General features: G+C 48.0%; 1 protein-coding gene across 1 annotated transcript; it reads left to right on the forward strand.

Moving 5' to 3' along the window:
* The first annotated feature begins 4,138 nt into the window (after positions 1–4,138).
* LOC132385893 (murinoglobulin-2-like) lies at positions 4,139–108,131 on the forward strand. Its single transcript, XM_059958130.1, has 37 exons — positions 4,139–4,270; positions 4,477–4,645; positions 7,987–8,039; positions 8,834–8,854; positions 16,733–16,898; positions 18,364–18,448; positions 19,326–19,431; positions 20,911–21,022; positions 21,645–21,754; positions 22,490–22,651; positions 24,204–24,431; positions 27,767–27,830; positions 30,485–30,624; positions 35,931–36,080; positions 37,103–37,252; positions 39,038–39,107; positions 48,851–48,980; positions 55,909–56,134; positions 59,810–59,933; positions 61,341–61,462; positions 61,889–61,940; positions 63,187–63,270; positions 63,973–64,149; positions 70,977–71,058; positions 74,962–75,118; positions 83,211–83,291; positions 84,064–84,127; positions 84,507–84,562; positions 88,866–89,028; positions 89,960–90,186; positions 90,646–90,861; positions 100,580–100,695; positions 102,371–102,497; positions 104,037–104,105; positions 104,248–104,353; positions 105,096–105,130; positions 108,028–108,131. Exons 1-36 carry the CDS (start codon positions 4,259–4,261, stop codon positions 105,128–105,130), a joined length of 4,212 nt encoding a protein of 1,403 aa, XP_059814113.1. The 5' UTR covers positions 4,139–4,258; the 3' UTR covers positions 108,028–108,131.
* The last annotated feature ends 36,048 nt before the right edge of the window (positions 108,132–144,179 follow it).

Below are 144,179 nucleotides of genomic sequence, written 5' to 3' on the forward strand. Positions count from 1 at the left end.
CCGGTACCTCCTCAATATCCTCTCCTCGGACTCTGAATGTAGTCTGAGTTTGCTTTGCCGCTTTTCCCCTCTGTAACAGCAACAGCACTCACTCCAGCTCCCTGACTCTCACGGACCTTTGCCACTCCTGGTGTATTCCACAAGGAAGACAAATGCAAATTATGCATTAAGTTCATCTGCCATTTCTTTGCTCCCCCATTACTAACTCTCGAGCATCATTTTCCAGTGTTCAATATCAACTCTCAAGTCCATTTTACTCTTTGTATAACTAAACAAAAAATAGTATCCAGTCCATATTAATTGGCTAGAATGCCCTCATATTTCATCTTTTACCTTTCAGTTTTTTTGTTTTAGTCTCATTTTTAGTTGTCTTTTGTTGGATTTTAAAAACTTCCCAATCATCCATCTTCCCACTCAGTGTTGCTAACTGATATGCCTATTCCTTGGATTTTATGCAGCCATTAATTTCCCATGTCAGTCACGGTTGCCTACCCCTGTCATCTGAGAACTTGTTCTGTGGGGCATATCCATCTATGCATTGTGAACTATTCCCAGACACCAGCTATTTCTGCTTTGCCGTCATTCCCACCAGTACCCTTCTCCAAGCCACCTGGGTAAACTCCACTCACATCCATCTGTAATTCCCTTTATCCCATCGCGGTAGTGATGCATGTGACTTTTACTTCTCCCCTTGAGTTGCAGTATGAATTCAATTATATTGTGATCACTGTCCCCTCAGGGTTCCTTTACATTAAGCTCAATAAGATGTGGATTTACAATAAGATGTGGATGATTACACAACTAAGATGGCTCAAGCACAAACTGCCCTAAAAAGCCATCTCAAATCCTTTCCATAGATGTCTTCCCTTGCGATCCGATAACAACCTGATATTCCAATCCGCTTGCATATTAAAGTCCCACAGTAAAATCGCGTTTTACCCGTATTACATGGTTTTTCTAGCTCACTTTGCAACCTCAACCCCAGATCTTGACTCCTATTTTAAAGGCTATATGTGATTCCAATAATGTTTTTTTCACCCTTGCAATTTCTTAACTTCACCCACAGAGATTCATCAACACCCTCTGACAGCATCTCACCTCTTTATAAAGATGCAATTCCATCTCTTACCAACAGAGCTACAACGCCACCAAGGCCTTCCCGAATGTTCTTTTGAAACAAAATATATCCTTTGATGTTAAGCTTCCGACTAGGGCCTTCGTTCAGGCACGAGACAGAGATGCCCGAAAGTGGGTGAGAGGCGCGAGAGGAGGAGGGGGAAGAGAGATGTAGGAGAGCGATGGGGAGAGCGTTGGGGAGAGAGGAAGGTGGAGGTTGTAGAGAGAAGGGATGGGAGGGGAGAGAGGGAAAGTGAACGAGGAGGGATATATAGAGTGTGAGAGAGGAAGAGAAGGAGATTGAAGGAGAGTTAGAACGTGAGAGAGAGGAAGAGAAAAAAGGAAAGGAAGAGAGAAAAATACGAGGGTCAGCAGGACTCCGGGGAAAGAGGAGGAAGAGAGTCCGGATAGAGGGAAGCGTGAGAGAATGCGCAGAAAGCAGATGGGGAGAGGAAAAGGGGATAAAGGGGGGGGGGAGGGGGAGAGAGGGAAGGAAGCTGGAGAGGGGGAGTGGGAGCTGGATGGGAGGGGGAAGATAGTGTGAGGTAGGAGTTGGAGGGCGAGAGAGTGAAGGAGAAAGGAAGAAACGGAAGAGGAAGAGAATAATAGGGAGAGTGGGAAAGAGTAGGGAGAGCGAGGGGAGAGAGGAAGGAGAGGAGAGAGCAGGTGAAATGCTGTCGAGAGGGAGACAGATGGGGAGAGACGTGCGGAGAGAGAGAATGAAAGCGCGTGGATTGTGTGAGAGAGAGAGGGAGAGGGGTAAAGGAAGCGATGGAGAGACGTGGGAGGGGGAGAGAGAGGGGCATAGAGAGGGGAGCGCGAGGTGGGGAGACAGAGAGAGACAGCCGAGCGCGGGAATGAAAGGTGAGGAGAGAGTGGCAAGGGAGGGTGAGAGTTGCTTGATGGATGGGAGAGGGAAGAGATTGAGAGGGGGAAAGAGAGTGGGAAGGTGTAAGAGGGGGAGCTGGGGGGAATGAGGAAGAGTGAGGAGGAAGGCAAAGAGGGTGAGAGAGTAGGAGAGTGGGAGAAGAGGAGAAATGTAGGGACAGAAGGGGAGGGAGAAAGGGAAGAGAAGGGGAGCCAGTGAGGAGAGATAGCGAGAGGGTGAGAGTGGGTAAGTAACGGGAGAGGGTGAGAGCGGTGCAAAGAGGGAAGTGAAAATGAGGACTGAGATAGAGGGTGAGAGAGTGAGGGAATAAGAGGAACAGACGAAGTGTGATGGGTAAAGAGAGGGTAGAGAGGGACGTGCTGAGAAAGGGGAATATTGGGAGGAAGGTAGAGAGTGGGGTAAAGGGGACAAGGGCAAAGACAAAGGTAAAATGGTAGAGAAGATGAGAGGGAGGGATGGAGTGGGAGAGTGGAGGAAAGATAGATGGTGAGAGAAAGGGGACCATGGAGAGAGGCAGAGAAGGGAAAGGGGGAAAAGAGGAAGAGAGAGGGGGAGGTGAGATGGGATAGAGAGAGAGAGGTGAGAGAAAGTGGAGAGTGGGTGAGTGATGGGGAATTCGGGGAGAAAGAGGGGTGAAGGGGTCGAGGGAGACTGGAGAGAGCGGGTGAGCGAGTGGGCGGGGAGAGAGGAGAGAGGGAGGGGTTGAGCGAAGGGGAGGGGACGAACGAGGAAGAGGGTGTGAGACGACAGAGGGGGAAAGGATGGGGAGATATATGAGAGAGTGGGAGGGGGGTGAAACGAGGTAGAGATAAGAGGGTGAGATAGGAAGAGAAAGAAAACGAGGGAGGAGGAGAAGCAGGAGAGGAAGACAGAAAGCTGACACAAAGTACACTGCAGGTGCTGGGGTCAAATCAACAGCACAACACGCTGGAGGAACTCAGCAGGTCGGGCAGCATCCGTGGAAACGAGCAGTCAACGTTTCGGGCCGAGACCCTTCGTCAGGACCCAAAGAAAGAAAGAAAGACCCAGAAATAAAGCTGAATGGGGAAAGAGGGCGTACAGAGTAGATGGGGTAGGTGAGGAGGAGAGACAGAGAGAGACGGGCAGTCTCTCAGTCCGGGGGACAGGTTGCTCCATCATCACAGGCAGGCGTCGATCCGAGGAGATCATGGGTTTGCGCCACCGGTGGACAGAGTCCTATGCAGGGCTCAAGCCGGGAAGATTTGAAAAACGGTCCGCCCCTCTCCCCCTCTCTACGTCACTCATAGGGGCAAGTGCCGATACAACTTGGCACCAGTGTCGTCGCAGAGTTGTAAATAACATTAAACTGGCTTAGGGACCCCAGCTCCGGATTTCTTTCTCGGGGTTTTACCCCCGAAGCCTTTCCCCTGGGTGGGTATGGCCGTAAGGCAGCGGAGCTTTAAAATCAGAGTTTTCCTTCTCCCAGGCGAGCTGCCGTCCAAGGCTGCTGGGCCGAGCCTACCGGAAGCAACTGGTTTTGAGGCGTCAGTGGTGTGCCTTTGCTCCTTCTCTTGTCAGGAGAAACAGTTTCCCCGGGCCAAGAGTTGGGCTTGGTTGTCAGAGGCTGTTAGAGACGCACGCCATGCTGAACAAGTTATAGGTAGTGGGGCTTGTCCACTCTAAAACCTTAGGTCGCACAGCCTTGTCTTGTCTTGTTTTGTCCATACGGCACCAACTGCTGCCACTGGGCTATAAACATGCAGGAGCAGTGTGTGGCTAGTGCCTCGCTCAAAGACACACACTGCCTCAAGTCCAAGTCATTCCGAGGAACAAGAACTCCCACAGCCTTGGGGACGCCCTGTTCCTCGTACTTACAGGGCGGTCTCCGAGTCTGTGAAACAAGAGCTCCCTCAGTACAGGGAGCATGAGGTCTCACATTCCGACAAACAGGCTGTCTCACAGTGCGAGAAGCAGGCGATCACACAGTCTTTGGAGCCAGCGGTACCACAGTCTGGAGAACAGGCAGTTTCACACTGGGGAACGAGGTGTCCCACCGTCCGGCGGATATATCAGTCTACAGGGTTTTCATCGTGAGTGACAGACCCTCCCTCCTTTTCCAGGCATGCTGTGGTGCTGATCCCGTCGCAGATACAGATCGGGACCCAGGAGAAGGTTTGCGTGATCCAGCCCACGGGGACAGGAAGCGGATCGCTCCGGGTGACTCTTCACTATGCCTCCATCAACGCCACCCTCCTGGACAAGGACACGGCGGGTGTGGGGCATCATGGGTGTATGGAGTTCACGGTAAGTGGAGGGGTGGGGTGTTGTTGGTGGAGAGGATGCCACGAACTCGGGACAAACTTGGTCCTCACTCTTCCCTCGTCCCTCATCACTGCTTTTGGGCTGAAGTGTACCGGCTGTTTCTTAGGACAGGTCGACACCCTGAAAATCTGCCGTGTTGACACAGTTCCCACCATCCTTCGTGTGACCTTCAATTGTTCTGTGCCCAGGTGCCGGACATTGAACTGCAGGATGAAGATGATTCAGTGGCCACCATCACCGTGATTGGATCCGGCCAGACAGAGGCAATCAATGTCACCAGGAAGGTTCTCCTGAGGAAACTGCATTCCTTGACATTCGTACAGACGGACAAGCCCGTGTACAAACCTGGCCAGGCAGGTGAGTGGCGAAACACAGACCCTTCTCAGGTGCGCCATCTGCCGACGGGCAGGTTTATCAGTACTGCACTGGGAGGCTCTCCAGATAGCGATAACCCAGGTAGACCACATCTACCACATGGTTCTGTCCTCCGATCTACTGATCGGGAGTGTGAGGGAACACTTCCCACTTCCCTGGGTGTGGATTATCCACGGCCGCAATATCCTCTCCCCTCATCTACAGGTCAGGGTTGTAAGGGGGAGGGTGGTGAGGTAACACTCCCCACTTTCCTGAGTGTGGTTAGTTCAGGCACTCTACATCCGCCACCTTCCCCTCCACCCAATCTGCTGTTCAGGGTGGTAAGGGAACGCTTCCCATTGCCCTGTTTGAGGTTAGTCCCTGCATTCCACATCCGCCTCATTTTCATCTCCCGCATCTAAAATATGGAGTTAAAAATAACCCTGGGTGGGGTTAGTCCATGCACTCCACTTCTTTATTATCTTCATCTCCCCAGTCACAGGTGTGAGGAGACTCTCCCCACTTCTCTGGGTGGAGATAATCTATGCACTCCATATCTGTCTCAGTTCCCCTCCTCATCTGCAGGTCATAGGTGCGAGGGGTAACAAAAACCGTGGAGTATCTCGATACCACGGTCGAAACAGGCCCGAAGATTGTTCATTCCCTCTCCTCCAAACTCACCCGACCCAAACAGTCCCATAGTCCACCATCAGCCCTTGGTACTGCTGTTGATCTGTCAGTGTACACCACCAGCCCCTCTCGGTCTCCTCACTTCTCTGGTGTGGAGGGACAAGAGTTGGACGCTGCCGTTGACAAGCCTCCCCTTCCAGGTCCCACATCTTGTCTGGGTCTCAATCTTGGATCTCCATCCTCAACGTGGTAATGGGTTGATGATGGTAATCAGCATCGTAATCATCAGGAGGTCAACGGTTCAATAAGGATAGTGGAACGATGACAAGATTCTTGGAACAATGTCCCAGAAATCTTCTTAATTCCCACGGGAGCCAACGCCCTCAATTCCGTTCCCAGGAACGAGGGATTGAGTTATAAGGGACAGGTCATAAGAAACAGTCTATTCACCCCCTAGTTGTGCCGAACTATTAATTTGCCTCGGCCCGTCAACCTGCAGTTGGATCCTAGCCCTCCATAAGAACCGCATCCATGTATCAAACCAAACTCCTCTTAAATATAGAAATCGAAGTGTCATCTGCCACTTGTGCTGGTAGCTCGTTCCACCCTCTGAGTTTCCCCCCTTTAACCCTTACATACTGTTCGGGTCAAATTTGACCCGTTTTGACATTTGACAGCAGTAAAAACACCCTAAACGTTATTTTTTGCCGAAATTTGATGACTTTTCCTCAGGTGACCCAAAATGTTCAACAATGAAAATATTAATAAATTATATACTTTTGTACAGGTGCTGCAAAGTTTTGTACATTTTGGCTGCTCCGGGTTAATTTTCACCCGTATCTATTGAAATGGACTTTAGATCTCAGAAACATTAATTAAGGATTAATCACCTTTTCATTAATGTCAGATAGGCTAGTTATACATTCTAAATAGACCTGTCGAAGGCTGTATCAGGGTAACAATGGTACTGGGGAAGAGGCTGACGGCATTTCAAGTATCTCTAGTCAAACTTTGTTATTTATGAGGGCATTCAGGGCCCGGGTCAGAATTGACCTGGACCATACTGTGAAGGTATAGAATATGAACAGTATCTTTTACCCTTAAACCATGAACTCAAATTATCAGGGACCCAAGGCGCAATATGTTCTCTCAGAGGGTGGAACGATGTGCAAGAGGAAGTGGTAGAGGCTGGTACATTAACACCACACTGGATAGGGACATGGATAGAAAAAGTTAGATGGATATGGTGGTCCGCCTGTGGAACGAGCTGCCAGACGAAGTGACTGAGGCAGGTACATTAACACCACACTTGATAGGGACATGGATAGGAAAAGTTAGATGGATATGGTGGTCCGTCTGTGGAACGAGCTGCCAGACGAAGTGACTGAGGCAGGTACATTAACACCACACTTGACAGGGACCTGGATAGGAAAAGTTAGATGGATATGGTGGTCCGCCTGTGGAACGAGCTGCCAGACGAAGTGTCTGAGGCAGGTACATTAACACCACACTGGATAGGGACCTGGATAGGAAAAGTTAGATGGATATGGTGGTCCGTCTGTGGAACGAGCTGCCAGACGAAGTGACTGAGGCAGGTACATTAGCAGCACACTTGATAGGGACATGGATAGGAAAAGTTAGATGGATATGGTGGTCCGTCTGTGGAACGAGCTGCCAGACGAAGTGACTGAGGCAGGTACATTAACAGCACACTTGATAGGGACATGGATAGGGAAAGTTAGATGGATATGGTGGTCCGTCTGTGGAACGAGCTGCCAGACGAAGTGACTGAGGCAGGTACATTAACACCACACTGGATAGGGACATGGATAGGAAAAGTTAGATGGATATGGTGGTCCGTCTGTGGAACGAGCTGCCAGACGAAGTGACTGAGGCAGGTACATTAACACCACACTTGATAGGGACCTGGATAGGAAAAGTTAGATGGATATGGTGGTCCGTCTGTGGAACGAGCTGCCAGACGAAGTGACTGAGGCAGGTACATTAACACCACACTTGATAGGGACCTGGATAGGAAAAGTTAGATGGATATGGTGGTCCGTCTGTGGAACGAGCTGCCAGACGAAGTGACTGAGGCAGGTACATTAACAGCACACTTGATAGGGACATGGATAGGAAAGGTTAGATGGATATGGTCGTCCGTCTGTGGAACGAGCTGCCAGACGAAGTGACTGAGGCAGGTACATTAACAGCACTCGAACTCGGACACGGATAGGAATGGATTGGCGCAGGGATTCCCAACCTGGTGTCTACGGACCCCTTGCCTAATGGTACTGGTCGATGGTATGAGTAAAGTTGGAAAGTAAGGGATTAGAGCGATACGGGATGGACGGGGGGGGGGGGGGAGGCAGAGAGGACCAGCTCAATATGGGGGTGGGGATTTGCAGTGTGATCTTCGGCCAAAGGGCGGTTTCCATGCTTTGTGACCTTCTGACCGAGGTTAACACTGGGGCAAAGTAGGAGCAGACGAGAGCCGGAGTGCTCCTCCCTTCCAGCCTCCTGTCTCCGAGGAATTGACCTTAGGTCTCAGGAGGTGAAAGGTGAGAAGGCTTTTGACCACGCCCCCGCCGCTCTCGGCATGTGTGTGTGTGTTAGGAGGGTGGTAGAGGAGTTAATGGGTTCATGACCTTCTTGGAAGGTCAGAGTTCGGGGGTCATTCCGTCTGGTATCTCACTCTGCGCTTTGCCTTCCAGTGCGGTTCCGCGTCGTCTCTCTGACCCAGGATTTCTTGCCAGCCGAGGAGAAGGTGAGGAAGAGCCCACCCCACCAACTGCGTTTCACCGACCCACCGAACACCGTCGACGCTCGTTGCCCCTCTAAGCTCACCCTCACCCTCCACTCCGTCCCCACTGCTTCTCTTGTCCAGACCCACAGTTCTCAACTGGGGCCTTGGGCGCCTGCACAGGCTCGTTGGGCTGAATGGCCTTTTCCCGCCTCCATCCTGTCCTTCACTCCTTGTCCCATAGCCCTCTCCGCTTCTCTCTCCCTTCCCTTACTCTCCTCCTTTCCCCTCACTTCCTGTCGCCCTCCATCCTTTCCTTTCCCAATGTTTCCTCTCCCTCTGAAAGTTTCTATCTGACATCAGTGATGTCCATCCCGCCCTGGATGGGTCAGTCCTCCCTCTTCTTCCCCTCTCCTGACACCTCTTTCGGTCTTCCCGTCCTCCATTTCACTCTCCACTTTCTCAACCCGTCCCTCCTTCTCCAGCCTCGTCACTCCCTCCGTCTCTTCAGCCTCTATCTCCACTTTAGCCCATCTATCAGACTCTTCCTTCCATCAGTCGCCCCCTCCCTTAGACTCCCCCCTCAAAATCTCCCGTCTCCCTCCGCACCCCTCTCTCCGTGTCTCAGCTTCCCTCCCCCTCTCTCCCCCCCTCGTCCTTCCCTAAGTGTCTCCTTCCTTCTGTCTCCTTTTCCACGCCATTCCGCACACTCAGCACTCCCTTCATTTCTCCCTCGGCCTTCCCTCCGTCTCCCACTCCTTCAGCCACCCCCCTCCATTGCTCCCTTCATAATGTGGCCTCTCCGTTTCTCTCTGCAGTACCCGCTGATAACGCTCTGGGTGAGTCCCGTCAACAGGATCCAGGCCTCGGCCTCACGCTACACCAGGTCAGGGAGTGTCTCCATATTTCTGGGCCCATGAAACATTCCAAATAACTGAGGATAAGGCACGGCCCTGGCTCAGGCCTGTGCTAGTGATCCAACTGGCATCATACAGGACTCTGGGTCCAGGGAGCGTTCTGGGAGCTTAGGGCCGGATCAGGGCCGGTCCTCGGCTTTATATCGATGAATCTGACTCCAGCCTAGAACACACATGGACCTTGGGCCCAGTTACTGTTCCTGGAGTACCAGACCGTATTAGGGTAGGATTGAGGTCAATGTCAGCGAATGTGATCCTACCCAAGGTTATATTCCAACCTTAGGGCCGGGCTACCGCTCCAAGCGCTCAGGGATGAGTTAGGCCCGGACACGGGTCTCTGCCAGTGAATCTGACGCTGGGTCAATGCTCCCTCTAAGGTGTGTGCATACTTGCGCAAACACATCCTTTGCTACCAGCGCACAACGAAATTCAAACTACACATAAAAGGTTGTCACCCTCTGCCTCTTTGGTATGTTAAGTACATATCACGATCATGCACAATAATGAATAACCTCATTTCGGGCTTCCAGGCGGGTACAGGTATCGATTATAACCGACGTTTCGATGGAAAAATCTGCTATTTTCCATGGTATTTATGGTGGTGTGGTGGTATTTATGCCTCCGACGTCCCTCCAGCCTGATTGGTTAGTCCTCATCCAATCAGGTTTGCATTCTCCCATCTTGTTTACAATCCTGTTCCATTTCTTATTCAGTGCGGGACCCACGTCTTTGTTAATATTCTTTTGCTCTAGTTTTGTTTCGATGGGTTCCTTCATCATGCGGTCTCAAACCCCATTGGTGCGACGCATTCGTTGATCAATACTACGGCCATTGAGAAATCAATGTTCTGTACCACCGATTTCTCCGGGTAACGCAAACAGACACAGCTCCTGTGCTCCTTGATGCCTGTTTGCACTGTGCACGAAACGACCGTGGCGCGCCATTTGCTTTTGGGATCACTTGGTGAAGGACGCCATTGCAATAAATCTAAAAGAAAGAATTTTAACAGAGACGAAGGTCTCGATCTAATTAGTGTAGCCCCTGGCACGCCCCACGCTCGCTCACCTCGCTTCCGTCTAGGGGGAGCAGCCTTCGGCCCCGCCAAACTGGATAATCAGCTTGGGAGGATGCTGTGTGATGTCCCCGCCTTGCCAAATAACAGACAGTACACCATGTGCGGTTAAATGGGTTCACTTTATAGATCTTACTAGAACTAATTGATTAATAACAATACAGTATATACGAAGGAAAAGAAAATAAAGAAAAGGCGCCAAAACTTATCAAAGTCCAAACCACTTCGTGCACAACCGTTGGAGCTCAATTAACGAAGTCTTCTGACCACCATTCGATCCCCTCAGACCTCCTCGACTCGCAGCTCAGGACCACCCGAAGTGATCAACCAAGCACCTCAGGCACGCCTGTCTTCGTCTCCTCTCCTCGCCGAAAATCCGGGCCTCGGAGCCCCGCTCGAAACCGTCGCCCAGTTTACAGCATCGCGTCCTCTCTCTGCCTCACCCTCTCGCGCCAACTCCCCAAAAGCCCCCCAGCAAAGGCTTACAGACCCAGAAGAGAGAATAACATCTATCCCAATTGGTTAACAAATGAATACAATTCTCGTTATCAGTAATCTTAACCCAAACATGCTTCAGTTACCATAACACAGAAGCATTCTTACTTTTAACAAAACAAAGAAGCCATTTTGATTAACATACGCAGTAACAAGAAAAGAAGAAACCCCATTGCACTAGTAAACGAAATTCGATTGTAAACTAGTTGTGAGAGCGTTAACCTGATTGGAGGAGGACTAACCAATCAGGAGGGACAGAAGATGGGAGCATAAATACCACCTGATTAGATACGCCCAGGCATCGCCCCTGATAAATATGGAAATTTTAGTCATCAAAACCTCAGTTAAAATCAATACTTTTAATCGGCTGGAAGCCCGAGAAAAGTTCATTCGTCATATACGCCGGGAAAACATTACCGTTCATCGTTTTTTTTGTGTACACAATTACAATTCCTCTTCCGGATTCTGACGCGAACGGTGTTGACAACATGAAGGCTGCGGTGATTTATCTGCAGATTTTAGAACTGGCTTATTTGTGCTGTTTTTATTGAAGAAGCTATTCAGTTCGCAAACGTCGTTACTGGGCAGAAAAATGCACAGCATAAGATTTCTGCACATATTAGTCATTAAAAATTAGAGCGACCGTCGCTCATCAGAGATTATAATTTGACCCCGGGACCAGCGAAATTTCCAGAAGCTCAGGTATAAAATCAAGGCCCGGCTCGGGCCTATGCTGGAGAATTCAATCCCATCTCTGGAATAGTACAGCGATGTTTGGGCTTTTCCATGAACACCGGTGTTTGGGGAGGGGACTGAGGAGCTTGTTGACCTTGAGAGAGGGAGCCTGGGAAGTGGAGGTGCTGCAGGTACTCACCGACGCTTACTCCAGACACATCGGCCCAGAAATACAGAACAAATCCAGGGCTAGTCTGTGTCCAATCCAGGACTAATTTGAGCCCTAATATGGGAACAATCCAGGACAAATCCGGCACCTATTATGCACCAGTCCAAGACCAATCAGGATCATTCCCGGACCAGTTCAGGCCAAATCTGGATCAAATTAGCCAGACAACCTACACAAAATGCTGGTGGAAAACAGCAGGCCAGGCAGCATCTGTAAGGAGAAGCACTGTCGACGTTTCGGTTCGAGACCCTTCGTCAGGACTAGCTGAAAGGAAAGATAGTAAGAGATTTGAAAGTAGTGAAGGGAGGGGGGAATGCGAAGTGATAGGAGAAAACCGGAGGGGGTGGGACGAAGCTAAAACCTGGAAACGTGATTGGCGAGTAATACAGAGCTGGAGAAGGGAAAGGATCATGGGACGGGAGGACTAGGGAGAAAGAAAGGGGGAGGGGTTCGCACCAGAGGGAGATAGAGAACAGGCAAACAACTAAATATGTCAGGGATGGGTTAAGAAGGAGGGGAATTAACGGAAGTTAGAGAAGTCAATGTTCATGCCATCAGGTTGGACGCTACCCAGTCAGTATATAAGGTGTTGTTCCTCCAACCTGAGTTTGGATTCATTTTGACAGTACAGGAGGCCATGGATAGACATATCAAAATGGGAATGGGAGGTAGAATTAAAATGTGTGGCCACTGGTAGATCCTGCTTTTTCTGGCGGACCGAGCGCAGGTGTTCAGCGAAACGGTCTCCCAGTCTGCGTCGGGTCTCACCAATATATAAAAGGCGACACCAGGAGCACCAGACGCAGTATACCACACCAGCCGACTCACAGGTGAAGTGTCGCCTCACCTGGAAGGACTGTCTGGGGCCCTGAATGGTGGTGAGGGAGGAAGTGTAAGGGCAGGTGTAGCACTTGTTCCGCTTACAAGGATAAGTGCCAGGAGGAAGATCAGTGGGAAGGGTTTGGGGGGGAAGAGTGGACAAGGAATCCGCGTAGGGAGAGATCCCTGCGGAAAGCAGAAAGAGGCGTGAGGGAAAGATGTGCTTGCTAGTAGGATCCAGTTGGAGTTGGCGGAAGTTACGGAGAATTATACGTTTGACCTGGAGTCTGGTGGGGTGGTAAGTGAGGACAAGGGGAACTCTACCCCGAGTGGGGTGGCGGGCGGATGGGGTGAGGACTGATGTGCGGGAAATGGGAGAATTGCGTTTGAGAGCAGAGTTGATGGTGGAAGGAGTGAAGCCCCTTTGTTTAAAAAAGGAATACATCTCCTCCCTCCTGGAATGAAAAGCCTCATTCTGAGAGCAGATGCGGCGGAGACGGAGGAATTGTGAGAAGGGGATAGCATTTTTGTAAGAGACAGGGTGGAAAGCGGAATAGTCCAGGTAGCTGTGAGAGTCTGTAGGCTTATAGTAGATATCAGTAGATAGGCCGTCTCCAGAGATGGAGACAGAAAGATCAAGAAAGGGGAGGGAGGTGTTGGAAATGGACCAGGTAAATTTGAGGGCAGGGTGAAAGTTGGAGGCAAAGTTAATGAAGTCAACGAGCTCAGCATGCGTGCAGGAGGCAGCGCCAATGCAGTCGTCGATGTAGCGAAAGAAAAGAGGGGGATGGATACCCGTTTAGACTTGGAACATGGACCGTTCCACAAAGCCAACGAAAGGGCAGGCATAACTGGGACCAATGCGGGTGCCCATCGCTACACCCGTGGTTTGGAGGAAGTGGGAGGAGCCAAAGGAGAAATTATTGAGAGTAAGAACTAACTCCGCTAGACGGAGGAGAGTGGTGGTAGAGGGGAATTGATTACGTCTGGAATCTAAAAAGAAGCGAAGAGCTTTGATACCATCTCGGTGGGGATGGAGATATATAGGGACTAGACGTCTATGGTGAAAATAAGGCGGTGGAGGTCAGGGAACTTAAAATCATTGAAAAATTAGCTAGAATTGTTTTTCTTGTACAAACGGCATGGTGAAGTGGGAGGGGCGGCGACGAGACAGAACTGTGTGTGGGTGGGGAGGGGGCACTGTGGAATGGGGAGGGACAGAGGGAGAGGGGCAAAACGTGCGAGAAAAAAGAGCTAGTTAGGAGAGAGAGAGATACAGTGAAGGAGGGGGAGAGATAGAGAGGGGAAAGGGAGAGAGAGTTTGGGGGAAGAGAAAGAACGAGATAGATGCAGAGATAGGCATGCAGAGAGAAAGATTGGGGAGAGACAGTGCTGAGGGAAAGGAGGAAGAGAGGGACTGAAGTGAGAGAGGGGAAGGTTAAATTGAAAACAAGAATTATCTGGTGGAGAAGCGAGAGAAAGAGAGAGTTAGGCAGTCTGACAGAGCTGGGGGAGAATAGAAAGAGGAGAGATACAGGGAAATAGATAGATTATTCATCCCAAAGGAAATTAACGTGTCACTGTAGCATTACAAGTGCACAGATGTACAAACGTTAGAAGTATGAAAGAATGAAATATTAGTTACCCCATACAGTCTAACGGGAGGGTATTGGTCATCACGTCACTGACTGTAGTTTGACTCATTATAGAGCCTAATGGCTGAGGACACGAACGTCCTCAATTTGGGTTCCTTGGAGCAGCGCAGTTGTCTTCGTCTATTACTAAAAGCGCTCCCATGTTCAGCCAAGGCGGCACGCAGAAGGATATCAACATTGTCTATAATTTTCAGGATTTTTCGGAGGGATCTTTGTTCCACCACAGCCTCCAGTGTTTCCAGTTTGGCTGACAATCTGGTACAGGGGACAAGGCTTCAGGTTCTTGGATCACGGGGATCTCTTCTGGGGGAGGTTCAAAAGTGGTGGTTTGCAGTTGAACCCGAAGGGAACTAAAATTCTGGCGGACAGGTTTGTGAGAGACTTCGGGGAGGGTTTAAACTAATTTGCCCTGGCCGGTGTGGGGGGAGGGGGATGTGGGAACCGGAGTGAAAGGACTCATAGGACAGTTGGTAAAAAAGTAAAGACAGTGTGCAGTCAGACTGTCAGGAAGGGCAAGCAGGTGATCAGACTTAGTTGCAGCCAATAGGTTGGGTATCAAGTCAATAGGGATGTAGAATCAGGAAGGTTACCAAATACGGCACTCAAGGTGCTGCATGTAAATGCGTGTAGCATAAGAAATAAGGTGCATGATTCTGTTGCACTATTACAGATCGCCGGATATGATGTTATAGCTGTCATTGAATTGCGACTGAAGGATGGTTGTAGTTGGGAGCTGAATGTCCAAGGTTGCACGTTATATCGGAGGGTTAGGAAAGTAGGCTGTGGGAGGGTGTGAAATCCGTAGAAAGATGTGACACAGGGCAGAAAGATGCTGAGTCCTTGTGGGTTGAGTTAAGACACTGCAAGGGTAAAAGGACGTTGATGCTAGATATCTACAGGCATCCCAACAATGGATCACAGTTTACAACAGGATATAGAAAAGGCGAGTGAAAGGGGCAATGTTATAGCAGTCATAGAAGATTTTAACATGTAGGTCGATTGGAGAAATTAGCTTGGCAATGGACCTGAAGAGAGTGAGTTTGTTGTATGCCCAAGAGATGGCTTTTTAGAGCAGTTTGTTGTTTATTCTACTAGGGAATCAGCTATATCGGATTGGGTGTTATTTAATGAACTGGAGGCGATGAGGGAGGTTAAGGTACAGCTTTAGGGAGCTGAGGAACAAGTGATCACAATATGAGTTCAAATTGAAATTTGATAGGGGAAAAAGTAAAGTCTGATGTAGCAGTATGTAGGTGGTGTAAGGGAAATTACAATGGTATCAGAGAGGATTGGCCAAAGTAAGTTGGAAGGAGCTACTGACAGAGTGTCAGCAGAGGATTAATCGCGTGTGTTTCTGGGAAAAATGAAGAAGTTACAGGACATAAATATTACAAAGATGAAGAAATACTCAAATGGTAATATAGCACAAACATGGCTGACAAGGGATGTCGAAGTTATTGCAAAAGCAAAAGAAAGTGCACAGAACAAAGCAAAAATTAGTGGGAAGATAAAGAATTGGGAAGTTTTTAAAAACTACAGAGAAGAACTAAAAATCATTAGACGGGGAAAGATGAAATATGAAAGCAAGCTAACAGATAACATCAAAGTGACTAGGGAAGTTTTTTTCAAGTGTGTTAAAATAAAATAAAAATGAGAATGCGTATAGGACCGCAAGGAAATGAGTCGGAAGAAATAATAATGGGTGACAGGGAAATCGCTGATGAACTAAATGGGTATTTTATATTAGTCTTCACTGAGGAAGACATAAACACTATGCCTGATGTTGTAGTGCGTGAAAGAAGAGAAGTGGATGCAGTTACGGTTACAAGAGAGAAGGTGGTCGAATAGCTCCATCGGTCACCGGGACCAAATGAACTGCAGCTTAGGGTTCTGAAAGAGGTAGCGTTAGAGATTGTTTTGACACTTGTAATGATCTTCCAAAGATCATTGGACTCAGGTATGGTGCCAGAGAAATGGAAAATTTCAAATATCACTCCATCATGAGGAAAGGAGGAAGGCAGCAGAAAGGAATTTATAGAGCAGTTAGCCTGACCTCTGCGGATGGGAAGATGTTAGAGGAAAATGTTAAGGATGAGGTGATGAAGCACTTAATGCACAGGACAAGATAGTACAAAGTTCAACATCGTTTCTGCCCGACGAACCTGTTGGAACTCTGAAGATATTTCAAGTAGGATGTACAGAGGGGATGCTGTGGATGTTGTATATTTGGACTTTCAGAAGGGCTTTGACAAGGTGCCACACATGAGGCTGATTACCAAGTTAAGAGCATTACAGGAAAGTTACCAACTCGGTTGGAACATTGGCTGATTGGTAGGAGGCAGCGAGAACGAATAACAGGATCCTTTTCTGGTTGGCTGCCTGAGACTAGTGGTATTCCGTAGGGTCGGTTTTGGGACCACTTCTTTACATGATGTATATAAATGACTTATATGATGGAACAGATGGCTTTGTTGGCAAGTTTTCAGATAATAGGAAGACTGTTGAAGGGGCAGGTTGTGTTAAGGAAACAGGTAGGATGCAGAAGGACTTAGATTAGGAGAATTGACGAGAAACTTGGAAAATGCAAGTTTCCAAATATTCCTGAATATTAACTTGCAGGCTGAGGCGGTGGTGAGCAAGGCAAATGCAATGTTAGCATTCATTTGAAGAAATCTGGAATACAAGAGCAAGAATATGATAATGAGGCTTTATAAGGCACTGGTGAGGCCTCATCTTGATTACTGTGAATAGTATTGTGAACAGACAGGGTGTATTAGAGGGAGCAAGAGAGAGGGGGGAGAGGAGAGGATTGGAGAGAGACTGTGCGTTGCGAGCTGAAATATTCCTTCTCCCAGGACCCTCAGCGGAATCGGATCGGCCAGTGGAGGAACGTGGAACACAAGCAGGGAATTGTGGACCTGACGTACAACCTGAGCCCTGAGCCCCTGATGGGAAACTACGAGATCGAGGTGATCAAGTCCACAGGGAATAACTTGCACTCCTTCACAGTGGAGCAATACGGTGAGTGAACCCAGGGTCAGGAGCCTCTTGGATTCTGCCGGGGCAAAATGTTTGAAATTCGGATAGCTAAATGACCTTTACCCATTCCTTGCACGGGGACTGGGATTGCCCCTGGACAATGCATACACAGCCAAAGGGAAAATTTGCTAAAGTTGCATAGCGCAGGGGACACGATTTGCCATTCCCATTCCGGCTCGTTCGGTTCATGGTGCTGTCGCGATGAAGCCTCTCTTAGGTTGGAGGAGCAACAGTTCATGTTCCGTATAGGTAGACTCCAACCTGACAGCATGAACGTCAATTTCTCCAAATTGCGGTAATCCCACCCCACATCTCACTCAATCTCTCCTCTCATTCTCCATTTCCTCTCATATTTTCTCCTCATCTGCTCATCACCTTCCTCTGATGTTCTTTCTACCCGCGCGTCCTTGCTCCACAGTCCAATTCTGTCAGATTCCTTCTTGTTCAGCCCTGTACCTCTTCCACTTCTCACCTCCCCACAACTTCTCACTTCATTTCCCAATTTCCCCCCACCAACCTTCCCCCGTTACCTGTCTCACTTAATTTCTGTCAACTTGTCCTCCTTCCCCCTTCGCCCCAACTTACTATTCTTCCTTCTTCCCCCTATCGGATCGTTATGCATTTGTGACTCAATGATTCTTAGGAACAAGAACACCACCAGGTTAAGGAGCAGTTATTCCACCATCAGGGATCCCCATCACCCAGCACATGGTGTCTTCTTGCTGATGCCATCAGGAGCCGGTATACGAGCCTCAGAACTCACACCACCTGGTTCAGGAAGAGTTATTACCCCTCAACCATCGGGCTCTTGAAACTAAGAGGATAAATTCACTTGTCCCATCACTGAAATGTTCACTCAACCCTGGCCGCACGTTGAAGGACTCTTTATCTCATGTCATCTATATCTATTGTTTAATTATTCTGATTTTCTATTTAATTTTGTATTTGCACAGTTCGTTGTCTTTGCCCACTGGTTGTTTGTCCGTTCTTCATTCACTCTCGAAGTTTAAAGTCAATTTATTATCAAAGTACATAACTGTCATCAGATGCAATCCTGAGATTCATTTTCCAGCGGGAATGCTCAATAAAACCAGAATAGAATAATAACTATAATGGAACAAATGCAAGACCGCAGCTAAGACCGGGAGTTGGACTTGGTCTCTCAGATACACGCCATTGGGGGCATTTCATGGGTAATGAGAGCTTGTCCCTATGCACACTATCAGGTCTAACGACCATAGTGTAAAAGGCGGGGATGAAACCGGTACATATCCACTCCACTGTGGATTTGTGATTGTGTATAAATGAACTGTCGAGGAAGGATGTTCCATTATCCTGGAGTTTGGTGCGGGGGTGTGGAGCATGGTTCGATTGGGTTGGGACAGAGTTGGGGCAGAGTGAGGGGGAGAGAGAGAGAGGTCACCGAGGTTGTCTCTGTGCCCTGCAGTTCTCCCGAAATTCGAGGTGAAGCTCCATATTCCGAAGTTGATCACGATTCTCGACAGAACGATCCACGTCCAAGTGTGCGGGAGGTAAGCGAAATTCTTCCGCCAGCTCGGAGCCACATCCGGTCAAATCCGTGTCTGTCCCCGGGAATGTGTACAGGACGGCGTAGAGAGAGTCTCACTCTTATGCCTGACCCCTGGTGCCTGTGACGTGACGGTGTGTATGTCTGACATAGTGTATGTGATAGGCGATGTGGAGAGAGATTCTCTCTGTGCCTGAGCTGCGCTTGTGTGATTGGACGGTGTGGAGCGAGCTTCACTCTCTGCCTAACTCCGGAGTAGTGTGATGAGATGGTGTGGAGGGAGATTCATTCTGTGTCTGATCTCGGGAGAGTGTGATAGAGGGAGCTTCACCCTGGTTCTGACCCCGCGAGTGTGTGGCGGGACGGTGCGGAGGAAGCCTCAGTCTGTGTCTGAACACGGGCGAGTGCGATGAGGTGTTGATGGGTGAGTTTCACTCTGTGCCTGACCGGGAAGTTGTGTGTTGGGACGGTTTGAAGGAAGCTTCATTCTGCGTCTGACCGCAGGAATGTGTGACGAGACGGTGTTGCGGAGGGAGGTGCATTCTGATTTGTCCCCGAGAGTGTGTGATGGAAAGGTGTGGGGAAAGTTTTACTCTGTGACTGAGCCCGAGTTTCTGTGTTGGGACGGTGTGTGATTAACTCTTGTCTGACCCCGGAAATGCGTGATGCGACGGTGTGGGGGAGTTTCTCTCTGATCTGATCCCGCGAGTCTGTGAGGAGACTGTGCACGGGGAGTTTCACTCTCTGTCCGACACTCGAGAGTGTGTGATGGGACTGTGTGGGGTTAGTTTCACTCTCTGTCTGACTCCCGGAGTTTGTGATGGGACGGAATGTTGTTGAGATCTCTCTGTGTCTAATTTCTGTTCTGACACAAATCCCAGGTACACGTACGGGAAACCCATGCGGGGTGTGGTAAACGGCACGGTCTGTCTGAAGCGTTATTACACTCACGGGAACCCAGATCTTTGTCACTATGTTGTGGACAAGGTGAGTTCTGGAGAGGCCCGGGAGCCCAGGGTGCTGTGTCTCATGTTTCTGACCCCCTGCTGTGTGAAGAGTGGACAAAGGAGACGGGGATAGGCGGGACGTGGCAAAGTGTGAAGTGTGCTGGAATGACAGATCAGTGTGGGAGGTTTCCCTCGAAGCCCACAACCTACGTCCCCTGTTCCCCGACTAGGTTATGGAACAGTCCCCCGTATGTCTACAATCCTCCCTCCCCTTCCACTCTCACCTCGTCAGAGACGATCATTTCTCGTACATCCATCAAGAAATGTGACGAAATGGGCGGGGGAGGTGGTATGGGGGATGCCCGCGAGTAATGCCACGCTTCCAGTGCCAACGCAACGCGCCAGCAGATCATTGGCGCTGATGCACCCATCTGTGGAATGTGGGAAGAGCCGCACGGTCACTTGACCCAGACAGCAGCAGCTATCGAATCCTGGCCGGTGATCACTGGGGCTGGGAGAAATTGTATTAACCCCAGCGGTTCCCTCATCGGTCACCTCGTTTCACCCGTCGTCCGCACCCCGCTGGTAATATGCAGCCCCCCAACCCACTCTTCCCCAACCCCAGTTAACCCACCGTCTTCTTTGAGAAGGGGGCGGAAACTGGATTAACAACAGGAAGCCCGCAAAGTCATGGGGAGAGCGCACAAACTCCAAACAGGCAGTGCAGGAAGTCTGGGAGAACCGTGTCCCTCCACCGCACGTATGTAGTACACCAGTCACTCGCCCCTCATCAGTCTTCTCTCTCCCTCTCTTACATGCTCACCGCTACCTCCCTTCTCCCTCTCATTCTCTCCCCCCCTTCCTCTTTTCCTCTCTCCTTTCCCATTCTCCCCTATTTCTCCATTATCTCTCCGTCTCGCTCTTACTCTCCTTCTCCCTCTCCCTTTCTCTCTCTCCAGTTCCTTTCCCTCTCCTCCTCTGGCTGTCTGTCTCTCTCCCTGCACCCTTTCGTAATATCCCTCCCGTTTTCCGCTCTCCCCTCTCCCTTTCTTTTCCCTTTCCACTGCCCTACTTCACTCTCCCTCTCCCTCACCTATCTGTCCCTCTTCCCCTTTTTCTCGTTCTCTTCATATCTCCCTCTTCAGCTGCCTCTCCACTTCCCCTCTGCCTCTTTTCCTTTTTCTCTATTTCTCTCTCCATTTTCTCGCACTCCCACTCTCCCCTCTCCCTTTCTCTCTCCTCACTATCTCTTCCTCTTCCTCTATCCCCCCCCTCCTTCGCCTCTCCCTCTCACTTCCGCTTCTTCTCACACAATAAGACACACATCATGTTATGGAGAGAGGGAGACTGCTTGACTGGGTAAACGGGATTTGTGATTCTCGGTTTGGAATGAAGGATCCGGGAAGGACTGGTGACTGGACGGGGCATTTGGAGGAAACAGAAATGTGAGACGAGTGTTTGCCCACCCCCCAGTTCCTTCCCCGTAGTCTCACTGTCCGCCCCTTTGTTACCCCCTCAGACGGACAATGACGGCTGCATCTCCCGGGATCTCGCCATCGCTCTATTCCAACTGAGAAGGAATTGGAACAACGAAATCCGCGCACACTTCGTCCTGGAGGAGGACGGGACAGGTCAGGGCCTGGGAGGGGGTAATCATCGTCCACGTTACGTACACCTTCTCCTCCTGAGTGCCTTTCCCAGACCCCTTACCTCTCTCGCCCGTCTCTGTTCCAACCTTTTGCATGCCACACCGTTTCACACTCTCTCCCTCCTTATCCCTGAGACCAGCAGATGAAGGAGCAGAATTGACCCATCGGGTCTCACCATTTCATCGTGGCTGATCCACTTTCGCTCTCAGCTCCAATGTCCAGCCATCTCTCTGAATCCTACCGTGACCTGCCTAATCAAACATCTATCAATCTCTGCTTTATCCCTCACCCTCTCCCCCGTTCCATCTCTTTTCCGCGTTTCTCTCTCTCGCAGTCTCTTTACTTCTCCTTCTCTCTCTTTGTCCATGCCTCAGATCCCTCTCTCTCTGTCCCTTCCCTCCCTCCCCCTGACACCCTACAATCTCATCTCATCCTCTCGTCCGGCTCGCTGCCTGTTCCCGATGCCAGGCTTACCTGTTCCCGCCTCCCGTGACTCTTCGCCAGTGACTAACTTACTCCTTAACATCCTACATCTGTCGACACTCCAGCACCGCGACTGGACTCCCAGGGCAGTCGGTAAACCAGCACTCAAATCCCTCCACAGGAATTAGGAGGGAAAAGTCAGCATCCTGCATGGTTGCCTCGGAGGTCACGAAGATCCACTTTGAAGACATTGGGATGTACTACAAGAGAGGACGCCCGTTGTCTGGAAAGGTAGAGATGAACCAACACTGAGAGACAGGTTCGACAGCACTGAGATAGGAGGCAGTTAGGCCCTTTGGCCCATTGAGTCTGACTTGCCATTCCGTCGTCCCTCTCAACCCCAGTCTCCTTCCTTCTCCCCGTAATCTTTGACCGTGACTATTCCAGAACTTGTCAGCATCAACTTTAAATATACCCAGAGATCTGTCCCTGGCAATTCGCTCCACAGATTCACCAGCCTCTGGCTAAAGCAATTCCTCCTCCTCTCTATTCTAAATGGACGCCCCTGCATTCTGAGGCTTTGGTAGGAAATTCGCATCTTACTTGGAGCTGAAGCCTAATACATAGGCGACAAAACCAAATCAACTCTCGAAATGGTTAAAATTAAACCAAATAAGGTTGTCTAAAATACCCTAACCTTTGTAGTGGACAGGCCTTTCATTATCATAGTTCATGGGGAGAAACAAACGCAAGTCAGCCCTGATCATCCATGACTTGGTGGCCAGAACGAGGGAGTCTTATGGTTAAAGACCTGAATAACTGGGTTACATGACTGATGATGCCCTCCAGTGCACATCCGGTTAGTTAATCCAAGTGGTGTCGGTGAAACATGGGCGATTTCAAACTGGCAGGGTCAAGTGACACCAAATCTCCGGTAATTAGATCAAAAACAGAAGAAGGTTAACTTTCTCACTGCCCATGTGATCCCTTATCCCCTATCAATCTCAAAGAATTCTCTACTGGCAGGTGGTGATCAAGTTGGCCACAGGGAAACCAATGCCAAGGGTGAAAGTGTATCTGTTCAACTCGTTCAATCCCGGGGCCCAAGAGATTCTGGTCGATGACCAAGGAGAGGGAACCTTCTTCCTCGACACCTCTGAATGGGAAGACGAGCAGGTGTCCTTCATGGTGAGTCCGGAACGAGATTATCTGGAGGGTGGGGTGGGAGTGTCATTCTGGGATGCGAGGATCTTGGATGGTCCTTCTGAGGGGGTGCAGATGGACAATGAGTGTGAGGGTCATTTGGAGATGAGGGAGAGGGTTTGAGGGAGTTTAGAGTCACTGAGGGAGAGAGGGATTGAGACAGTTGAGGGTCAATCTGAGTGACTCACTGAATGAGGTGAGGATCACTCTGAGGGGAGGGAGAGGGACTCTGGTGGAGTTGAGAGTCAACCTGACGGAAAAAGAGGAACTGGAATGAAGTTGGTCACCCTGAAGGGAGGAAGAGGGACTCTGAGTGAGTTGAGGATCAGTCTGAGAGGAGAGAGGGACTCTGATAGTATGGACGGTCGCTCTGAGAGAGAGGGATTGAGAGAGTTGAGGGTCAATCTGAGGCAGTATGGGGTAGAGGAAGTGACTAGGATGGTTGGTCAATGATACGAGGCCATTCTCTCTCTTTGTGCGGCGTCTGAGGTTCGGCGACACCTCGCAGTGCGTCGTTCTCCCACAGCGTTGACCCTCAACTCCCTCAGACTGATATTCAGCGTCACCTACGATAAACACCGTCGCTTTCCTCGATGGCCAACACTTTCCCAGGATGCACTCAGTGGTGCCGGCGAATGTCGCCACAATTCCCGGGAGCATAAACCAGGCGCTTCGTGCGCCCACTCCAATTCTAACGCCTCTGGACTGTGGGAGGGTGCCGGAGTGGTGTGAAGCTTGCTGCACTACCATGTGGAGTGTCCAGTTCCCACTTCGATGCAATGTTCTCAGGCTTCGCCGGGCATCTTCGGCCTGCCCACTGATAGCAGGATTTCCCAGCGGAAACCACGTTTCATTCTAATCGCCACACCCGTCCCGATGGGATTCCTCTGCTGCTTCACTGAGGCGGCTCTGAACAACACCCTGTATTCCATCCAACCTGATGGCATGAACATCGATTTCACTAACTTCTGGAGATTTCCCCTCCTCCTCTTCCCTCTTCCGCGTTTCCCACTCTTGCTCTCCTCTTATCTTTCCCTCTGCTCATCCCTGTCTATCACCACCAACTGGTGTCCTCCCTCCTACCCTTGATCCCAAGGTCTAACCTCCTCTCCAATCAAATTTCTTCTTCTTTTAACCCTTTGTCTATTGCACCAATCACTTCCTGGCTTCTTACTTCAGACCTCTCCCCCACTACTGGCCTTCACCTATCACCTTCTCTCTCGCCCTATTCCCCCTCCTCCCATCTTCTTATTCTGGCGTCTTCTCCCTTCCATTCCAGTCCTGAAGAAGAGTCTGGGTCCGGAATGTCCATTGTTTATTCCCATCCCTGGACGACGAGTTTCTTCAGTGTTTTGTACGCCTTGCTCTGGGGCATGGCGAAGTCCCCCTCTTGGCACAGATGCAACGATGCCATGCCCTCTGTCTCTCTCGGGACGGACTCTGGGATGTGTTGCCATCGAATATTTCTTGTGTTTTCTCCTGGTGTCCAAGTCAGGCCCAAATATCGATGACGGAGTGTGTATTCTGTTCTCCCTAGGCCATTTATCATCTTCAGCCTGAGGACAATTACCACTCTCCACGGCTCCCCAGCCACTCTCACGCCCGGCACTCAGTCAAGCGGTTCTACTCCAAGTCCAACAGCTTCCTGTCCATCACGAGTCGTCAGAGGGAGCTGCCGTGCACGTTCGATCTGGAGATGCCGATTAGTTACATCATCAAAGTTCTTCCAGACGGCGGATCTCTCGATCTGGAGGTGTTCCAGTTGGTGAGGCTCGATCTGCTCTTCCCCTCCCGCCCAGCGCCCCTCGAGGCCTCACGCCTCGCCCTTGCGCCTCACACCATTCCATAACCCAAACCAATCTCTCTGAGTGACTGGTCCCAGAACCGATCACTTCCCTCGTCGCAGCCGACCTCTTCCACTGGATTCAACGTCAACAACAGTGCATTTTCGCCCTCTTCAATACACCCCGACGTTCGCACCTCCAACTTCCTTCGAAACAGTGGATAGAGCTCAGGGAACGTAATAGCACAGCGTACGTCCTTCGTCCCACAACGTTGGTCAGACCTCTAAACCTACCTCAAGATCGATCTAACCCTTTTCTTCTCAAAATCCTCTGTTTTTCTATCATCAATGAGCCTATCGAAGAATCTCCTATATATCCCTAATGAATCTATCTCTACCACCGTCCCGGACAGGGTGTTCCACATATCCCTCACTCTCTGTGTAAAACCTTACGTTTGACATCCCGTACTATACTTTTCTCCAATCAACAGGAACTTATGCTCCCTGACTTCAATCACTTCCACCCTGGGAAAAGTCCAGTTGATCTATACGTCCTATTATCTTGTACACTTCTGTCAACTCATATCTCATTCTTCTTCGCTCTATGGAGAAAAGCCCGAGCTCGCTCAACAGATCCTCAGAAGACGTGTTCCCCCATCCAGGCAGCATCCTGATAAATCTCCTCTACACGTTCCCCCATCCAGACAGCATCCTGATAAATCTCCTCTACACGTTCCCCCATCCAGACAGCATCCTGATAAATCTCCTCTACACGTTCCCCCATCCAGGCAGCATCCTGATAAATCTCCTCTACACGTTCCCCCATCCAGACAGCATCCTGATAAATCTCCTCTACACGTTCTCTTATCCAGGCAGCATCCTGATAAATCTCCTCTACACGTTCTCTTATCCAGGCAGCATCCTGATAAATCTCCTCTACACGTTCCCCCATCCAGGCAGCATCCTGATAAATCTCCTCTACACGTTCTCTTATCCAGGCAGCATCCTGATAAATCTCCTCTACACGTTCTCTTATCCAGGCAGCATCCTGATAAATCTCCTCTACACGTTCTCTTATCCAGACAGCGTCCTGATAAATCTCCTCAACACGTTCCCCCATCCAGGCAGCATCCTGATAAATCTCCTCTACACGTTCTCTTATCCAGACAGCATCCTGATAAATCTCCTCTACACGTTCTCTTATCCAGGCAGCATCCTGATAAATCTCCTCTACACGTTCCCCCATCCAGGCAGCATCCTGATAAATCTCCTCTACACGTTCTCTTATCCAGGCAGCATCCTGATAAATCTCCTCTACACGTTCTCTTATCCAGACAGCATCCTGATAAATCTCCTCTACACGTTCTCTTATCCAGACAGCATCCTGATAAATCTCCTCTACACGTTCTCTTATCCAGACAGCATCCTGGAAAATCTCCTCTACACGTTCTCTTATCCAGACAGCATCCTGATAAATCTCCTCTACACGTTCTCTTATCCAGACAGCATCCTGGAAAATCTCCTCTACACGTTCTCTTATCCAGACAGCATTCTGGAAAATCTCCTCTACACGTTCTCTTATCCAGACAGCATCCTGATAAATCTCCTCTATACCATCTCTAATCCGGACACTCTTTTTGCAAATCGCCCACACCCTCTCTAAACCGGGCAGCATCCTGGTAAAGCTTCCCTGCACCCTCTTTCATCCAGGCACTATCCTGGTAAAGGTCCCCTGCACCCTCTCTAAATCAGGCTGCATTTTGGTAAATCTCATCTGCATCCTCTCGAAAGATTCCACATCCTTCTTGTAACGAGGCGATCAGAACTGCGCACAATACTCCATGTCTGGTCTAATTAGGGTTTTATGGAGCTCAACCTATTCCCATAAGACATGCTTTCTAATCCAGACAGCATTTTGGTGAATCTCCTCTGCACCCTCTCTGAAGCTTTCACATTTTGCCTGTAATGACGCGAGCAGAACTGAACATAATAGTCTAACTGTGGTCTAATCAGGGTTTTATAGGGCTGCTACCTCGACTCAGAGGTCACACCTTCCAAACCATACAGCAGATGTATCATCGGCATAATCCCCTCAGAATGTTCAATGTCTCAATAATACCACCCCATCCAACCGCCATGCAACAGATGTCCGCTCCCTTCAGCTGTTGTTCATAGGGATTACCCTACATAATATCCCTGCACATGGTAGCCTTTTAATATTTATGTGCCTCTCTCCCATTTAAAATTATCCAGGTACAGGAGCAGGAGAGGAGGACAGAGAAGGTGGTGTTGTCCCCTCGTTGTTTGGACAAATAGTCTAGTTCAGGAGGGGTGGAGGGAGAGAGGGAGAGGGAGAGAGGGAGAGAGGGAGAGGGAGAGGGAGAGAGGGAGAGAGGGAGAGGGAGAGGGAGAGAGAGGGAGAGAGAGAGAGAGAGAGAGAGAGAGAGAGAGAGAGAGAGAGAGAGAGAGAGAGAGATGCTTCTCTTCTGCTTTTTAATCATAATGCGCCCTCCCTCCTCTCAAAAAATGGATCACAGACCCAATATGTTCATACGCTAGTGATGGGAAGAACAGTATTCCTTCTCCGTCTCTGACAACCAACTCCCTGGTAACAAGTGACCTCCTCCCCGGAATCCACCTCCCTCAGTGCCTAACATCGCACGGTAACTCCATTGCGCCTCACAACTTGGACAACCACTGGGGTCAACAACATTGCCCCTCTCTCTCCTCCCCTGTACTAGACAATTTGCCCTACCTAGAGTACAACATCTCCCCCTCCCTATCTCTCCCATCCGCTCCAGTACTCTGCCGCATGTTCAACCTAGAAGGGGCAAAGGGACCCTCTCCCGTCCACTTCTATACCAAACTAGTCGCCTAAACTCGAGGTCAACACTTCCCACTCTTTCTCCTCCTCCCTTCTTATACGAGACCACTCGTCGAACCTCGAGAGGCAACCCCTTTACCCTGTCTCGCTCGCTCCTATCTCGAGGTTTAGCACTTCCCAGTCTCTCTCCCCTCCCCTCCTGTACCAGAAAACTTGTCCAAACTCGGTCAAAACAACCCCCTTTCTCTATCTCTGTCCCACCCTCCTGCACCAGAGCACCTGTGCAACCTCCAGTGAACAGCACCTGTCCTCTCCCTCTGTCCTCCCCTCCTGTACCAATCCACTTGTCCAACCTCGAAGGCTAACTCCACCTCCTCTCTCTCTCCACTCCTCCTGTACCAGACCACTTGACCAACCCCGAGTGTCAACACTTCCCCTCTTGTACGAGACCACTTGTCCGAGCTCTAGTCATTATCTGTCCTCTGTTCTGCAGGCGATGGCCAGAGGGAAGATCATCAGCTTTGAGAAGAGCTCACAATCGATCGAGGGGACGGAGGGTAGGAACGTGGGGCATCGGTGGGATTTGGCGAACTTCCACAGTCACGGAACCCGATCGGAACGGACCGCAGAACTGCTGGAATGACCCGGAACGCAGACGGGAATGGGATGCCTGGTCCCTACGGGAAGGTTGGCGGGAGGGGGGGTGGTGGAAGGAAACTGTGTTTGTCACAGGAGTCCCAGTGAAGGGGTTGTACAGGGGTTCACATGAAGTCTATGATTGCGACCAGTGCCCGTGATCTATGTCTGTGAACGGTGTCTGTGATGTAACCGGTCTGTGATTGAGAATGATGTCTGTAATCGGTATATGTGCCTGTGACTGGAATGTGTGACTGTGAAAGTTCTCTGTGAATGTGACTGGTTTCTGTGTCTGTGATTGATGTGTATGACTGTGACCGGTGTCTGCGTCTGTACCCGGTGTTTGTGACTGTTGTGGTATCTATGACAGTGACAGGTGTCTGTGTCTGTGACTGTAAACGGTGTTTGGGTCTGTGATCGGTTTCTGTAACTGTGATTGTTTCTGTGCCTGTGACAGTGATCGGTGTCTGTGTCTGCGTCTATGACCGATGTCTATGTCTGAGATAGGTGCCTGTTTTGTGACCCGCCTGTGACCAGTGTCTGTGTCTGAGACTGGTGCCTACATCTGAGATAGGTGTCTGTATCTCTGATCAATGTCTGTGAGTGTGATTGGTGTCTGTGACTGTGCTCATTTTCTGTGACGCTGACCGGTGTCAGTAATCTGAGATCTGTGTCAGTGTCTGTGATCAGTGACTGTGACTGTGACTGGTGTATATGAATGTGACCTGTTTTTGAGCAGTGTTTGTGTCTGTGATCGGTGTTTTTTGACCGGTGTCTGTGACTGTGACCTGTGACTGTGTCTGTGACTCTGAATGGTGACTGCGACTGTGAACGGTATCAGTGTCTGTGAGAGCGACCGGTGACAAGGCATACAACAAAGAAGCAAAATCTTATATAGGGAATATAGTGGACTGGGAAGTTTTTTTAAAAACCTAGCGAGAGCAACACAGAAAATATCAGTACAAGGGATAAGATAACATCTGAAAGCGAATAATATCAAAGTGAATAGTTTTTACAAGTTTGTTAAAAATAAAAGTGGAATTGAGTGGACAGAAGACCGCTATAAAATAAGGAAGGAGAGATAATAACGGGAGGACCAGGAGATGGCTGACGAACCAAATGAGTAATTTACATCAATCTTCACTGTGGAAGACACTAGCAGTATGCCTGATGTTGTCGTGTGCGAAGGAAGAGAAGTGGGTGCTCAAAAACTCAGGGATTCCGAACGGTGTCTGTGACCAGTGTCTATGAGTGTGATCCATGTCTGGGATTGCGAACGGTGTCTGTGACCAGTGTCTATGAGTGTGATCGGTGTCTGGGATTGCGAATGGTGTCTGTGACCAGTGTCTATGAGTGTGATCCATGTCTGGGATTGCGAACGGTGTCTGTGACCAGTGTCTATGAGTGTGATCGGTGTCTGGGATTGCGAACGGTGTCTGTGACCAGTGTCTATGAGTGTGATCGGTGTCTGGGATTGCGAATGGTGTCTGTGACCAGTGTCTATGAGTGTGATCCATGTCTGGGATTGCGAACCGTGTCTGTGACCAGTGTCTATGAGTGTGATCCATGTCTGGGATTGCGAACGGTGTCTGTGACCAGTGTCTATGAGTGTGATCGGTGTCTGGGATTGCGAACGGTGTCTGTGACCAGTTTCTATGAGTGTGATCCATGTCTGGGATTGCGAATGGTGTCTGTGACCAGTGTCTATGAGTGTGATCCATGTCTGGGATTGCGAACGGTGTCTGTGACCAGTGTCTATGAGTGTGATCGGTGTCTGGGATTGCGAACGGTGACTGTGACCAGTGTCTATGAGTGTGATCCATGTCTGGGATTGCGAACGGTGTCTGTGACCAGTGTCTATGAGTGTGATCCATGTCTGGGATTGCGAACGGTGTCTGTGACCAGTGTCTATGAGTGTGATCCATGTCTGGGATTGCGAACGGTGTCTGACTGTGATCAGCTTCTGTGACTCTGACCGGTTATTGTAATCAGAGTCAGTGTCTGTGACTGTAACCGGTGTCACTGACTGTGACTGGTGGCTGTGATTGTAATCAGAGTCAGTGTCTGTGACTGTAACCGGTGTCACTGACTGTGACTGGTGGCTGTGATTGTGACTGTGATCTGTGACCGTGATTGTGATCAGGGCCAGTGCCTGTAACCAGTGTCTGTCTTTCACTCTGACTGGTTTCTCTGTCTGTGATCGGAGTGTGTGATTGTGAGAGGTTTGTTTGACCAGTGTCAGTGACTGTGACCAGTTTAAGTGACCTGTGTCTGTGTTCGGTGCTTTTAATCAATGTTCCTATTTTTGGTGTCTCTGACTGTGATCAGTGTTTGGGACTGTGTTTGTGTCTGTGTCTGTGACCGGTGTCTATGCCTGTGACCTTTTTTTGTGACTGTGACCGGTGTTTCTGATTGTGATCTATGTCTGTGACCGGTGATCACTGCTTGTGATGGTGGTCAGTCGCTCGCCCAGGAAACAGTATGTGACTTGGTGATCGGTGTTTTGACCGGGAACGTGTCTCTGCTCTGGTTCAATTTCTAAGATCTGGCTCCGTGGCTCATTCTGTTTTCGCAGAGGGATCGTTCACTCTCCGTCAGATGATCACCGCAGATATGTCTCCCGTCACCCGGATCCTGGTGTTCACCGCGCTCCCTAACGGCGAGATCATTGCCGACACCATCAAGTTCAATGTCGCCAAATGTTTCCAGAATCAGGTGAGAAGTCCTGTCCCCCAACTCTCTCCGTTTCCAGACATCATTCCCTCCCTGTTGGCTCCCCCAGCATTAGAGCTTCATTGTTCTGCGAAAGCGTGCACAAACAGAAATACTGTAAAAAGTAAGATCGCGTCCAACGATTCAATGCCCATTTAGGAATTGGATGGCGAGGGGAAGAAGCTGTTCCTCGATCGCTGAGTGTGCGACTTCAGACTTCTATCACCTACCTGATGGTAACAGTGAGAAAGAGGCATGCCCTGGGTGTAGGACGCTGCCTTTCTGAGACACCGCTCCTTAAAGATATCCTGGGTACTTTGTAGGCAGTTACCGAATAGGGAGCTGACTAGATTTACAACCTTCTGCGGCTACTTTCGACCCTGTGCAGTAGCCCCTTCATACCAGACAGTGATGCAGCCTGTCAGAATGCACTCCACGGTACAACTATAGAAGTTTTTGAGTGTATTTGTTGACATGCCAAATCTCTTTAAACCCCTAGTAAAGTATAGCCCCTGTATTGCTTTCTTTATAACTGCATCAATATGCTGGGACCAGGTTAGATCCTCAAAGATCTTGACACCCAGGAACTTGAAACTGCTCACTCTCTCCACGTCTGATCCCTCAGTGGTGTCCTTCCTAAAGTCCACAATCAGTTCTTTCGTCTTGCTGACGCTGAGCGCCAGGTTGTCACTGCGGCACCATTCCAGTAATTGGCATACCTCACTCCTGTACGCCCACCCGAGATTCTTCAAACAATGATTGTATCGTCAGTAAATTTGTAGATGGTACTTGCGCTATGCCTAGCCACACTATCGTGTGTACACAGAGAGTAGAACAGTGGGAAAAGCGCACACTCCTGAGGTGCGCCTGTGTTGATCGTCAGTGAGGAGCAGATGTTGTCGGCAATCCGCACAGACTGTGGTCTTACAGTTAGGAAGGCGATGATCCAATTGCAGAGGCCCAGTTTCTGCAACTTCTCAATCAGGATTGTGGGAATGATGGTATTCACAGAATGTCTTGCAGTTATTTCGGGGTTATTGTTTCGTCTGGACTAGTTCTAAATTCCCAAGTGCCCCGGTGTGTATTTTGAGGTGCGGGGGAAGGGGAGGGGATAGGGGAGACGCTTGCCAACCCCTCTTTGCCCGGTCGTTGTGGATACATGGTGAAACTCAGGCAGAGTTCTTCTGCCAATCGTGAGTTCAGAGTTTCTGAGCATCATATAATAACAGAGAACGTATACAGTATACAACTTTAAATTCGTACTCCAGAGACATCCACAAAACAAGAAACCCCGTGAGACATCGAGGCTCCCAAAGCCGCCTTCTGACCCCAATCCCTTTGCCCAAGAAGTAGCAAAAGCATAGACAACCCACACCCCTAGCACACACCCATCCACCCTCCCCACACACACACCGAGCAGAAGGCCCCCTCCAGAGACCCCGATCCGGAGTCCATTAAAGCCCAATTTTGCGGTGCCTCAGACAGGATCTCTCTCTCTCTCTCTCTCTCTCCCTCTCTCTCCTCTCCCCCAGTGGTTTCAGCTCGTTAAGTTTCTGCACAGTTTGCCCCAGTTCTCGTTAGGTTTTTCCTGTTTGATTTGCAGAGGTCTCGGGTACTCCATCACCTGATCTTGCCGAGGAAGCAGAACCACGCTCCCTCTTTCGGTGGTCAGCCCCAGATCGCTCCCTCCCTTTCTACCTACCCGAGCTGATCTTTCCCTGCCTGTCTCAGTGAGAATCAGATTGAATATCAGCGGCATTCAGGTCTGTGGTGCAATCGGTTGTTTTGAGACAGCAGGACAATGAATTCATAACCTACTAATATATATGAACAGGTGAATAAATGTGCACGATATAAATATTATTGATTAGTGAAAAAATGTGGTGGTGTTGTGGTGTTCATGAGTTCAATGCCCATTCAGAAATCTGAGGGTTGTGGGGAAGAAACTGTTCCTGAGACGATGAGAATTTCTCTTCAAGCTTCTGCTCCTACTCCTACCTAACCAAGCCTAGGTTTGCTAGGGCTACAGGGCAGACTTTAAACTAGTAAGATGGGGGGGGGCGGAAATCAATTTGAGGAAACTATGGGAGAGGTGGTTAGTTCGCCAGTAGAGCAAGTAAGTAGACAGTGTTTGAGGGAGAAAGGCAGATGATGAAGGGATGCGCTCAGCCCGAAGAGGTAGGGGAAAAGAAAGAAAAGGATAATAAATTTGAATGCATTGTTAGGGATGAAAAGAGAGGAGGAGGTGGAGAGTATCTTAAATGTATCTATTTTAATGCTAGGAGCATTGTAAGAAAGGTGGATGAGCTTAAAGCGTGGATTGATACCTGGAATTATGATGTTGTAGCTATTAGTGAAACATGGTTGCAGGAAGGGTGTGAGTGGCAACTAAATATTCCTGGATTTAGTTGCTTCAGGTGTGATAGAGTAGGAGGGGCCAGAGGAGGAGGTGTTGCATTGCTTGTCCGAGAAAATCTTATGGCGGTGCTTTGGAAGGATAGATTAGAGAGCTCCTCTAGGGAGGATATTTGGGTGGAATTGAGGAATGGGAAAGGTGTAGTAACACTGAAGGGAATGTATTATAGGCCACCTAATGGGGTGCGTGAGTTGGAAGAGTATATGTGTAAGGGGATAACAGATATTTGTAGTAAACACAAGGTGGTGATTGTGGGAGATTTGTGAAATGTGTGCAGGATAATTTTTTGTAACAATACATAGAAGTACCGACTAGAGATGGGGCAGTGTTGGATCTCCTGTTAGGGAATGCGATAGGTCAGCTGACAGATGTATGTGTTGTGGAGCACTTCGGGTCCAGTGATCACAATAGCATTAGCTTCAAAATAATTATGGAGAAGGACAGGGCTGGACCTAGAGTTGAGATTTTTGATTGGAGAAAGGCTAACTTTGAGGAGATGCGAAGGGATTTAGTGAAAGTGGATTGGATCAAGTTGTTTTATGGGAAGGATGTAATAGAGAAATGGCGGTCATTTAAGGGTGAGATAATGAGGTTACAGAATCTTTATGTTCCTGTTAGGTTGAAAGGAAAGGTTAAAGGTTTGAAAGCACCATGGTTTTCAAGGAATATTAGAAAATTGGTTGGGAAAAAGAGGGATGTCTACAATAGATATAGGCAGCATGGAGTAAAGGAATTGCTTGAGGAATATAAAGAATGTAAAATGAATCTTAAGAAAGAGATTAGAAAAGCTAAAAGAAGATACAAGGTTGGTTTGGCAAATAAGGTGAAAGTAAATCCGAAAGGTTTCTACAGTTATATTAAAAGCAAGAGGATAGTGAGGGATAAAATTGGCCCCTTAGAGAATCAGGGTGGTCAGCTATGTGTGGAGCCGAGGGAGATGGGAGAGATTTTGAACGATTTCCTCTCTTCAGTGTTCACTAAGGAGAAGGATATTGAATTGTGTAAGGTGTGGGAAACAAGTAAGGAAGTTATGGAACCTATGACAATTAAAGAGGTGGAAGTACTGGCGCTTTTAAGAAATTTAAAAGTGGATAAATCTCCAGGTCCTGACAGGATATTCCCTAGGACCTTGAGGGAAGTTTGCGTAGAGATAGCAGGAGCTCTGACGGAGATCTTTCAGATGTCATTAGAAACGGGGATTGTGCCCGAGGATTGGCGTATTGCTCATGTGGTTCCATTGTTTAAAAAGGGTTCTAGAAGTAAGCCTAGCAATTATAGACCTGTCAGTTTAACATCAGTGGTGGGTAAATTAATGGAAAGTATTCTTAGATATAGTATTTATAATTATCTGGATAGACAGGATCTCATTAGGAGTAGCCAGCATGGATTTGTGCGTGGACGGTCATGTTTGACAAACCTTATTGAATTTTTTGAAGATGTTACGATGAATGTGGATGAGGGTAAGGCAGTGGATGTAGTCTATATGGACTTCAGCAAGGCCATTGACAAAGTTCCACATGGAAGGTTAGTTAAGAAGGTTCAGTCGTTAGGTATTAATGCTGGAGTAATAAAATGGATTCAACAGTGGCTAGATGGGAGGTGCCAGAGAGTAGTGGTGGATAATTCTTTATCGGGATGGAGGCCGGTGACTAGCGGGGTGCCTCAGGGATCTGATTTGGGCCCAATGTTGTTTGTAATATACATAAATGATCTGGATGATGGGGTGGTAAATTGGATTAGTAAGTATGCCGATGATACTAAGGTAGGAGGTGTTGTGGATAATGAAGTGGGTTTTCAAAGCTCGCAGGGAGATTTATGCCGGTTAGAAGAATGGGCTGAACGTTGGCAGATGGAGTTTAATGCTGAGAAGTGTGAGGTTCTACATTTTGGCAGGAATAATCCAAATAGAACATACAGGATAAATGGTAAGGCATTGAGGAATGCAGTGGAACAGGGAGATCTAGGAATAACGGTGCATAGTTCCCTGAAGGTGGAGTCTCATTTAGATAGGGTGGCGAAGAAGGCTTTTGGAACGCTGGCCTTTGTAAATCAGAGCATTGAGTACAGAAGTTGGGATGTAATGTTAAAATTGTACAAGGCATTGGTAAGGCCAAATTTGGAATATTGTGCACAGTCCTTGTCACCGAATTATAGGAAAGATATCAATAAATTAGAGAGACTGCAGAGACGATTTACTAGGATGTTACTTGGGTTTCAGCACTTGTTACAGAGAAAGGTTGAACAAGTTAGGTCTTTATTATTTGGAGCGCAGAAGGCTGAGGGGGGATTTGATCGAGGTATTTAAAATTTTGAGAGGGATAAATAGAGTTGACGTGAATAGGCTGTTTCCATTGAGAGTAGGGGAGATTCAAAAGAGAGGACATGATTTGAGAGTTAGGGGGCAGAAGTTTAAGGGAAACACGAGGGGGTATTTCTTTACTCAGAGAGTGATTGCTGTGTGGAATGAGCTTCCTGTAGAAGTAGTAGAGGCCAGTTCAGTTGTGTTATTTAAGGTAAAATTGGATAGGTATATGGACAGGAAAGGAGTGGAGGGTTATGGGCTGAGTGCGGGTAGGTGGGACTAGGTGAGATTATGTGTTTGGCACGGACTAGGAGGGCCGAGATGACCTGTTTCCGTGCTGTGATTGTTATATGGTTATATACTCTCTGATGGTAGTATCGAGAAGAGGGTATGTGGAGGGGTCACTCAGAGATGGATGCCCCTTTTCGAGGCACCACTTCTTGAAGACGTCCTCCAATGGATGGATGGTACCAAAATGGAGCAGGCTGACTCTCGGATCTCCTGCAGCCTCTTGTGATCCTCTGCGTTGGAGTTTCCATCCCAGACGGCGATCGATCCTTCCCTTTCTCAAACCCTTTGTATCTCTCTCAGGTGCAGCTCAAATTCCCCGGCTCCGAGGAGCTCCCGGGCACCCCGATCAGTGTCGACCTTCGGGCACAGCCAGGCTCCCTGTGCGGACTTCGAGTTGTGGATCAGAGTGTTCTGCTCCTGAAACCGGAACAGGAGCTAACAGTTAACAGCGTGAGTACCCGCTCGCCGTCCCTAACCCTCCGACCACTGGATTGTGGAGGGAGGAAATGTTCCGAATCAGCCCCGGGTTCCCGCTTCCCACCCCTGTAAAGCTGACCCGTGGGTTACGGAAGGAGTGGAGAGGTGGTGAATTACCCCTAGGTCCCCTCCCCCACCCCTGGTTATCTGAAGCCTAGATTAGAGAGGGAGGTAGCTGGTGAATCAGCCCAGCGACTCCCCCCCCCCCCGCCCGCTAACCTTGTCCTACTGATCTTCTCTCTTAGTGCGTGGCTGAGTTCAAATTTGTTGCTCTCTCAATCTAATGTACACCCTCCCTCTCTTCCACTCCTGTTTTCTAACCCTTGTTATCTTACTTAATACCCCTCTGTCTCCTTTCCATCCATTTCTTTCTCTCTCGCCTTTCTCCCATTTCCTCCCAATCTCCATCCCTTTCGATCCGTTGTCACTCTATCCTCCCTCTCTCCACACTCACCCCACGTCATCTCTCCTTCCTCGCTCACCAACTCACTCTCCACCTGACCCCACACGTTTCACAACCTCCACTTTCACCGCTCCCCTGTCACCCCTCACCTTTCTTCCCTCTCTTCCATTCTCTCTACCCCTCTCTTCCCTCCCTTCCCTCTTGTTCCCTCTCTTGTACCGCACTCGCTACGTCTTTCCTTTCCTTCTCCCCTTTCCCTCCCTTCCTTCTCCCCTCTCCCTCCCCTCCTTCTCCTCGCTCTCTTCCCACTCCGCACCCTCTCTACCCCTTCTCTTCTCTCGCGCTCCCCTCTCTCTCTACTTGCACTCTCTCCGTGTATTCCATTTGCGACTTCTTGCCGCTTTCTTCCCGTGCTTATGTCTCTCTATGTTTATATCTATCAATTTCTATCATGCTCTCTCCCCTATCTCTCCCACTGTCATCCCCCCTTCCCCTTTCACCCCCTCTCTCTTCCTCTCCTCCCCTATTCTCTGCCCCCCTCTCTCTCTCTCTCTCTCCCCCTTCTCCCTCCTTTCTCTCTCTCTCTCTGCAGATCTACTCCAGCCTGCCAATGTCTGATCTCAATGATTACCATTATCGGATTCTGGACAACGATGACGAGTTTTGTAAACCGGACGACGGGGGCTACAGGGTTGATCGGTACGATCGGCAGTCGGTCTTTGACGTCAGCCGACTTCTCGAGGTATCTCCTATTTGAAAAATAATGAATTAGGAGGGAACAGTAGAATGACAGGTTAAACAATTAAGGTTTCCTGCCATAAGAGACATAAGCACAGGAAGAAAGCGGCAGGAATTAAGGTCGAACAAGTTAAGTCTTTATTCTTTGGAGCGTAGGAAGTTGAGGGGGGGCTTGATAGAGGTATTTCAAATTATGAGCGGGATAGATAGAGTTGAAGTGAATTGGCTTTTTACATTGAGAGTAGGGGAGATTCAAACAAGAGGATATGAGCTGAGAGCTAAGGGGCAAAAGTTTAGGGGTAACACGAAGGGGAACTTCTTTTCTCAGAGAGTGGTAGCTGTGTGCAACGAGCTTCTGGTAGAAGTGGTAGAGGCAGGTTCGATATTGTCATTTAAAGTAAAATTGGATAGGTATATGGACAGGAAAGGAATAGAGGGTTGTGGGCTGAGTGCAGGTCGGTGGAACTAGGTGAGAGCAAGCGTTCAGCACGGACTAGAAGGAACAAGATGGCCTGTTTCCGTGCTGTAATTGTTATATGGTTATATGTAGAGCCAAGAGTGGGATGGGCGGAAGGGAAGGAAAGATGGGGGTATATTTGGGAGTGTGAAAGTCTGTGCAAAGGTGTGTGTGAGAGAGGGAAGGGGAGGTAGAGTGATAGAGAAGGAGAAAGGAAGTAGAGATCTTCAGGAGAGAAAGAAAATGAAGATCAACAAAACGGAAGTGAGGAAGGGAGTGGTAGCACCGAAAGAGCCGTGGATCCTTGGAATGGTGAGTGACTTGAGTGGGACAGAGGGGGTGAGGGGTGAGAGAAAGGCAGAATAGGAGTTAGACTGGCAGGGAATAATTAGTGGTGTTTTGACATCAGTGGTGGGTAAATTCTTAGGAAAGTGGGGAAAGTATTCTGAGAGATCGTATTTATAATTATCTGGCTAGACAGGATCTCATTAGGAGTAGCCAGCATGGATTTGTGACTGGACGGTCATGTTTGACAAACCTTATTGAAACCTTATTGATGAGGGTAAGGCAGTGGATGTAGTCTATATGGACTTCAGCAAGGCCTTTGACAAAGTTCCGCATGGAAGCTTCGTTAAGAAGGTTCAGTCGTTAGGTATGAATGCTGGAGTAATAAAATGGATTCAACAGTGGCTAGATGGGAGGTGCCAGAGAGTAGTGGTAGATAATTGTTTATCGGGATGGAGGCCGGTGACTAGCGGGGTGCCTCGGGGATCTGTTTTGGGCCCAATGTTGTTTGTAATATACATAAATGATCTGGATGATGGGGTGGTAAATTGGATTAGTAAGTATGCCGATGATACTAAGGTCGGAGGCGTTGTGGATAATCAGGTGGGTTTTCAAAGCTTGCAGGGAGAGTTATGCCGGTTAGAAGAATGGACTGAACGTTGGCAGATGGAGTTTAATGCTGAGAAGTGTGAGGTTCTACATTTTGGCAGGAATAATCCAAATGAAACATACAGGATAAATGGTAGGGCATTGAAGAATGCAGTGGAACAGAGAGATCTAGGAATAACGGTGCATAGTTCCCTGAGGGTGGTGAAGAAGCCTTTTGGAACGCTGGCCTTTATAAATCAGAGCATTGAGTACAGAAGTTGGGATGTAATGTTAAAATTGTACAAGGCATTGGTAAGGCCAAATTTGGAATATTGTGTACAGTTCTGGTCACCAAATTAAGATAGAGGAGGAGGAGGGAGAGAGAGGGAGAGAGACATGCGAGGCGTGGAAGAGGTGAGACCTGTGGCCTCCCATTGACTCTACCGACCTCCTCCATAGGGCATGGGGCTGAAGATCTTCACTGACCTTGATTATTATGTCCCAGTGAACTGCGACCACTACGACCGATGTAAGTACTTCGACGGGGATCGACCGGCTGTCATGCGTAAGTACGGGGTGGAATGGCGGTTGGATGGAGCCACAGCCCCCACCACCTGAGAGGCATTACCTCACTTCGTGGTGTCACAGACCCTCACCCCTCCAAAACTGTGAATTCTCTGTTTCTTCCCAACCATTTTGTATCCCTCAGCCCCAACAGCAGACAGGGATCCTGATGCAGAAACGGGCAGAGAAGCGGCCGATTCAGTTCACCCCGGTCAAGTATGGGTTGATGGGCGGTCAGGCGGAAAAGGACGACAGTGCTGACGTGTAGGGCGATCGTGAGGTGCAAGTCAACAGCCCCTTTGAAGATATACTTTAGAGTGTGGGATTAGTCGGGTGTGTATCTCATATTCTAAACAAGCAACTCGGACCCGGAATGCTACTCCGAGGATTTGGAGGTAGCGTTACTCAGATCGCCCGGTGACCTTCCTGATGCGTCCGGGAATACTTCCCTGAGACCTGCACCTAGGACGTTGTTCCTATCAGGAACGAACTCTAAGTTTAGGGATCGTGCCAAGGATCGGAGAGCCCCCTGGCCGGAATTCCAAAGAAACATCTCCCTACGGGGCACGTTCTTCAGATGGTCAAAGGTCCCACCTGACATTGGCCAGGGAAGGGTCAGCGGGTGTTGCTTCAGGATCGCGAGTCATCCCTGGGGAGTAGCAACGGTGTAACAGAGGGGGAAGTGAAGTTCAGAAGAAGACAAAGTTTATCGAAGCATTCGGGATCGCAAAGAGAGGGATAGAAGGACACACTTGCAGAGGTCTGTAGGGACTGAGGGAATTATAGAGATGGAGAACATTGTTGGGGAGGGCGTGTGTCACAGAAATGGGGAATTGTCTAGTGGCTGCACCTGACAATACGTTGGACACCCACCCTCACCACTACCTAATCCATGGGACTCACCAAGTCACTCCAATTCACTGGGATCCCCACTCTCAACAGGGACGGGGGTCTCAGCACCACCGAATGACCCACCGCGGCTAACGTCTCATTCGCTTGTCTTATCCTTGCGGAGATCCGACGGTAAAACGGAGTAGAGTAGACCCCAGTTGGTGGGGGGGGGGGGGGTTGTATTGAAGGGGCGCTAATTTACAGAAAGAGTGAGAGTGGTTGAAGTTTCAGGGAATCCCCTAGGAACAGAATTGTCTGCTGCATCATTCCATCATTGCTGATCCAGGATCCCACTCAGGTCCATACACCAGACATCAGAAAACGATTAACTTCAGCGTTAAATATACTCACGGACCTGTCCTCTGCTGCAGTCTGCCGCAGAGGCTTCCACAGATTTGCTACTGTCGGGTTAAAATAAATTGCTCCTTAACTCTGCTCTAAAGGGTCGCCCCACAATTTTGAGGCTCTGCACACCCCCCACCCCCCGCAGTTGCGGATATCCTCTCCACTTCCACCTTGCTAGTCCTTTCAACATTCGGTGGGCTTCAATGAGATACCTCCGCATTCTGGGAAATTCCAGAGAGTTGCCAAACGATACTCATATCTTAACCTCTTCATTCCCGGAATCATCACCGTGAAACTTCTCTGGACTCTCTCCAATGACAACACATCTTTTCAGTGATATCGGACGCAAAACTGTTGGCAATAGTCCAGGTGTGGCCTAACCGGTGTCTTATAAAGGCACACCGTTATCTCTATGATTTTTGTTTATATTCCACTTGAAAGGAATGACAACACTGCATTTGCCTTCTTCACCCTCTTCAGCTGTACATTGACCTTCTGGAGTCTTTTTTCTCAGCCCCTCTGCAGCTTTGATATTTGGACATTCTCCCCACTTCAATAATATTCCACACTGTTCTTCCTTTTACCGGAATGATTTATCGTACATTTCCCAGCACTCTATACCACCTGCTAATTTTTTTTTTAACTATTGCTTCGGTTTGTCTAAGTCCTGCTGCATCAGCACTAATCATCTCCCTATCTTCGTATCATAGAAACATAGAAAACCTACAGCACAATACAGGCCCTTCGGCCCACGAAGTTTTGCCGAACCCATCACTACCTTAGGATTTAATAGCCTGACCTATAGCCCTCTATTTTACTATGCCCCATCTACCTAACTAAAAGCTTCTTAAAAGACCCTAACGTATCCGCATCCACCACCGTCCCTGCAGCCCATTCCACGCACTCACCACTCTCTGGGTAAAAAAAAATACCCCTAACATCTCCTCTATACCAACTTCTCAGCAACATAAACCTGTGTGTTCTTGTGACAGCTATTTCAGCGCTGGGAAAAAGCCTCTGAGCTATTCACACGATCAATGCATCTCATCATCTTGTACACCTTTATCAGGTCACCTCTCATCTTCCTTCGCTCCAAGGAGAAAAGGCCGAGGTCACTCAAACTATTCTCATAAGGCACACTCCTCAATCCAGGCAACATCCCTGTAAATCTCCTCTGCACGCTTTCTATGGCTTCCACATCCTTCTTATAGTGAGACGACCAGAACTGAGCAGAGTACTCCAGGTGCAGTCTGACCAGGGTTCTATATAGCTCCAGCATTACCTCTCGACTCCTAAATTCAATTCCACGATTGATGAAGGCCAATACACCATACGCCTTCTTAACCACAGAGTCAACCTGCGCAGCTGCTTCGAACGTCCTATGGACTCTGACCTCCAGATCCCTCTGATCCTCCACACTGCCAAGAGTCTTACCGTTGTCAGTAAGACTACAATGTTAAGTCTTATATTCTATACTATATTCTATATTATATAGTACTATATTCTGCTATATTCTATAATACTATATTCTGCCAACATATTGACCTATCAAAATGAACCACTTCACACTCATCTGGGTTGAACTCCATATGCCACTTCTCAGCCCAGTTTTGCATCCTATCAATGTTCCGTTGTAACCTCTGACACCCCACACCTCCAACCCTTGTGTCATCAGCAAACTTACTAAACTATCCCTCCACTTCCTCATCCAGGACATATATAAAAAATCACGAAGAGGAAGATCCCCAAACAATCCCTGAGGCGCTCCACTGGTGACCGACCTCCATGCAGAATATGACCCGTCTACAACCACTCTTTGCCTGCTATGGGCAAACCAGTTCTGGATCCACAAAACAATGTCCCCTTGTATCCATTGCCTCCTTACTTTCTCAATAAGCCTTGCATGGGGTACCTTATCAAATGCCTTGCTGAAATCCATACATACTACATCTACTGCTCTTCCTTCATCAGCGTCTTTAGTCACATCCTCCAAAAATGCAGTTCGGCTCGTAAAGCCAAGCTGACTGCTCCTAATCATATTATACCTCTCCAAATGCTCATAATTCCAGCCTCTCAGGATCTTCGCACTCAACTTACCAACCACTGAGGTAAGATTCACTGGTCTATAATTTCTTGGGCTATCGCTACACCCTGTCTTGAATAAAGGAACATCAGCAACCCTCCAATCCTCGGGAACTTCTCCCGACCCCTTTGATAATGCAAAGATCATCGCCAGAGGCTCAGCAATCTCCTCCCTCGTCTCCCACAGTATCCTGGGGTACATTTCGTCCGGTCCCGGCGACTTACTCAACAGACTTATCCAACAAAAGCTGCCGCACATCTTCTTTCTTAATATCTACATGCTCAAGCTTTTCAGTCTGCTGCAAGTCATCATTACAATCACTAAGATCCTTTTCCATAGTAAATACCTCTGCTATTTCTGCCGGTTCGATACACACTTCCCCGCTGTCACATTTGATAGGTCATATTCTTTCACGTCTGATCCTCTTGCTCTTCATATACTTTTAGAATGCCTTGGGGGGGGGGGGTTTCCTAAATCATGCCCGTCAAAGCCTTCTCATGGCTCCTTCCGCCTCTCCTAATTTCCTTCTTAACCTCCTTCCTAGTAGCCTTATAATCATCTAGTTCTCCAACATTACCTATCTCTCTGAATCTTTTGTAAACGTTGCTGTTCTTCTTGACTAGATTTATTACAACTCTACACAAATATCCCCTGCATATTTGCCACATTTCTTCTGTACTTTTCCCAGAGAAAATCTGTTTCCAATTTAAGGCTGCAGTTTCCTGCCTGATAGCTTCATAATTCCATTGACTCCAATTAAACGCTTTTCTAACTTGTCTGTTCCTATCTCTCTCTAATGCTATTGTGAAGGATACAGAATTATGATCACTATCTCCAAAATGCTCTCCACTGAGACATCTGACACCTGGCCAGCTTCATTTCCCCATACCAAATCAAGTACAGCCTTTCCTCTTGTAGGCTTATCTACATACGGTTTCAAGAAACCTTCCTGAACGCACCTAACAAACGCCCCATCTAAACGCTAGGGAGACGTCAATCGATAATAGGGAAATTAAAATCTACCATCACGACAACTCTATTGATATTACAGGTTTCCAGTATCTGTTTACCTATCAGCTGCTCGATATCCCTGTTACTATGAGGCGGCCTATAAAAAAAACCCCGGTAAAGTTATTGACCCCTTCCTGTTCCTAACCTCCACCCACAGAGACTCCTTAGACATAGCGTCCAACTTTTCTGCAACTGTGACACCTTCTCTGATCAACAGTTCCACCCTCTCCTCTTTTGCTTCTCTCCCTGTCCTTTCTGAAACATCTAAAACCCAGCGCATGAGGTAACCAATCCTGTCCCTGAGCCATTCAAGTCTCTGTAATGGCCACCGCAACATATGTCCCAGTACTGATCCACACTCAAAGCTCATCCACTTTGTTCACGACACTCCTTCCACTAAAATAGACACATCACAAGCCTTCGGTCTGAGCGCATTCCTTCTCTATCACTTGTCTATCCTCCCTCTCGCACTGCCTACAGACTTTGTCCATTTATGAGCTAACCGGCTCTTCTCCAGTCTCTTCAGTTCGGTTTCCACCCCCCAACAATTCCAGTTTAAACTCTCCCCAGTCGCCTTAGCAAACCTCCCCGCCAGGATATTGGTCTCTCAGGGATTCAAGTGCAACCACCTGTCCGTACAGGTCACACCTGCCGCAAAAGAGGTCCCAATGATCCAGAAATCTGAATCCCTGCCCCGTGTTCCAATCCTTCAGCCACGCGTTTATCCTTCTCCTCATCGTATTCCTGTTCTCACTGTCGCGTGGCACAGACAGCAATTGTGAGATTACTACCTTTGCTGTCCTGCTTGTCAACTTCCTTCCTATCTCTCTGTAGTCTTTTTTCAGGACCTCTTCCCTTTTTTTTATCTATGTCATCGGTACCAGTATGTACGTCAACCTCTGGCGGTTCTCCCTCCCACCGCACGATATCTTGGATGCGATCTGAAACATTCCTGGCCCTGGCACCTGGGAGGCAAACTACCATCCGAGTTTTTTTCCTGCGTCCACAGAATCGCCTGTCTGACCCCCTAACTATAGAGTCCCCTATCACTACTTCCTTCCTCTTCCCTTCCCTACCCTTCTGAGGCACGGCCACTGCCGCTTCCCCAGGTAGTCTGCCCCCACCAACAGTACTCAAACGGGAGTACTTATTGTCAAGGGGTACAGCCACAGGGGTACTCTCTAGTACCTGACTCTTCCCTCTCCCCCTTCTGTCTGTGACCCATTTGTCCGTCTCCCGTGGCCCCGGTGTGAGCATTTGTTATAACCTCTCCATCGCTTCCGCGCTCTCCCTGACTAGGCGAAGGTCGTCGAGCTGCTTCTCCAGTTCCATAACAGGGTCTCTCAGGGGCTGCAGCTCGATACACCTGGCGCAGATATGGCCGTCCGGGAGGCTGGAATACCCCAGGACACCCCACATCGGACACCGAGCACAGAAAACTGGAATTACACTCATACCTCCTTCCTCTCCTCGTCCCGTTACTGCCTAAGCACGTTGAGCCAATGCCCTACCATTCTGCTGCCTCTCACCCCGCTGCTCGCTGTATATGGCTGCCTTCTTTTTAAACCTTTCGCGCTCTACTTGCTGACGTCGCGCGCCCGCGCTGTCTCGCCTCTCTTTACCCCGAGGAGAAAAAAAACTCCGAAAAATCTGCAGTTCACTCGCAGCCTTTTTGGTCTGAATTAAAAACCGTTGAAGATTTCATCCTCAAACCTTACCACAAAGCTATCAGTTCCATCATTTTAATCACTGGCAAACAAAGTGAAATGAAGTGATCCCATACTGGTCCTTGACGAACACCATTCGTCACCGGCAGCCAACCAGAAATAAAAGCTCTTTTATTCTCACTCTCTGCCTCCAGCCTGTCAGTCCTTCCGCAATCCATGCCAGTATCTTTCTTGTAATGTAATAGGATTTGATCTTGCTTAGCAGGATCATGTGTAATTGTTCATGTAACGCCTTCTGAAAATCCAAGTAAATCCAATTATCCAACCCTCTCCATTGTCCACCTTGCTTATTAATTCCTCAAAGAACTCAAACAGATTTGTCAGGCAAGATTTCCCTTCACAGAAACCACGAAGCCACGTTAACTTATTTTGTCATTAGTCTCCACGTATCTCAAAACCTCATCCTTAATGTTAGTCCCAACAATTTCCCAACCACTGAGGTTACGCTAAATCGGCTACAATTTATTTTCTTTGCTTTCCTCCACTCTCAAAGAGATTTACAATTTTCCAGTGGTCCAGGTCCATGCCAGAATCAAGTAATTCTTGAAAGACCAATGCATCCGTTATCTATTCATCAACCTGTCTCTGGACTCTGAGATGTAGTCTATCTGGTCCAGGTGCTTATCCAAAGACCTTTCATTTTCCCTCGTCCATTTCCCTTTGTAAGAACAAAGGCACTCCCCCGTGTGTACTAACACTGACGGACTGATGGATGGTTTTTATATTGCTATATTTCTACACTATTCTTGGTTGGTGCGACTCTAACGAAACCCAATTTCCCTCGGAATCAATAAAGTATGTCTTTCTGTCTGTCTGATGGCAAACAACTAGTATCTTCCAAATTAAAGACTGAAGCAAAGTTCTTACTAAGTTTATCGGCAATTTCTTTGTCCTCCATTAACTTCACCAGCATCAGTCCCCAGCGGTCCAATATCAACTCTGATCTATTTTTTATTCCTGATATAATTGAAAACAAATTTACTGTTCTGTTTCCTATTGCTGGCTTGGCTGCCCTCATATTTCAACATTTCCCTTCTCATAGTTTCTTTCAAAATTGTCTTTTGTTTAACATTAAAAACTTCCTAAATATCCAAATTTCAAATCAATTTTGCTGCTTTATATGCGCTGTCCCTGGCTTTTATGCAGGCCTTAACTTCCTTTGCCAGCCACGGTTGCCTACCGATGTCATTTGAGAACTTCGTCTTTTCTGTGGGCATATCTGACCTATGCCCTGTGAACTATTCCTAGAAACTACAGCCACTTCTGTTCTACGGTCATGCCCGCCAGTATCGCACTCTAATACACCTGGGCAAGCTCCTCTCTCATGCCTCTGTAATTCTCTTTATTCCATTGTGATACTGATGCACGGGAGTTGCTTTTCTCTTTCTCAATTTTCCACATAAATTCAATCATATTATGATTAGTGCCTCCGTTAACCTCCCTAAAATCTGGGTAATTACACAACACCCAATCAAAGATTGTCTTTCCCTGAGTTGGCTCAAGCATACTTTGCTCTAAAGAACCATCTCGCAGGCATTCAACAAATTCCCTCTCTTGCAATTTGACACGAACTTGATTTTCCCATTCCCCTTGCACATCGAAGCATAGAACATATAACATAGAATAGTACAGCACATTACAGGCCCTTCGGCCCACAATGTTGTGCTGACACTTAAACCCTGCCTCCCATATAAACCCCACATTAAAATCCTCCATATACCTGTCCAGTCGTCTCTTAAACTTCACTAGTGTATCTGCCTCCACCACTGACTGAGGCAGAGCATTCCACGCACCAAACTCTCTCTGAAAAACCTTCTTCTAATATCCCCCTTGAAATTCCCTCCCCTTAGCTTAAAGCCATGTCATCTTGCACTGAGCAGTGGTGCCCTGGGGAAGAGGCTCTGGCTGTCCACTCTATCTATTTTTAATATCATGTACACCTCTATCATGTCTCCTCTCATCCTCCTCTCCAAAGAGTAAAGCCCTAGTTCCCTTAATCTCTGATCGTAATCCATACTCTCTAAACCAGGTAGCATCCTGGTAAATCTCCTCTGTACCTGTCCCAATGCTTCCACATCCTTCCTATAGTGAGGTGACCAGAACTGGACACAGTACTCCAAGGTTGGCCTAACCAGAGATTTATAGAGCGGCATCATTACATCGCGTCTCTTAAACTCTAACCATCGACTTATGGAAGCTAACACCCCATAAGCTTTCTTAACTACCCTATCTACCTGTGAGGCAACTTTCAGGGATCTGCGGACATGGACCCCCAGATCCCTCTGCTCCTCCACACTCCCAAGTATCCTGCCATTTACTTTGTACTCTGCCTTGGAGTTTGTCCTTCCAAAGTGTACCACCTCACACTTCTCCGGGTTGAACTCTAACTGCCACTTCTCAGCCCACTTCTGCATCCTATCAATGTCTCTCTGCAATTTTCGACAATCCTCTACACTATCTTCAGCACCGGCAACCGTTGTTTCGTCTGCAAACTTGCCAACTCACCCCTCTATCCCCACATCCAGGTCGTTAATAAAAATCACTAAAACTAGAGGTCCTAGAACAGATCCTTGTGGGACACCACTTGTCACAACCCTCCAATCCGAATGTACTCCCTCTCCACCACGACCCTCTGTCTTCTGCAGGCAAACCAATTCTGAATCCACCTGCCCAAACTTTCCTGGATCCTATGCCTTCTGACTTTCTGAATAAGCCGACTGTGTGGAACCTTACTAAAATCCATCTAGATCACATCCACTGCACTACCCTCATCTATATGCCTGGTCAACTCCTCAAATAACTCTATCAGGCTTGTTAGACACGATCTGCACTTCATGAAGCAATGCTGACTGTCCCTGATCAGACCATGATTCTCTAAATGCCCATAGATCCTACCTCTAAGAATCTTTTCCAACAGCTTTCTCACCACAGACGTAATGCTCACTGGTCTATAATTACCCGGACTATCCCTACTAACTTTTCTGAACAAGGGGACAACATCCGCCTCCCTCGAATTCTCGGGTAACATTTCCGTCGACAACGAGGACATAAAGATCCTAGCCAGAGGCTCAGCAATCTCTTCCCTCGCCTCTTGGAGCAGCCTAGGGAATATTCCATCAGGCTCCGGGGACTTATCGGGCATAATGAATTTTAACAACTCCAACACATCTTCTCCCTTAATATCAACATGCTCCAGAAAATCAACCTCACTCATATTGTCCTCAGCGTCAACAAGTTCCCTCTCAGTGGTGAATACAGAAGAGAAGTATTCATTGAGGACCTCACTCACTTCCACAGCCTCCAGGCATATCTTCCCACTTTTATCTCTAATCGTTCCAACCTTCACTCCTATCATCCTTTTGTTCTTCACATATTTGACGTATGCCTTGGGGTTTTCCTTTACCCTACTCGCCAAGGCCTTCTCATGCCCCCTTCTTGCTCTTCTCAACCCTTTCTTAATCTCCTTTCTTGCTACCCTATATTCCTCAATAGACCCATCTGATCCTTGCTTCCTAAACCTCATGTATGATGCCTTCTTCCACCTGACTAGATTCTCCACTGAAAGGAAGAGGTTGTAGATATCGGCAGAGGTATGCTGCCATGGGGCGTTTCCAGAGCCAGTTGGATTTCACTGGGTATCTCATGTTGCAGGGCTTGCAGTGCCGGACGTTTTCTCTTTGATGGTTGACAGATTCTTTGCTTATTCTCCAATCAATCTCCCTGGAGAACAGGTCCGGGAATACTTCCCAGAGACATGGATCTGGGACCTGATCCCTGTCAGGTAGGACCTCCGTTACCTGGGAATGGTGCCCGGGTTCCAAGAGCCCGCTCGCTGGGACCCTGGAGAATACATTTTCCTACAGAAACAGGGTCTCCGCGTCATCAAAGGTCCTACCGGGATCCAGGTCATGGGCACACCTGTTTCGGAAAGAGATCATTGTGGAGATCTAGCCGAGTAGCGGAGAGGTGGGGTGGGGACAGATCTGAGTTACAGACAGATTAAGGGTCATACGGGTATTGTGGATCAGAGGAGAGATGAGGGGGTGACAGAAACACGAAACTAGATAGAGGGACTGTGAGGGGTGTTGAGACTGGAGGACATCACGGAAAGGTGTAGGGGAGGGGTTGAGTGACGGAAACAGGGAGGTGAGTAGAGGAGGGAGACGGTCACGGAGATGGGGAGGTTGAAGGGGAGAGAGGGGCTGACAGACATGGGGGAGAGTGTAATGGAGGCAGTGTGATGAGGACAGGGACGTGTTGACGGTGACGGGTACGGGTGTAGAGGAGGGAGGGGTGACAGAGATGGGGGTTTAGGGGAGGTATGGGTTGGAGGCTATAATGGGTATAGAGGAGGGAAGGAGTGACGGAGATGGAGAGGAGTAGGGGAGGGAGAGAGTGATGGAGACGGGCGGTTGTACTGGAGGGAAGGCGTGACAGAGACTGGGTGGGGTGTAGGGGAAGGAGGGGTTGACGGAGGCGTGGAGGGCTGCAGGATCTGTTGGTTGGTTAACATCAAAACCAATATCTAATCCAATTTGTTACCTCATCTTGAATGCCAAGCAACTAAACCTTCCTGACCAACGTCCATGTTGATTGTATTCCTAATGTCCGCATAGAAAACATCCATTGCCTTGAGCTATCAATTTTTTGTTAACTTCTTCGAAAAACTCATGTTTGGGCAGACATAATCAAGCATATACAAAGCCTTGCTGACTTTTCCTAATCAGTCCCTGGCATCCAAATAATTACATATCCAGTGCATTAGAGTAGCTTCCAATAACTTTACCACCACTGATCTCAGTCTCGCTGTACTATCGTTTCCTAGTTTATACTTGGAGCCTTTCTTAAACAACGGAACAACACTAGATATCCTCCCTTACTCCAGTGCATTTCCAGGGGCTAAGGATATTTTAAATATCTCTGCTATATATTAAATAATTTGCCACCCACAGGGTCCAGGATGTTCCGGGGACGAGTATAAGGACCGTTTGAGGTTTCTGATGTGGGGTGGGATATAGCGGCTAGATATCTTACAGATACTAGCAGGAATGTCGGGTCAGGGAGGCAGGGAGAGGTGTTAGTTTCGAAGGCGATTTGTAGAGACAGAGAAGTGTGAAATGGCACCCCTCACCAACCAGTTTGTTCTTCCCATTCAGAAGAGCATTCCCAGATCTTCCCATTCAGAAACTCTTGGAGCAAATAAGACAGCGAGCCTGTCGCACTCCATGTGGCCACGGAGGGATTGGCGCTGAAGCTGGAGATATGTGCAGTGTTCGGAGGGTTGATGGACATGCAGAGACGTGTAGGGGAGGGCGAGGTGGTAGATACGGGACAAGTGTAGTGGACGGAGAGGTTGACGGAGACAGGGAGCGAGATGGTGACGGAGACGGGGAGGAGTATATGGGAGAAAACTAGCGACGGAGAGGGGTGTAGGGGAGTGAGCGGTGACAGAGACGGGAGGGGTGTAGTGGAAGGAGGGAATAACGGAGACGGGGAGAAATGTAGGGGAGAGAGCGGTTGACAGAGACGGGTAGGGCTGTACTAGAGGGAGGGGTGAAGGAGACGGAGAGGTGTGTAAGGGTGGGAGGTGTGACGGAGATGGCAGGTGTACGGGAAGAGGGGCAACAGAGAAGAGAGGGGACGGAGGGGTGACGGAGACGGAGGGTAGTGGTGTAAGGAAGAGAGGGTGACGGTGATGGTGCAGAGTAGAGAGCGTAGAGTTGGGAAGGTGTGTAGGGGAGGGATGGGATGGGGAAGGGTGTCGGGGAAAGAGGGAGTGACGTGGACGCGGATGGGTGTGGAGAAGGGTTGGGTATAGGGCCTGCTAGTTGGATGGCATCAAGTACCACTCTCTGGCTTCTCCCACAAAGCCAATGTCTAATCCAATGTACTACCTCATCTTGAATACCGAGAGACTGAACCTTCCTGACCAACCACCCATGCGGGAGCCTGTCAAATCCCTCGCTAAATTCCGTGTAGACAGCATTCATTGCCTTACCCTCATCCGCTTTCCTGGTAACATCCTCGAAAAGCACTGTCAGATTGCTTACACAAAATCTGCTACCTGCTGAATAACCTGAATCACTCCGTGTCTATCTGAATAGTTATGTACAGCATCTGACCCCTTAGAGTACCCCCCCCCCCCCAATAACTTTCCCCCTACAATGTCAGACTTCCTGGGTTATATTTATAATTATGAAAGGAAATTGGCAATTAACATAAAATGAACACTGAATTTTTAACAAATATATCTGAAGAGTAAAAGAGTGACACAGACGTATTGAAAAGGATGCTGGAGAAATTATAATGGGTAACAAAGAGATAGCAGGGGAACTAAATGAGTATTTTGCATCAGTCTTCACAGTGGAAGACAACAGTAAAATACCTGATAGCCAGAGGTCTCAGGGAATAGAATTAGGTATAGTCAAGATTACTGGAGAGGAAGTGCTTGAGAAGCTAAATGGACTAAGGATAGATAAGTCTCCTGGACCGGATGAAGTGCATCCACGGGTTCTGAAGGAGATGGCTTTGGAGGTTGTGGAGGCATTGGAAATAATCTTACAGGAATCAGTAGACTCTATCACGGTTCCGGAGGACTGGAAGGTCGCAAATGTAGTTCCGTTGTTTAAGAAAGGGTGGAGGCAACAAAAAGAAAATTACAGACCTGTTAGTCCGACATCGGTAGTTGGAAAGTTATTGGAGTAGATCCTCAGGGATGAGATTATGAATTACCATGAGGTGCATGACAAAATATGCCCAAGCCAGCATGGCTTCATGAAGGGAAGATCCTGGCTCACCAACCTATTCGAATTTTTTGAGGTAATCTCGAATAAGATTGACAAGGGAGAGGCTGTGGATGTTGTGTATTTGGATTTTCAAAAGGCCTTTGATAAGGTGCCGCATAAGAGGCTGCTTAATAAGATGAGGGCCCATGGAATTACAGGAAGGATATTGGAATGGGTGGAGCATTGGCTGATAGGCAGAAAGCAAAGAGTGGGAATACAGGGATCCTATTCTGTTTGGGTGCCGGTTACTAGTGGTTTTCCGCAGGGGTCTGTGTTGGGGCCTCTTCTTTTTACACTGTACATCGATGATTTAGATTATGGATTAAATGGTTTTGAGGCTAAGTTTGCGGATGACACCAAGGTAGGTGGAGGAGTAGGAAGTGTTGAAGAAAAAGGAAAGGTTGCAGAGAGACTTGGTCAGTTTAGGAGAGTGGGCAACGAAATGGCAGATGAAATAGAACGTTGAGAAATGTACGTTTGTACATTTTGGAAGAAGAAACAATCAGGCAGATTATTATTTAGAAGGGGTGAAAATTCAAACATCGGAAGTGCAAAGAGACTTGGGGGTCCTAGTGCAGGATAACCTAAAGGTTAACTAGCAGGTTGGATCGTCAGTAAGGAAAGCGAATGCTATGTTGGTATTCATTTCAAGAGGAATAGTGTATAAGAGTAAGGAGGTGTTGTTGAGGCTCTGTGGGGTACTGGTGAAACCCCATTTGGAATACTGTGTGCAGTTTTGGGCCCCCTATCTTAAAAAGAATGTGCTGATATTGGAGAGCTTTTCAGAGAAGATTCACTACTAATATTCCTGGAATGCAGGGACTAACATATGAGGAGCGTTTGTCGTCTCTTGGACTGTATTCATTAGAGTATAGAAGAATGAGAGGGGATCTCATAGAAACATTTCGAATGTTGAAAGGGTTGGACAGAGTAAATGTGGAAAGACTGTTTCCCTTGGTGGGTGAGTCCAGGACAAGAGATCACAGTCTTAGAATTAGAGGGTACCCATTTAAAACAGAGATGAGGAGAGGGTCTTGGATTTATGGAATTCATTGCCACATACAGCTGTGGAGGCCCAATCATTGAAGGTTTTTAAGGAGGAGATTGACAGATATCTAATTAGTCAGGGTATCAAGGGATATGGGAAAAAAAGCCGGAAATTGGAACTAGATGGGAGAATAGTTTAGCTCATGGTGGAGTGGCGGAGCAGACTCGATGGGCCGAACGGCCTACTTCTGCTACTTTGTCTTGAGATCTTGTGATATTTTCCTGGCTTATTCTGAGGGTCCAGAGGAGGTTATGAAGTCCTGTGTGGTGCTGCGTTTGTAGGGGTGTTAATGCGGGGAGCATTGTTGGGTCCTGAGGGGCAATATAGAGACGGGGAGGGGTTTAGACGCTGGAAGGGGTTACGTGTATGACGAAATGCTTTAGGTCCTATGTGGCATTATAGACGGGGGGGGGGGGGGTGGGGTGGGGAAGGCTGTTGATGCCAGGGGGATAGTTGGGTTTGCAGAGGCGGGGCAACACTTCCTGAGCTGTTCGAACCCCTCAGAACCTTAAACGATTACACCACTCCGTGAACGCCCACCAGCCCGGAGACTTCGACCCTCGGACTTTCGTCTCAACCTGCCCCACACTCCCACGGCCACTCTGAAGCTTTCATTCCAAATATTTCATGTTGCAGACAACGGAACACCCATACTTGAGACATTGGCCATTCGCCTAGACCTACTTGGCTTCTGAGCTCCGCCACACACCATGGCCCCGCGCCAGGAGCGGGTCCCCTTGTGGAAAATGTCCGGGTATACTTCCCAGAGACGTAAATCTCGCACCTGGCCCCCGTCAGATAGGACCACCCTGACCTGGGAATGGTGCCCGGGATCCGAGACCTTTCCTGGGAAACGTCTCACTGTGAGGCAGAGGGTCTCCACGCCATATCGAATATCCTGCGGCTGGTGGTGTTTGCAAAAATGTAGAGGAGTGTAAATGCTGGAGAGAGAGGAGGGGCGGGAAGGGTTGACGGAGACAGGGAGGGCTGCAGGGGCAGGAGGGGGTGACAGAGACGAGGAGGGGTGCAGGGGAGGGAGGGATGAAGGAAGAATGTAAGGGAGTGGACTGGACTGGACCCCAAGAAAAGGAGTTTGTGGACTACCTCTGAGATGGATTCTTAGAACAGCTTGTACTGCAGCCGAGCAGGGAGAAGGCAATTCCAGATTTAGTGTTGTGCAATGAACCGGATTTGATCAGGGACCTCGAGGTAAAGGAGCCATTAGGAGGTAGTGACCATAATATGATATGTTTTAACCTACAATTTGAGAAGGAGAAGGGAAAATGGGATGTGTCAGTATTACAGTTGAACAAGGGGAACTATGGAGCTATGAGGGAGGAGATGGCCAAAGTTCAATGGATCAATGCCCTAGCAGGGAAAATTAGGGCACATGGTATTGGGGACAGAGTACTGACATGGATTGAAAATTGGCTGGCTGACAGGAAACGAAGAGTAGGGATTAACGGGTCCCTTTCGGAATGGCAGGCTGTGACCAGTGGGGTACCGCAAGGTTCGGTGCTGGGACCGCAGCTGTTTACAATATACATTAATGATTTAGATGAAGAGATTAAAAGTAACATTAGCAAATTTGCTGATGACACAAAGCTGGGTGGCAGTGTGAAATGTCAGGATGATGTTATAAGAATGCAGGGTGACTTGGACAGGCCAGGTGAGTGGGAGAATGTATGGCCGATGCAGTTTAATGTGGATAAATGTGAGGTTATCCACTTTGGTGGCAAGAACAAGAAGGCAGATTACTATCTAAGTGGAGTCAAGTTAGGAAAAGGGGAAGTACAACGAGATCTAGGTGTTCTTGTACATCGGTCAATGAAAGCAAGCATGCAGGTGCAGCAGGCAGTGAAGAAAGCTAATGACATGGTGGCCTTTATAACAAGAGGAATTGAGTATAGGATTAAAGAGGGCCTTTTTCAGCTGTACAGGGCCCTGGTGAGACCTCACCTGGAGTATTGTGTGCAGTTTTGGTCTCCAAATTTGAGAAAGGACATTCTTGCTATTGAGGGAGTGCAGCATAGGTTCACAAGGTTAATTCCCGGATTGGCGGGACTGACATATGTTGAAAGCTTGGACCGACTGGGCTTGTATACACTGGAATTTACAAGTATGAGAGGGGATTTGATTGAAACATATAAGATTATTAAGGGATTAATGCTGGAGGCAGGAAGCATGTTCCCGCTGATGGGCGAGTCCAGAACTAGAGGCTACTGTTTAAGAATAAGGGGTAGGCCATTTAGAACTGAGGTGCGGAAGAAGTTTTTCACCCAGAGAGTGGTGGATATGTGGAATGCTCTGCCCCAGAAGGCAGTGGAGGCCAATTCTCTAGATGCTTTCAAGAGAGAGTTAGATATAGATAGCAGGGTCAAGGGATATGGGGAGAGCGCAGGAACGGGGTACTGATTGTGTCTGAGCAGCCATGATCACAGTGAATGGCGGTGCTGGCTAGAAGGGTTGAATGGCCTACTCCTGCAGCTATTGTCTATGGTCTATTGAGTGACGGAGACGGGGATGGATGCAGGGGTGCGAGGTGGTGACAGAGACGGGGAGATGTGTACGGGAGGGAGAATGTGATGGAGATGGGGAGCGGTATAGGGGAGGGTGGGTGTCGAAGACGGGGAGAGGCGTAGGGGTGGGAGGTTGACGTGGAGATGGTGCAGGAGGGGAGGAGTGTCACAGAGATAACAAGGAGTGTACAGGAGAGAGGGTCACACATCTCGGGAACTGCTTCGGGTGGATGGTGGGATCCCGTCGGTATGGGTGCGGGGCCATATCTCTGCGATTCTGCCTTGTGTGGGAGGGCCGGGAATGGATGGATCGAGCGGCCTCTATCTCACCCGCACATCCATCCTCGCTGCGCACAGTTCCACCGGACACTCCAACCTTGAAGTCACGGTCCCGGACGCCATCACCGAGTGGAAGGGGAGTGCGTTCTGCAGCGGGGACGCAGGCTTTGGGCTCTCGGACACGGTGTCTCTGTTCGCCTTTAAGCCCTTCTTCGTGGACCTGGTGCTGCCCTACTCCGTCGTAAGGACCGAGGGCTTCTCCCTCAAAGCGAAGGTCTTCAACTACATGGCGGAGAGTCTAATGGTAAGGGGGAGGCGCTGGGTGTTCCGCCGAATATGGGACCCTCACGGAGTCAAATCCCAACTGATCCCTCAACGGACTGAGTGCCAGACGCTCCCTCAGCGATATTCCGCTGTTCTTCCACAACTTTCCTCATTGCTGCCACCCAGCATTCCCTCCTCAGCCCCTACCATAGTAACCCCCTTCACGGGCACCGGAAGAGACCCCTCCTCCCTTCTAGCGTTCCTTCCTCAGCGCCTCACATAGCATTCCCTCCTCACCACACAGGCAGGGCTCCCTCCTCACCCTCCCAGCGTTCGCTCCTGGTCTCCTCCCACGACATTCTCCCTCACCCCTACAGATAGCGATCCGTCCTCAATCCCTCCCAGCGCTCCCTCCTCAGCGCATCACATAGCATTCAATCCTCACTCCCTCCGACAGCGTTAATTGCTCACACAGTCCCAACGTTCCTTCCTCACCCCCTCCCACAGCGTTAATTCCTCACACAGTCCCATTTCCTTACCCCCCGCAGCTTTCGCGCACAACCATCTTCCAAAGAATTCCTCAACTCCCTCCACAACACTCTTTCCTCGGCTCCTCCCACGGTGTTCCATACTGGACCCCTCCCACGCTGTTTCCCTCACGGCCCCCTCCCAGAGCGTTCCATCTCTGCTCCCAACTACAGCAGCCCCCTCCCACAGCCTTCCCTCCTCACCCCTCCCATGGAGTTCAGTCCTCATCCCCTCCAACAGCGTTTCTTCAATACCCTCTCCCACAGCTTTCCTTCCTCACTGAGAACCACGGAGTGCCCTCACACACCCTCCCACAGTGTTCCCTCATCACCTCCATCCCACAGCATTCCCTCCACTCATCCTAGCCACAGCGTTCCTTCCTCACCCCTCCACAGCAGTCCCTCCACACCACCAGTTACCGCTTTCCCTCCTCAGCCTCTTCCACAGCATCCCCTCATCACTTCTCCCACAGCTTTCCTTCCTCACCCACACCCACAGCGTTCCCTCACATAACCTCACACAATTCCCTCCTCAAATGCCTCCCACAACGTTCCCTCATCTCCCAGATTCTGCGTTTCCTCGTCCCCTCCCAAAGCGCCCCTCCTCATCCACTCCCAGTGCGTTCCCTCCTCAACCCAACCCACAGCATTCCTTCCTCACCCTTCCACACCACCACCCACAGCCTTCCCTCTTCAGCCCATTTCACAAATACCCTCCGGACCCTCTCTCACAGCATCCTTTCCTCACCCACCAACAGAGTTCTCTCCTCACCCCTCACGCAGCGTTTCCTCCTCACCTCTCACACAGTTCCATCCCCACCTCCTCTCACAGCGATCACTCCTCACCCTTTCTCACAGCGTTCCCCCACCCCCTCACAGTTTCCTCCACATCCCCTCTCACAGCGTCCTTCCCCAACACCGCTCCCACAGCGTTACCTGCTCAACTCCCTCCCACAGCATTCCCTCCTCACCTTCTTCCCACAGTGTTCCTTTCTCACTCCCTTACTGTATTCCCTCGGTAACTACCACCTACAGCGTTCGCTCATTGCCCCCTCCCACAGCGTTGGCTCTTCACCCAATCCAACGGCGGCCCCCTTCACCCCCCGCAGCGTTCGCTCATTGCCCCCTTCACACCCCACAGCGTTCGCTCATTGCCCCCTCCCACAGCGTTGGCTCTTCACCCAATCCAACGGCGGCCCCCTTCACCCCCCACAGCGTTCGCTCATTGCCCCCTCCCACAGCGTTGGCTCTTCACCCAATCCAACGGCGGCCCCCTTCACCCCCCCCGCAGCGTTCGCTCATTGCCCCCACCCCCCACAGGGTTCGCTCATTGCCCCCTCCCACAGCGTTGGCTCTTCACCCAATCCAACGGCGGCCCCCTTCAGCCCCCCGCAGCGTTCGCTCATTGCCCCCTCCCACAGCGTTGGCTCTTCACCCAATCCAACGGCGGCCCCGTTCACCCCCCGCAGCGTTCGCTCATTGCCCCCTCCCACAGCGTTCACCCAATCCAACGGCGGTCCCCTTCACCCCCCGCAGCGTTCGCTCATTGCCCCCTCCCACAGCGTTGGCTCTTCACCCAATCCAACGGCGGCCCCCTTCACCCCCCGCAGCGTTCGCTCATTGCCCCCTCCCACAGCGTTCACTCATTGCCCCCTCCCACAGCGTTGGCTCTTCATCCAATCCAACGGCGGCCCCCTTCACCCCCCGCAGCGTTCGCTCATTGCCCCCTCCCACAGCGTTCGCTCATTGCCCCCTCCCACAGCGTTCGCACATTGCCCCCTCCCACAGCGTTCGCTCATTGCCCCCTCCCATAGCGTTGGCTCTTCACCCAATCCAACGGCGGCCCCCTTCACTCCCCGCAGCGTTCGCTCATTGCCCCCTCCCACAGCGTTCGCTCATTGCCCCCTCCCACAGCGTTCGCTCATTGCCCCCTCCCACAGCGTTCACCCAATCCAACGGCAGCCCCCTTCACCCCCCCGCAGCGTTCGCTCCTCCTTGACTCACAGGGTTCCTTCCTCGCTCTCTCCTCCCTCAGCTTTCCATTCTCGACCCCTCCGACAGAGGTCGCTGCTCACACTTACTACTGCGTTCCCTCCTCTACCCCGCACACAACTTTCCTTCCTCACCCTCTCCCGCAGCGATCCCCCTTAGCCTCCTCCGAAAGAGTTTCCTCCACACCCCCTCTCATAGCGTTAATTTCTCGACCCCTCCCTCAGCATTCTCTGCTCGGTCGCTCCCAGAGTTCCCTCATCACCCCTCCTACAGTATTCCCTACCGAACTCCCTCTCACCACGTCCTTTCCTCACCCACTCCCTCAGTGTTCCCTCCTCACACTCCCACAGCATTGCCTCCTCACCCCCACAATGTTCTTTCCTCACTCCCTCCCAGAACGTTCCTTCACACCCCGTCTCAGATGGTTCCCCCAACCTCCCTCCCACAGCGGTCCCTCCTCACCCTCTCCCACAACTTTCCTTCCTTACCCACTCTCACAGAGTCCGCTCCTCACCCCGTCTCACAGCAGCCTTTCCGCACCTCCTCCCACAGAGTTCCCTCCTCACCCCCGTCACAGCGTGCTTTCCTCCCTCTCCCACAGCGTTCACTCCTCACCCTCTCCCACAGCTTTCCCTCCTCACCCTCCCACAGCGTTAATTCCTCACTCTCTCCAACAGCGTTCCTACCTCACCCCTCCCACAGCGTTACCTGCTCAAATCCCTCCAACAGCATTCCCTCTTCACCCTCTTCCCACAGCGATCTCCCTTCGCCGCCTCCTAAAGAGTTTCCTCCACACCCCTTCCCACAACGTTAATTTCTCGACACACTCTCTCAGCATTCTTTCCTCACCCTCCCACAGCATTGCCTCTTTCCTTCTCCCACGGTTCCCTCCTCACCCTCCCACAGTGTACCCGCCTCACCCCATCCACAGCGCGCTCTCTTCACACCCTCCCACGGCATTTCATCCTCAACTCCTCCTACAGCCCTCCCACAGTTCCCTACTCATCCTGCAACAACGTTCCCTCCTCGACCCCTTCCACAGCGATCTCGCTTCAGCCCCTCCTACAGCGTTCCTTATTCTCCCCATCTGCCCATCCGGACTGCGTGTTGTCTATGGGCACCGTCTTGGCCGGATTGTCCGCACCTTGAGTTCCCAGTTGACGCCTATCTCCCCTTCTCTCTCCCACCGTCACAAGTTCAAGGCAACCCTGGTTGAAGCTGAGGGCTTCGATATGGCGTTCTCCAACCGTGAACGCGAAGTATGCGTCCTGTCCAAGGAAAGCGTTACCCTCAGTTGGAATCTGACCGCCTCTGTGTTGGGTGAGTACAATGTGCGGTCTCTGAACATCAGGATGAATCAGCCACTTCTCTGTCCCATCGACACCGTGGTTAGGGGGGAGGTGGAGGTGAATCATCCCCCCGGGTTCCCGTTCCCAATTACATCCCATCGTCACCGTGGTTAGGGGGCGGAGGAGGTGAATCATCCCCGGGTTCCCGTTCCCCATTACATCCCATTGACACCGTGGAGGGAGAGGATGAATCAGCCCCGGTTTCCCGTCCCCAGCTCTGCCCCATCGACACCGTGATTAGGGAGGGAACGGGGTGAATCAGCCCTGGGTTCCTGTTTCCCATCCCTCTCCCACCGAACCTGGAATAAGACGGAATGGGGGGAGGGGGTTACTTTGGCTCTGGGTTCCCTCTCCGAATCCCTGTCCCGCCAACTCCTAGGTTAGTGAGGGAAGGAGTGGTTGAATCAGCCCCGGGTTTCCTCTACCTATCCCTGTCCCTCCGAACAGTGGGTTAGATAACGAAGGGGTTATTTCGGCGCTGGATAAACTCTCCTGATCCCTGTCCCACTAACACTTGGGTTAGTGTGTGGGGGAGGTGTGGTGAATCAGCCCCGGGTTCCCGCTCCCCATCCTCATCCCACCGACCGCTGGGTTCAGGGAGAGAGCGAGAGTGTGAATCGGACCCGGGTTCCCGTTGCACAATACTGTCCCACCGACCCATTAGGGTGAGAGAGGAAACGGGGTGAATGACTTAGATTTCCGTTCCCCATCACTGCCCCATTCGACCCCTAGGTTATGGAGAGAATGAGGAGGTAAATCAGCCCGGGCTTTTCTCCCCCATCCATATTCTCCTTGTTTACTGAGGGAGCGAGTGGGTGACTCAGAACCCTATTCCCGTTCCATTTCCACCGATTACTGGGATAGGGAGAGTGGGGGAGCGATTCCGCCCATCTTCGCTTTTCCCTGCCCTGTCCCACCAACCCCTCGGTTAGGGAGGGAGTTCGGGGAGGGGAGTGGAGAACCAGCCTCACGTTTCCTCTCCCCACCGCTGTCACACCGAGCCCTGGGTATGGTAGAGAGAGATTGTGGGAATTATGCTCGGGTTTCCGTTCCCCATCCCTGTACCACAGACGCCTATTTAGGGAGGGAGGTTCAGCACCGTGTCCCCTCTCACCGTCCCTGTCCCACTGACAGTTGTGTTCGGGAGTGAGGTCGGGGCGTGAATCAGCCGCAGATTCCCGTTCCCCATCACAGTCTCACTGGCCCCTAGGTTAGGGAGAGAGGAGTGTCGTTCTCTCTCTCTCCCTTGCCCGACTTTCCGCCTCCCTTTCTCCCTTTCTCCGTCCCATCACCTGAAGTCCTCTTCTCCCGCTCCATTTCTCGCCTCCCTACCTCCCCTCCTCACTCTATTCCACTCACCCTCTCTGTTTGTCCCCAGGCGAGATGAACATCACTGTGCGGGCAGAGTCTGTCCACTCGTCCACCCTTTGTGGGAACGAAGTTGTCGTCGTTCCGCCGAAGGGAGCCGTCGACATCATCCGCAAGCCGCTGATTATCGAGGTCAGCGCGGGTACCCGGAGCCGGAGTCCGTCCCCTCCTGGGGACGCCACCCCCACACACCATGCCCCTGTCTCGCTTCCTCTTGCGGTCCTGACCTTCATTATCCCTCACTCCTCCCTTGTTCCATGTCAAAACCCTCCTTCACTCACCTCACTCCTATCCCTTACTCCTCCTCATTCACTGCCCTCACCCTTCCTCATTCCTCCCTCATTTACAACCCTGAATTCCACTCAGTCCTCCCTCATTCCGTCAAAATCTTCCCTCTCTGACCTCATTCCTATTCCTTTCTGCTCCTCATTCACAGTCCTCAATCCCCCTCCATCCCCTCACTCGCTTCCTCATCCCCAATCCCTTCTTCATTCCCCTCCTCCCTTCCGTCCCTCTTTGCCCTTCACTGTGTCTCACTCCATGTCTCTCTCTCCGCAGCCCGAAGGCTCAGAGACCGAGTTGTCGCACAGCTCCTTGCTCTGTCCTGCTGGTAGGTGGATCTCCGCAGACTGAGGGGTTTTGAAAAAAATATCGATTCCGAGGTCCCTATCAGTGCCGCGGTGAACCATTAGGGCTTGCCTGAGTTACTGTCGTCTCCCTGTCAGTTTGAACCAGTCCGGCCATTTAATGACCTCTCTCATTAACAAGCCGTTTTCACCCACTAAAGTGCCGCTCACCGAACTTTATTCACACCATTCTCTGTAAACTGCGAAAAATTCCAGGAGATCAGCAGTTTCTGAAATACTCAATCCACCCCATCTGGCACCAACAATCATTCCACGGTCCTACAACAACGAACATAGAAATTTACAGCAAATCTGGCCTTCGGTCCACAACGTTGTGCCGACCATGAAAGCTACATTAGAAAGTGCCTACAATTTCGCTGCAGTCTGTGTTTCTAAGCTCCACTTAACTACCTACGATTCCCTTAAAAGACCGTAGTTTATCCGTCTTCACCACTGTCGCCGGCAATGCATTCCACGCGTCCACCAATCTCTGTGTGAAAAAAAATAATCTTACTTCTTGTCTCTGTTTCCAAGCACTGTAAAACTATACCCCTCGGGTTAGCCATTTTAGCCCTGGGTAAATAGCTTCTGACTATCCACACGATCGCCACCTCTCAGCATCCTATACGCCTCAATCAGGCCACCTCTCATCCACAGTCGCTCCAAAGAGAAAGGACCAAGTTCACTCAACCTATTTTCATAAGGCATTCTCTCCAATCCAGGCAACGTCCTTCTAAATTTTCTCTGCAATCTTTCTATAGTTTGCACATCCTTCCTGTATTGAGGTGACTTGAACTGTACGCAGTACTCCAAGTGGGGTCAAACTAAGGTCTTGTATAGCTGTAACATTACTTCACGGCTCTTGAATTCAGGCCCACGGCTGAGGAAGGCCAACACACAATACGCCTTCTTATTAACACCATTTACGGCTTCTGAGCAACACCGTCAAAATCACTTAGCTCACTATTCTAACCCTGTTTCGGTTTGGTCTGAACAAGAAGTACCACGTCAGCATGCTTTGATGCATTGAGTTGTTCCCGTGTTCTTGGCTGATGAGATGCTTGCATTAACGAGCAGGTGTACGGGGGTACCTCATAAAGTGGCCACTGGGCGTAAACCAGAAAATGAACCAATGCTGTGGTGTTGTTGTGGGGAGGGTGGTCACAGCAAGGGTGGAGGCGAGAGTCACTCCTCTTACCAAAGGCCCATGTTCTTTTGTCTCACCCGCAGGGAAAGACATCACCGAGAAGATCCATCTCCAGGTCCCAGAAGACGTGGTGGAAGGATCGGCCAGAGCCTACGTCACCGTGCTGGGTAAGGATCAGGTTTTTGAGCAGGTTCAATGACACCCCGTCCACCTATCCATTTTGAGGGCGGGAAGAGTCCGTATTCCTCGTTTAATCAGACTGTGAGAGGATGCATCCCCTCTCTGAGTTTTTCAAGGGGCTGCTGCCAAGGTTCTGGCTGCAAATTTGTCCGTCCCGCGCTTCTCATATAAGAGCACCCAGTTCGGAAGTGAGCGGGTCGTGAGGATGATCTCCAAGTGGGCTTTGCATTTCCGCCCAGCCAAGATAGACGTTCGCGGATCGAGATCGAGGTGTAAAGTCGAGGGCGTTGCCCGGGCCGACTGCCTGCCCCTTTTCGAGTGTACGCTCGTGCCCGGCTGTCCTTGGACAGCGAGCATGCCGTCGCAATGGGTACATTCGGGGACTGCCGGGAGCGGTGGGAACCCCATGATATCAATTGTCCAACAGACAGTACTGACCATATTTTAATGTAAGTCTGCTCACTGTCTTGTAAATGCTGAATATTTGTACCTTGTGCATTTGTGATGTAAGTAAACTCTTATAGTTTGTAAAAAGAAGAGGCAGCGGGGAGTGTAGTAACCTCACTCTTGCTGCGGCACGTGAAATGGGGTGGGTTTCCGAGGTTGGGTCAGAGGTTCTAGGAACATGAGTTCCTCATTCCGATTGGGATGCGATCCGTGACTCCGTGACCCCTCCCTCTCACCTGCAGGTGACCTCATGGGAAGCGCGATGGAAAATCTGGATCATTTGCTAAAACTGCCCACGGGCTGTGGTGAGCAGAACATGGTGAAGTTCGCCCCCAACATCTATGTGCTGAGTTACCTCCAGAAAACGCACCAGCTCACGCCCAAGATCAAGGATAAAGCTCTCGGCTTCTTGCGGACAGGTAAATCGCCGGCCCTGGTCTGTCTGCCCCTTGCACCAGGCCGTGAGGAAGGGGAGGGGGTAGAGAAAAGAGGAGGGGGAGAGAGAGAGAGAGTGTAGGTGTGTGTGTGTGTGTGTGTGTGTGTGTGTGTGTGTGTGTGTGTGTGTGTGTGTGTGTGTGCGCGCGAGAGAGAGTGAGAGAGAGAGAGAGAGAGAGAGAGAGAGAGAGAGAGAGAGAGAGAGAGAGACTGGTGTGTGCAAGAGAGAGAAAGTGAAACGAAATCCAGCTCACTATCAAAAACAACCGATTCCAACAAAGCAAAGCTCCTGATAGAATCAATAATTGACTGTGTGAGGACGTGGCAGTGAGTGGATGGCATGACTCAGTGAGTGTGTGTGTGTGTGTGTGTGTGTGTGTGTGTGTGTGTGTGAGAGAGAGAGTGAGTGTGAGTGTGTGTGTGTGTGAGAGAGAGAGTGAGTGTGAGTGTGTGTGCGTGTGTGTGTGTGTGTGCGAGATAGAGAGAGTGAAACGAACTCCAGCTCACTATCAAAAACAACCTGTGTAAGTATGTGTGTCAGTGAGAGAGAGAGAGAGAGACAGCGGGAGAGATGGAGGGAGGAAGAGAAGACGAAGAGAAAGAGAGAAGGAGGACAAGAGAGAGAGAGAGCAGGGAGGAAAAGACAGAAATTGAGGCGGGGGGGGGAGAAAGAGAAAGAGAGAGAGAGAGATTGGTTGTGCATGTGCCTTACTGTGTGGCACCCCATACACTGTGTGCTTCAAGGGAAATTGTATATATAAGGGAGGAATTGCTGTCTCTGTATGAGGTAGAGAGAGAGTGATGGAGATTGTGACTGTGCGTCTGCCTCTGTGTCTCCATCTGTTTGTGTGTCGCTTTCTATCGCTGCGTCTCTCTCAGTGACTCCATGTCTGTCTTCAATTCCGTAAATCTGTTTGTGTCTCTTGCTGTGTGTGTCTCTCTCCGAGTTCTGTGTGTGTGTGTGTGTGTGTGTGTGTGTGTGTGTGTGTGTGTGTGTTTGTGTCTCCGTGTCTCTCCGTATCTCTCTGTCCCTGTGTCTCTCAGCGTGTCTTTCCCTGTGTCTGTCTGTATTTCTCCTTCTCTCTCTCCACCTCTCTCCCTCTCCCCCTCTCTCACTCCCCCTCCCCCTCTCTCCCCTCTCTCTTCCTCTCTCTCCCTCTCTCTCTCTCTCTCTCTCTCTCTCTCTCTCTCTCTCTCTCTCTCTCTCTCTCTCTCGCTCTCACTTTCTTAGTCTCTGTAATTGTGAATTATTAATTCCAGAATTAGAGTAAGATTCATTACATCATCCTCTTCAATATGAAATTTGTTGTTTCGTGACAAAACAGTGCATTTTCTAAGTTACTAAGATAATTAAAACAAATAAATTACAGGAAAGGCAAGTGTCAGGGAATGTTCAAAGATCAGAGTTCACACTAACGAATTATTATCAGAGTACATACAAATCACCACATGCGAACCTGGGATCCCTTTTCCTTCGGCATACTTAGGAAATCTAAAGAACAGTAACTGTAAACTGTAAGCAAAATGTGCAAATGGAGATGTAAATACATAGCAAAATATAACACGCATCAACGATTTAGATGAAGGCATTGAGAATAACATCAGCAAGATTGCTGATGATACTAAGCTGGGTGGTTGTGTGACATATGATGAGGATGCTAGGAGAATTCAGGGTGACTTGGATAGGCTGGGTGAGTGGGCAGATACTTGGCAGATGACACTTAATGTAAATAAGTGTGATGTTATCCACTTTGGGAGTAAGACCAGGAAGACAGATTATTATCCGAACGGTGTAGAGTTAGGTAAGGGAGAAATACAAAGAGATCTAGGAGTCCTTGTTCATCAGTCACTGAAGGTGAATGAGCAAGTGCAGCAGGCAGTGAAGAAGGCTAATGGAATGTTGGCCTTTAATACAAAGGGAATTGAGTACAAGAGCAAGGAAATCCTCTTGCCTTTGTACAGAGCCCTGGTGAGACCACACCTGGAGTATTGTGAGCAGATTTGGTCTCCAGGGTTAAGGAAGGACATCCTGGCTGTAGAGGAAGTCCAGCGTAGTTTCACGAGGTTAATTCCTGGGATGTCCGGACTGTTTTACGCAGAGAGGATAGAGAGACTGGGCTTGTACACGCTGGAATTAAGATTTAGAGGGGATCTGATTGCAACATATAAGATTATTAAGGGATTGGACAAGATAGAGGCCAGAAATATGTTCCAGATGCTGGGAGAGTCCAGTACCAGAGGGCATGGTTTAAGAATAAGGGGTAGGTCATTTAGGACAGAGTTAAGGAAAAACTTCTTCTCCTAGAGAGTTGTGGGCGTGTGGAATGCACTGCCTCGGAAGACAGTGGAGGCCAATTCTCTGGATGCTTTCAGGAAGGAGCAAGATAGGTATCTTATGGATAGGGGAATCAAGGGATATAGGGACAAGGCAGGAACCGGGTATTGATAGTAGCTGATCAGCCATGATCTCAGAATGGCGGTGCAGGCTCGAACGGCCGAATGATCTGCATATGCACCCATTGTCTATTGTCTATCGTCTAAAATAACTGATTCTTTAACTTAGTATAGCTATCCGCTGTTGTTCAAGTGCCTGCTGGTTAAGGGGTAGTAAATGTTCTTGAACCTGGTGGTGCGATTTCTGAGGCTCCTGTACCTGCTGTCTTATGGTAGCAGCGAGAACAGGGCATAAACCATATCATAAGACATAAGAGAAGGAGTAGGCCATTCAGCCCGTCGAGTCCACTCCGATGGCTGATCCAGAATCTTATTTCACCCCATATCCCTGTCCTCCCATCACATTCTTTGTCGCTCCAACCGAACGAGAATCTATCAAATTCCTCTTTGAATAAATGACCGTAAGATGTAGGAACAGAACTGAGCCTTTTGACCTATTGTTTCTGCTCTGCCATTACATCATGGCAGATCCAAATTTCCTCTCAGCCCCGATCTCCTGCCTTCTCCCCGTATCACTTCATGCCCTAACCAATGAAGAATCTATCAACCTTTGTCCTAAATATCCATAAAGACATGGTCTTCCACAGCTACCTGTGACAAATGAATGATTTCATTACTTCAACAAGTTAGGAACTACTGAGATTTTGAAGCTATTGACAATCATCTTGAATGTTACAATGCAAATGAAGATTTGGAAGATGAATTCATCGAAAGTGTTGCACGAAGTCAATCCATATACCCACCGCAGACTGAGACAGAGCATTCCACAGACTCACTACTCTTTGGCTAAGAATTTCCTCCTTACTTCTGGTATAAGTGATCGCCCCTCAACTCAAAGGCGTGGTTTCTAGTTCTAGATACCCCCATCATAGAAAGCATTCTCTCCGCTACCACCGTTAGTCCATTCAACATTCAGTAGGTTTCAATGAGATCCCCCCCGCATTCTTCTAAACTCCAGTTAGTATAGACCCAAAGCTACCAGGGGCTCCTCATATGTTAACCTCTTCATTTTAGGAATAATCCTCGTGAACAACACGTTCTTTGAGATATGGGCCCAAAACCGTTGACAATACTCCAAGTGCAGCCTGACTGATGACTTATAAAGCCTCAGCATTATCTCCCTTGCTTTTATAGAACAAAGCATAGAACATAGAACATAGATTAGTACAGCATAGTACAGGCCCTTCGGCCCACAATGTTGTGCCGAACCTGAAGCTCTGCCTCCCTAAGCTTAATTTCCTCCATATACCTGTCTAGTGGTTTCTTAAACTTTACCATTGTATCTGCCTCCACCACTGACTAAGGCAGAGTGTTCCACGCACCAACCACTCTCTGAGTAAAAATCCTTCCACTAATATCCCTTCTTGAAATGCCTACCCCTTACCTTAAAACCATGTCCTCTTTTATTGAGCAGTGGTGCCCTGGGGAAGAAGTGCAGGCTGTCCACTCTATCTATTCCGCTTAAAATCTTATATACCTCTATCATGTCTCCTTTCATCCCCTTCTCTCCAAAGAGTAAAGCCCTAGCTCCCTTAATCTTTTGATCATAATCCATACTCTCTAAACCAGGCAGCATCCTGGTAAACCTCCTCTGCACCCTTTCCAATGCTTTCACATCCTTCCTATAGTGAGGCGACCAGAACTGGACACAGTACTCCAAGTGTGGCCTAACTAGAGTTTTATAGAACTGCATCATTACATCGCGACTCTTAAACTCTAACCCACGACTTATGAAAGCTAACACTCCATAAGCTTTCTTAACTACCCTATCTACCTGTGAGGCAACTTTCAGGGATCTATGGACATGTACTCCCAGATCCCTCTGTTCCTCTACACTTCCAAGTATCCTGCCATTGACTTTGTACTCTGCCTTGGAGTTTCTACTTCCAAAGTGTACCACCTCACACTTCGCAGGGATGAAATCCATCTGCCACTTCTCAGCCCACTTCTACATCCTATCAATATCTTTCTGCAATTTTCGACAATCCTCTACACTATCCACAACACCACCAACCTTTGTGTCGTCTGCCAACTTGCAAAACCATCCTTCTACCCCCACATCCAGGTCGCTAATAAAATCTCTAAAAGTAGGGGTCCCAGAACCGATCCTTATGGGACACAACTAGACACAACCCTCCAATCCAAATGTACTCCCTCCACCACGACAATCTGCTTTCTGCAGACACGCCAATTCTGAATCCACCTTGCCAAACTTCCCTGGATCCCAAGCCTTTTTACTTTCTGAATAAGCCTACGGTGTGGAACCTTGTCAAATGCCGTACTAAAATCCGTGTAGATCACATCCACTGCACTATCCTCATCTATGTGCCTGGTCACCTCCTCAAAGAACTCTATCAGGCTCTATTAGACACGATCTGCCCTTCACAAAGCCATGCTGACTGTCCCTGAGGAGACCATGGTTCTCTAAATTCCCACAGATCTTATCCCTAAGAATCTTTTCCAACAGCTTCCCCACCACAGCTCACTGGTCTATAATTACCCGGACGATCTCTCCTGCCCTTTCTGAACAAGGAGACAACATTTTCCTTCCTCCAATCCTCCGGTACCATTCTGTCAGGCCCCGAGAACCTATTCGTCCTGAAGTATTTCAATAATCCCAACACCTCCTCTCCCTTAATATCAACATGCTCCAGAACATCAGCCTCACTCATATTGTTCTCACCGTCATCAACTTCTCGCTCAGTGGTGAATACCGAAGAGAAGTATTCTTTGAGGACCTCGCTCACTTCCACAGCCTCCAGGCACATCTTCCCACCTTTATCTCTAATCGGTCCTAACTTCACTCCTGTCATCCTTTTGTTCTTCACATAATTGACAAATGCCTTGGGGTTTTCCTTTACCCTACTCGCCAAAGCCTTCTCATGACCCTTTCTTGCTCTCCTCAGCCCCTTCTTAAGCACATTTCTTGCTACCCTAAATTACACAATAGACCCATCTGAACATAGCTTCCTAAACCTCATGTATGTTGCCCTCTTCCACCTGACTAGATTTTCCACCTCACTTGTCACCCATGGTTCCTTCACCCTACCATTCGTTATCTTCCTCACCGGGACAAATTTATCCCTAACATCCTGCAAGATATCCTTTAATATTGACCACATGTCCATAGTACATTTCCCTGCAAAAACAGCATCCCAATTCACACCCGCAAGTTCTAGCCTTACAGCCTCATATTTTGTGCTTCCCCAATTAAAAATTTTCCTTTCCTCTCTGATGCTATCCTTTCCCATGATAATGCTAAAGGCCAGGGTGCGGTGGTCACTATCCCCCAAATGCTCACCTACTGAGAGATCTGTGACCTGACCCGGTTAATACTAGATCTATTATGGCATTCCCCCTAGTCGGCCTTTCAACATACTGTGACAGGAATCCGCCCTGGACACAGTTAACAAATAGTTGATTCCTCTTGAAATGAAGGCCAACATTTCATTGGCTTCTTTACCACAGGTTCAACCTGTATATTAAATTTTTGTGAGTCTTGCACGAGGAATCCCATGTCCTTCTGCGCCTCTGATGCTTGAATCCTCTCTCCATTTAGATAATAGTTCACACTGTTGTTTCTCTTACCAAAATCTATTGTCATACATTTCTCAACACCGTTTTCCACCTGCCACATTTTGCCCATTCTTCCAATTCGTCTAAGTCCTGCTGCTATCGCATTGCTTCCTCAGCACGACCTATCCGTCCACCTAATTCCGTATCATTTGTACGTTTTCCATAAAAAAACATGAATTCCGCTATCCAAATCATTGACAAACAATGTGAAAATCAGCGGTCCCAATACTGGCCCCTGAGGAACACCACTAGTCACCGGCAGCTAACCAGAAAAGCCCCCTTTATTCGCACCTTCTCCCTCACTACCTGGGTGTGACAATCTTTGAAGACGCAAGCTGATGTGCATGTGTCTATGCACTGTTCAGATAATCTGATGGCGGAGGGGAGGAAACTATTGAGTGTGTGTCTACAGGCTCATGTGCCCCCTCCCCGATGGTAGTAAAGAGACGAGGACACGTCCCGGGATGTTGAAGGTCCTTCAGTGATGGATGTCCCCTTCCTGAGGCACTGCCTCTTGAAGATGTCCTCGACAGTGGGGAAGTTGTGACCGTGAGTGAACTTGCTGAGGCCAGAACCCTCTGCAGCTTCTTACCTGGCGGTGAAACAACCCGTTGGAATGCTCCCGTCGGACATCTGTAAAAAATTGCTTAGAGTCTTTGGTGACAGGTCAAATCTGTTCAAACTCTTAACGATGTACAACCGCTACACTGCCTTCCTCATGATTGTATCAGCGTGCTGGGCTCAGTACACACCTGTTATAATGCCATTCGCCTTCCCACAGGATATCAACGCCAGCTGAACTACAAACACTTTGACGGCTCTTTCAGTGCCTTCGGAAGCGATGATGGAGAGGGGAACACGTGGTAAGGAAGCTGGGCATGGCGCTAATGTCTGCCACTGACATCACAGAAGGGGGGAGGCAGGGGGTCAGAAACAAAGGGACCCACACGAGGTGAAGGAGTGAGGCAAGTGAAGGGGAAAGATGGGGGAAAGTGATAGGGAGAGTATAAAAAATGGGAAATAGATTACGGACGGAGGGAAAGGGACGGACAGGAGGAGGGGACTGGGAGGCAGGTGACTGAGAGATAGAGAGAGAAGAGCAAGAGGGAACGAAACATTACCTCTCTTTCCCATGTTACTAATATACAGTAGACAATTTTCTAGGTAACCTGTACACCTGCTCCTTAATGCAAATACCCAATTAGCCAATCACACGGCAGCAAATCATTCCAGAAAAAAAACGCCGACATAGTCAAGGGGTTCAGTTGTTCAAACCAAACTTCAGAAAGGGGAAGAGACGTGATCGAAGTGACTTTGTCCGTGGAATGATTGTTGGTGACGGATGAGGTGTTCCAGGATCTCAAAAAGTATTGATCTCCTGGGATTTTCATGCACGGCAGAATTTGGTGAGGATGGGTCCATTAAAAAAAAACATGCAGTGAGTCAGGCAGTTCTGTGGGTGAAAATGCCTTGTTGATGAGAAAGGTCAGAGAATGGCCAGATTGGTTCAAGCTGACGGGAAGGCGACTGTAACTCCAACAACCACACGTTACAACTGTAGTGTTCAGAAGAGCATCTCTGAATGCCCAACAGGTCGAACTTTGAAGTGGATCGACTCAGTAAGCAGAAGACCGCGATTGTACACTCAGTGACCGCTTTATCCGTGTCTGAATTGTGAGTCCTTGGACGTTTGGAGTCAACGATGGATATTGTGTCCCAGCCGCCTAGATACACAAGCCAGGACAGTACGATATGGAGGGCAAGCTCTTGCCAAGGCTGTAGACTCTCCTCTCACACAACTGATGAGCTCAGAGGAACGGCAGAGATAGAATTTGGCATCAGCGGCATTGTAGGAGTTGGCGGCCAGCGTTCACTGTCTTAGCGATTCCAGTTCTGGTAGTTCTTTCGTGGTTTACGTATTAGTGAGTAGAGCCGTAGGACAGCGGAAATTTGAGATCAGAATTTCCCTTCGCCTGTATGAGCTGCCAACCACTGCTGACGGGCCCCATCGCCCCGAAGCGATTTTAAGGCTCCAGTAACCCAGCTTTGCAACTGCTGCTGTCAGTAGAAACAGTTCTGGTGGGCTCAGTAGCTAAGCCACACGTGAAGATCAGAAGCTGGACTTGTTTGTCAGAGGCTATTTGAAGAGCACGCCATTGGGAGAATTGAACAGGAGCTTGTCCCGATTATCAGCCCCGGCTGAAGGAACCCAAATCTAGATCACGCTCTTGTTCAAGGCTGGATGATGGAAATGTAGAAAGCATGTTTTCAACAGGGAGTGGGAGTGTGGGTGCAGGGAATCCCTCAGAATAGAGGAACGTACTTTACGAATGGAGTTATGGATGAGTTTATTTAGCCAGAGGTACGAATGGAGATATGGATGAGTTTATTTAGCCAGAGGGTGGTGAATCTATGGAAATCGTTGCCATAGGCGGCTGTGGAGCCAAGGCATCGGATATATTTAAAGTAGAGATTGATAGGTTCTTGATCAGTCGGGATGTTAAGCGAAAACGTAAGTTGTCGCTGGCCTGTTAACCTTGACTGCTGGATGGAGATTCGGCATGGGAGTTGTGTACACTCGGTCGTAGTGCAGACTAGACATGAAGCCGAGGGCTTGTCTGCTGACACAGACCAGGTGAGGAGGAGACACTTGAGGCGGTGCAGAGTGGCGACCACGCTCGGCTGGGTGCTGGCCTCTCCCGTATTTGTTAAGGTTTGTTCCTTGGCCTCAGATGAACGCTTATGCGCTCGTTTGCATCTATCACAGTGGAATAAAATTAAATTCTATTGGATTTTGGATATGAAGGCGCAATATTGTTCCTATATGTTATGTTCCTGTGGGCTTTATTTGACGCCTCTTTGTTGAAACACGTGGTTAGATGCATTGTCTGTTCATTGTGGGTTGAGGAGGAAAGTCAGTACGTCCCATTTCTTGTTCCGGCAGTGAGGGAAAGGGAGAGAACAAAAGAGACAGGCAGAAGAAAGTTGTGGAGGAAGAGCCAGATGTGGCGAGTGCAGCCCTTGATCCCAGCAGTGAGTGCAATAATATGACCGCGCCAGGGTTCGATTCCCGCTTCCGTCTGTAAGGATTTGATATTTTCTCCGCGTCACCCCGTGTGTTTCCTCCCACATTCCAAAGATGCCCGAACCGGTTATAAGTTGTGGGGCGAGCCGATTGGGGCGCCGGAAGCGTGGCGACACTTGCGGGCTGCCCACGGAACACCCTGGCTTATTTTCCGCACGTGAAAGCCTTTGACTTTAAGTCCCAATTTGGATCTCCGTACAGCCAAAGCAACGGAAGGATGAGCTGGGAGGCTGCCCGCAAAGGTCACCACGGTTTCCAGCGACAAAATAGCGCGCGATCAGACCATAAAATGTGGGAGCAGGATTAATCATCGGGACTGCTCCGCGATTCCATCATGGCGGATTGAGATGGAACGGTAATACGGCGGCTTGAACAATGATTTACAACACTGGCAACCCCGGTTTATTTCTCGCCGCTGTCCGTAAGGAATTTGTAAGTTTAACCCGTGACCGCATAGGTTTCTCCCGGGTGCTCCACTTTTCTTCTGCTGTCCAAAGAGTTACCGATTGGTCGTTTAATTGGTTATTGTAAGTTGTCCTGTGATTAAACTAGGATGAAATCAGGGGACTGATGAACGGCACGGTTCAAATTCCGCACTCAATCCCAATAAACAAATAACCCTCTCAACTCCATTCTCCTGCCTTCTCCAGGTAACCTTCGACACCCCGCCTAAGCAAGAACTTGTCAACCTCTGCTTTTGAAGTACCCGACGACTTGTCTACCACAGCGGTCTGTGACAGTGAAATCCAAATTTCACACCCTCTAGAAAAGATATTCTTCCTAATTTCTGTCCGACAGTGATAACCTTGTGTTCTGAGGCGATGCCACCTGCTCCTAGACTCTCCCCCCTTGGACATATCCTCCCCACGTCCACTCCATCGAGGCTTTTCAGTGCTCGACAAAATTCAATGAGATCCCCACTCATTCTTCTAAACTCCAGTGAGCCATCAGATTTTCCTCATAAGTAACCCCTTCCATTCACAGAATCATTCTCTTGAACCTCCTCTGGACACTTTCCAATTCCAGCGCATCTTTCCTTACATCTGTGGCCCAAATCATGCCCAAGATGCTCCTCTGTGTTACACACAGAAAAACTGCAACAACTCCTTTTCCAAGCAGAGCAGACACGATGGGCCAAATGGCCTAATTCTGCTTCTCTGTTTCGTGCTCTTACCTTCTTCTTCTCTCTCTCTCTTTCACACACACACACACACACACACACACACACACACACACACACACACCTTGAACCTCCAGTCCACGGCCCTGGAGTCGGAAACCTGCAGAGTGGGAAGGGAGTGAAACGTTGAGGACGAGGTGGGGGCGCGAGTCGGGAGGAGAGGGAAAGAGAATGATACGGAGAAAGAAAACGTGAGGAAGAGGGAGAAAGGATAGGGAAGGTCGAGGGGAGAGGAGAGCAGTGAGGATGAGATGGAAGGGGATTGGGGAGGAAAGGGGACTGGGGGAGTGAAAAGGGTGATGAAGTGGTTGGGTGCACAGGACGGGATAGGGGAAAGGGATGAAGGGAAGGGGAGAGGCTGAGAATGGAGGAAGAGCGAAGGGGAAAGTGGATGGGGCACTGAGGGGAAGGGGAGGTGAGGAGAGTAAGCGAGGGACAGGAAAAGACTGGTACCTGGAGACTTGCCACGCCTCACCCCTGCCCCTTTCCTCCCTCCCGCAGGCTCACTGCCTTCGTGCTGAAGTCTTTCCTGCACGCCCAGCCCTACATCTTCATCGATGACTCTGTCCTGCAGCAGGCCGCTTCTTTCTTCCTTAAGTACCGGCTGGAGTCGGGCTGTTTCAGCAGCGTGGGTAACCTGTTCAATAACGCCATGAAGGTACAGTACACGCTAGAGGGTTTCAGGGGTACTAAACAGAGAGGAGAGAGTGCAATAACGCTGTAGCAGGGATGGTTGTGACGAGCAGTTCCCGAATCTGAATTGGGTATTGGGTTGCCGAGTGTTGAACTTCTGAGAGACCGACAGATTCCTTACGGGCAGGCAGCGAGAGTCAAATCCCGACCTGTGTGACAGAATAGTGCAGGACAAACACAGAACTTTCTGCAAATTCAGTCGCGCCAAGGCATTGAAACTGCCTACTCCCATCGACCTGAACCAGGACCACAGCCGCACAGGTGAACAAAACTGCAGACGATACTCCAAACTGGGCCTCACCAGTGTCAAAAACAATTTTAACGAAACATCACATCTCCTGCACTCAGTATTCTGTTTTCTGAAGGTCAAAATGTCAAAAGCTTTCATTACGACCATGTATACTGTAACGCCACTTTCAGCGAATTATGGATCTGTATTCCCAGATCACTTTGTTCTGCCAAACTCCTCAGTTCACTACCATTCACTGTGCAAGACCTAAACCTGGTTGGTCTCACCGAAGTGCAACATTTCGTACTTGTCTCCATTGAATTCCATCTGCTATTTTTTCAACCAATTTTTCCAGCTGGTCCAGAACTCAGTGTAAGCTCAGATAGACTTCCTCACTGTCCACTATACCCCCAATCTTGGTGTCATCGATTATTCTGCTGATCCAGCTAACTGCATTATCATCCCGATCTTGATATAGATGATAAACAACAACAGACCCAGCCACAATCCCCGCAGGACTCCACCAGTCACAGGCCTCCGGTCAGAGAGGCAGCCATCTACGACCACTATCTAGCTGCTCCCACAAAGCCAAAGTCTAATCTAATTTACTATCACATCTTAAGTGCTGATGCTGAGGTTATTGACCAACCTCCCATGCGGGATCTTGTCAGATTTTTTGCGAAAGCTCATCCACTGCTTTGTCTTCATCAACGTTCCTGGTAACTTCTTCAAAAGCTCAATTAGAGTGCTCAGACATGAACTACCATGCACAAAACCATGTTGGCCATCCTTAATCAGTCCCGGTCTATCTAAATACTTACATATAAGATCCTATAGAATACCTTCCAATGACGAATAAACTTCCCGGGCTTCTGGGGAACAGGTATCCATCGAGGTTTCGATTGTAAACTCTGCCATCTTCATCAGGGATGATGCCTAAGCATGTCTAGTCCGGTTGTATTTATACCCCTGTCGTCCCATGTCGCCTGATTTGTTAGATCCAATCAGGTTTCCGCTCTCCCACCTTGTTTAAAATTGAATTCCAGTTTTTATTCAGAGCGAGGCACTTGTCTTTGTTAAAACGTTGTTTCTAGTTTTAACAGATTGGATGATCCGGAGAGAAGGACATGGGGTGTATATATGCCACCAGACTAGACATGCCCAGTCATCATCTCTGATGACAATTGCACAGCTTGACATCGAAGCGGCGGTTATAATCGTTACTTGTACCCAGCTGGAAGGCCAAGAAGTTTATTCTTCGTATACGCGCTGTGAAAGCACTAGATCCTTTTTATTTACCTTCCAATAACATTACCACCAGCCTATATTTTCGTGGATATGGGTTTGAGCCTTTCTTAAACAGTTCAAAGGTTCATTCATTATCGCAGTATCTATGCAGAATACAAAACTAAAATTTGTCTTCTCCAGATAGCCACAAGAACAGAAAATCCTCGAAGCAGATGAAAGAAAGAAATTCCCTCGCACGAAATGAAAAAAAAAAATAAACAACTTGCAATCTCCCAGCACCTCAACAACCCCCTCGCACAAAAATACTAGCAGATCAGCCAATAACCCATCCTGCCATCGGCAACAAGAAATGGGCAAGAACTCGAAAAAAAATCATACAACTAAGAGAGGCCAATATTAGCTGCTGTTCAGTCAATAAGTCTCAGAGTTTCAATAACATCACGGAGTGAATCGGGACTCTGAGGGAAACAATGTGAGCCAGCGAGGGAAGCGAGGGAAGTTCTCCTCTATAGACTGTGTTCCTCTCCTGAGAAAAATGCACATACGAAAAATAATTTAAGACCCTCCTGTTTTGGCTCCACAAATAGATTGCCATTTTGACTCACCAGAGGACCTTATTCTCTTAACACATCTGTAGAATCGCTTAGAATTCTCACCCACCTTGTCTGCTGGCGAACCCTCATGCCTTCGTTTAGCCTCCCGATTTCTTTGTTAGGCTCTCTCTTGCATTTCCTATTTGCAACTCATTTGTTCCTACCTGCCTATACTGTATCTGGTACGAACCTCCTTTTGTCTTGACCCGGACCTCAATATCTTTTGAAAACCAAGTAGGGGAAAGCGTTGCATCTAGTGAGCGCATTGACGTTACTTCCACAGCAAATAAGCAAAACGATAGGTCTGGTCCATGGGTTGAGATTTTAAATTGGGGGAACGTCAATTTTGATGATATCAGAAAGGATCTGATAAGTGTGGATTGGGACGGGCTGTTTTCTTGCAAAGGTAAGTAGGAAGGTTTTCCCAGCAGACGCCATTTCTTTGAAGCATCTTCCATATTCATCTCCCGCAGAACAAAGGATCAAGCTACCATTCCAAAATAATCTCCAACCATAACACTGCTTCTATAGTAAGACCATTATGTCAGCAGTGTAACCTTTCCCAGGGTGTTACACCATATAAGTTCTCCCTGAACATGTCTATTCTGCAGATGGGCACACACACACACACACACACACACACACACGCGCGCGCACACACACACACACACACACACACACACACACACACACACACACACACACACACACACACAGATCTATAGACACTATCACACCCACATACGTCCACACGTAGAAACAGAAACACACAAACACAGAAACGATTACACAACCACAAACAAACACACACATACACAAACAGAAACACACACACACATATATGCGCGTACACCCACATGCAAATACAGAACCACACACACAGAAATACACGCTCACACATGCACACATAGACACACACACAAACTCACAAGCACATACGCAGACACAGAGACACGAACATGCACACACATATACTCAAAGAGACACACACAGACATAGATACACTGATACACACACACATACACACAAACAGACACACACACTGATTCACACAGATACACACACAGACATAGACACACTGATACACACACAAACAGACATAGACACACTGATACACACACACATACACACAAACAGACACACACACACTGATTCACACACATACACACACACAGACATAGACACACTGATACACACACAAACAGACATAGACACACTGATACACACACACATACACACACACAGACATAGACACACTGATACACACACAAACAGACATAGATACACTGGTACACACACACATACACACACAGACGCGAGCACACACAGCAGACACTTCACACTTACCAAGTCTCTGTCTAAGATTCGATTAAGTGTTAACGATGTGTCTGCCTTTACCGACAGCTCTGATCGGGCCTTCCACACACCCGCCACTGTCTGTGTAAAAATCCTTATCCTGACAGCAGCCCCCCGCCCTCCAGTGCTTTCCTCTACTCAGAAAAATTCTCAGGATGTCCACTCAATCCATGTCTCTTATCAACTTGCACATCACTATCAAGTCACCTCTCGTTGTTCCTCGCTCCAAAGTGAAAGGTTCAAGCCCGCTGTACCTATTTCAGTAAGACATGTTTTCCAATCCAAACAGCATTCTGGTAAATCGCGTCTGAACCCTCGCCAATCGTATAACCATATAATAACCATATAACAATTGCAGCACGGAAACAGTTCATCTCGGCCCTTCTAGTCCGTGCCGAACGCTTACTCTCACCTAGTCCCACAGACCTGCAATCAGCCCATAACCCTCCTTTCCTTTCCTGTCCATATTCCTGTCCAATTTTTTAAAATGACAATATCGAACCTGCCTCTACCACTTCTAAAGGAAGCTCTTTTCACACAGCTACCATTCTCTGTAAAGAAGTTCACCCTCGTTTTACTCCTAAACATTTACCCCTTAACTCTCAGCTCATGTCCTCTTGTTTGAATCTCCCTTACTCTCAATGGAAAATGCCTATCCACGTCAACTCTATCTACCACCCCCATTAATTTAAATACATCTATCAAGTTCCCCCTCAACCTTCTACGCTCCAAAGAATGAAGACCTAACTTGTTCAACCTTTCTCTGTAATTTAGGTGCTAAAACCCAGGCAACATTCTAATAAATCTCCTCTGTAATTTCTCTAAGTTGTTGATATATTTCCTGTAATTCAGTAACCAGAACCGTACACAATACTCTCGATCTGGCCTCACCAATGCCTTGTACAATTTTAACATTACATCCCAACTCCTCTACTCAATGCTCTGATTTATACAGAACAGCATACCAAAAGCTTTCTTCACCACCCTATCCACATGAGATTCCATCTTCAGGGAACTATACAACATTATTCCTAGATCACTCTGTTCTACTGCATTCCTCAATGCCCTACTATTTACTATGTCCTATTTTGACTATTCCTACCAAAGTGTAGCACCTCACACTTATCAGCATTAAACTCCATCTGCCATCTTTCAGCCCACTCTTCTACTGCAAGCTTTGAAAACCTACTTCATTATAAACAACGCCACATACCTTAGTATCAACTGCATACTTACTAATCCACTTTACCACCCCATCATCCAGATCATTAATGTATATGACAAACAGCATTGGACCTCTAACGACCTCCAACCTGACAAACAGTTATCCACCACTACTCTCTAGCATCTCTCATCCAGCCACTTTGAATCCATTTTACTACTTCAATATTAATACTTAACGATTGAACCTTCCTAACTAACCTTCCGTGTGGAAACTTGTCAAAGGCCTTACTGAGGTCCATATAGACGGCATCCACTTATTTACCTTCATCCACGTTCCTCGTAACCTCTTCAAAAAATTCAATAAGATTTGTCAAACATGACCTTCCACACACAAATCCATGTTGACTGTTTCTAATCAGACCTTGTCTATCCAGATAATTATATGTACCATCTCTAAGGATACTTTCCATTAATTTATCCACCACTGATGTCAAACGTACAGGCCGATAATTGCTAGGTTTACTCTTAGAACCCTTTTTAAACAATGGAACCACATGAGCAATACGCCAATCCTCCGGCACCATCCCCGTTTCTAAGGAAATTTGAAATATTTCTGTCAGATCCCCTGCTATTTCTACACTAACTTCCCTCAAGGTCCTAGGGAATATCCAGTCAGGACCCGGAGACTTATCCACTTTTATATTCTTTAAAAGCTCCAGTACTTCCTCTTCTTTAATCATCATAGGTTCCATAACTACCCTACTTGTTTCGCTTACCTTAGACAGTTCAATATCCTTCTCCTTAGTGAATACTGGGGAAAATAACTTGTTCAAAATCTCCCTCATTTCTTGGCTCCACACACAGCTGTCCACCCTGATTCTCTAAGGGACCAATTTTATATCTCACTATCCTTTTGCTATTAATATAACTGCAGAAACTGTTTTACTTTTCACCTTACTTGCCAAAGCAACCTCATGTCTTCTTTTAGCCTTTCTAATTTGTTTCTTAAGATTCTTCTTAAATACTTTATATTCCTCGAACACCTCATTTATTGTAGATCTCGCTCTCTATTTCCGAACCAAGTTTTCAATATCACTTGAAAACCAAGGCTGTCTTTAACTTTTAACCTTTCCTTTCAACCCAATAGGAACATAAATATTCTGTACCCTCAAAATTTCACCTTTAAATGACCTCCATTTCTCTATTACATCCTTTCCGTAAAACAAATTGTCCCACTCTACTCCTTCTAACTCTTTTCACATCTCCTCAAAGTTAGCCTTTCTCCAATCAAAAATATCAACCATGGGTCCAGTCCTATCCTTCTCCATAATTATATTGAAACTAACGGCATTATGATCACTGGACCCGAAGTGCTCCCCAACACATACCTCCATCACCTGACCTATCTCATTCCTTAACAGGAGATCCAACGCTGCCCCTTCTCTAGTCGATACCTCTATGTATTGCTGCGAAGAACTATCCTGCACACAGTTTACAAACTCCAAACCATTCAGGCATTTTACCGAATGGGCATCCCACTCTATGTGTGGAAAATTAAAATCTCCCACAATCCTTGTGCTTACTACAATTAACTGATATCTCCTGACAAATTTGCTCCTCCAATTCTCGGTCCCCCTTAGGTGGTCTATAATACACCCCTATAAGTGTTACTACACCTTTTCCATTCCTCAATTCCACACAAACAGTCTCCCTAGACGAGCCCTCTAATCTATCCTGCCAAAGCACCGCTGTAATATTTTCTCGGACAAGCAATACAACACCTCCCCCTCTTGTCCCTCTGATTCTATCACACCTGAAGCAACGAAATCCAGAAATATTTAGTTGCGAATCACACCCCTCCTGCAACCATGTTTCATTAATAGCTACAGCATGATATTTCCTGGTATCAATCCATGCTCTCATCCTCCTTTCTTACAATGCTCCGAGCATTAAAATAAATGCATTTAAGAAACACCACCTCTTCCTCTCTGTTTATCCCTAACGGTGCAAACAACGTTATTATCTTTTTCTTCTTTCTTCCCTACATCTTCGGTCTGAGTGCTCCCTTTCTCTATCACCTGCCTGTCCTCCCTCACACACTGTCTACAAGCTTTCTCCATTTGTGAACTAATCTCCTCTCCCCTAGTCTCTTCAAATTGATTCCCACCCCTAACAATTCTAGTTTAAAGTCTCCCCAGTAGCCTTAGCAAATCTTGCCGCCAGGATATCGGTACCCCTAGGATTCAACTGTAACCCGTCCTTTTTGTACAGGTCACACCTGCCCCAAAAAGAGGTCCCAATGATCCAGAAACTTGAATCCCTGCCCCCTGCTCCAATCTCTCAGCCACGCAATTATCCTCCAACTTATTCAACACCTACTCTCACTGTCGCGTGGCACAGGCAGTAATCCTGAGATTACTACCTTTGCGGTCCTTCTTCTCAGCTAGCTTCCTAACTCCCTATATTCTCCTTTCAGGAGTACTTCCCTTTTCCTACGTATGTCATTGGTACCTATATGTACCACGACCTCTGGCTCCTCACCCTCCCACTTCAGGATATCTTGGAGGCGATCAGAAACATCCCAGACCCTGGCATCAGGGAGGCAAACTACCATCCGGGTCTCCTGATTGCGTCCACAGAATCGCCTATTTGACCCCCCATCGAGGCCCCTATTACTACTGCCTTCCTCTTCCTTTCCCTACCCTTCTGAGCTACAGGGCCGGACTCTGTGCCGGAGGCATGGACACTGATGCTTCCCCCAGGTAGGCTGTCCCCCCCAACAGTACTCAAACAGGAGTACTTATTGTCAAGGGATACAGCCACAGGGGTATTCTGGTACCTGACCCTTCCCCTTACATCTCCTAACCGTGATCCACCTGTCTGCCTCCCGTGGCTAGAAGGCTCCAGGACCTCCCACAAGCTGCCCTCACACTCATACCTCCCCCTTTACTCAAATAACAGGAAGAACTGAAACTTAAACCTCTCTTACCTCACCCGTTTCCCGTTGAGAAAAGCCCTTAAGCCTTCACCGCGCTCCCGGTTCACCCCGCTGCCCGCAAACGACGCTGTCCGCTGTTTCAGGCTGTGTCCTTTGTAAAACTTCACTGACCGACGTCATACGCCTGCGCATTACCGCCTTCCTTATGAAAAAATCAAAACGGCTCCCGCCGCACTCCCGCTCATATCCTCTGGTAAATCTTCTCTGCACTCTCTCTAATCCTGGAAGCATTCTCGTAAATCTCATCCGCCCTTTATGTAATCCAGAGAGCATCCTGGTAAATCTCCTTGGCACCCTCTCGAAAGCTTCTAACTTGTATAAGGTTCTGATGAGGGAGCGCTGCGGGAGGGGTCGAGAAGGAAACGCCGTGCGGGGGGGGGGGGGGGAAGAGGATGGAGCTCTCTGGGGTTGAGGGGGAATGCCTTGGGAGAGGAAGATTTAACAAATCGCAATCTCCTCTCTCCCCCAGGGCGGCGTCGATGATTCAATCTCTCTTTCGGCCTACGTCACCTCTGCGCTCCTCGAGTTACAAAGGCTGAGGGCCAGTATGGTCAGTAACGCGGGGGTAGGACGGAGGGGTAAAGACATGAGGAAGGGGCTGGGTCAGGTGGAGGGAAGGGGAGGTGCACTAGGAGGAGGCAGTTGTGCGGGTGAGACGAGGAGGGATGGCGGATATGTAATAAGTTCAAAAATCCTGGGACTTGAAGGTGGAGTGTAGGGGAAATGGGGGGAGAGAAAGCGGAGTAAGGTGAGGGAGGAGAGGTGGAGTAAGAGGGGAGGGAGTGGGGAAATGGGAGAAGATGGTTGGAGATGGAGAGGGAGAGAATGAAAGAGAGTGGACAAGGGGAAGGATGGGATATGAGGGAGAAGGAGTAAGAGGGATGGAGAGGGTTTAGGGGAGAGTAAGTGAGAGAGGAGGGGAGGAGGGAGGGAGGGGAGAGAGAGAGGGTAGCGACAGGAGAAGAAGAGAAGGAGGAGAGACGATGACAGGGATCGGGAGAATGTAGAGGGGAGAAAGAGGGTGGAGAGCGAGAAGGCGGTGGAGATATTATGGATGGGAGAGTGAAAGGGAGAGACAGGGAGAAGGAGCGGGAGTTGGAAAAGGTAGAGATCGGAGAGAAAGAGGGTGGTGGCGAGGTAGAGACAGGAGAGGGAAGGGAAAAGAGTGAGAGAATGGAAATGGGAGAGGTGAAAGGGTAGCGGGGAAAGTGGTGGGGAAACCTGAGTATGCCAAAGAGAGAGAACATTTCTGAACAAGGGTGGGGAGGGGGCAGGAGCTGGTGTGACCCCTCAATTGCCATATCTTCTCGGTCTCCATCTAGGCCGATGAGATTTACAAGAAGACTCAGGAACGGTTGGAGAGTGAGTCTTCAAGCAACGAGGCAGGTGAGTGACGAGATCCCTTGCCGGGTGTAGCTTTCTTCCTCATATCGTCAGCTTCTCTCCAATAATCCGCACCACACAGCCTGTGCCTGTCCCAAACACACAGACCCAAGCCTGGGGATGTACATCCCTCCTCTCCATTGTCTGTGGCCTTGAGCCTGTCCGTACTTACTCCCCCAGAGCGCACCTGCCCCACTCTCTGTGGCCTCCGACATACTACCTACCATAGGCCCTGTGGATGACCTACCGTCCTTGCCCAACACCAAGGCTTGTCGCATCATCCTGTCGTGTCCTGGGCCTGGGTTGAGGCCGAATCCACCTGTGCTGACCAACCTGCTGACTACTCCCTCCTTTAATTCTCCCCTGTGTTCCGTGTTTGCAGAAGGAACTACGCTGCCCAAAGTCGAGAGGGAGGAGACCCAGCCTGCAGGTTTCCAGGTGAGTCGAAGCAGGAGTGGCGGAAGACGGTGGGAAGGACAGGAAAGTGGGTGCAGTGAGTTTGGAAAGGCATCGGCTGGAGCAATAGGACTACTGGGAGTTATGGATATCGGGAAAGAATGAAGGCCCTTGGGAGTGAGTGCAGGACAATTGGTGGAGGGTGATAGACCATCGATGGCGGCTAATGGACGATTGGTGATGGGCGATAGATCATGGGTGGTGAGTGATAAACCATTGTCTGTGGCCTTGGGTTTGTCCGTACATTACTCCCCCAGGGCGCACCTGCCCCACTCTCTGTGGCCTCCATAGGCCCTGTGGATGACCTACAGGGTAGTATATCACCCACTACCAATGATCTGTCACCCACCACCAGTGGTCACTGACACACCAACAGCGGTCTATCACTCACCAACAATGGTCTATTATTTCCGACCAACTGGATATCACCCACCACCAATCGTCCATAACCCACCACAAATGGTCTATCGCCACCAGTAGTCTGTCAGCCACCACCAATGGTCAATCATTACACAACAATTTACTATCACTCACGAGTAATGCTCTATCACTCACTACCTATTATGCATCACCCACAACCAATGATATATCACACACAACCAAAGGTCTATCACCCATCGCCATTGGTCTATGACACACCGGCATTGGTCCATCGCTCAACGGCCAATGTTCAATCACTCTCCAATGGCCTATCGCCCACCACCATTGGTCTCTCATCCATCGCCAATGGTCTAGCACCCAGCCGCAGTGATCTATCACTCATCATCAATTGTCAATCAATCCCCATCAATTGACTATCACCCGACAGAAATTGCTCATCACCCACCGCCAAATGCCTATCACTCATCACTTATGATCTATCACCCATTACCCACCAGCTATGGCATATCACCAACAACCAATGGTCCATCTCCCACCACCAGTGCTCTATCACCCACCACCAATGGTCTATCACCCACCACCAATGGTTTATCATCTATCGCCAATGGTCTATTCCACACCAGCATTGGTCCATCACTCACCAGCCAATTGTCTTTCACCCACCACCAATGGTCTATCATCCATCGCCAATGGTTTATCATCTATCGCCAATGGTCTATTACACACCAGCATTGGTTCATCACTCACCAGCCAATTGTCTATCACTCTCCAAAGGCCTATCACCCACCACCAATGGTCTATCACCCATCGCCAATGGTCTATCACCTATCGCCAATTGTCTATCACCAATCGCCAATGGTCTATCGCCCACCACCAGTGATCTATCTGTCACCAACAATGTTCAATCACTCCCCATCAGTTGGTTATCACCCACAACCAACCTCCTATCACTCACCATCAATGGTTTATCGCAAACCATTAATGGTCAATGACCCATCACCTGTGGTCTGTGGCCCAGCACTAGAGGTCTATCACTCATCACCAATGGTCAATCAATCCCCACCAAATGGATATCACACAACACAAATCGCTCATCACCCACCGCCAAATGACTATTACTCATCACCAGTGATCTATTACTCACCACCAATTGTCCATTACCCACCAGCTATGTCATATCATCCAAACACGAATGGTCCATCTCCCACCACCAATGCTCTATCACCCACCACCAGTGGTCTAGCATTCATCACCAAACGTCTATCACCCACCCGCTGGGGTCTCTCACTCACCAGCAATAGAACCATCACTCACAACCATTGGTCTATCAACCACAAGCAATGGACTATTACCCAGTCCCAGTTGTGTATCACCTCGCTCCATTTGAATATCGCGCATCACTAACGGACATTCACCCGACACCAATGGTCTATCAACCGCCACCAATTGTCTATCATTCAGCATAATGGGTCTACCAACCACCACCAGTGGTCTATCACACACAACTAATGGTAAATCACTATCTATGAAATGGCTATCACATACCATTAATAGTACATCACCGGCCACAAACAATCTACCACGCACTACAAATGGTCTAACACCAACCCCCAGTGAAGTCGAGAGAGAAAACTATCTGTGGAGGGTTTGAGTGACAGTCGGAATGAGGTGGATTTGTCGGAGAGGAAGCAATTATCGGCCTGTAAGTTTGACGTCAGTGGTGTGTAAATTAATGGAGAGTATTCTTGGAGATTATATATATATATATATATATATATATATATATATAATTGTCTGGATAGACCAGGGTGTGATTAGGAACAATCAATATGGATGTGTGTGTGCAAGGTCAAGTTTGACAAATCTTATTGAATTTTTTTTAATGAGGTTACTAGGAAAGTTGACGAGGGTAAAGAAATGGATGTTTTCTATATGGACTTCAGTAAGGCCTTAGACAACGTTCTGCATGGAAAGTTAGTTAGGAAGGTTCAATAGTTAGGTATTAATATTGAATTAGTAAAATGGATTCAACAGTGGCTGGATGGGAGACACCACAGAGTAGTGGTGGATAACTGTTTGTCAGGCTGGAGGCCGGTGACTAGTGGTGTGCCTCAGAGATCGGTACTGGGTCCAATGTTGGTTGTCACATACATTAATCATCTGGATGATGGGGTGGTAAATTGGATTAGTAAGTATGCAGATGATACAAAGGTTGGAGGAGTTGTGGATAATGAAGTAGGTCTTCAATGCTCACAGAGACATTTAGGCCAGTTAGAAGAGTGGGCTGAAAGATGGCAGATGAGTTTTATGCTGATAAGTGTGAGGTGGTACATTTTTGTAGGACTAATCCAAATAGGACATACATGGTATATGGTAGGGCATTGAAGAATGCAGTAGAACAGAGTGATCTAGGAATAATGGTGCATAGATCCCTGAAGGTGTAATCTCATTTAGATAAGGTGGTGAAGAAAGCTTTTGGTATGCTGGCCTTTATAAATTAGAGCATTGAGTATCGGAGTTGGGATGCAATGTTAAAATTGTACAAGGCATTGGTGAGGCCAAATTTGGGATATTGTGTACTGTTCTGGTCTCCGAATTATAGGAAAGATGTCAACAAATTAGAGAGAGAGTACAGAGGAGATTTATTAGAATGTTAGCTGGTTTTCAGCACCAAAGTTACAGAGAAATGTTGAACAAGTTAGGTCTTTATTCGTTGGAGCGGAGAAGGTTGAGTGGGGACTTGATAAGGTATTTAAAATTGTGTGAGTGATAGATAGAGTTGACGTGGATAGGATTTTCCCTTTGAGAGTAGGGGAGATGAAACAAGAGGACATGAGTTGAGAGTTAAGTGGCAAAAGTTCAGGGGTAACACGAGGGTGATCTTCTTTCCTCAGAGAGTGGTAGCTGCGTGGAACGAGCTTCTAGTAGAAGTGTTAGAGGCTGGTTCGATATTGTCATTAAAAAAAATTGGATAAGTATATGGACAGGAAAGGAATGGAGGGTTATGGGCTGAGTCCAGGTTGGTGGGAGTAGTTGAGAGTAAATGTTTGGCACTGTTACGAACCCCGTAACTGGGTGACTTACTAGCAAAGATAGCAACGTCCGTTGAAGTCTGATGATACTATTTTTAATTGTATTTATTAGTAAAAAGACACAAAAATAATATCAATGCAAACATACAGAAAATATACGTCGTCAATACTAAATCTAAAAGTGCGTGTATAGTAATAATCAATAAGAAATAAGCTCTATTGTTGTCTAGGGGGTAATGAATTGTCCGATGGAAATATAAAGTTCGTTCAGTTCTTACAGGCTTCAGCCTTTGGGGACCACTGGGTTTGCAATTGTTGGAGAGAGAGAGAGAAATAGAAAACTTGCCGGCTTTCCTTGTTACAATCTTTATCCGTATCCGTCCTTTGGCGAGGCCGTTCACTTGTGGCCTCTGCTTTAGCTAAGCCTCTTAACCCCTCAACCCCTAATCCCTCAACCAGCACACTCTGGTCGTCCCCTGAGGGCTTCAATGAATAATACAGTACTCAATACACAATTCCGTCTCCAAGAGATAATGACAGTAATCAATGGTTCCGTCCCGCTTTTGTTAGGAGGCATTCCCCCTACCTTGTGTAATTCTGCGTTGTCTATGGCAACTGCCGGGGCTGTGATCCAGCGTCTCGCTCTATCCCATTATTGCCATTATAGTATCTCTCTCATTTCCTGGTTGCCAGACCCGAATTAATAGCGATCTTGCGATTCTCAAAAAGGAGGTGGCCCCTCAGAGTTGTGGCATATTCGTAACAGCACGGACTAGAAGGGCCGAGGTGGTCTGTATCCCTGTTGTAATTGTTAGATGGTTATAAGTCGTGGTACACATTTTCTTGGAGTGTCTGACTGTCTCTCCGTCTAGACGGCAGTGCTGGAGCCTTCTCTCCGTTGCCTGAGGAAGCAGATGGAGACAGTGAACAGCACGTACACGCTGGCTCTTCTCGCCTACACATTCACCCTGGCAGGGGACAACGTCTCCAGGGACTGGCTCCTCGACAAGCTGGAGGTTTTAGCTGTCAAAAAGGGTGAGGGAGAAACCGACCCCCTGAAATCACCTCCCCTTCAACCTCCCCAACAATCAACTCTTCCCTCCTCTTAAGCCCCTCTAATCCTCCTCCATTGCTATAGACGTATCCCTCATCTCAACCCTCCTCAACCGTCCTCTTTTCTCCCTACTTCACCCTCAGCTCTGAGCACACTCATCTCCTGTTTATCATCACCAATCCAACTCCACCACCTCGACCTTCGTCTTCTCTCTTCCCCTTCATTAACCCTCAACCCCTCCTTCCTTTCACCCACCCTCAAACCTTTTCCCTCCTCCCCAATCCTCCATTGCTCTGACCCTCCTCTTCCCTGCCTAATTAACACTGAACCCTCATCTCTCCTCTGAAGCCTACCAACTCTACATTGCCGCAACCCTGCTCTTCCGTCTCTGCTTCACTTTCAACCCTCAGTACTCTTCTCCTCTTTACCCTCACCAATCCAACTCCACAACCTCGGTTTTCCTCTTCTCCCATTCACCCACCTTCAACTCTGCTCCCTTTCACCCACCCTTTGCCTCCCTCCCTCCACTTAACTCTCCCCAATCCTCCATTGTCTCAACCTTCCTCTTCCTTCCTACTGCACCCTCAAACTTCAAATCCCCTCTCCTCTTGCACCTCCTCTATTCTCCTCTCTAACCAACCCTCCACTCTCTGCTACATAACTGTGCCTCAACAGTCAACCCTCCTCCCTCCTCTTCGACAACCATTCTCCAAACCCTCCTTTCCTTATCCCTCTCTGTTCCTACCTCTCCCTCCCCTTGGACCGCGGTAGCCATCGCATTGTCCCTTAGCGCCTGTGACCTTGGTGTCCCCTCGACTCTGGGACTTCTGTAATCCTCCTCCCTCTTCTGAATTCTCGGACCCTCATGACATTAGAACCCACCCCGTGACCATTCAACTTTCCCCTGCACAGATGGAATGAGGCACTGGACGAGGGTCCCAGAGGCGGAGGAAGAGGATGAGGAGTTCAGTTGGTACTGGAGGAGAGCGCCCTCAGCTGAGGTGGAGATGACGGCCTACGTCCTCCTCGCCCTCCTGTCCCAGCCCTCGGTGAGGCCTGCAGACCTGCAGAGGGCCACCACCATTGTCAGCTGGCTGGTCCGACAGAGGAATGCGTACGGGGGCTTCGCCTCTACCCAGGTGGGTCTGTGAACGAGATGGACGAGGGGGTGGGCATTGGGGAGAGAGGCGATGGGAGCTGGAAAGGAGGGGTGAGGGTTAGAGCGAGAGAGACGGCAGAGGGAGAAGGATAGGGTTTGCTGAGATAGGGGATGTAAAATCCCAAGTGTGGCTTGGGCGATGGAAATGGTGACCAAGGAGATGGAACTCTGGAGTTAACACGAAAGGTTTGGCTGAAAATCACCGGAGACGTTCCCTTGGAATGGGAGTTGGGTTTCCCAGCCCATGTCCCTGCAAGATTTTTCCGGGCTTTGTTCCTCCTCCATTTTTCGCCGGCATTCAAGGGCTATTCGATTCTCTGGACTTTGAATTTCTGGTCCAGATTTTCAGATCGATGTTGAGTGGGGGGGGGGGGGGGGTTAGCAGAGTGATCTTTTCTCCGTATGTTACTGTCTGCTTTTTCTGCGCCCCCACCCACAGGACACGGTGGTCGCTCTTCATGCTCTCTCACTCTACGGGAGCCTGACCCACGTGTCGGACCCTCAGGGGCTGGTGACTTTGACCGGAAAGAACGAGTTCCACCGGGAAATCCGGCTGGACGCCTCAAACCAGCTGGTGCTTCAGAGCGAGAAGCTGCAGGATGTTCCCGGTGACTACATTGCCCACGTCAGCGGGAGCAGCTGCCTGTTGCTGCAGGCGAGTTGCCCCTTGCTCACTCTCGTCTCCGCAGGTCCCGTCCCGTCCCTCCCTCCCTCCCTCCATCTGAACCCCTGCACTCCATCCCATCCACCTCCCTTCTTCCTTGTTTCTATACTCTCAACTGTCCCGCTTCCCTCCATCCCAACTCTTTCCTGGTTCCTCCCTCCCTCCAGCCTCTGCTTTCATTCCTTTAACCAACTCAGTACAACTTCCTGCTCGTTCCGTTCCTCCCACACTGGCACATTCTCGCTCTCTCTCTCACTCTTCTTCCCTCTGTCCCAAATCCTCCCCTACCGCCCAACCGATCATTCCCTCCTCTCTGTCTTATCAACTCTCCCTTTCTTCCTTCCTCCCTATCACCTTCCTCGGCCCTACTCCCTCGCTTCTCACTCCTTTCCTGTCCTCTCCCCTCTTTCTTCCAGGGTCATATAACGTCACTGCACAAAACAAGCCATTTAGCCCATCTAGTCCGAACCAAACCATTTAAACTGCCTACTGCTATCTAACTGTACCAGGACCTTAGGTCTCCGTACCGTCCCATCCAAGCGCCTATCCAAACTTGTCTTAAGTTTTGAAATCGAGCCCGCATGCACCACTTGCGTCGGCAGCTCATTCCACGCTCTCACCACCCTCTTGTGAGGAAGATCTCATCTCTTGTTCCCCACTAAACTTTTTACCTTTCACCCTTAACCCACGATCCCTAGTTCTGGTCTCACCCAAACTCAGTGGAAAATATATGCTTGCACTTAGCCTACCTATACCCTTCACAAATGAAAGTTCAAAGTGAGTTATGTATATACATATATATGTCACCATTTTCAACCCCGAGATTCATTTTCTTGCGGGCATACTCAAATACTTATTGGAATAATGATAGAATCAAGGAAAGACCGCATCAGTTGGGTGTTCAACTACTGTGTGCAAATTAAAAAAGAAAGAACTGATAATAATAAATCTATAAACAATAAATATCTAGAACATGACATGAAGCGTTCTTGAAAGTGAGTCCTTAGATTGTGGGAAAATTTCAGTGATGGGGCAAATGAAGTTGAGTGTTGTTATCTCTTTTGGTTCAACAGCCTGATGATAGAAGTGTAATAACTGTTCCTACACCTGGTATGTGGGTTCTGAGGCTCCTAATGGCAGCAGCGAGAAGACAGCGCAACACGGGTGGTGGGAGTCCTGTTTTGCTTACCCTTGTCAGATCCCCACTCATTCTCTTACACTCCAGGGAATAAAGTCCGAACCAATTCAAACGTTCCCTATAACTCAGGTCCTCCGGTTCTGGCAACCTCTTGTTAATTTTCGCTGCACATTTTCAGACTTATTTACCTGTAGGTAGGTGACCAAAACTAAACACAATACTCCACATTAGGCCTCATCAAAGTCTTATACAGCTTCAGTATAACACCCCAGCTACTGTACACAGTAATTTGATTTATGAAAGCAAACGTGCCAAACGTTTACTTTACTATCCTATCTACATGTGACGCCACTTTCAGCGAACTACGGAACCGTATTCCCAGATCCCTTTGTCCTACCAGACCCCTCAATGCCCTACCGTTCATTGTGTTCGGACCTACCGTAGTTGGTCCTACTGAAGTACAACACCACACACTTGACTGCATTAAATTCCATCTGCCAATTGTCAGCCCATTTTTCCAGCTGGTCCAGTTCCCGCTGAAAAATTTGCTAGACTTCTTGTCATCCACAACACCCCCCCAATCTTGATGTCATCTACAAATTTGCTGATGCACATAACCACACTATCATCCAAATTGTTGATATAGTTGACAAGCAACAAAGGACCCAGCACCGATCCCTGCAGCACTCCAACTGTCACAGGTCTACAGTTAGAGAGGCGGCCATGTGCTACCAGTCTCTGCCTTCTCCCTCAAAGCTAATGCGTAATACAATTTACTACCTCAGCTTCAATGCCAAGCAGCTGAATCTTCTTGACCAACCTCCCTTGCGGGACCTTGTCAACTGCCTTGTTAAACTCCATTTAGACGACATCCACTACCTTGCCTTCATCCACTTTCCTGGTAACATTCTCAGTAGCGCGAAAAATTTAAAAAGAAGACCGGCCTATACAGCGGGCAGCGTCAGAGCGGGCACCGGAGTAAGAGGCAGCATAGTAACAAGGCTTTGGCTCAACGGGCTTAGGCGGTAACGAGGCGAGGTAGGCTTACCTGTGTTAATTGCGGAAAGGAGGTAGTATACGTGTGAGGCCAGATCACTGTGCTCGACGTCAGATGTGGAGGATCCTGGAGTCCCTCGGCATCCCGGGCGGCCATCTCTACACCCAGTGTGTCGAGCTGCAGCTCTTGAGGGACCGAGTTAGGGAACTGGAGATGCAGTTCGATGACTTTCGCCTCGTCAGGGAGAGCGAGGAAGTGATAGATAGGAGTTAAGGGCAGGTGTTCACAGCGGGGCCACGGGAGACGGACAGCAGGTTGTGACAGTAAGTATTCGTTTGAGTACTGCTGGGGGGTGAGGACAACCTACCTGGGGGAAACGGCAGTGGCCATGCTCCTGGCACAGATCCTGGTCCTGTGGCTCAGGAGTGTAGGGAAGGGAAGAGAAAGGCAGTAGTGATAGGGGACTCCAGACAGAGGATTCTGTGGATGTAGGAAAGAAACTCGGATGGGAGTTTGTCTCCCAGGTGCCGGGGTCTAGGAGGTTTCAGATCGCATCCAATATATCCTGCAGTGGGAGGGAGAACAGCCAGAGGTCGTGGTACATCTTGGTACCAATGACATAGATAGGATAAGGGAACAGGTCCTGAAAAAAAAGACTGCAGGGAGTTAGGAGGGAAGTTGAGAGGCAGGACTGCAAAGTAGTATACTCGGGATTACTGCCTGTGTCACGCTCCAGTTGGAATAGGAATTGAATGATGTGAAGGATAAATGCGTGGCTGTGAGATTGGAGCAGGGGGCAGGGATTCAGATTTCTGGATCATTAGGTCCTCTTTTGGGGCAAGGTGTAACCTGTACAAAAAGGATGGGTTCCACTTGAATCCCAGGGGGATCAATATCCTGGCGGGGAAGTTTGCTAAGTCTGCTGGGGAGAGTTTAAACTAGAATTGTTTTGGGGGTGGGAAGCGAACTGAAGAGACTGGGTTGGATCACAAATAGAGAAATCTTGTAGACCGTGCGAGAGGGAGAATAGACAGGTGATAGAGAAGGGACGCGCTCAGACCGAACGTTTGAAATGTGTCTATTTTAATGAACGAGTGTTGTGAACAAAGCGGATGAGCTTAGAGCGTGGATCAGTACTTGGAGATATGATGTGGTGGCCATTTCAGAGATTTGGATGGCTCAGGGACAGGAATGGTTACTTCAAGTGCCGGGTTTTAGATGTTTCAGAAAGGACAGCGAGGGAGACAGAAGAGGAGGGGGCGTGTCACTGTTGATCAGAGTTAGTGTTACCGCTGCAGAAAAGGTGGATGCCATGGGGAGATTGCATATGGAGTCTCAGTGGGTGGAGGTTAGGAAGAGGAAGGGGTCAATAACTTTACTGGGTGTTTTTCCTAAGGCGCCCAATAGTAGCAGAGATATCGAGGAGCAGGCAGGGAAGCGTATCCTGGAAAGGTGTAATAATAATAGATTTGTCGTGATGGCAGATTTTAATTCCCAATTTAACGATTGGCATCCGCCTAAAGCAAGGGTTTTAGATGGGGTGTAGTATGTTAGGTGTGTTCAGGAAGGGTTCTTGAAACAATTTGTAGATAAGCTTACGAGAGGAGAGACTGTACTTGATTTGGTATTGGGAAATGAACCTGGTCAGTTGTCAGATCTCTCAGTGGGAGAGCATGAGAGAGATAGTGATCCTAATTCTATCTCCTTCACAACAGCATTGGAGAGAGATAGGAACAGACAAGATAGAAATGCGTTTAATTGCTGTAAAGGGAATTGTGAGGCTATCAGGCAGGAAATTGGAGGCTTAAATTGGAAACAGATGTTCTCAGGGAAAGGTACGGAAGAAATTTGGCAAATATGCAGGGGATATTTGTGTAGAGGTCTGTATAGGTAAGTTCTAATGAGACAAGGAAGTTATGGTAAAGTACCGGAACCGAGATGTACGAAGGCTGCAATAAATTTAGTCAAGAAGAAAAGAAAAGCTTACAAAAGGTTCAGAAATCTAGATAATGTTAGAGATCTGGAAGATTATAAGGCTACTAGGAAGGAGTTTAAGAAGGAAATTAGGAAAGGCAGAAGGGGCCATGAGTAGGCCTTGGCAGGCAGAATTAAGGAAAACCTCAAGGGATTCTACCTGGGTTTCAGCACTTAAGTTACAGGGAAAGACTGAACAAGTTACTGAACAACTAGAGGACATGATTTGAGAGTTAGGGGGCAAAAGTTTAAGGGAAACACGAGGGGGTATTTCTTTCCTCAAAGAGTGATAGCTGTGTGGAATGAGCTTCCTGTAGAAGTAGTAGAGGCCAGTTCAGTTGTGTCATTTAAGGTAAAATTGGATAGGTATATGGACAGGAAAGTAATGGAGGGTTATGGGCTAAGTGCGGGTAGGTGGGACTAGCTGAGATTAAGGGTTCGGCACGGACTAGGAAGACCAAGATGGCCTGTTTCCGTGCTGTGATTGTTATATGGTTATATGTTATAAGTTAGGTCTTTATTCCTTGGAGAGTAGAAGGTTGAGGTGGGACTTGATTGAGGTATTTAAAATTATGAGGGGGATAGATAGGGTTGACGTGGACAGGCTTTTTCCATTGAGAGTAGGGGAGATTCAAATAAGAGGACATGTGTAGAGTTAGGGGGCAAAAGTTTAAAAGTAACATGAGGAAGGATTTCTTTACTCAGAGAGTGGTAGCTGTGTGGAATGAGCTTCCAGTAGAAGTGGTAGAGGCAGTTTTGATATTGTCATTTAAAGCAAAATTGGATAGGTATATGGACAGGAAGGGAATGGAGGGTTATGGGCTGCTTGCGGGTCAGTGGGATTAGGTGAGCATAAGCGTTCAGCAAGGACTAGAAGGACCAGAAGTGCTGCAAATGTTATATAATTATATGGTTATTCTACATGTATGTGAACAGCAAGAGGATAAGACGTGAAAGAATAGGACCTATCAAGTGTGACCGTGGGAAATTGTGTATGGAATTGGAGAAAATAGCAGAGGTAATTAATAAATACTTTACTTCAGTATTTACTACGGAAAAGGATCTTAGTGATTGCAGTGATGCCTTGCAGCAGACTGAAAAACCTGAGCATCTTGATATTAAGAAAAAGGATGTGCTGAAGTTTTTGGAAAGCATCTAGTTGGATAAGACACCAGGACCGGAGGAAATGTACCGCAGGCAACCATGGGAGGCGAGGGAGGAGATTGCTGAACCTCTGGCTATGATCTTTGCATCATCAATGGGACGGAAGAGGTTACGGAGGGTTGGGGGGTTGCGGATGTTGTTCCTTTATTCAAGAAAGGGAGTAGAGATAGCCCAGGAAATTATAGACCTGCGAGTCTTACCTTAGTGCTTGGTAAGTTGATAGAGAAGATCCCGAAAGGCAGGATTTATGTACTTTTGGAGAAGAATAATATGATTAAGAGAGGTCCGCATGGCTTTGTCAAGGGCAGGTCGTGCCTTACGAGACTGATTGAAATCGTTGAGAATGTGACTAAATATATTGATGAAGGAAGAGTAGTAGACGTAGTGTAAGTGGATTTCAGCAAGGCATTTCATAAGGTACTCCATGCAAGGCTTACTGAGAAAGTAAACGGGCATGGGATCCAATGGGACATTGCTTTGTGGATCAGAGCTGGCTTGCCCATAGAAGGCAAAGAGTGGTTGTAGACGGGTCATATTCTGCATGGAGGCCGGTGGCCAGTGGTGTGCGTCAGGGATCTGTTCTGGGACCCTTCTCTTGGTGATTTTTATAAATGACCTCGATGAAGAAGTGGTTCATTTGTTGATGACACAAAAGTTGAAGGTGTACATTATGTAGAAGGCAGTCAGAGGTTACAGCAGAGACTGACAGGATGCAAAACTGGGCTGAGAAGTGGCAGATGGAGTTCAACCCAGAAAAGTGGTTTATTTTGGTAGGCCAAATATGATGGCAGAATATAGTATTAATGGTAAGACTCTTGGCAGTGAGGAGGATCAGAGGGATCTGGGGGGTTAGAGTCCATTGGACGCTCAAAGCAGCTGCGCAGGTTGACTCTGTGGTTAAGAAGGCGTATGGTGTATTGGCCTTCATCAATCGTGGAAAATGAATTTAGGAGTCGAGAGATAATGTTGGAGCTATATAGAACCCTGGTCAGACCGCACCTGGAGTATTCTGCTCAGTTCTGTTCGTCTCACTATAAGAAGAGGAGATGTGGACTGGATTGAGGAGCGTGCCTTATGAGAATAGTTTGAGCGATCTCGTCCTTTTCTCCTTGGAGCGAAGGAAGATGAGAGGTGACCTGATAGAGGTGTACAAGATGATGAGATGCATTGATCGTGTGGAATTGAATTTAGGAGCCGTGAGGTAATGCTGCGAACCATATAGGACCCTGCTCAGACTCCACTTGGAGTACCGTACTCAGTTCTGGTTGCCTGGATGTGTAAGCCATAGAAAGGGTGCAGCGGAGATTTATAAGGATGTTGCCTGGATTGGGGAACATGCCTTTTCAGAATAGGTCGAGTGAACTGGTCCTTTTCTCCTTGGAGCGAAGGAGGATTAGAGGTGACCTGATAGAGGTGAATGAGATTATGAGAGGCATTGATCGAGTAGATAGTCAGAGGCTTTTTCCCAGTGCTGAAATGGTTGCCATAAGAGGACACAGGTTTAAGATGCTGGGGAGTAGGTACAGGGGAGATGTCAGGGGTAAGATCTTTACTCAGAGTGGTGAGTGCGTGGAATGGGCTGCCAGAAACGGTGGTGGAGGCGGATTCAATAGGGTCTTTTAAGAGACTTTCTGATAGATACATGCTTAGTAAAAGAGAGGGCTATATGTAAGCCTAGTAATTTCCAAGGTAGGGACATGTTCGGCACAACTTTGTGGGCCAAGGGGCCTGTATTATGCTGTAGGGTTTCTATGTTTGAACCCTATAAGATTGGTTGGACATGACCTATCATGCACAAAGCCATGTTGACTATCCTTAATCGGTCCATGTCTATCCAAGTAATGATACATCCGGTGGCATAGAACACCTTTCCAATTACTTTGCCACCACCCTATAATTTTTCGGTTTATTTTAGACCCTTTTTTAACCAGCAGATCAGCATTGGCTACCCTCCAACCCTCTGGTACCTCACCTGTCACTGAGGATGACTAAATATGACTATTAGGGCGCCAGAAATTTTTGACATGCCTCCCGTATGGTTCGAGGAAACGCCTTGTCACGCTCTGAGGATTTATCCACGCTGATTTGCCTCAACACCACAAACACCTCCTGATGTATCACACACGAAGAGGCCAAACACCAATACCTTACACAACTTCAACATGACATCCCATTTCCTGTCTTCAATTCTTGAATGAGGGTTTAACCTTTCCTTCATCCCAATTGCCTCCTTTCTCTTTCCCTGATCTCTGTTCCTTCTCCACGCCCGTCTCCCTCTGTGACAGATCTGAGGAGTAAAGGGTCAGAGGGGATGTTTGTTGCCATCGTGTGGAGGAGGACCCGGTCCTATCGAGCGGAGAGACAGCTGAGAGACAGCTGCGGATGAGTATTGTGAAAGAAGGAGAAGGTGGGGGTGAGCGGAATGAAGGTCGCAGTGGGACGAGTGAGGCAGGAGGGAGCAGCGGGGATTGGCGGAGTAAAGTGGAGTATGAAGGGATTGAGTCAACGGTAAGGTGTTTAGAATGGAGGGAACCAGGAGTACAAAAATCGAAGGGAGGGTGGAAGAACGGCCTGAAGGGCTAGCGAGCAACGGAGGAGGTGATGGAGTGCATGCAAAGGGGAAGGATGGGCAGAGGGAAGGGAGGGGACAGAGCGAGGTTGCAGGAGGAGTGACAGGATGGTGTGAGGAACAGGGGCGATGGAAGGCGGTGGCAAAGAGAGGAGAGAGGAAAAGTCGAAGGAACAGTATGCAAGAGGTCTGGAAAGGGAGGGAGGGAGGGAAGGTGGAAGGGAGGGAGGAAGTGGATAGAGAAATGGGTATGAGTGAGGGGACGCAGAGAGAGCAAATGGAGGGCAGAGTAGAGGTGAGAGAGGGAGTGGACAGAGATTGAGGGGAGGGATACAGAGGAAGGGGGGAAGGTTACGGTGGGAAGTACCAGGACAGGGAAGGATTAAGAGAGAAGGTGATAGAGAGAAGTAGGTGAGGGAGGGGACAGAGCGAGGGGGAGGAGAGCAGGATGGAGGAGGGAGAGAGGGAGGGAGGATGCGGACGGAGAATCAAGGGAGAGGCAGAGGGAAGGAGGGAAGGGTTAGAGGGACGGGGTGAGTGAGGTGACAGAGGGACATCAGAAGGAAAGATGTAGGGGCAAAGACAGGATCCAGCCGATGAAGGGAAGGGAGAAGAGTATAGAGAGATTGGGGTGAGTGAAGGGATAAGGAAAGATGGAGAGAGAAGAGGATGATGGGAAGGGAGGGATGGAGATAGGGACCAAAGGAGGGAGATGTAATGGCGGGGATAGGGAGAGGAGGATGACGGTGGGGACACAGATGGGGGAGAGGATGCAAGACAGAAAGGAGAGGGAGGGGGAGGAAAGAGGTAGAGAGATGGGGCTTAGAGCGGAGAAGGGGTCAAGGAGGGGAGGGGAGGGAGAAGAAAAAGGAGGGGTCAGAGAGGGATCAGGCGAGGGAGGGAGGAGTGTAGAAGGACGGGGATGTGGACTGGACGGGAGAGGAATGTACAGGGATGTAGGATACAGGGGATAGAGAGATGAAGGGGAGGTAGAGAACAAGGAGGGAAGGGAGGACGGTGGGAAGAGAAGGGAGCAGAGGGGCGGGCCAGAGGAGGGAGGGAGGAGGAGATAGGACAGGGAAGAGGGAAGGAACAGGTCGAGGAGACGTGAAGTAGGAAAAAGATGTGACAGGGATGGAGGAGATAGAGAGATGGGGGTGAGTGAGGGAACACGGAGGGACGGAAGGATGGATGGAAGAGCGGGCAGATGGGGGCAGATGGAAGGACCAAGGGAGGGACAGAGGAAGATAAGAGGGACAGGCGTGGGAGGAAACACGGAGAGAGGGAGGGTAGAGCATAACAGAGGGGGAGAAGGACAGAGCGCATAGAGAGATGGTGAAAGATGGAGCAGGGAGGGAGGAGGGATGGAGGGAAGAGCGAAGGGGGAGTCGAAGGAAAGGACCTGGGGAGGGAGGGAGAAATAAGATAAGAGGGACAAGGGAGGGAGGTGGCAGGGAGGGAGGGAATGGTGAGGCAGCTCAGATGGAGGGAGGCAGGGACGGAGATAGGGTGAGGAATGGTGGAAGTAGAGGGTTGGCGAGGTTTGAATTGCAAGGCGGAGGGGAGTGGCCAGGAGAGGGAGGGAGAAAGGAAGAAGACAGAGCGGGAGTGATATAGTTGGGATTGGAATGGTGGAGGACAGAGTGATGAACAGAGGGACTGGAGTGAAGAAGGGCAAGGAGCAGGGGACGAGGGAGGAGCGATGATTACCGGAGGACAACGCACCAGTGTGATGGGCGAAGGGGGGCAGGACACAGGCTGCGAGGGGGATTGACGGAGGCATGGGACAGAGGGATTTGGCGGGATGGAAGACCGGCTGCCGTCTGTACTGCGGTAACTGTTACCCCCACTCACTCCACCCTGTCAGACCACACTGCGGTACAATACCCTTCCCAAGCATCGCGACGCCGCCTTCCAGCTCTCGGCCGAGATGAGGAGAACGGGTGACGACACCGACGGAAGCATCATCAACATCAATGTGACGTGAGTGCGGGATACGTCAAAAGTGGGAGTGAGGAGGAAGGTGGGGCCGGTGGGGCTCCCATTCGCGGCGCAACGTGGGACCAGTGTGAGAGAGGATCAATGTTTCCTGTGGGTGATTTCACTCGATCCCAACCGTTGGTCCTGGGAGCAATTGACAAGACGCCATCCATGTTTCACAAGATCACAAGACAAAGGAGCAGAAGTAGGCCTTTGTGCCCATCAAGTCTGCCTCGCCACTCCACCATCAGCGAAACTATTTTTCCATCTAGTTCCAATTTCCGGCTTTTTCCCCAAATCCCTTGATACCCTGACTAATTAGATACCTATCAATCTCCTCTTTAAACACCCTCAATGATTGGGCCTCCACAGCTGTATGTGGCAACGAATTCACGAATCCACGACCCTCTGGCTAAAAAAAAATTCTCATCTCTGTTTTAAATGGGTACCCTCTAATTCTAAGACTGTGACCTCTTGTCCTGGACTCACCCACCAAGGGAAACAGCCTTTCCACATCTACTCTGTCTAATCCTTTCAACATTCGAAATGTTTCTATGCGATCCCCTCTCATTCTTCTACACTCTAATGAATTCAATCCAAGAGCCGACAACCGCTCCTTATATGTTCGTCCCTGCATTCCAGGAATCATCCTAGTGAATCTTCTATGAACCCTCTCCAACATCAGCACATCCTTTCATAGATAGAGGGCCCAAAACTGCACATATTATTCCAAATGGGGTCTCACCAGTGACAGTGCTAGATCGCCTGCGTGTGTCTCTGGGAGTAATTCCAAACATTCTACCATGTTCCCTGGGAGTGATTTCACGAAATCCCAAACGTGTGTCCCTGGGAGTGATGCCCCAGATTCTGTCCATGCTCCCTGGGACTGTTTTCTCTAGAGCCCGACCGTGTGTCCCTGGGAGTGATTCCCCAGACCCTTTGCGCTTGCCTCTGGGGGTGATTTCACTGGATTCCAATCTGGAGCCCTTGAGAAGGATTCGTGTGTCTCTGGATGATTTCACTAAATTTCGACCGTGTGCCTCTGGGAGTGATTGCCCAGACCCTGTCCGTGTGTCCCTGGGGATGATTTCACTAGGTCCCGCCTGTGTATTTCCTGTGAGTGATTTCACTAGAATCCACAGTGTGTCCCTGGGAGTTACTCCCCAAGCTCTTTGCGTGTGTCCCTGGGAGTGTTCCACCAGATCCTGTCCGTGTTCCCTGGGAGTGATTTCACTATATCCCGAGCGTATGTCTCTCGGAGTGGTGCCCCGGACTTTGTGCGTAGTCGCTGGGAGTAATTTCACGATAATACGACCATGTTTCGCTGGAAGTGAATCACTGGCACCTACCCATGTGCCAAAGGAGTGATTTCACTCAATCGCAACCGTGTGTACCTGTGACTGATTCTCCAGACCCAATCTGTGTTCCCTGGGAATGATTTCACTAGATCCCGACGGTGTGTCCATGGGAGTAATTTTACTGGACTCCGGCCGTGTGTCCCTGTGTGTGATTCCTCAGATCCTGTACATTTTCCAAGGGAGTGATTTCAGTAGATCCGCACCGTGACTATGTTTGTGATTCCCCTGCTCCCGGCTGTTTTTACTGTGTGTGATTATTGAAAATAACCCTCTAAGAATTGCTCTCCAACAGCGGCTGCTTTCTGCCCTTCTCTCCTTAGGTACGTCGGGTCTCGTAACGTCTCCAACATGGTCATCGTGGATGTGAAGATGCTTTCCGGGTACTCTGCTCAGGTGAACAGAGGGTTTGCCCCAGGTGCTCCTGAACCTACCTGTGGATCCAGGAGGGTGGGTAGTGACCTCTCCCCACTCCAGTCCCACCAACACCGTACGAACAATTGGCCGCCCGCGTTCTGTCCGTCAGGGGTTTGTTTGTAAGACTTCCCATCACCATCACTGAGCTGTCCCTAGTGCTGGGGTATTACTTCGAAACAGCGACCGTCTGTGACCTGCTGAGTCGCAACGGTATCTTGCGTGTTTCTTCCGATTTCCCGCATCTGACATCTCTCCGTGGTATCTCCAATCCCGGGTCGCCAAGGACGCCACTGTGACGTAACGGCTGACGTAATGTTACTGCAGTGTTGGCGATGGCACTTCTATTTCCACCATCTGATGCAGTGTATCCCCTCTGCCCGGGGCTATGTGGGTTTCCCCGGGAGCCCCGGTGCCCTCCCACACTCCAAAGGTGCGTAGTAACACTGCGGGCCACCCCCAGCACACCCTCGGACTGCGTTGACAGAAAATGACGACAGAAATGACGACAGTAGCTCGCTTGAGTCCGCTGTCCTGGGCCACTCTTTAGCATGTCCCGAGAAGTAATCCACCTTGTTGATAAATTCTTCCTCTCACAAGGTTGAGAACTTCGTAGCTTCTGTGGGCCTTTCCATAGCTCTCGTATTTTATCGGATAGGGCTGCCAGCCCGTGACCAACCCCGTTCCTTTACGATATACATTAGCAATCTGGAAGAGGCGACCGAGAGTAGTTCGCTGATGACACTAAACTGAGTGGAAAAGCGAAATGTGCAGAAGATACGGACAGTCGGTAAAGAGAAATAAATCCATTAATTGAGTGGGCAAGGGTCTGACAGATGGAGTACACTGTTGGTAAATGCGAGGTCATCCACCTTGTAAAGAAAATGGAAGATCAGATTATCATTTAAATGGCAAAACAAAATGCAGCATGCTGCTGTGCAGAGAGACTTGGGAGTGTTTGTACATGAATCACAGAAGGTTGGGTTGCAGGTGCAGCGGGCGATCAAGATTGCAAACGTTGCGCTTCATTGGTAGAGGGATTGAGCAGAGAGCTTATGCTGTAACTGTACAGGCTACTGTTGAGGCGGTATCTCGAGTACTGCGTGCATTCCTGGTTACCTTACTTGAGGAAGGACAAACTGCCTTTGGAGATGGAGCAGAGGAGATTCACCAGGTTGATTCCAGGGATGAGGGGGTTAGACTATGGGCACGGATTGGCTTTAAGATTAAGGGGTGTGGATTTTGGACGGAGATGAGGGTGTGAATCTGTGGAATTCTCTGTCCAATAAGCAGTGGAGGTGACATCAGTACATTATTTTAGACAAGTTTGGATAGACGCATAGTAGGGGAATTAAGAGTTATGGGGGGAAAGAGGTAGCTCTAGGAGACGAGTCCATGGCCAGCTCAGCCATGATCGTATTGAATGGCAGGGCAGGCTCGACGGGACAAATAACCTGTTTCTGCTCCTACTTCCAATGTTCTGATGTTCACAGCCGGGCTTGGGACCGCCTCGGGCAGAATTAAAGAAGCAAAAACAACGTTTGATCTTTCTAAATAACTCTCCCTCTGCTACAGAAGCCGTGGCATCCTCGTGTGAGCCGGTCAGAGACGCAGGACGGGCACTTGTTGATGTACATCCCCGAGGTGAGTGGCGAGGACCCCGTCCCGTCTGTCTCAGCTTGGTCTTGACGGTTGGGGGAGGGGTGGCGAGTCTGGGACGTTGGGGAGCAGGAGATATGCGGAGAAGATCTCGTATTGAATCCCCAACCCACCGCTCGCCCTGCAGATGGAGAAGCTCCAGCCGATCGAACTGTTTGTTCCTCTTCACCGGGACCTCGTTGTGGAGAACCTTCAGGACGCCTACGTGACCGTCTACGACTACTACGAGACGGGTAGGCACCTGGTCTCTCCCTTAGTCCTTCCGAACCACCCTGCAACCGGACACACCTTCTCCCTGTTCCCTCCCCAGCTGTTTCTACCCCACCGCGCTCTCTGCAATCCCACTCAATGTCACTCCTTGCACCTTCAGACCGCTCGGCACCTCTCCCTCCAATCACTCTCCTTACCCCCTCCATATCCCTCAACACGTTCCCTCTGCCCTACCATCCACATATTCACTCCTCTGTACTCACATCTTCACCTCTCCCTCAAACCCTCCGTATTCTGTTCCACATATTCTCGACCTTCCACTGTCACTCCATCCACTCGCTCACTGCATCACATCCTCCCATCCAACTCCTCTCCACCTGAGCCGCTCCTACTCTCCGTCCACCCCTCTGCGCCCAGCTCCCCTGATTCTCCCAATCTGTCGCCTCTCGGTCCCCCCACTCGCTCTGCACGCCCATCCCACACAGCCCCGGGCCCAACGCCATCCTCCGTCCACATCTATGACTTCCCTGCACTCACGCTCCGTCAGCTTCTCCTCACCCTGTTCTGCTCAATCACGTCCTTGCATCTCCATTGCCTCCTACCCCCTACTCTGCCCTACTGCCACACCTTCCCCCCGACGTCTCCTGCAGACCCTCCATGCTCTTGCAGAGTGGCGTCTCTTCCCCTCCATCTTACTCCCTTTATCTCCCCTCCCTTCCTCCAGCCCATATGACTATTGAATCCATCCCATTTTATCTCCATCAGACGAGGGCGCCATCGTTGGATACCGCCCGCACTAGGTGAGATCCCGCGGAGACCCTCCCTGCGCGAGGGCGATTTGGCGAGTTTACAGGTTACCACCAGCCCCGCACTCCTGCCTACCGCTGTTCGCGCTTCCCTCCTACCTCCCTGACACCATTATTCAGGCTGGATGCGGCCTGCTTCTGTAGGCATATTCCTATCCAGGGTCAGCATACAGAGGGGGTTGGTCATGTATGAGGTCCTTCCAACGTTTACTGAGGGGTGCATTAGAACAAAGGGTATCTGGGAATACAGGTCTGTAATTCGTATAGAAAGCTTTTGGCACATTGAGCTTCAAAACATTCATTTAATACAGGAGATGTTGAAGTTGTAGAAAAAGTTCATGAGGTCTCATTTGAAATTCTGGTCAACTACCAACAAGCAAGAATAAAAGAGTGCAGAAACACTTTACAAGGTTGTTAGAAGGTTGTTGGTTTGTTGGGAGTTCAATATAAACTTTTTCACCCAGAGAGTTGTGGATCTGTGGAATGCTCTGCCTCAGAAAGCAACGGAGGCCAATTCTCTGGATGCTTTCAAGAAAGGGTTAGATAGAGCTCTTAAAGATAGCGGAGTCAAGGGATAAGAAGGCAGGAACGGGGTACTGATTGTGGATGATCAGCCATGATCACATTGAATGGCGTTGCTGGCTCGAAAGGCCGAATGGCCTACTCCTGCACATATTGTCTATTGTCTATTATAAATAACGTTACAGCACAGTGAAAGCTCTTCGGTCTACAATGTTGCTGGGCCTTGAGGCACTGGAATTTAGGGAAATGTGGAATAGAGTAGGACTGGAAGATTCTGGTGAGATTCGATCTGGGTATACAGAATAATGAGGGAAATGATGAAGGGTCAAAGTGAAATGTTTAAGGGGACCATGACGGGGAACCTCTTCACTCAGAGGGTGATGAGCGTGTGGGACGATCTGCCGGCCGAAGAGATGGATACGATTTTGATTTCAACAGTTAAGTCTGGATGAGTATATCCAGGTCGGGGGGGTCTGGAGGACGATGATCCCGGTGCAATCAATGGGACTAGGCAGAGTTACGGTCGACAAGGTTTAGGAGGATAGCGGTAGTCAAAGGAGATGTTGACCCGCTGTGTAAATCCGAGGAGATAAAGGTTGAAAATGGTCTCCCCTCCCGCACGCAGTTACGCACCGACAGGCCAAACGCTGGCCAGCGGTATCAGATCTCCCCAGAGACCCACAAAACGGTGACATGAAAAGGCGATTTAACAAAGCAACTCAACGCAGGTTGAATGGACGGATTCTTCGCGGTGAAGAAGAAGAGAGAGATCTTGGGTTCTACGTCCACAGCTCCCTCAAAGTCGTCAGGGAAGTTTACAGGGTGTTTACGAAGGCGCATATGATGTGTTGGCCTTCATTAGTCAGGGGTTGAGTTCAAGAGCCACAAGGTAATATTGCAGCTCCATAAAACCCTAGTTAGACCACACTTGGACTATCTTGTTTAGTTCTGGTCGCCTCAGTTATCGGAAGGATGTGTAAGTTTGAGATGTGCAGAGGAGATTCGTCAGGATGCTGTCTGGATTAGAGAACGTGTCTAATGAAGATATGTTGAGCGACCTTTTCTCTTTGGAGCAAAGCAGAAGGAGAGCTGATTTGATAGAGCTATACAAGATGATTAAGAGTCACAGATCAAGTGTATGGCCAGAGACTGTTTTACAAAACAGAAATGGCCGATTCAGGGGTGGGGGTGGCACAGTTTCTCGGTGACTAGAGGAATATATACGGGGGAATATCAGAGATGGACACATGGATGAAAACAAATTGAAGGGTTATGTGGGAGGAAAGGATTGGATTGATCTTAAAATGTTGTCATAACACAGTGGGCTGAAGGACCTGTACTGTTCTATGATGCTTGAACATGGAAAAGTACAGCACAGAAACAGACTTTACTCTAAGATTAATCCATGGTTTCAAGCTAAGATTAGTCTTTGGGACCTGAAGGCTGAAGGACAGATGGTTGGTGACTGATGGGTCTCCTAACGTATCTGCCTCTATCACCAAACCTGACAGGAAGTACCACGCACCCACCAATCTCTGTGTTAAAATCCTATCTCTGACATTCCTGCCTGTATTTTTCTCCAAACACCTTAAAATGTGTCCCATCACATTAGATATTTCCCCCAACTTACGGAGCTGGCAAGAGTGCGGGAGATTGTGAAAGATGCTGCTACCTATCGAGGGCCAGAGTTACATCAAGGTGATAGGTAGCGTTGGACTTTAATCCTTGGAGAGCAGAGGACAGAGGGTCGACATTGCAGGTGCATATCAAATTCTGGGGCCATAGATGAGGTGGACACTTGCAGAGTTTATCCCAGGGAACGGATCTTCCAAAGGCAGTACTGGTTTCCTGAGAGAAGGGAAGAGATTTAAAAGGGGACTGCAGGGTGATCATTTTCGCCCAGATGGTGGTGAGAATACGGAATGAAATGAGCTGCTGCTGGTGCGGAGACAGGGACATTAACATCATCAAAAGTCCTTTCAATAGAAGTGGCTTTAAAGATTAAAGATGATCTTCGTCACAATTCCGTCAGACAGAGAGCGAAACGTGTCACTTGAGTCAGGGAGGTTCGTGCTGGGGCCAGCCGGCAACTGTCAACGCCCTTCTAGCGCTGACGTAACATGTCCATTACTTACTAACTCTTGTGGCACAGATCATCCTTAATCTTTAAACCCCCTCCGTATCGAAAAGCCTGTGATCTGTGGGAGGAAACCGGGCACATAGAGGAAACCAGCATGGTCATGGAGAGAACCCCCAAGCTCCTTTCAGAGAGCGGCGGGAATCGAACCTCGGTTGGTGATTGCTGGCCACGGGAAATGGTTGGCATGGACAATCCTGTATAATTCGGATCCATTTCTTCCATTTCACAGCGGAGGATCCGACTGAAACGCGCTGACTGCGGCAGAAGAGGACATTGCTCCACAAGAGCTCAGATCAATGTTTCAGTAACTTGCAATCACTTCTAATAAATAAATGCCTTAATCCATCATTGTCATGCTGTATCTCTGCACCCTAACACAGGTTCACACAGAGACTCGGAATTATCTATGGAGACAAGCAAGGTCTTGAATAACTCCGGCAGATCTTCACTAGAGGAGAATCAGGAAAATTAAGAACTTGAGGGGTTGGAACTGCTCCGTTATTTCCTCAGCGGTTTGAACAGGGCAGATCTGCGCAAGCACGTGGACGTCGGCCAGCGGCAACAGCGAGAAGAGTTTAAAAAGAAGACAGCTTTATAGCGGGCGTCGGAATAGACCGAGACAGAGTAGGACGGCTTTGGCTCAACGGGGGTTCGGTGATAAAGGGTCGAAGCGGGGCAGGTTACTTGAATAGAATACAGACAGAAAGTATGTGTGGTGAGACCGGTTTTCTGTACTCGGTGTCAGATGTGGGAGGTCCTGGAGACTCCCAGCCACCCGGACGGTAACATCTGCACCAGGTGCGTAGAACTGTAGTTCCTTAGGGACCGCGTTAGGGAACTGGAGATGCAGCTCGATGGCCCTCGTCTGGTCAGGGAGAGTGAGGTGATAGAGAGGAGTTATAGGCAGGTAGTCACTCCGGGGCCTGGGGAGACAAATAAGTGAGTAACAGTCAGGAGAGGGGAGGGAAAGAGGCTACTGCTAGAGAGTACCCCAGAGGGTGTTCCCAACTAACAAGTACTCCTGTATGAGTACTGTTGGGGGAGACGACCTACAACAGAGGTCGCGCCTCTGGCACAGAATCTGGCCATGTGCAGAAGGGTAGGGAAAACAAAAGTATGGCAACAGTTAGGGGGTCGGACAGGCGATTCTATGAACGCAGGAAAGAAACGCGGATGGTAGTTTGCCTCCCAGGTGACAGTGTCTGGGATTCTTCTGAAGCGGGAAGGAGAACAGCCAGAGGTCTTGGTACACGTTGGTACAAACGACGTAGGTAGGAAAACGGAGGAGGGCCTAAAAACAGACTACAGGGAGTTAGGAAGGAAGTTGAGAAGCAGGACCTCAAAGGTAATAACATCGGGATTACTGCCTGTTCCACGTGATAGTGAGAATAGGAACAGAACGAGGTCGAGAATAAATGCGTGGCAATGGGGCACTGACTCAGATTTTTGGATCATTGGGACCTCTTTTGGGGCAGGTGTGACCTGTACAAAAAGGACGCTTTCCGCTTGAATTCCAGGTGAACCAATATCCTGGCAGGGAGGTTTGCTAAGGCTGTTGGGGAGAGTTTAACATAGAACATAGAACATATAATATTACAGCGTATTACAAGCCTTTCGGCCCACAATGTTGTTCCGACTCTGAAACCCTGCCTCCCATATAACCCCCCACATTAAATTCCTCCATATACCTGTCTAGTAGTCTCTTAAACTTCACCAGTGTATCTGCCTCGACTACTGATTCAGGCAGTGCATTCCACGCACCATCCACTCTCTGAGTGAAAAACCTTCCTCTAAACTTTAAACTTCCCCTTTAAACTTCCCTCCCCTTACCTTAAAGCCATGTCTTCTCGTACTGAGCAGTGGTGCCCTGGAGATGAGGCGCTGGCTGTCCACTCTATCTATTCCTCTTAATATCTGGTACATCTCCATCATGTCTCCTCTCAACCCTAGCTCTGTTAATCTCTGATCATAATCCATACTCTCTAAGCCAGGCAGCATCCTGGTAAATCTCTTCTGCACCGTTTCCAATGTTTCCAAGTTCTTCCTATAGTGAGGAGACCAGAACTGGACACGGTACTCCAAATGTGGCCTAACTAGAGTATTACAGAACTGCATCATTACTTCGCGTCTCTTAAACTCAATCCCCCGATTTATGAAAGCTAGCACCTCATAAGTTTTCTTAACTACCCTATCTACCTGTGAGGGAACTTTCATAAGTTAGCTTATGTACCCCCAGATCCCTGTGCTCCTCCATACTTCCAAGTATCCTGCCATTTACTTTGTACTCTGCCTTGGGGTTTGTCCTTCCAAAGTGTACCACCTCACACTTCTCCGGTTTGAACTCCATCTGCCACTTCTCAGCCCACTTCTGCATCCTATCAATGTCTCTCTGCAATCTTCGACAATCCTCTACGCTATCTACAACACCACCAACTTTTGTGTCGTCTGAAAACTTGCAAAACCACCTTTCTACCCGCACATCCAGGTCGTTAATAAAAATCACGAAAGGTAGAAGTTCCAGAACCGATCCTTGTGGCTCACCAATAGTCGCAACCCTCCAGTCCGAACGTACTGCCTCCACCACGACTCCCTGCCTTCTTCAGGCAAGCCAATTCTGAATCCATCTGGCCAAACGTCCCTGGATCCCATGCCTTCTGAATTTCTGAATAAGTCTACTGAGTGGAACCTTGTAAAATGCCTTACTAAAATCTATGTACATCACAGCCACTGAGCTACCCTCATCTACATGCCTGGTCACCTCCTCAAAAAACTCTATCAGGCTTGTTAGGCACGATCAGCCCTTCACAAAGCCATGCTTACTGTCCCTGATTAGACCAGGATTCTCTAAATGCCCATAGTTCCTATCACAAAGAATCTTTTCCAACAGCTTTCCCACCACAGACGTAAGGCTCATTGGACTATAATTACTCGGACTATCCCTACTACCTTTTTTGAACAAGGGGACAACATTCACCTCCCTCCAATCTTCCGGTACCATTTCCGTGGACAACGAGGACATAAAGATCCTAGCTAGAAGCTCAGCAATCTCTTCCCTCGCCTCGTGGAGAAGCCTGGGGAATATTCCATCAGTTCCCGGAGATTTATCCGTCCTAATGTATTTTAACAATTCCAACACCTCCTCTCCCTTAATATCAACATGCTCCAGAACATCAACCTCACTCACATTGTCCTCACCGTCATCAAGTTCCCTCTCAGTGGTGAATACCGAAGAGAAATATTCACTGAGGACCTCGCTTACTTCCACAGCCTCCAGGCACATCTTTCCACTTTTTTCTCTAATCGGTCCACCTTTCACTCCTGTCATCCTTTTGTTCTTCACATAATTGAAGAATGCCTTGGGGTTTTCCTTTACCCTACTCGCCTAGGCCTTCTTATGCCCCTTTCTTGCTCTTCTCAGCCCCTTCCTAAGCTCCTTTCTTGCTACCCTATATTCCTCAATAGATTCACCTGATCCTTGCTTCCTAAACCTCATGTAAGCTGCCTTCTTCCATCTGACTAGATTCTCTACCTCACCTTTCACCCAAGGTTCCTTCAACCTATCATTCTTTATCTTCCTCACCGGGACGGATTTATCCCTAACATCCTGCAAGAGATCCCTAAACATCGACCACATGTCCATAGTACATTTCCCTGCAAAAACATCATCCCAATTCACACCGCAGTTCTAGCCTTATAGCCTCATAATTTGCCCTTCCCCAATTAAAAATTTTCCTGTCCTCGCTGATTCTGTACTTTTCCATGATAATGTTAAAGGCCAGGGTGCGGTGGTCACTGTTCCCCAGATGCTTACCCACTGAGATATCTGTGACCCAACCCGGGTTGTTAACTAATACTAGATCTAATATTGCATTCCCCCTGGTCGGTCTGTCAACATACTGTGACAGGAAACCGTCCTGGGTACACTTAACGCACACAGTTCCGTCTAAACCATAGGAACTAATCAGATGCTAATCAATGTTAGGGAAGTTCAAGTCACCCATGATAACAACCCTACTATTTTTGCACCTTTCCAAAATCTGCCTCCCAATCTGTCCCTCAGTATCCCCGCTGCTACCAGCGGGCGTATAGAATACTCCCAATAGAGTAACTGCTCCATTCCTGTTCCTGACCTATCCATACTGACTCAAAAGAGGATTCTGTTACATTACCCACCCTTTCTGTGGCTGTAATAGTACCCCTGACCCGTAATGCCACCCCTCCTCCCCTTTTCCTCCCTCTTTATCCCTTTTAAAGCACTGAAATCCAGGAATATTGAGAATTCATTCCAGCTCTGGTGCCAGCCAAGTCTCTGTAATGGCCACTGCATCATAATTCCATATATGTATCCAAACTCTCAGTTAATCACCTTTGTTCCTGATGCTTCTTGCATTGAAGTACACACACTTTAGCCCTTCTACCTTACTAATGCTGAAAGGATGCAGGGTGACTTGGATAGGTTAGGTGAGTGGGCAAATTCATGGCAGATGCAATTTAATGTGGATAAATGTGATGTTATCCCCTTTGGTTGCAAGAACAGGAAAACAGGTTATTATCTGAATGGTGGCCAATTAGGAAAAGGGGAGGTGCAACGAGACCTGGGTGTCATTGTACACCCGTCATTGAAGGTGGGCATGCAGGTACAGCAGGCGGTGAAAAAGGCAAATGGTATGTTGGCATTCATAGCAAAAGGATTCGAGTACAGGAGCAGGGAGGTTCTACTGCAGTTGTACAAGGCCTTGGTGAGACAGCACCTAGAGCATTGTGTGCAGTTTTGGTCCCCTAATCTGAGGAAAGACATTCTTGCCATAGAAGGAGTACAGAGAAGGTTCAGCAGATTGATTCCTGGGATGGCAGGACTTTCATATGAAGAAAGATTGGATCGATTAGGCTCATATTCACTAGAATTTAGAAGATCGAGGGGGGATCTTATTGAAACTTATAAAATTCTAAAGGGATTGGACAGGCTAGATGCAGGAAGATTGTTTCCGATGTTGGGGAAGTCCAAAACGAGGGGTCACAGTTTAAGAATAAAGGGGATGCCTTTTAGGACCGAGATGAGGAAAAAACTTCTTCACACAGAGAGTGGTGAATCTGTGGAAGTCTCTGCCACAGTAAACAGTTGAGGCCGGTTCATTGGCTATATTTAAGAGGAAGTTAGATGTGGCCCTTGTGGCTAAAGGGATCAGGGGGTATGGAGAGAAAGCTGGTTCAGGGTTCTGAGTTGGATGATCAGCCATGATCATACTGAATGGCGGTGCAGGCTCGAAGGGCCGAATGGTCTACTGCTGCACCTATTTTCTATGTTTCTATGTTTCTACCTTTACACCCTTTATTCTGTTTCTCTTTCCTCAAAGCCTCTCCATATGTTAGATCTGGCTTCAGCCCATGCATTAAACTTGCGGTTCTCGCATGAACTTTATCCTCCTCCACCTCACTATCTGCTCTGACACTCTGGTTCCCCTCCCCCTGCAAATCTAATTTAACCCCCCTCTCCCCGGAGCAGCCTTCCCGCAAGGATGTTAGTCCCCCTCCAGTTCTGGTGCAACTCATTCCGTCGGAACAGGTCCCACCTTCCCTGGAACAAGGCCCAATTGCGCAGAAACATGCTTCCCTCCCTCCTGCACCAACTCCTTAGCCACGTACTTGGCTGCATTATCTTCCTATTTCTAGCCTCACTAGCACGTGGCAGTGGTCGCAATCCTGAAATTGCAACCCTGGAGATCCTGTCCTTCAACTTTGCACCTAACGCCTTAAAATCTCTTTGCAGGACGTCCTCCTTCTTCCTAACCAGGTCATTGGTCCCTGCATGGACCACGACATCTGGCTGCTCACCCTCCCTCTTCAGAATACTGAGAACTCGATTCGAGATATCGCGAACCCTGGCACCAGAGAGGCAACAGTTCGTCCGGGATTCTCTGTCTCTCCTACAGAACCTCTGATATGTCCCCCTAACTATTAAATCCCGTATCACGACTGCTCTCCTCTTTTCCTTCCTTCCCGTCTGAGCTGAGGGTCCAGTCTCGGTGCCAGAGACGCGACCACTGCAACTTGTCCCCTGGTAGGTCGCCCCATCAATAGTATCCAAAATGGTCTACTTATTGTTGATGGGAGCAGCCACAGGGGTGCTCTGCTCATTCTGTCTATTGCCCTTCCCTCCCTGACAGTCATCTAGCTACCTGTCTCCTGAATTTCAGGACAGAATATCTCCCTGTCTCTGCTTCGTCAGCCAACTCAAGCTCCATCTTTAATTTTTTCTAACTGGAGCTGAAGCTCAGCCTCAGTAGGTTTACTTTCAGCAAGCATTTCCAACACATTCTCTTCAAACTTTCCCTTGGATATATAATACTGTGCCATTAACCTCTGTATCTGAGCCTTCCTCATTTTAGAATTCACCTTAAGTTTTAACTTTTGAAAAATTCCCAACAGCACATCCCTCTTCGCGTCATGCAATGCACCAGGGGTTGGTTCAGCCAGAAACCTGACCACAACCATCTCCATTGTTGCCGATTATCAACTCAAACAAATCAAAAAGTCTCTCCAGAATCAGATCGAATTTTTAAAATGGCTCTAACAAAATTTGCTCATATCTGGGAGGAGCAACACATTCAATGTAATATACACGCAACCACGGGGAATGTACCTCTTACGTGCACGGAACACGAAAGGGTTTCAGCAGCAATCGTCTGGCTTTGCTGTTAATAAACACCATTTTATTAGCAACTATTTAATACAGTAACTTAAACCAAGTAAACCAAGGGTTAGCAGTGTTATGCATATGTAAGTGTAAAAATAATAGCGTTCCCAAACTTATTACAGCTCAGGTGACAACATTTAAGAAATTTCTGTTCAGTTCAAATGCACAGAGTTGTTATGAGGGATATATTTGTAATCCAAGGTGAAATCCACGATTGGAGAAAAACAAAGAAACAGGTGTTGTCGATCTTCCCGTTGCCCCCCTAATCGTCACATGGAGTATCACTAACAGTAACTTATAACAAAGGGCGCCATCTTCAAGTGAACCACCACCCAGGCAAGGGTCGACATACCGGTAGATTCCACAAGGTTACCCCAATCACACACAACGTGATCGCCACTCATCCACTTCCATGACATACGAAATAACTGCAACAGTGATTTGCCACAGGGGTACCTTTCTTCAGTGAGCTACCACACCCAGACAAAGGGTAAACAAACACCTGGTATTCACAAAGGTTTTCCCCTCACCAGAGAACCCACTGCCGCGGATTAACTCTGTGACAAACACAATTTCGTATCCGAAACCTGCATTAACAATCGATTATCCACCTCTCTCACCATAGTAACCAAGCAATTTTTGTAGTCAGTGGAATTCCAACAGTGTCGAAAGTCAGTCTCGTTCTCTCAGCGTTTTAAAATGACAGCCCACAGAAAAAAATGAACCTTGGGGGTATATAACAAGTCAGCTTTTTGCCCCTTCAAATATTATGTCAACATGACTTCCAACAAACTTGCCCTATTTCCTCAGCAGGGCTTGTGTCATTTTATACTTAAAACGGCCACACTGAGGCTGACACTTCTCAAATATCCTTAACTTAGTTCACGCAATAATTCCCTCTGCACAATCCTCAGTGCACCATGGTGACAGCTATTCATCACAAAAAACTTAAACTTCTACCAATTTACAAAAACAAAATCTACCCTCTAAAAGCGACATCCAGGCTATAAATCCAATTGAAAGCTTGAACAGATAGGAAAACGATCACTCCCCGGTGTTTCATCACCCACAACATCGCACATACACTTTCCAGCCATTATGTTCGAAACTAATGTTATATCGATTGAAGTTTCAAAATTATTCTGAACATTAAATTTCAGGTTAACAACGATGATTCCTGAAGAGATATAATATTCTGACGATTTGAAAATTCAGTAAACTTCTTAATGCTTTAATAATTAGAAATCAGTTTTCTTGCATTCCACTGCAATATTTTAATCCATTACGTGCCTTCACGAGTAGACTAGGATATAGTTACCCCACCCACCAGAACTTCATTTACAGTTTTATAAAAATGCCTTTCTGCTGCTTTCTCTATAATTTTAATTTCATCAGTATAACCAGATAGCTGAGCAGTACCATTCAGCACATCATTTATAAGCATCACAAACTACAGTTCATCCGCCATTAAAACTCTCTATTAAGAGAACTGTGATGCCAATATGTATCTACTGACGTCACAGTCTGTTTTCCGATTGGGGACAATTTAGCAACATTCAGTTTAACTTTTTGTAAGGTCACTCTCCATGACGGACGTTTGTATTGAATAGTCATCCCGTAAGTTTTAGTTTGACTGACGGGCACCACTGCCACTGACAGCAGAAAAAAAGAGGCGGGACTGAGCTGCGAGAGGCAGGATAGCAATCGACCCGATGCTCAGCTCCTCCGCTTCTGCTCCATCGCCACGGTGGAGTTCACCGTGTTGCAGCTGTTGGTGTTCGTCGTCCTCAGCGTCCACAACGATGGGCCTGGTTCTCCTTCGACATCTCGGTAAGTCCGTTCCGGCGATGTCTTTGGTGGCTGAGGAAATGTACTTTAGCAGTGAGTGAGACCGGGGACGCGACCACATGAGCACAACTCCCAGGCAGCCCCGCCTGCTCAGCAGCTGCGGCCGATTGAGCGGCGCCCACTGGAATTTTATTTCCTATGCCAAGCGTGTGTTGTGAATTACCAACAGCAGTTTCCATTGTGAAATCTTCCTGCCTCGTGGCAGTGGAACCTGTCCTGGCGAAGGGGAATCTGCGATTCATCACCCTCCGCTTTTAGAAACAGTGCACAGTCACTATCCAGTCTCCTTCTGACTCGATTCCTCCGATCACGACAACAAAACTCGTGAATCATAACTGCGTCTTTCTTGGTTCAATCCGCCTCCCTGAGGCGAGCACTCAGAGTTGCGCACATTCTGCAGCCGTGGTCTCACCAACACAGAAATGTGCAGCAGGGAACAGGCGCTTCTGCTCACTGTGTTATTCTGAGCCAATTGAACTGGCAATTTCATGTTTAACTAAACCGTCCCTTCTGCCTACCCAAGGTCCAAACACCTCCATTCTCCAAACATTCAAGTCGGTCCTAATAGCCTCCATCACATCTGCTTCCACCACCACGCTCGGCATTCATTCCAGACACCCACCACTATGAGTATGAAAAATAAACTTGCAATGCACATCTTCTTCAAACGTTGTGCATCAGGCTTACTTTCTTATACAAATCGTGTTTTTTTTTACAGGAGCCGTGTCGGTAAATGATACGAAATTACACTAAATTGCAAAGAACATGCATTTTGAAAGAACGGACCAATGAGGAAGTTTTCCCCATTTCACTTTAAATTAATGCCCTCTGATCTTAGACATGTCATTCTTTGGGGGAAATACCTCTCTTGTTTAGATAAACATTTTATCGGGCCTCTCTTGGTCTCTTCAGCTCCAGAGATAATATTCCTAAATTGTCCGATCACTCATTATCCAGGCAGGATCCTGGTAAACCTCCTACTCACCGTCCAAACTTCCCACACTTTCCTCGAATAGAATTACAGCACTTCAGATGCGATTAAACTGGAGATTTATAAAACTGCAACATAACTACCTGACACTGCAACTCAGCGCGTCGATCACTCAAGGCAAACACGTCTTATAACACTTTTTGCCAACACGTCAATTGTGTAGCCACCATCAGGGAATTGTGAACTCGCATCCTAAGACCCGTCTGTAAATCGACACTGTAGAAAGTGTACATCAAAACATATCCATCTCGCCCCCGTGAGACAAGACCCCAGAATCCTGGTGACCCTCCTCTGCCGGCTGCAGCACAAAACATCCTTAAAGCAGAATGCGAACCAGAACTGAACGCTACAATTCAAGGAACTTAGCCAGTCAGTCAGCACCTATTGCGAGACGGTGCGGACGACACTTTGACACAATACCCTTCGTCCTGGAGTCATACCTTTCGGCCCCACCTCCGAAAAGGTCCGATCTGCCCGCGTTTGTCCCATCTCCATCGGAACAGGAGTTAGCTTGATTTACATCTCAGTTGTTCTGGCAGGAGTCTGAAGGGTCTTTTTCCCGCTGCAAGTGTCTATGACTAACTCTTTCCTATCCTGTACTTATCCACAATGTAGTTTAAATGTGTGAGTACTGGACCAATAAGGGAGCAGGGTTTGATTTAAAGATTTCAGTCAGGCAGGGGCAAGCAGAGACAATCTGTCGACCCACATGCATACACAGAAACGCACTCACCCGCACAGATTTGGGCACGTTGGTGATGGGGTGCACATGGGTTTGGGTTTCAGTAGAGAGGATAAGGGCCTGTGTGAATCTCAAAGTTGTTTTCGATTTTAAATACTTTTATAAAAAATACATTTTGAAAGTGGAACTTTCTTGTTGCTATTTTTTGAAGGGGGCAGGAATTTTGATAACTGGAAATGATTCTTGCTCTGGGATAATCCAATATGCATGTGGGTGTGCTAGCTGGTTTGGAGGCGCGCACGGGTATGGGCGGGCGGTGGATTAGGGGATCTGCACAGAACTAACGGCGCGTCGGCAAATATGGAGGCGCACATGCAATTCGTGGTGCGCATGTATTTGTAGGTGCTTCATTTATAGCTTGTTTCATTTATCAACACTCTAATAAGAAATGCACTTTAAACGTTGAACTTTGTTCTTGGTATTTCGAAAGGGGGATGCAGCCATTTTGTGGACTGCTTGCCCTGGGATAATGTAATGCGCATGTGGGTGTGTCTGCTGATTCAGGGTAAACACCGATTTGGGAATTTACTCAGATGTAGCGGTGCCGGCAAATATGGGCGTACACGGAATTTCAGGTTTGAGGAATCTCAACGTTGTTTCATTTCTGGACGTTTTAATACCGTAATAAATGAACTTTGAATGGTGAACTTTGTTCTCGATAGTTTTTTACCAAACAGGAAATTATTTGGTGAACTTTTTGAAATGTTTCTGTTTCTGGGATTAACCAACGTGCATGTTGGAGCGCTCACCTACTTGGAGGTGAAATTGGATGTGAGGGTGTCAAGGGTTCGGGGTCGCGCACCGATTTGGGGTGTACACTGATTTGGATAAGAGTGCAGCCTTGGGGGCATGTCGTCGAATATGGGTTATACACGGATTTTGCGGAGTCGGTGGGTTTCAGGTTCCATATTATTTGGGGATGTGCATAGATTTAAGGGATATCGACGAATATGCGGATACAAATCGATTTAAAGTGTCTGCGGATTTAGAGCTGTGACGAATCTCATGGTCGTTGCTTTTACAGATTCTTTAATAACAACTACTCTTTGAACTTTGAACGTTATCCATGATTTTTTTTAAGATGAAGGCAGCCATTTTGTCAACTATTTGGAATGATTCTTGCTCTGGGGTAATCCGAAGTGCATGAAAGGGTTAACCTCTTTTGGGGTCCGCAGGGAATGGGGGATGTTTGCAGATGTATTGGTATGTCGGTGAATATGGGTCAGTACGCGGATTTCAGCGCGCACATGGGTTTGTGGGTGTTTGATGATTTGAAAAGTGTGTCGAATCTCAAGGTAGCTTCCATTTATAGATTCAGCTGGTAAGAAATAGCATCAAATGATTGGAAACTTGATCAGAAGATGTTGAAACATGGTGGGTTCGGTTGTGAAACTGCAGGGGTAAAAGGATGGAAGTGAAGCACAGGCCTCAAAATGTATCTGGAATTTTGACTGCAGATTACAACGGAAAATAGAACGGGTCAAAAGGGCAATCTAATGACAGTCATGGGAGATGTAACATGCAGGTAGACAGGAAACATCAGGTTGGTACTGGTTCCCAGAAGAGTAAATTTGTTGAATGACTACGAGATGGCTTTTTAGAGCAGTTTGCTATTGAGCGCATCGTGGATCAGTTGTACTGTATTGGTTGTTGTGTCAAGAACCGGAGACGACGAGGGAGGTTAATGCAAAGGAACCGTAAGAAGGAAGTGATCACTATATGATAGAATTCTGCTTGAAATTTGATAAGGAGACGCTCTCATGTAACAGTATTTCAGTGGAGTTTATAAAAATTACAGTGGTATGAAAGAGGAATTGGCCAAATTAAATTGGAAGAAGCTGCTGGCAGGAATGGCGGCAGAGTAGCAATAGCTTTATTGTCGGGGTAAAAGAGGAAGGTGCAGAATAGATAATTCCAAAAGCGAAGAAAATACTTAAATGAGAAAATAGCAGAACCGTAGCTGACAAGAAAAGTCAAAACTAATGTCAAAGCAAAAGAGTGGGCATATAAAATTAAAAAAAAGATTTCAGGGAAGATTGAAGATATGGAAAACTTTTAAAACAGAAAGCAACCAAAGTAATCATTAGAAGGTAAAGATGAAATATGCAAGCCAGGTCGCAAACAATATCAAAGCGAACTGTAAAAGAAAAGTTTTTTTCCAAGTATATGAAAATATGGTCTGAGAAATTATAACATGGGGCAAGGAGATGGAGGATAAAGTAAATGGGTACTCTGCATCAGCCGTCACTGCGGAAGACACCGGCAGTTGGCAGGCGTAGAAAGCCGCGAGGGAAGAGTAAAGAAGGCAATTACAATTACAAGAGAGAAGCTGCTCCAAACCTGAAGGAGCTACAGTTACATTAGTCGCCTTGACCTGATGAACTGCACCCCATGATTCTGAAAGATGTAACTGTACAGATTGTGGAGTTATTAGTCATGATCATTCACGAGTGATTGGACTCTGGCATGGATCCGGATGACTAGAAAATTACAAATGTTACTCCACTCTTTAAAATATGAAGGCGCCGCAGAACGGAAATTATAAACCAATCGACCTGTCAGCCTAAGCTTAGTGACTGGGATGATGTTGGAATCAATTGTTGAGTACGTGATTATGGAGTTTTTGCTGACACAGGGCCAAACAAGGCAAAGTCCACATGGTTTCCCTGAAGGAAAATCTCGCCCAACGAACATTTTGAAGTCCTTGAGGAGATGACAGTTAGGATAGATAAAAGGAATGCAGTGGATGTTGTGCATTTGGACTTTCAGAGGGCTTTTGACAAGGTGCCACACATGAGGCTGTTTAACAAGTTAAGCGCCCATGGTATTACAGGAAAGTTACTGGCATGTTTAGAGAATCGATCGATTGGTTGGTGGGAACACGTGGGATTAAAAGAATCCTTTTCTGGTTGGCTTTCAGTGGCGAGTGGTGTGCTGCAGGGGTCGCTGTTGGGATTTATGCTGTTTATCAATTATATAGATTATGGAAGAGATGGCTTTGTTGTCAAGTTTGGAAATGATACGAAAATTGGTGGAGGGGCAGGTTGTAAAGGCTGGAAAAGGAATCAGGCGAACCAGGATCATATGCAAGAAGGTCGCAAATGAAATAAAATGTTGGAAAATACATGGCCATGATGCTTGGTCGAAGACATATATGTGCAGACTTTCTTCTAAGCGAGGAGGAAATCCAAACATCTCAAATTGCAAGGGATTTATAAGTCCTTGTGCAGAGCATCCAAAGGGCTAGGGTTAGGGTTAGGGTTAGGGTTAACCCTAACACCCAAAGGGTTAACTTCCAGGTTGAGTCGTTGGTGAACACCCAAAGGGTTAACTTCCAGGATGAGTCGTTGGTGAACAAGGCAAATGAAATATAGCATTCATTTCGAAGGTCGAGAATATAAGTGCAGGGATGTGGTGCTAAAGATTTATAAGGCACAAGGATGGACTCAGTTTGGGTTCGGGGTGCGTGCGTATTTTGGTGTTTGAGTTACAGATATTTTAATAATAAATGAACTTTGAACGCTGTACTACATTTTCGCTATTTTTAGGTAGAAACGGGTATTATGCGAGCTGTTTGAAATGATTTTTGCTTTGGGATAATCTAATGCACATCCAGGGTGTGCATGGATTTGGGGAGCACTACGATTTGTTGGCATCAGATGGTTTGGAGTGTACACGGACTTGGGGTCACACAGGGTTTTAGGGGTCCCTGCTTAGTTGGGTGTGTGTCGAATCTCAAGGTTATTCACTTAAAATGCTTTCAAAATAAATGATTTTTAAACGCTGTTCTTGCCTTTTAAAACCATTTGTCCGCAAATATGGGACTGCTGAGTTTGATGTCCATGCAGTAGGGTTGGGGAGGGTCGCGGACGAGCCTCCAAAAGTTCTGACTGCAACTAAGTCACTGAAGAAATTTGAGAGATTCGTGTACATATCAAAGTGTTTATTCATCACCGCCAACAAACTTTTCCTTGAGGGTCCTCTCGGTAGAGTCCCTCAAACACAAAATACACAAACGGATTATACTCATGAGGAGAATAGTAACAGTCACAAGCTAAAATGATATAATTTATTTCAATATTTTGTATTTGACAAATGATTCCTTTGAAGTGCATATGTACAGCGAAAGCACGTTCAGTTGATGACAGCAACACGAACAAAATGTTGGAGGAACTCAGCAGGACAGGCAGCATCTATGTTAAAGTGTACAGACGACGCTTCGGCACGGAACCCCTCGGCAGGGCTGGAAAGAAAGTTGAGAAGTCAAAGTAAGAAGATGACCTGCTGAGTTCCATCAGCATGTTGTGTGTGTTGCTGGGATTTCCAACACCTGCAGGTTTTCTCTTGTTGTTAATTGATGACGGCTCAGTAGGCTCAGATACCTTTGTTGGGACAAACGAACTCACACAAACGGTCTAAAAATAAGTTCACGAAATTTTTCAGAACCTGTCACCACGGGAATTGCACCAGTCTGTTGTAATCAGTTTGTAAATAATTTGAGGAGCTTTATTTTTAATCTGTTGAAATCTGTCCCTGTGGAGTCGCTAAAGGCGATTAAAAACCCCAGGCATGTGCTGCTTTAACATCGAGAGATCGGCCGTTGCACGGGGGACAGATCACTGGACAGAGATAATGTCTGCAATGTTGGATCGGTACCTGAGTGCGCATAGAATATTGTACGTGTTCATTGCCGTCATTGGAGGTCCTGGCGAGTGAGCAGAGCAATTCATGTTTAGTATTTCTGTGTGTTAACCGATGTGAATCTGTTGATGTTCATTTGACGAGCTTCCATCTTGGTGATCATTGTCCAAATACCATTCAGACATACCAACCCTGTCATTTCAACTTCAGAATTTCCATATATAATGACAAGCGGAACTAAATCCCTCACTCTCCTCTGACTCACGGGATCGACTCAAACGTTTTATTGCCTTTATCGGGACTTTGGCCAGAGTTGTCTCAGTGCTGGGGAAAGGCATCTCTCCGGGAAGGTGGGACTGTGAAGGTTTTACGTTACGAATTTAACTATTTAGCAATTATTGGTTATAGAGAATCGCTGGTTCTTCGCTGCGTGTCTCCCTGTGGAGTGTGACACAGTCGGGTGCCACTGACTGTTCGTCAAAAATTGGATCTGATCACCTGAACCAGTGTCCACAGATCTGTTGACGTGTGTTGTCAAATTGAGCTGTGCTACAGAACTAATCCATTAACGGAATCATTAAGGTTACGAAGTTGTTGCTGCTTCCCCTCTGAATCCGTCTTAAATCGGGGCATTACTTCGTCCGGAAGAAGGGTCTCTGTCCGAAAAGAGAGTTTGTTGAATTCTATGAATGCTAGTATTTGAATTCCAGTATTTAGTACATGTTACTCCGCTCTGTGTCTCTTCAGAGCCCTGTACAGGGCCCTGGTGAGACCACACCTGGAATATTGTGTACAGTTTTGGTCTCCAGGTTTAAGGAAGGACATTCTGGCAATTGAGGAAGTGCAGCGTAGATTCACTAGGTTGATTCCTGGGATGGCAGGGCTGTCTTACGCAGAGAGATTGGAGAGATTGGGCTTGTACACGCTGGAATTGAGGAGATCGAGAGGGGATCTGATTGAAACGTTTAAGATAATTAAAGGATTTGATAGGATTGAGGCAGGAAATATGTTCCAGATGTTGGGAGAGTACAGTACCAGAGGGCATGGATTGAGAATAAGAGGTCAGTTATTTAAAACAGAGTTGAGGAAGAGCTTCTTCTCCCAGAGAGTTGTGGAGGTGTGGAATGCACTGCCTCGGAAGACGGCGGAGGCCAATTCTCTGGATGCTTTCAAGAAGGAGCTAGAGAGATATCTGATGGATAGGGGAATCAAAGGATATGGGGACAAGGCAGGGACTGGGTATTGATAGTGAATGATCAGCCATGATCTCAGAATGGCGGTGCAGACTCGAGGGGCCGAATGGTCTACTTCTGCACCTATTGTCTATTGTCTATTGTCTACTGTTCTCTGCCTCATCAAATGCAGTTTCCAGAGGCCTAATTAGTCACGGATTAAATCAACGAAACTGGCCCCATCAGCTCCTGGAATCGGAATGAGTACCGATCGTTCTTACACATGCAAATCGCTTTTATCGCCGACACCATGTCTTATCTCCACACTGACGAAGGCATGTCAGAGTCAGTGTGATCCGAGTCTGATGTTAGATCATTAGGCGTCACATACTTTATAATTCCCAATCTGTAGCTGAAACACGGCCCTGTGTTAAACCCCGGAGATTATGCTCAGTAATGTTCCGTTTCTCTCTTTCTTCCTCCCTCTCCGCCTCTCCTTTCCCCCTCCTCCTCCCTCTGCCCTTCTAAACCCTCCCTCTCTCACTGTCCCTCCCTCCCTCTCTTTCTCTCTCTGCAGTGAATGTAGTGGCGATTGTGATCCTGTCCTGGGGAAAGTGCGGCCTCTCCACCTGCACCACTCGCTACCTGGTGGCCATGGCAGCGGCCGACCGACTGACCGTTGTCACCCAGATTATTTTGCACCAAATCAGATTGCTTCCCGTGGAGTTTTCTAGACATCACCCCTGTGTGCAGCGCTATCGGTGTACTAAAGTTCACAGCCATCGACTGTTCTGTCTGGTTCACCGTTAACTTCACATTTGATCGGTTTGTCGACATTTGCTGCCAGAAAATGAAAACAAAACATTGCACCGGGAAAACTGCGACTGTGGTTCTAACAACGACTGGCGTACTGTCCTATCTGAGAAATGTTCCGAAATACTTCACGTGGGAACCCAGAGTGATCATCGATAGTGTACCGTGGTTCTGTATGACCAAGGAAAATTATTTCACTGACCCCGGGTGAGTAGGGTATGACTGGTTCGATACGGTTTTAACTCTGTCCCTCCCTTTCGCTGGGATCCTGCTGTTCAACGCTCTGACAGTCAGACATATTTTAGTGGCCATTCGGGTCGGTGAGGGGTTGAAGGGTCAGAGCAAGGGGGAGAGCCGCAGTGACCCGGAGATGGAGAGCAGGAGGAGTTCTGTGATTTTACTCTTCACCCTCTCCGGCAGCTTCATCCACCTGTGGATGACACACGTTGTAAATGTCATCTATCATCAGGTCTTGGGAAACAGATTCGATTTTAATGATTCTGTTTGGATCTTTCACTACCTCGGGATTTTGCTGAGGAATTTCAGTTGCTGCAAGAATACATTTATTTATGCGATTACTCAGTCGAAAATCAGGGAACAGGAGATCAGCGCGGTGAAATGTCCGGTCAGCTCCGAGCTTCAGTTCACCAATAAAGTCGCTTCCTGAGCCCAAGCGAGAAGCGGTCGCAATTTCCAGCCCCGTCTCCAGCTCCCCATGTCCACCGCCTGATCTCCTAGGAGTCATTGCCCGACGGATTGTCCAATCGACAGGCAGCTCTGGGATATCAGGCGTGTGTGTGTGTGTGGGTGGGGCGGGGTAGTGGCATAGCTCTGTGCTGTAGAAACAGTACCTTATTGCCCCGGCCAGACGTCAGTCAATTAACTACTTCGGAATGCCGCACACACATTGGTTTGAGAATACTATCTATTCCCATTCCCGCCCACTAAACTCAGAGCCCAACATTTCCCCAAGACGGCAGGTGTTCTAGTCTGATGCTGGTTGACCAATGCAATGTCAACCAGTCTCTGCCTTCACTTTGAATAATTGGCTGATGTGACGAAATAGGGCGGGGTTTAAGGAGCGACCCGACACAAACCGGACTAGAGTGTGGTGTAGGGAATTGACAAGACTCACTGCTTCTCTTTTTCTGTTGAAAGCTCAAAAGTGTAATAGCATCCTAGGCACCTTAAGCTAATACCCTTCTTCGCGTGATGTCCCCAGCAGTTTTGTCATACAGCTTTAATAGGATGAACATTTCTCTGCCAATTCTAGTTAATCCAGTATGTTACGTCAACTGCAGTCTCCGTAATTGTAAGGCAATTGTCCCATTTCAACCAGTAAAGTCGAAAATGGGGACGACCATACTGCGCCGTAGTATATCCTGACGTTTTAATGATGTTGAAGCTGATCCATGAGCCATGCAGCCGCAATGAAGAACAGACGGAATGAAATAAATGTAGCGCTCGCAGTACCATTAACAGTGGTGTTAACTGTTCAGGATAACAAAATGGCTTCTCTGTATTGCTGTAATGAAATGGCTTCTCTGTAATGTTACTTAATGCTGTAATGGGTTTCTGTATCTGGAATGTTTGGGTTATAGACCCATAGAACCATAGAACACTACAGCACAATACGGGCTCTTCAGCCCTCCACGTTGTGCCGACCCATATAATCCTTTAAAAAATTACTAAACCCACACTACCCCATAACCCTCTATTTTTCTTTCATCCATGTGCCTGTCCAACAGACTCTTAAATACCCCTAATGTTTTAGCCTCCACCACCATCCCTGGGAAGTCATTCCAGGCACTCACAAGCCTCTGTGTAAAAAACTTACCCCTGATGTCCCCGCTAAAGTTCTCTCCCTTAATTTTGTCCCTTTGCCCTCTGGTGTTTGCTATTGGTGCCCTGGGAAACAGGTATTGACTATCCACCGTATCTATGCCTCTCATTATCTTGTAGACCTCTATCAAGTCCCCTCTCATTCTTCTACGCTCCAAAGAGAAAAGTCCCAGCTCTGCAAACCTTGCATCATATGACTTGTTCTCCAATCCAGGAAACATCCTGGTAATTCTCCTCTGCACCCTCTCCATAGCTTCCACATCCTTCCTATAATGAGGTGAGCAGAATTGAACACAATCCGTGCTGTCTCACCAGAGATTTATAGAGTTGCAACATGACCTCTCTACTCTTGAAATCAATCGCCATGTTAATGAAGCCTAGCAACCCGTAGGCCTTCTTATCAACCTGTGCAGCGACCTTGAGGGATGTATGGATTTGAACCCCAAGGTATCTTTGTTCATCCACACTCTTAAGTAACTGACCATTAATCCTGTACTCGTCTTCTGGTTTGTCCTCCCAAAATGCATCACCTCACACTTGTCCGGATTGAACTCCATCTGCCATTTTTCTGCCCGACTCTGCAGCCTATCTATATCCTCTTGTAACCTTCGACCACCTGCAGCTCCATCTACAACTCCTCCAATCTTCGTGTCATCCGCAAACTTATTCACCCACCCTTCCGCCTCTACATCCAGGTCATTTATAAAAATCACAAATATCAGGGGTCCCAAGACAGATCCCTGCGGCACTCCACCAGTCACCGACCTGCAGGCAGAATACTTTCCTTCCGCAAATACCCTCTGCTTTCTTCCTTTAAGCCAATTTTTTATCCAAACAGCCAAGGTTCCACTTATCCCATGCCTCATGACTTTATGGATGAGTCTCTCATGAGGGACCTTGACAAATGCTTTGCTAAAATTCATGTAGACCACATACACTGCCTTACCGTCATCAATTTCTTTTGTTACCTCTTCAGAAAACTCAATCAGGCTCGTGAGTCACGATCTGCCCTTCACAAAGCCATGTTGACTATAACTGTAGGTAAGGGGGTATTAACAATTGAGAATTGTTATGCTGGCTTGTATATGTGAGCTGAGCGGGAGTTTGCTGTCTTTTTCGGGAGGCGAGCGAGGAGGACGTACGTGTGAGGAACGAACACAGGTTCCCGGGCGGCAGATACCGGACATCGGAGGTTCGGACCGTGGCCGAAGGCTCGGAAGGTCGTTGTGGATGGTACCGGAGGCGTGAGCCCCAATGTATTAAAATATTATGCGCACAAACTGATAAACTTACTGATTTGGCGCCTTTAGGTTGTTTGTTTCTGCTAGCCCATCACTTAAGAAATAACTATAAAGTTGCAATTATTTACTCGCCATTGGTATATTGCCTGATATTTATGCTGCGAGTCTGTACTGGGGTGGGGGTGGGGCGGTGAGCATTGCACCTTATTTACACCGAAGTATTGCACAATTGGCGGGGCGACAGCGCTTCACCCTGGGTGAACGGGGGTAAATGGGGGGCACGGATGCTACATTTGTGGGGTTTCTTGTCCGGGATTGGAATTTGTCAGACACGGTGTAATACGCCCCGGTTTAAACGAGGGGGGATACATTCGGATAAGACTGCACTTTGGTGTGAGATCGAGGGAGTATGGGTTACTCATGCCTGCGTATTAAGTGGGGTGGACATGCGTATATCGGACGAAGTGTTAATTCGATGTTTGAGTACGGTCAGAGCTATCAGTCAGCTCGAAATCGTAGGCAGAAAGACTGGTAAAATGGGGGATTTCGGCTTCGTGCTAGCGCAGACTGGTGCTGACGTCACAGCGGTGGGACTGCCGTCGCGTATCGGTGACCTCAGTGACGCGGGGCCATGTGGCGTGCATATCGTCACAGAGGAAAGGTCTGACGGGTCTGAAAGGGGAAGAGCTTTCTGAGTACCTTTTCCGGGTATAACCATGTAACAATTGCAGCACGGAAACATCCCATCTCGGCCCTTCTAGTCCGTGCCGAACGCTTACTCTCACCTAGTCTCACATACCTGCACTCAGCCCATAACCCTCCATTCCCTTCCTGTCCATATACCTATCCAATGTTTTTTTAAATGAGAAAATCGACCCTGCCGCTACCACGTCTACTGGCTCGTTTCACACAGCTTCCCTTCTCTGAGTAAAGACGTTACCCCTCGTGTTACCCCTAAACTTTTGCCCCTTAACTCTCAACTCGTCCTCTTGTTTGAATCTCCCCTACTCTCAATGGAAAAAGTCTATCCACGTCAACTCTATCTATCCCGCTCATAATTTTAAATACCTCTATCAAGTCCCCCCTGAACCTTCTACGCTCCTAAGAATGAAGACCTAACTTGTTCAGCCTTTAAAGCGAAGGGTAGAGTGAAGGCTAAATTGTTTGAGGCGACCGGGGTTGTGGGGGGGAGGTCATTTTGGAGACGGGGGTGAATCAGATAAGGATAGACAAGGAAGCCCGGGATGCCCAGAGGCATGGTGTGATTGCTACGGGTCTCCGGCAGTCCCGTAGATAGCAGCCCTTCCCCCATCCTTTGCTCAGTTGCTCAGTGAGGTGAGGCAGGACGAGGACGCATTATAGTCGGAAGAGGGCTCTGTCAGTACGGTGCAGTCCTCCCTAGTAGTCCCCTTGTGGTTTAGTAACTGGGGCCAGCTCCAATCGGGAGATAGTGAGGGGGATCGCGACATGCGGGGTCCATCCGCGTGAGGGGACTGGCAGGGAGGGGCCCTCCCTGAAGGGACGGAATGCCCAGAGGCCCAGAAGACGCCGAGGTCCCGGGAGCCAAGGTGTGCGTGGGGAAGACGGCCACCAGGCGGGAACGTGACCGGAGGGAGACTCCACGGGTGTCTCAGCAGGAAGGGCGGTCGTGGAACGGCCTGGAGTCTCTGGGAAAACATGTTCCCAGCAAAGTGCCAGAAGGATTTGTGGGACCCCGATCCTGTGTGTCGATCCGGATAGAGGGAACAGATGCAAAAGCCATACTGGACAATGGTCGCAGGTCATGCTATTGTACCGGTCGCCCAACTGTCAGAATTTGTCGCATTTACCCTTGACACCCATCAGTGCCCTGAAATCTGGGGTATCACTGCTGGTGATTACCCATACGATGGTTATTGGTCCCTGAAGCTGGAGTATCTAGAGTCCGAGTGGGAGTGTCTGAGGCTCATGAGGCCTTGGTGCGTGTTTGCCCAGACCCACTTGCGACTGGAGGTGTCAGTTCTGATAGGGAACAACACCCCTTTTGTGCGGAGTCACCTGGGGGCCTGCAAGGAGAAAGCGGGTGAGGACTTCGTGGGGACCCTGTCGGTGCACCAAGTGTTTCCAGCTGCCTTTAAGGAGGTGTGTGGACACACCGGGTGGGACACGGAATTGGAAAGAGGAACTGTGTGGTGTGCCCAGTCGAAGCCCAGGGAGTGCCTGAGGGTGAAGCCTTTTTAGTGAACACCCCGGAGGATGGCGAGGGGAATTCGAGATTCCCGGCTGGGGTGCTGGTGAGACCTGAGCTGCAGAAGCTCTCGGTGGTAGGGACACGCCGGGTGGTGGTGAGACCTGAGCTGCAGAAGCTCTCGGTGGTAGGGACACGCCGGGTGGTGGTGAGACCTGAGCTGAAGAATCTCTCGGTGGTAGGGACACGCCGGGTGCTGGTGAGACCTGATCTGCAGAATCTCTCGGTGGTAGGGACACGCCGGGTGCTGGTGAGACCTGATCTACAGAAGCTCTCGGTGGTAGGGACACGCCGGGTGGTGGTGAGACCTGATCTGCAGAAGCTCTCGGTGGTAGGGACACGCCGGGTGGTGGTGAACATCAGGAACACCACGCAACGGGAGGTCATTTTTAAACGAGGGATGCCCCGGCGCATTTTTTCCTGATGACATAGTGCCCCCGTGAAGCTCGCTGAGGGAGGGCAGATGGAAAATAGGGATAAGCTGACCGCTGGGGCGTTTAACTCTGGGGCATCGCCTGTGCCGGCGGGTTGGAAGCGGAGGATGGTGGAGACGATGTTGATGCTGAATGATATTTTTTTTCCCTAAACGAGATTGACGTGGGCTGTTCCAGGAGCACTCGCCACACCATCCGGGTGACTGAAGACACCCCGTTTCGAGAAAGGTCGCGGCGTCTGGCCCCTGAAGAAATGGAGGATGTGCGGCAGCATTTGTGTAAGGTGAAGGAAGGTAGGATCATTACGGAGTCCCGCAGCCCTTCGGCGTCCCCGATAGTCGTGGCCAGGAAGAAAAAGGGGAAGATTCGTATGTGTGTGGGCGATAGGTCCCTGACCAGGCGCACCATCCCTGACCAGTATACGGTCCCCAGGGTCGATGACGCGCCGGCCTGTCTGAGTGGCCTGTCTGTTCAGTGTGTTGGATTTGAGGAGTGGATAGTACCAGATCCCGATGAGCGAGGCGGGTAAGGAGGCGGCCTTTATCTGTCCTCTGGGGGATTTTACCAGTTTGAAAGGATGCCCCAGGGCATATCGGGGGCTCCAGAGGGGTATGGAGAAGACCGTGGGGGATATGAACCTGCTTGAAGTGCTGGCATATTTGGACGACCTGATAGTATTTGGATCCACCTTGGAAGAACACGAAGCGAGACTAATGAAGGCGCTCAACCGGCTGAAGGATGAAGGGTTAAAACTTTCCCTGGACAAGTGCCAGTTTTGTCAGACGTCTGTTAGCTATGCTGGACATATAATCTCGCGGAACGGAGTGTCTACAGACCCGGCTAAGATGGAAGCGGTGGCCACCTGGCCGAGGCCCCGGACTGTGATCGCTCTGCGCTCGTTCTCGAGGTTCTGTGGATACGACCGGAGATTCGTGAAGGGCTACGCCAAGGTGAGCCACCCCTTGAACCAGCTTCTGCGTGGCGACCCTCCTCTGGGACAGAAAGGGAAAAGGTGAATAGAAAGGAAGACTGAAGAATATTTGAATCCGGCAGAGCCCTTCGGACAGAGATGGGATGACCAATGTGAAGCGGCTTTTCAGTCCCTGAAGGAGATGCTGATTCGGGCGACGTTTCTGGCTTCTGCGGACCCCCGATTGTCCAATGTGCTACACATCGATGCCAGTCAGCGGGGTTAGGGGCCGGCTTGCATCAGGATCAGGGCGCCGGGCTGACGTTCGGTAGCGTTTGCCAGCCGGAGTTTGTCACCCTACCGAGGGGAACTGTCCCACCCTCAATTTGGAGTTTCTGGCGTTGAAATGGATAAGCTGAGTGACTATCGTTACGGGGCCAAGTTTGAGGAGCGGTCGGACAACAACCCGCTTACCTACAGCCTGACCTCGACGAAACTGCACGCCACCGGTCGTCTGTGGTTGGTCACCCTGTCTGCATATGATTTTAGCCTGAAGTGCCGGCCGGGGAGACGGAATGTCGATAAGACACTTTGTCTCCACGGAGGCATGAGGACCTGAAGAGGGACGAGGAGTGGGAGAGCGTTCCTGCATCCGGGGTGAAGGGCATGTGTCAGTTTTCTATCACCGCGCAGGCCGAGGGAAAGGAGAGGCCAGGCCGTGCAGACCCATCTGGGTTGCCTCCATGTTTGCCTCCATACATGCTTTAATTCAGAATATTAGTAGACATAATACATTCGATTCAGCGTTTAATGACGGGGGAAGGTAACACAAAAAGAAAGTCTACAGCTGCATTTCTGATACAAATCCCTCTCAGTAGCCGTTGACAACATTACCGGCGAAGAGTTGGGAAGAATTGTTTTGCACGCCACAGCTGCCTTTCTGATACCATCCCCTCTCAGTCTGAGGGGATGCTACACATCTCCATTGATGGGACAGACTGGGGCGTCGTGCAGTTTTAACTCCCCATTTAGGAAGGGACCGCCTGCTTTTTGAATGAAAAGGCAGTAATCACATATTTTGCACTGTTACAATGGAAATTGTAGGTAACCGAGCTCACTTTATTGGACACCAGTTTTCCAGATTTCAGGAATATTCCTCCAGTTGTCACATAAATCCCTGGAATGATCTATAGTCCAGTTAATTAGAATAGAATTCTACCAGTGTAAAGAAAATCTTTGGACCGTATTCTGGCATCGATGTAAATTCTGAATACAATTTCTGTCGATGTACCAATCACATCTCTGATTTTTGTTGTTTCTTCCACCGCACAATTGAATTAATTTTTCTGACTTCAATGAACGCCACAAACTACTAACATTCGCTCACCTGGCTGCAGGAAATTTTACCAGATAGGTAAGTGACGTGGAAATCCTTTTGAATTTCCTTCAAAGCTTACAACTCGATTTCGTTTCTTCTACAGAGCCTAACACATACCGTAACCAGATGTTTGACTCCACATTTCAGCTCCTGCCTGAATTTCCTCTGTGCCAGAGTGTAGATACACGTGTTGGTGCAGGTACAGAGAAACTGCAACATGAACCCAAACTGTTGCAGGATATACGTCGGGGTGTTCAAATGTCTGTCTGTGTAAAAGTAATTCTTAACTTGCCAGTTCATAGTATATACAATAAAGGGGATCCACAACAATATGAAATTGGCTGACAGAGCGAACAACAAAATTATTGACTTTCTCCGGTTCTCCACCTCTGGATCATTCTTTTTCTCTCTGCTGTTCCTGAGCCCCCGGCGAACTCTGTTTGCCACGATAATATGACTGACTGTGAAAGCATTAAAAAGTAGAATCAAACCGATCGGCAATAAAGGTGTATTGATAGTGTTAAACAACTGGAATGCTTTCCACGCTGGTAAAGTTCGGTATTCCATAGTCAAAATGCACCGCCAGGGTATGTTGTCAATGATAAGGTAAGGTTCTACCACAAAGTAGAATGGAACACTTTTCGCACAACATCCTAAACACAAAATGGCTATCACAATAGTCGCTGTCCTCTCGGTGCAGTATCGTTCCCGCAGCTTTTGACTGCAGATTGCAATACAGCGATCGAACGTGAAAGCCACCGTGAACCAAACAGAGCAGCCCACGCTTGCGAGCCTCAAGACCAGCGTCATGGCGCAAACCGGTGTAATGTGCAAAGAATGGGCATAAACATAAATATTATTGATCTGTTCGATTACAACAGAAATAATAACAACCAGTAAGTCAGCCGCTGCCATTCCCACCAGGTAACGGGAGATGCATTTAGAGAGTCCACAGTTTCTCAGAGACAGGATCACAATCGCCATTAAATTAACTGCAAGGAAGCAAAGAAAAGTTAGGTTTATCGATCCACTCATTCAGACAGATCCATCATTGTAGCAGAGAACGTTGAAGATTCTATATATTGCGGGAATAAAATGGACTCGGAGACTGTTTCTTCGGCGATAACATTTTGGAGTGGAGGATCGGCAGAGCTAAATGAATGTTTGGATGTACAGGTGGCAAATAAACTTGAATCTTGTACATTGCGACGGAAACGCAACATAAAGGCTTTTACCCTCTCATGTCGTGAGATGGATGTAAGAGTTAAAATAAATCTCACCTTATCTGATCTTATCTAAATTAAAACTGTCCAAGGAAGAAGAACGCGCTAAAACGGAAAAGTTCCGCGCGGTACTGGGGCAAATTCAGAGACATTTCGACGAATAAGTACAGAAAAAGGTCTCTTTAGTTGCATGAAGACGGAGCGGAAAGAACATCGTGTTGCCGAGAAACCGGGGAGCTCGCAGAGAGAGCAGCAGCGACACTAAAGATTTTGTTTTCATTTTAGTAAACATTTGAGTTCCACACTGATGCAGTATCAGATTTAGAATAAAATATGATGGAAGGCCGAGTAAGGTAAAATGTATCAATCTTAACACTCAATCAATTGATTATATTGACAAAATTGGTCGGACATGAGAACGGATTAACAATTCCAGAGAAAAATGGAAAAATAAAATAAACTATAGACTTAAATCTGAACAGTTTTAAAACACTCATCAGATGAGGCACCATCTATAACAAATGCTACAAGAACAGAACACACACATACAGTAGCAGCCAATTCCAGTTACTTACCAGTGATACCAATCGCTGCCAGTACAGGATAGTAAATACACGCGATGTAGTAAATTGCTGGATATTCCATTTTCTGTGTGAATCGGTGATCAGTTCAAAATAGTCTAACTGCCGATATCTACTGTTGATTGCTTTACAAGGTCTTATACAGGAGAGGATAGTGCCCTCTGACAATTACTCACACCACGTGTTTAGCCACATTAGTGACAGCTCGCTAAACAAACAGTTCAGTATTGTTTTCATTGATATTAATTGCGTCATTGAGCAATTAAAATCTCTCCCTCGAAGGAATCACAAAAATAACAAGTACTTTACTCTCAAATAATCATCAATTATAATAATTGGCGAAGTGCATTGAGATTTTGAGGTTAAGGAAGGGATTTAGTTTGATTGTTCAATTCAATCATCTATTCCCGGAAGGGGAATGTTCACACCTCCTTCTTGCTTTCAAATTGGTTTGATGCAACAATAGTTGTCAATCTGAATGAAAACTAATTTACTTAACGATTAGATTAGTTGTGTATCTCTAAGGTCATCTTAACATCTAACCTGATATGGGAGTAGCGGGGTCATCTATCATTTATGAAAAAAGTCTGTTTCATGAAACTATCTTTAAACATGGAGTGATTGAATATCATATTTTGCACAGAACTGCATTGTTTAACACGAAGTAGTTGTAACATACATCCATTTCTCCATTCATATATTGTTCCAATTCTTGTAAGTCTGATATTTTCATACATTGTTCACTGCATTCTGTTTTTTTTTTTTGTATTTTTTTAACTTACAAGTTGTACACAGCTCGAGGTGTCTCTTGTGGGAAGGCAAATAACATCTCAGACTGTGCTTTATGCATAGGTTACGCGGGCTCCATATTTACCTTACTGGATTCAGACACGTTGCATTTCAGTCTAATGATTTAATATCCGCCACAACAAAGTGACTAAAATGTCCATAACTTATACTCGCGCTGTGCCTGTGTGTATGGAAGTCCAATTCTTTCATTATATATTCAATAAATCATGTCGGGACGGTTTTGTTGTCTCCATTCTCACGCCTTGATTATATCTAAATGAAACACTGTACGGCCAGTCATGCTGTGCAATGAAAGAACGATTACCGTAGATCATAGGTGTCAAACTCAAGGCCCGCGGGCCATATCCGGCCCGGCGTACAATTATATCCGGCCCGAGAGATCATTTTAGATAGATCTATTATTTTAATTATTAATGGCCCGGCGATATGAAGGCTATGATTGTAAGTTAATACCAATCATAAAAATAATGCTTGCTCAGCAGTCTTCTTCATAAGAAACGGAATTTGTGAAGTGAAACACTTTGTAGTTATAGCAGAGACTGAGACACATGAGAACAGGCTGAAAAAACGGAGGCAATGAAAGCTGTGTTCGCACGCGCCCGACTGATCCGGCCCGCATGAAGCTGCATTTTGCCCAATCCGGCCCGTGACCTAAAATGAGCTTGACACCCTTGCCGTAGATAATGTCTATGTCGCAGCTTGCATCTTTCGAACAATTTGGGGCTGTATAGCATCCACGACAACTTTACTTTTCTCGGTGAACTCTCATTTTGACTTCGGACAAGCAGGTCATTCCATCGCAAATGAGAACACGTGTCCAAACCTCAGTTCAAATTTGTTGCTGATAAAGAAATTTTCCCCTCTGGGGCTTTTTCACAAGTTTCAATATTCAGGACAAAATACATGAGATTTAGGGGCAGGACTCAGCCATTTGGTCCATCGCGTCTTCTCTGCCATTTCAGCAAGGCTGACCCAAATTTCCTCTCAACGCCAACCTCCTGCCCTGAGCAATTAAATATCTATCAAACTGAGCTTTTAATATACAAAACAAATTGATTTCAACAACTGCATGAGCAAAGAAGCCCGCAGATTTGACCAAAAAAATACATTTTCACCTCCGTTCAAAAGGACGCTCTTCTATTCTGAGGCTGTGCCCTCTGGACTTAGTCTGTCCCACCACAGGGGACTTCCTATTCAACGCCTCACGCCTTGATTATATCCACATGAAACACCGTGCGGCCGGCCATGTTCTCCAAAGAACAGCATAAGTACATGGGAAATAGCGGCAGGAGTAGGACTCCTGGCCGTCCGAGCCTGCTTCGTCATTCAATAAGATCGTCACTGATCTGACCCTGTATTCATGTCCAACTTCCCGCCCTTCCACCATAACCCTTAACTGCCCTACTACGCAAAAATCTATCAAACCTACTCTTAACTCTATTTACTGAGGTCGCCTCCACCCTATCCCGTTCATAATTTTATATGTTACTATACGACTTCCCCTCATCGTTCTGAATTCCAGAGACTGAATCTCTCCTCATAGTTTAACCCACTCGTGTCTGGAATCAAACTGGCACTTTCCTCAAGTAAGGAGACGAGAACTTCACACAGTGCTCCAGGTGCGGCCTCGCCAATACCCTGTACAGTTGCAGCGTAACCTCTCTGTTCTTTAATTCAATCCATCTAGCAATAAAGGAGAACATTCCATTTGTCTTCTTGATTGCTTTTTGCAGCTGCAAGCTAACATTTTGACATTCATGCACAAGCACCCACAAGTTCTCCTCCACAGCGGCATGCTGCAATCCTTTACCATTTAAACAATAGACTGAACTTCCTCTTTCTTTCTAAAGTTGGCGACCTCGTATTTACTGCCATTGGGCTCCATCTGCCAGACCCTTGCCCACTCAATTAACCCATCTATATCGCTTTTCAGGTTCTCCGTATCCTCTGCAAACCTGCTTTCCCACTCAATTTAGTGTCATCAGCAACCTTAGATACACTGCACTCAGTCCCCTCTTCCAGATCGTTCATGTATATCGTGAACAGTTGTGGCCTCAGCTCCGACCTCGGGGCAAACCGCTCACTGCTGATTGACAACCACAGTAACACCCCCGTAACCCAATCCTCTATCCACTCTAATAAGTCACCCCAACTCTGTGCATCTTTATCTTACGGAAATAAGTTTTTTATGTGACACATAGTCGAACGCCCTCTGAAAGTAAAAGTAAATAACACCTGTCTGTTCTCTTGTAAACTCTCCGCTCGTTGTAGCATCAAATAACTCTTGTAACTGTGTCAAACAGGGCTTGCTTAAGCTGGATCCCGGCTGCATCTGCATGATGGATCCATTTGTTTCCAGATGCTTTGCTATTCCTTCTTTACCGGTAGCTTCATTCATTTTCCCATTACAGATGTTAAGCTAATTGGCCTGTAGTTACCGACCCATTGTCTACAGTTTTTCTTCAATTTACTTGACATTTACCTTCTTCTAATCCGCCGGGATTTGCCGAAAGACCAGAGAAATTTCGTAAGTTATCACGAATGAAAAACGGACCTGCAATTCTACGCATTTCCTAAATATTTCAGGCCCAAAGGGGAGGTCTTACCATTCTCAATTCTGGAACGCTTGGTTTGTTAACGAACCATTGACAACATATAATCAGAGGAACTGGAACCATTCTGAATTACACAGCCATTTGTTCAAGTCAATTTGTTAAGCTTTGTCTCTGCTGGAATAACTTTTCATTTCTTTGTTTCTAATTTAACTGCGATTGTCTCGGGGAACATGAGGAATTTCGAAATGCATCACCCGTACCAGGTGGAAATGTCTTTGTTGCGATTTTTCAGGCATTTTAGATCTGTTATGATTGTTTATATTTTCGCACAGGCTATTGTACCAAGAGTTGTAAGTAGGTAAGTAGGGAGAGTGTTGTTTGAGTAACAGGCTTCACCTTCAATTGCTTTATCGCAGCTTGTTGACAAATGCTGCCGGAACGAAACTGCACCGAGAGAACAACCACTGTGGCTATAATGACGATGTCGTTCGTTCTGTCAGCCAATTTCAACAAACCTAGTGAGTATCTTCCATCATCTGGCAGTTACCAAACAACAGCTCGCATGTATGTTGCAAATGATGAGTATAGAGGCCAACACGTGTATATTTGGGCTAATTCAGGCAAAGTTCAGGGAAGAGTTGAAGAATAGAATGAAGTACATGTTTACGTTCGGTCGGCTGTTGTACAGATAACACACGACTCCAGAGTGGCAGAGTGTGGAGACAAAAGCTGTGAAACATTAGTGCGTTTGGCAGGTCTGCCATTTATTCATTGAATCAGAGATTCATGGGAATACAGAGACAGAAATAAACACTGCCGCCCAATTGGTTTTTATGTTCAAGACGCCAATCTTCGTTAATCCCATGCTTGCTTGTCAGCCATAGGCAGCAAAACTATCTAAATGTTTGTTAATCATTTCAACTTTAAATATCTTTACCGGTTCGTTCAGTACATTCAATAACTTTTGTGAGAAAATAATTTTCTTTTCAACATGTTAACTTGTAGTGTTGACATACCTCAGAGCATCGCTATAAGCGGAACGTATCATATTTCCTGTCTCAATCCAAAGTAAATAAATTAATTCATAAAGGTATCCGCTTGGCTTTTGGGAAACATTTAGATCTAATTAAGGTTTCATCATTACTTCAGTTAGGATGGCGTTTCGCAGGTCTGCCATTTATTCATGAATCATAGATTTGTGGGTTTATAAAGACTGAAATAGGCACTTTCGCCCAACTGGTCTTTAGAGCCAAAACATCTGTTTACACTAATCTCATGCCGGCTTGTCTGCTTTATCTAGATAAACTTATTCTACCCATATAATTATCCAAATGTCTGTTAATGAATACAGTTTTACTTATCTCTACCGGTTCTGTCAGTTCGTTTCATCAATTCACCAATGTCTCTTTGAAAACACGTACCTTCTTAGCATGATAAATCGTAGCGTTGACATATTTCTGGGCATCGCTATAAGCTGAACGCATCATATTTCCTGACCATTTCCAAATTAAATACATTAATTCATGAAGGCAACTCTTGTCCATTACCGTCCTCTTACATCCGCCGAAGGTTGCATCTTTAGTTTAATTAGGATCGAAAACTGAAACAAACAACGATGTATTGCCGATATTATTACTGCGTTCATAGAAGTTTATTACAGGAAGGACTTGTCAACTTTAGAGAGGGCGCAGAAGGGATTCACCAGGATGATGCTTCGACTTTGAAGCTAAGTTAACCGAGCTAAAACTTTTCTTTTCAAGCAAAGGAGGATGAGAGGTGAATTGTTACAGATGTACTAGATAATGACAACCATTGATAGAATACCTACCCATTTATTTTTCCCATTGCGGAAATAGCCAATATAAGAGGGCATTATTTTAAGGTAATGGGAAATAAGTATAATGGTGGCTGTCAGAGAAAAGCAGTTTGTGCAGAGTAGTGTCTGCGTGGAACATTCTCCCGGGGAGGTGATAGGTCTAGATACTTTCGGGACATTTATCAAAGTGTCCACACGTAAATGGATGATAGCAAAATTGAGTCTATGTTGAAGTAATCCCTTACTTTGCTGTAATGATTATTCTAAGTCTTTCAGTTGTTTGCGAAGTTTCTGAAGGAAGGAAATTTGAAGCGTGGATTTGTTTGTGTTGTCTTTCCCGCATTATATTTAAATCTTTATTTTTACTGTTTTCATCTGTCCATGTGGAATCCAGTGTTGGAAATTCAGTGTTAAAGAGAGTGTTCCAGAGACAAAATTCCCCAAGTCAGAAAGAAATGGTCTTTGCGGTAATTAATGACTGATTTTAATTTAAATAGGGAAATGAAATGTGGTATTTTGTAACAAAGGGTGGAATAATTCTGGAGCCATCTTAAAAGTAGACTTCCCGCACCGCGATTCTATCGAATGTTAAACTACGCTGCACAAAATTTCTACTACAATGATTTTGAATTTCGAGTTAATAAGAAAAAGTGGTTTTATGTAAGCATTGTGTTTGTCTTCTTTAATACTAGTGAGCAGACAGGATTCCTTTCATCAATGTGTTTAAATATGGTGAATTTCCCTCACGATTCATTGTTTATTCCCGTAAAATAACCGGCATAATTTCACATTACAACAATTCCTATTACTGACAGTAACATCACTTTTATAATCAACACCATTTAATTCCCTGATCATGGCGAGCGTCTGAATTATACAAGAATTCTAAAAACTAGAGCTGAGCTGTGATGTGATCCCCTCGCATCCATCTGTCATCAACGGTTCCCGTTTTACGAAGAAAATATCTCTGCCATTCCGGGAATCAGCCCAGTAAACGACGTTCCACTTCCTCGTCGCCGAGCTGACATTTCATCCACTCTTCCACAGTGCTGTCGGCTCTTAAAAGGCGTGGTAGATTTGCAGCGTTCATACCGGATCGCCGCACCGTCTTTTTCTTTTCTCCAGTCGAGCACATTTCAGGGCATGATGAATTTCGCTTCTGGAACCAAATTCTTCACATTTATCAGAAAACTTCACAGTTCTGCGCGGTTGGACGTTTTTATATAACCATAATACGCTGATCAATCACCTCAATCTGAGAAAGAGAGAGGGAGAGAGGAGAGAGAGAGAGAGAGAGAGAGAGAGAGAGAGAGAGAGAGAGAGAGAGAGAGAGAGAGAGAGCGAGAGAGAGAGAGAGAGAGAGGGGGAGAGAGAGAGGGAGAGAGAGAGAGAGAGAGAGAGAGAGAGAGAGGGGAGAGAGAGGGGGAGAGAGAGAGAGGGAGAGAGAGAGAGAGAGAGCGAGAGAGAGAGCGAGAGAGAGAGAGAGAGAGAGAGAGAGAGAGAGAGAGAGAGAGAGAGAGAGAGGCGGAGAGAGGCGAATCAGCAGGCAGTGACGAAGGCTAATGGAATGTTGGCCTTTATTACAAAAGGAATTGAGTACAAGAGCAAGGGAATCCTCTAGCATTTGTACAGGGCCCTGGTGAGACCACACCTGGAGTATTGTGTACAGTTTTGGTCTCCAGGATTAAGGAAGGACATCCTGGCTGTAGAGGAAATGAAGCGTAGATTCACAAGGTTAATTCCTGGGATGCCAGAACTGTCTTACGCAGAGAGGTTAGAGAGGCTGGGCTTGTACACGCTGGAATTAAGGAGTTTCAGAGGGGATCTGATTGCAACATATAGATTATTGATTGCACAAGATAGAGGCAGGAAATACGTTCCAGATGCTGGGAGAGTCCAGTACCAGAGGGCATGGTTTAAGAATAAGGGGTAGGTCATTTAGGACAGAGTTAAGGAAAAACGTCTTCTCCCAGAGGGTTGTGGGGGTCTGGAATGCACTGCCTCGGAAAGCAGTGGAGGCCAATTCTCTGGATGCTTTCAAGAAGGAGCTAGACAGGTATCTTATGGATAAGGGAATCAAGGGATATGGGGACAAGGCAGGAGCCGGGTATTGATAGTAGATGATCAGCCATGATCTCAAAATGGTGGTGTAGGCTCGATGGGTCGAATGGTCTACTTCTCCACCTATTGTCTATTGAACGTACATGCTCAGTCATATGCACGCCGACATATTCCCCCAGCCAGCATGCCACTTGCAGTTGAACCCTGGGCACAGTATTTAGCACGACGAGATCTCGTCACTTCAGGACCATACCAGTTTGACGATAAACCCGAAAATTACCGTGCATGGTATTCCTCATTCGCCAATGCAAGCAGCGGAGTCCAGCTCACAGCAATCCAAGAGTTGGGTCTGATGACAAAATGGCTGGGAAACGAATCATGTGAACAGGTGAGACGCATACGTTCAGTGTACGTCAACAACACCAAGCTAGCTTTACGCAAAACATGGTAGAGACTTCGGGAGTGCTATGCTGCCCCTGAATTTATTGAAATGGTACTACTTCGACGGCTGGAAAATTTTCCTAGATTGTCAGCCAAGGACCACACTAAGCTAAGAGAACTCGGAGATTTGCTCATGGCGATTGAAGGCGCTAAAAAAGACGGGTATTTAACTGACCTGTCATATCTAGATACTTCATACGGAATTGGATCAATGGTGGACAAACTTCCATTTGAGCTGCAGGAAAGGTGGATGTCTATTGGCTCAGAGTACAAGGAAGAGAACGATGATCGATTCCCTCCCTTTAAGTATTTCACTAGGTTTGTGTGCAAGGAGGCGAAAAAGCGAAACGACCCTCGCTTCGTTAGTCAAGATAGCAAAATAATTCACACTAAGCCAGTCAAACCCACTTTGAATAAATATAACATCAATAAACCTTTCTCGGTGCATAAAATTGAAGCCTCCACAACTAACAATGACCCTAGCAAGATTTGTCCATTGCACAACAAACCCCTCCCCCTCAAAAAATGTAGAACGTTTAGCAAAAAAACCCTTTGACGAGAGAATGGCCTTTCTCATGGAGAGAAGAATATGTTTTAAATTCTGTTCCTCTGCCTCTCACCTCGCTGGAGAGTGTACGTTCCCCGTGAAATGCTCGGTATGAAACAACACTTATCACAATGGGGCCATGCATCCCGGCCCGTTACCGCAAACTGACAAAACTCCTTTACCAGCACAAGAGAACGGCGGGGAGGAAGAGGATCACCCCAACACAACTGATGTCAGCTCGAGCTGCACAGACGTTTGCTGTCAAGGTCAGTCAAGCCGTTCATGCTCAAAGATCTGCCTCACTAAGGTATACCCTGAGGGAGCTAAAGATAAGGCCATCAAAGCCTATGTAATTCTGGACGATTCAGACCAGAGCTCTTCGACTTGTTCAACGTAGAGAGTAATCGGTTCCCATTCTACCTCAGAACTTGCCCAGGCAGCGTAGAAACATAATGCAGGAAGGCAGAAGGCTTCCAGCTCGAGCCGCTAGATGGTAAAGTTGTCATCTGTCTCCTTCCACTCCTGGAGTGCAATGAAATCTTGAATAACTGCACCGAAATTCCGAAGACAAGCGCGGCGCTGCACCAGCCGCATCTCCAACATATTGCCAAGCACTTCTCAGAACTGGATCCAAAAGCAGAAATACTCCTGCTACTCGGAAGAGACGTTCTCAGAGTTCACAAGGTCAGGCAGCAGGTTAATGGACCACACGACGCCCCCTTTGCCCAACGCCTGGATCTGGGCTGGGTGGTGATAGGAGAGGTTTGCCTTGGCAATGTACACAAACCGTCAGTTAACACACTCAAGACCAACGTGCTAGAGAGTGGCCGCCATTCAATTTTTCAACCCTGCACAAGCTTTATGTGCATCAGGGAAGCACAACAAGGCTTTACCAAGCGTAGTAAAGTAACCCAGAAGACACTGGGACAGTCAGTCTTCGCTGAAACTGAGCACCATAATAAACGTGCTCCATCAGCAGAAAAAACCTCAAACGAGAGAGATATTTGAGCTGATCGAACCCAAAAGAGACTCGGAAATTCGGCCACAAATACAAACCGGTGTCACCTACCTGGAAGAATCAATACGTAACAGCGAACGTTTTCAGCGGTTCTCTACTTTGAATTCTTTAGTGAGAGGATTTGCGTTCACATGGCCAGATCCCACAAACACTCATCCTAAAATTGTAAATGCAAGACACGGCACAAATGTGACTTACCTCGCACTCGAACGAATTGGCCCAGGCAAAGGACGTCATTCTTAAAGAAACTCAAAGAGCAGCTTTTGCTAAAAAGTTTTTGGCCCTCCAAGCTAATAAAGCAATACCAAAGGACAGACCTTTGAGCAAACTCAGCCCGATCCTGAAGAACGCTGTCATTTGCATTGGAGGTCCGTTAATACACTCTCACCTTTCAGC

This window comes from Hypanus sabinus, assembly GCF_030144855.1.
Source record: "Hypanus sabinus isolate sHypSab1 chromosome X2 unlocalized genomic scaffold, sHypSab1.hap1 SUPER_X2_unloc_4, whole genome shotgun sequence".
In the NCBI taxonomy this organism is placed as follows: domain Eukaryota; kingdom Metazoa; phylum Chordata; class Chondrichthyes; order Myliobatiformes; family Dasyatidae; genus Hypanus; species Hypanus sabinus.

What these genes read in the sequence shown, in the direction of transcription:
- LOC132385893 (XM_059958130.1), top strand. An exon ending in TCTTGCCAGCCGAGGAGAAG is followed by an intron (nt 8,040 to 8,833) that starts GTGAGGAAGAGC and finishes TTCTCTCTGCAG; the next exon opens with TACCCGCTGATAACGCTCTG. An exon ending in GCAAGCCGCTGATTATCGAG is followed by an intron (nt 61,463 to 61,888) that starts GTCAGCGCGGGT and finishes CTCTCTCCGCAG; the next exon opens with CCCGAAGGCTCAGAGACCGA.